Source organism: Lissotriton helveticus, chromosome 4_1 (assembly GCF_964261635.1).
Source record: "Lissotriton helveticus chromosome 4_1, aLisHel1.1, whole genome shotgun sequence".
Lineage (NCBI taxonomy): Eukaryota > Metazoa > Chordata > Amphibia > Caudata > Salamandridae > Lissotriton > Lissotriton helveticus.
The window spans coordinates 1,695,839,971-1,695,984,149 of record NC_136063.1 but is presented as its reverse complement, the minus strand read 5'-3'; positions in this window follow the sequence as shown (position 1 = coordinate 1,695,984,149).

Genomic DNA, 144,179 nt, shown 5'->3' with positions numbered 1-144,179 from the left:
CACACCACTACACTTACTTCTACAGAAACGTACACATACTTACTCTCTTAAACAATCAGTTATAGAAACACATACCTATTTATACAGGAACTCTTCCAATCTGTCACTGTCATATATCCTTACTTATATACATCAATACTCACATATACTAGTTTAAAACATATGTACCTATTCATAAACACACTATTGAGGCAGTCATTCACTCACTAACACACCCATACAAACACTCATTCACCCATACCGCCCTGCACACATGCTGTCTTCAAAACACATACAAACAGTGAGTCAGTCATTTATGCATCTGTGCGCTAAGTAATACCCCCACCAAACCATACAGACACTCATTCTGATACTCAAAAAAACAACTAATAACCCATATAGACACTCATGTAGCTACTCACTAACCCATGCAGCCACTTATACACAAAGTGAGACACTGATACAGATATTTAAATATGTAAACATTACTTGCCAATACATGTATTCACTAAGATATACTTAACAATTGTACAAAAAAACATTTAGACACTTATTTACCCATTTATTCTTCCACCAACCTTTAGATATACATATATAAAAAATATTTATTTTTCAGAAAGACACACATTCACTGGATGATGTCATCAGTGATGTCATTTGAGATGTCATCAGTGATGTCATGAGTGATGTCACTGACCATGTCATGAGTGATGTAATATGTGACGTCATCAGCAGTGCATTGCGGGCGCGCGAATTATAGGGTTTTTTTTTGCAGAGTTTTATATAGAGCGAACTAGAACCGAACCGAATCAGTTATCAGAGCGCTTTACATAGCACCAGTTACGTTACATGAGGACACACTTTCATTTAGGCAGTTAGCTGAACTAACTATAACGGGGGAATTTCAAAGGTTTTGTATGAGTGAAATGTCCAGCTAACTATAACATGTGTGAAACCTATGGTTTTTTTCAGTGAATATATATATAACCACACTGACGAATGCGACACGCCGAAACGCGTTTGTGGAGAGTGCCTGCGAATAATAAAAACCTGCAGTGTTGATAAGTAGCCCTCGAGTGCTGTTGTCTTCTTGTGAGTCGAGAGGATTTGGAGCGTCATCTCATATATATATATATATATATATATATATATATATATATATATTCACTGAAAAAACCATAGGTTATAGACCATATATAGTTAGGAATTAGCATTTAAAAAACCTTATTTTACTCACACAAAACCATTGAAATTCCATATATAGTTAGTTGCACTAACTATATATCGCGCACCCGTAATCCACTGCTGATGATGTCACATATTACATCATTCATGACATGGTCAGTGACATCACTGATGACATCACTGATGACAACATCCAGTGATTATGTGTTTCTGTAAAGTTTAAATATGTTTTACATATTGAAGAATGAGTGGATGTATAAGTGTCTCAATGAAGGTTTTAGTAGGTGCGTGATTGACTGTATGAGTGAGTGATTAAATGCGTCTTACTAAATGCACGGGTTAGTGACTAAACTGTCTGAAAGTGTGCATCAGCATGTCTGTTGTTGTGCAAGCTGCTGCATGTGTTGATCAGTAGCTATATAAGTAGCTATATGGGTTATTGATTGGTTGCACAAGTATTTGTATGGGAGACTGAGTGTGTGTATGACTGGCTGGGAGGTGTGTGACTCTGTGCAGATCAATGTGTACTTGTATCAGTGATTCTATAAGAGAGTAAGTATGTGTTAGTATATGTTTTAAAATGTAAGGTACTCTATGTTTAACTGTGTAGATTAGAAAATGGAACTGTGATTGATTCTTTACAGGACTGACTAGGTGTGTGAGTAACTCCATGGATGAGTGGCAGAGTGTGAGTGTCTGTATAGGTGTATGAGTGCATATGATAGTGTTGTAAAGATGAGTGATTGTATGTATGAATGATTGTATGGGTGAATGAGTGAATGTGTGTGTAGACGTAGGAATCAGTGAGTGGGTATGTAGTAACTAGTATTGGTGTGTCAATGGTTTCAAAAATTATACTCTGTATTTAACACTGGGTGTAACAGAGGTTATATTAAAGTGTGAGGAGATGCATTGTATTGTCACATTAATGATATCATCATTGATGTGACCATTGATGTCAAATGAGATATCATCAGTGATGTCATTTGAGATGTCATCAGTGATGTCATCAGTGATGTCACTGACCATGTCATGAATGATGTAATATGTGACATCATCAGCAGTGGATTACGGGTGCGCGATATATAGTTAGTGCAACTAACTATATATGGAATTTCAATGGTTTTGTGTGAGTAAAATAAGGTTTTTTAAATGCTAATTCCTAACTATATATGGTCTATAACCTATGGTTTTTTCAGTGAATTTTCAAGGTTTTGTAAATGCTAATTCCTAACTATATATGGTCTATAACCTATGGTTTTTTCTGTGAATTTCATTGGTTTTTTAACAGCTAATATCTGTAGCTGTAAAATGTATTCTTCTTTAAATCCAAAAATATATTTTATATGTTTATGAATAATTTTTTTTTTTAAATATTTTTTTTTCTTCGTTCCCGCTTCGCGAATCGGGAAGCTTCCCGTTAGCTGACCTTGATGCCGCGAAATAGACCGCGAGCCGGTAAACGTTTCTTTACCGCAACTGCCGCGTTAGAAAACAACATCGTGACGCCTCCCGTCCGCATGACGTTTCGCGTTGTCGCGTGATACGTCATATGACGTGCTACGTTAGCGAACTCGTACGCTTACCGAGTCGCAAAGCACAGGTTTCTGGAAGCAAACCGGGAGGCCCTGCAAAGCGCGTAACGTAAACACAGCAGGTCATGTGACTTGGTAATAACACTTTTCATTGGTTCATTTCACTTTCGGTTTCCTAATGATGTAAGACTAGGTCATATGATCTAAAATGAACACTTTTCATTGGTTGAGAACTATTTTTTTTCCCAAATGGTGAAAATCCCTCCTTCTTTCCTCACTCTGACTTTCATCATTGTGAGAGAAAGACCCTTTGTTACCAGTGAGCAATGGCTTCTTTACTAGCTTCAGCTGGTGCTTCCCCACCACCTCCACCACATCCAAGGAAGAGTGGACCACCTGCTAAAGTTATAATTCAGCAAGAAGAGGAAGAAGAGGAACAGGACGACCTAGATAATCTCCCTATTATGGCCAGAAGATCTGTTGTACCGGAAGTAACGGGACCAGAGGGCAGGGAGATGGTGCCAAATATACAAACGAGATTTCGTGAAGTAAAACAAGTCTGCGTACATTGCAGTGGAATCATTTGCTACGCAGAAAGTAGCATCACTCTGATCAACAGAGCTATTAACAATCATGCTCATGTTTGTCCGAAACTCCCCAAACAATAAATTCTTTTTTTTGTTTTCTTCCTCCTGTTGAGCCCTTTACAATGAATCGTTTTCGTTGCCCCCTCCGAAAAAAAAACAAAAAAAATATAAAACTGTTCAGAAAAATTCAAAAAAAGTAAAAAAATGTTCAGAAAAATAATAAAAAAAATATAAAACAACAAAAACAATTTAAAAAAAAGTTCTTTTCAGAACTACCTCCCCGTTATAAAAAAATTGGTACAATATTTGCAACTGTGCCAACCTCTATTTCTCTTAGTTCGCTTCCCAGTTCGCTCCCCGGTACGCGAACCGGAAGCGAACCAAAAAAATTTTTTTATAAAAAAGAACAGTAAGTATAAGGGAAGGAAACAGACAGTTATGTTAAAAGAAAGACAGCTATAGGGGAGTAAACTAGAGATACTATTACCCGTAATCCACTGCTGATGATGTCACATATTACATCATTCATGACATGCTCAGTGACATCATCAGCAGAGGATTGCGGGTAACAGTATCCCTAGTTTATTCCCTATAGCTGTGTTTCTTTTAACATAACTGTCTGTTTCCTTCCCTTATACTTACTGTTCTTTTAAAAAAAAATTTTTTAGATCTGTCAGAAACAGTGAAAGTAATGAAATATAAAAGACTACGTAGAATATGAGCACTGTATGCAACAACTTTGACACTGACAGAAGCCTCACCTTCTCCATGCCTCCTACACAGTTCTACATGTACATCATAAATGCAAACAGAACAGAATTAATTATACATGTTAAATGGTTTATTTTTGCTGTTCTCAGAATGTATCAAATTTCACTAAAACAGTGACTTGAAGGTATTCATCATATAACAGCGGGGAAAAAAAAACACAATCAAAATGATTGTGTTTAAAAAACCCATACATTACAAATCAGAATTCAGAACTCCTTAAAGTTAACTTACTTTCCATGACTGCCAAGGATGTCCTATGAACAGCTTACACTCTGTTGTGCTGTTATTACTTTCAACCCGCCACTTTCTGAAAGAAAACCTCCATCGTTTTCAAAAACATGTTACATACAATAAATGACTTCTCGCTCTCTACCACACGATTCCACAAGGCCAAATCGTGTCAGAGCCATGTATAACTCTTGGATTTCTTGTAAGCCAATCCCGTCTTTTCACATTTCCGCAACTTTCAGAATTAAAATGTTGAAGATCATTTACACAATCCTGGACTAGTAATATCTTCCCCTTCTTGCTCAATCATGTTCTACATTTCCTATCACACTGATACTGCTTACTATGAAGCAGACTTACACTACCTTTATGACTAGTACAATTATTTAATTCTCTACATCACTTTTAATCACAAAGCAATGTAAAACAGTAGACAGCATTGCAGACTTACATTCCCTCTACTCCATGTTTTGATTCGCTGCTTCAATTAGCTTATAAAAAGAAATAGTTTTTCTGAACTCATTCACAGTGCACGTATTTCTCAATAACGTCCAGTGTTATGGTAAAAAGTTATGTCTCTGTACTACACTTATCCTCAAGGCCAAATAGTGTAGGAGCCATGAGAACTTCTTGAAATTCCTCAGAGCACATCCCGAGATTCTTTCCCTAAAATTTTGGTTTTAAAAACACCAGGTAAGAGTTTTTAAGGTCATATGGCAATTTTTTTTTGAAAATTAAAACAGAATCATTGCAGAATGACCAGCCATTTCTACACTTTAAATAAGCTGTATAATGTCCTGATGTTATTGAAGGACCATCATGATATATAATTGCTACAGTTACAAAAGTCCTTCCTGATATTGACAACTGTGAAGCCACAAAATTTTTAATTAAAGTTGTCAATTTTGTTCCATCAGGCCTACATCGTTGGAACATTAAAATGACATACTGGCCATATGTTCGTATAAATAAAGTGGACATCATTTCAGATTTACATTGGCTACACTCCATGTTGTGATCAGCGGCTTTTACTAGCTTATTAAAAGAGACTGATTTACTGTCTGGCAAAGTTAAATATATAAATCTTTCTGAGTCTACACTAGTAGTAGCTGATACCCTACAGTTCTCGCAGTCATGCTGCCATTGATAAGAAAGCCCAAACAGGTGATCTACATCTACACCTTCATCATGCAATACATCAAGCATATACATTAAAAACTCCTGACAATCTTGCTGACTATTTTGAGAGAATTGTGTTTGGCCTGAACATCTGTCTAACAGATTTCGAATTTCAGACACACTTTCTATGTTTGTTCTATCAGTGCTACATTTCTCTAACACAGAATTTAACAAACTGCAAAATCTTTGATCCGAATTGACCACAATCTGTTCTTTTAAAGTTTCTAGAGAAAAGACAACATTAACCACTACATTAGCATAGCAGTTGACACCAGAACTGTTTTCAAATTGAAAACCAACAACATCTTCAACAGAATCCTTTTTGTTTCTGCTTATAATTTCAGGTTCATCAACTTTTCGTCTTTTTGCTACAACCTCCCCAGTATTGGTCACATTTCTTCGTTTCCGGCCTACCACACGTTTCTCAAACAAAGGATACTGAGGCAAATGTGGCGCATACTCTCTTCTCAACCTATTGTATTCCTTAACACAATCTAGATCCGCACAAATGTTTGTGACATCACACTCAATCAAGTACAATCCCGATAAAGTCCTAACTCGTGACAATGCCACATATGCCATACCCTCCTTGAACACAGAACTGCCAATATTCACCAATGCACAGTCTACACTTAAACCTTGCGATTTATGGATTGTCACCGCATATGCCAAGCAAACAGGAAACTGCTTACGACGAACATATAAGTCTTTTACAAGCAAAAATCTAGCAGAACAACGAGCAATTAGCTGTACTTCCTCAATGCCATCAAATTTAATTTTTAAAAATTCAATTCCATCTCTATTTCTGTATTTCACAAAATCAACAACATTACCCATTGATCCATTTACCAGACCTCTTTCAACATGTAAATTCCTTCTTAAAATTATACGGCAGTTCAAGCACACATTCAGAGTCTTTTCAAAACCCGCAGTTTTAGATATACTCTTCTCTAATGAATCCAATTTTGTTTTCAGATTCTCAGACAAAATAATTGTTGATCCCATATGCTCTACTCTGTCAATAGCTTCCAATTTCACAATCTCTTGCTTTTCTAAATGCAACATTTTGTTGTTGAATTTGGCACATTCTGCAAGAGTTGGCATCAAACATATTCCAGATTTTTTCTCAGTAACTTTCTGAAAAATATTCTCAGGCACAACATCTTCGTCTGGATATAAATTTGTCAGTAATCGTGCATGTAAAGCTTCTTTCCCATGCTCGGTCACTTTTCCAATTCTAACATCTTGTAGAATAGTCTTGTAAACTTCATCCTTTGCCTGACGCATATTTTCATGCAGTTCAGCATAATTGAAGTTTAACCATATATTGACGTTGCCAATACTCCCTAAGCACTTCCTGGTATCTTCATGCGTGAGCATTTTGAACACAGGTTGCCCTTTCACTGGTGTCAGCTGCAGAAGATCTCCAAAAACAATGATGTGTTTGCCACCAAATAACACATCATACTCTGTTTTGAGAACTTCTTGCATTCTCAAATGCACAAAGGCAAGCATAACATTGGAAACCATGCTTACTTCGTCAATGATAAGAAGTTTCATTTTCCTCAAGACTCTTGAAACTTCAAAACAAGCATCTCCAGATAGCTTGTGATATTCTAATTTGTTGTCATGCTCCACTGGCAGCATCAGTAAACGATGTAAAGTAATCCCTTTAATGTTATGTGCTGCCAGTCCAGTTGGAGCGGTGACAACACAAGACAGCGATGACTCTGTCCTTTCCTGCAAATAACATGAAATTGCTTTAATAAGGAAACTTTTTCCAGTTCCCGCTTCTCCACTCACGTACAGTCGGACAGGCTTCAACGACGTACATGAGCACTCTTTCTTATCATGACTTAATCCATGATCAATTTGCATGGTAAGTTCGTCATATATTTTCCTCTGCTCAACGTTGAGTTGTCTTTCCAACTCTTCTAAGTTAACCGCATCCTCCTGAGCATGTGCCATGGCTCTTTCCACTTCATTCATAGCAGTGGCAGCTTCATTTTCGATAAGAGGTCCTCCTAGTGGATCCTGACTCAATGAAGCAGAACTCTGACTGTCCTGAGAACTGTCTCTGGCAATCTCGGCTGCAATCGTTGCTTCCTGCTCAATTTCCACATTCAACATTTCTACATATTTGGGAAAAGCAGGACATTCTATGGTCTCCTTGGCAGCATTGAAAGAGTCTTCGTAACAGAGGAAATCTCCAAGCAGTTCCTCTTCTGCACGCCAAGGCTTAAAAAGTTGCAAAAGTGCTAAATAGAAAAACTCCTTTTTTTCACGAGATTCGCCACTCAATTTTCGATGGTTTATCAAGTGGCATTTTCTTTGCTTGACCAGACATCCCTCACTTCCTATTACAGCATACACTCCTTTCTCAGTATCTTCTTTGATGTTCCTCTTGAATATGTAATTTTGCAGAACCTCATACAGACAAACATTCTCGAGGTGACTGCTTCGATTTGGATAATATGTATCCAACATGTTGCTCTTCAAAATGTCGGTACTGTTTGGCTCCTTTTCCGCCAAATACTCAATTTCCCGCACAGGTTTCAGAACTCGATTACGCGTTGCAGCAAGACCAACACTCGCCCAAACGATACTCCTGGACTTGGCATAGAGACTTGCTGAAGACAACCGGTCAGAACATTCGTAAGCTCCGATTTCTCGATGCGACAACATCTTCAGACTGAAACTGTACAACTTCTTGCTGAGGCTCTTTTCATGGGAAATGTCCTCCCACATATCCTTCAATTCTGTCTTCTCTTTTTTGGTGATGTAAGATTTCACATACCTAGCCACAGCCATACAGTTATCAGCCACAAACTGTATATCCATGTTAGCATTCCACATGGACAAAATCACCGGGTTGTAGTCGTTGATGTACTTAGACTCTTCGTTCCTCTTCAAATTGTATGTGTTTTTAGGTGATTTCTTCATCACATTATGTCGCAGCGAAGACATCAAACTGTTCACTCTTCCTTTAGAAATCACCGATCGTGGAAAGCCGAAACGACATTTGGTGTAGAACTTGTCTTTGTTCCGGAATTTACGACGACAGTACTTTCCACATCGATGGCTTTGGAAACGTAGAACTTTTTCTCTTAGGAGTTTTTTCTCCTTTGCGTTTGGAACAGCACACGTAGAATACTGTTCTATGAAACTCATCACTGAGTCGTCTGCATCCGTTCCAAATTTAGGTGCATCCTTGATCCACAGCAACATATGTATATGAGGAGCACCTCTTGCTTGGTACTCCTTCCTCCAGAAGAAATCCAACACCTCTCCAAGAGGTGGATTCTTCTTATTCATGATGAAAGACATCATACCTTCAAATCTATGATTGAAGTACCTACATACATTGACTGGATCCAAAGAGCACAGTTCTCCGGGTGTCTTGAATTCGATGTTTTCTACGTTAGCATTTGCCTCTCGTAGAAATTCAAGTAAGTCTTCCCAGCCATACTCAGCACAGCTCAAAGTGAGGAACCATGTGGGAGTTCCTAAGTTCCTCAGCATACATTTTAAATCACCATGACGACGGTACCAGTACTCATTAGTACCACGCTGACACGCCATGAGATTAATCAGGTGAGAATCCAAAATACTGTCTTGGACATTGACTTTATCCATAAAGTCACTTGCCGAGATGTTTTGCATGTGTATACCACTTTTCAAGATGTGGTTCACTGCATATGACAGTCCAGACAGATCGCTTTCAAACAGGAGATGAAACAAATAAGGAATGCATTGTCGAAACCTAGGATCTCCTGCATACAATCGCAAAGTCCGGTATTCAGAAGCAGGAATTTGATGAGGTCGCTCATCATATCTTCCTCCCTGACCTGTTGGAAAAAGCTGTGGGAAACACCGAGCTTCCAAACTTTCCTCCCAAACACTAATGGGACTCCCTTTCGCTTGTTTCATTTGAAACAACTCAATAGCATTCCCCATGACTTCCTTGGAATGCAAAGGATGAACACTATAATGTTCATATATTTCTTCACTAGTACAGGGTTCTACTTTCTCAATTTGACCAGCACACAAATCGCTATCCTCTTCCTCACTTACTTCCTCTTCTGCAACATATACATTTTTATAGTATTTATTATATTTTTTCAAATACAATGTTGCCCTTTTGACTTTCCTAACATCTACTAAATCTTGCCATATTTTCTTATTCTTTGTCGGAACCCCATTAACTAAGATAACCAGAGGTTCCTCTTCCACTTTTTCTACTCCAATTGTGTTAATGTTTTTCTTCAAATCTAGAGGCAAATAAACAACTCTTCCCTTTAATCCTCTCTGTAAATCTGATGGAGGCAATTTCCCTGTCTTTGGCTCCATTCTTACAATAGCCTGAAAGGGATGGATACTTTGAATCAAAATAGATTCATAAGTATTTAAATCCTTCAATTCAGAAGGAATTTCAACCAATTCCAGATTATTATGAACTGCTCTAGCAGGCATCTGGTTTTGATTTAATTTGTTACAACAATAAGTACACACACGTTGATCCAATCCCAAATCAAAACAATTTTCTACCATCAAGTATGTTGTAAAATCCTTCCATTCACTATTATTTTCCCTTTCACTTTTTCCATATAAATCCACTAACTTAGTCTGATTCTTATAATAAGTGCGTCGACAACACACACAAGTGAAATTTGGCCTCTCACTTGATTTCACCTCAAACGTCGCAATTTCCCTCTGGAAATTATCTGTACTGGAAACCTGTACACTATCTTCCACATTACTCTCTTCTTCTTGGTCAATTTCAACATTCTCCTCTTTACTTCCAAAGTAACAAAACTCAATTTCTTCACATATATTCTTCACATCTATTTCAGAACCATGCAAAAGAGCAGCGCATAATTGTTTTAGCATAATTGCTGGACTCTTAGCATAATACAACATTCTAACTAATTTCCTCACTTTATTATGATGCACTGCTAGCATCCTGAAATGATGAAAAACACTCTGGCATACTCTCCTGGAAAGACAAGCCAGTGAATGACCATGCAAACCTATCACTTCTCTCACTCTGCAAGGATCTAATTCTTGCAACAACTTCATTTTCTGCTTCAAACTTTTCTTACTAAATGACCGTATAAAATCACAAAGCAAATTGATGGAATCCTGTCGTACACTGCAAATACTACTACACTTCCAGGTGTACACAGGACCCTTAGGACGTCTCCCTAAAACCTCATTACCTAACACCTCTTCTATCTCTGTTCTCACAAGTTTTTCTTTTTCAACTGGACAACCATCTTTCACTTCATAAGCTCGACCACTGGTGTCAACTGCATGCACCAAATCATTATCCTGGAAATAACTCTCCTCATTAAAAAATGCCTCAGAGCTTGAACTATGCATCCATTCTCCAGAAAAAACTTCACAAAAATTACTACGATTAACTATTCTCTTCCATCTACTATTTCTTTTGAAATCATAAATTACCTTGTTTAGCTTCCTAATTCTATTGATTGTCAAAATAAATAACTTACGTTTAAATTCAAATGCCTGATCAATAACTTTCTCAACTATTTTTTTTCTCTTATAAAAAACCACTTTCTGCTGACCTTTCTTAATATTTTTTAACAAATTCCCAATTATCCTGTTGCGGAACATTCGTTTACGAATATCCCTAAACTGTTGTTTCCTTCTACTTTCATGCATAGAGTTATCTCTTACTCTAGCAGTAACATTTTCTGTAGTAATATTTTTTTTACTACACATATTTCTTATGACTGTTTTTCGACTCTTACCCGGTGCTTTCTTGGTGACTTGACAAATCTTTTTGTTAGAGGACTGCTGCAATATTCCATGCTCCTGCTGTCTTTGACGTTTTCCAGCCTTTCTTACTCTTTCTTTGCTAGGCATCCTAAAATCTTGAAATAATGTGCAGTTGAATCTGTGGTAAAATATAATAAAAAATGTTATTAACCACTATTACCCAACAGTAAATTAATAACAGTCATCAAAAACTTAACACACTACTTAAGTATATAATATACTGAAGCCTATCTCCAATTTTTCACTGAACAGGACTCATCTCTTCTTAACCTTGGATAAACCTCACCTACTCTGTGTCCCCTGCACATAATTAAATGTAAAGGGACAGATTTATATTAACTAGCACATCCCCAGGGATGCACCAGTTAACGTGCACCGCTGCTCTGCCACCCACGGTGTGCCGCATTTACAATCAGATAGGACAAAGCTACATCAAAACCCTGCGCCTGCTTGAAGCAGGCATAGATCTTGACGCAGGTAGGCTGAAAGCTAAAGCAACAACTAAGTGTCGTGTGCAGAAGTTACAAAAAAGGAAAAATGGCGTTTAAACCAGTAATGAGACCATGCTAACGTAATACAGAGTAAAAATATCCAGGATCTACATCAGTTTGGGGTTCACGAACCTGGCAGGTACAAGGCACTGAGGCTTTCCACCGTGCATGTCTCATCCCAAAACATATGTTGTTTGTGAATGAAACAATTTCCCAGACCAAATGCTTTGGATTGGCTACTTCTAAAAAATTAAACACCCCTACTATCCCGGAGTTAGAGGAATACGATGGTTGGAGTAATTTTACTCGTTGTCTATTAAAGATTTACAGGCCCTACTCCGTAATTCTTCCTTTAACATTTCCAGTATAAATCCAAAAGGTTGACTGCTTTGGCAACGTGCCTTATCCACGGTTTAATAACGCTGCCTTTTGCTTTATATAAGTTTTCAAATTGTATGAAATATATACCAATAGGTCGTTATTAACCTTTAGGTAGTGGTTTTCTTCATCAAGTCTGGTCGCTTCCATACACATACAGATTTTCAAAGATGATCAAGAACTTTATCTGAATGGAGAGGAATGCACTGAGACGCCAGATCATTCACTAATGTGTAGGCACAGACAGTTACACGGTTCATGCAACAAACACCGACCAAATATGGCTTGCGTGTTGCAAGGCACGCCAGTTCCTGCTATCATCCCCACGTTCAAGTTCTTGGAAAATGGTAGTTATTTGATGCTCAATAATGAAGATTGTTCTGGGTTAATTAAAAGTATTCATTTTATCGTAACAGTAAATGAACGGGTTATTTGCTGCAGAAATGTTCTATTTCCTCCCACACATGAACATAGGGAGTTTTCAATCTGGCCACAAATACCAACCTTGGGAGCACATTTCAACAGCATGGCAAGAATAAGAGCTCTTTTGTCTCAGAGAGAGGTGGCCTTGAGTTCGGCCCGTGAAACTTTCGTGCTTCACATAGCGAACACCCGTACAGAGGTGCAGACCCTTTTAAATACAGATTCGACTTTGCATTTCAGCAAGATTACCCATTCATTTCCATGCAGCAGGAGGCCCATAGGAATGAAGGTGCAATTTGCGATTAGCAATTACCTCATCGCAAATTACGAATTTTTCCGACGGTGCAGGGGTATCTCAAGAACACCCTGCTGCACCCCTGAAAAAAAAATTTGGGGTCATATGGCGCACATAAATTTTGAAAACATTCCTTTACCTCAAAAACGATTTTCAACTCATAATTTGAAAACACTGCACATGGGGAAATGACTTAAAATGTCCTTAAGACACATAAAAGCATTTTTTGATTGCCTTTGCAGCATGTTTCAGTCACCTTTAACATGCCTATGTAACGGAAACATTCAAAATCTAAATTTGCCATGCACAGGTGGGAGCATATTTACAAGCAATTTGCTCCACAGACAAACTTCTTACATTGAAATGGGAAAGACTCTCAATTACCTTATAAAGAAGCAGACACCATTATATCCTTCTCATCAATATTAAAACCATTGCTTTTTCTCAAAAACGATTTACAAGTCATAATTTGAAAACACTCCACAGCTCCTATGCACATAAAAGCCCTGTCAGTACTAATACTTCACATTTTCTCCAATTACAATTTCTCAAACAAACAAAATCTATTTGTGAAACACTTGAGACAAAGCAACATTTGAAAAACACAACTTTCTTCATAATTTTCTCCTTAAAGCACACTATTTTCTATCTAAATTAAAGAAATGTTTTCTCACCTTAGCAAGTACTTTCAGTTTCAAAACAGTCTCAGAAACACACCAATTTGTCTTCAGCAGAGCAAAAGGTATGCACTCCAGAGTCTGCAGCTATCAAAAGCACAGAAATGCTGTAATTCCTCACACAGATCTCTCATGTCACCCAATCAAAACTCTTCCCTCACTTTTTTTCAAAGCAAAACCCTTCCCCCCTCTGCCCCCTCTCTGCTTTTTCTGCATAGCAACCACCTCTTGCAAGACCTCTCACACAACAATGTTGCAATTGAACTCTGAACTCTCAGTGCACCTGCATATCCAAAGCATTCTTTCATTTAATGATTTTTTCTTCGCCACTCAAAATACATCTTTCAACGAACTCATCCATGCACACTAACTTTCTGTTTTCAGCAATCAAAATCCACCAATCACTCTTACTGCTTCATTAACACAGAAACTCCTCAGTTTTTTTCATTTTACACTCTCATTTTTTCAACTGCCATTTCATTGCCACACTTCATCTGACTGCAGGAGAACCTTCTCTCGCCATGTTTTCTGTCTGGATTGTTGGACATAGCTACATCTATTGGGCTCAAAGGTACGCTGAAAACAGGAATTTACCTAACCTCAATTTACAAGATGTGGAAATTAAGTGGTTTGGCCACAGAGGATTAAAATGTCACCAATTGATACCATTGGTGAAAACCTTTATGCATTTGCCAAAACCTGACCTGTTAATTGTGCACTGTGGAGGTAATGATTTGGGCACTTTGACTGGGGTAGGTCTGGAAATGCTTTTAAAGGACACCTTTGAGCAATTGATGGCACTTTTTCCTCAGACTGCCTTGGTATATTCAAATATATGCCAAAGACAGAAATGGAGGTGGTCGAACCAATTTTGTCCACAAATTGAGAAATCGAGGAAGCATGTAAACAAATCTGTTTCAGCTTACATGAGAGACCATGGAATGGGCTCCCTGTACAACAATAACTTGCGTTACTACATGCAAGATATCTACAGAGGAGATGGAGTTCACTTCTCAGATGAGGGCAACAGAGTTTTCACTCTGAATTTAAGAATGTGCATTGGTACCTACTTATAAGTACCTAAATGTACCATAAACCCAAAAGCTCTTCTCAGAGCTACCCTACATCTGATCACTCACAATTATTATTGTACTCTAACTTTTTTCACTAATTTTCAAGAAAGTACGCTCCCCAGAACGCTTCCCGGTTCGCGAACCGAGCGCACTCCACGCAAAAAAACTAAAAAAACGGTATATATTTTTTTGCCCTGCGAGAACCTTTCAAAGCCTCCACATCAAACCTAGGGGGTCAGGGATGATCTACTATGCCCCCTTATGGTCATTTGCCCCTTCGCTTTGGCCTCCTCTTGTCTCTCGATCCTACCGAGAGACAAGATGGCGGCCGCTACGGACTGTTTGGAATGTTTACAGACGCCGAAAAACCAATCAGCTTCGCAAACCTCCGTAACGCGAAAAGTACGCGAAGCGGAGCGCTGTTACAGATATATATCTTTTTTTGAACGTTAATTTCTCAAAATCCACTGGAGCACATATATTGAGACCTAGCAAAGGCACATCGGGCTACCAGTCCCTACAATTTTGCCAAGTTTCGTGCAAATCCATTCAGCCGTTCGATTATTATTATTATTTTTTTTTTTGCCCCGCGGGGCCCTTTTAAAACCTCCACATCAAACCTAGGGGGTCAGCGAGGATCTACTATTCCCCCTTATGGTCATTTGCCCCTTCGCTTTCGCCTCCTCTTGTCTCTCGATCCTACCGAGAGACAAGATGGCGGCCGCTACGGACTGTTTGGAATGTTGACAGACGCCGGAGAACCAATCAGCTTCGCTTCACAAAGCTCCGTTGCGCGAAAAGTCCGCGAACCAGACCGCTGCCTGGTCCGCGCTTACAGATATATATCTTTTTTTAAACGTTAATTTCTCAAAATCCACTGGAGCACATATATTGAGACCTACAAAAGGCACATCGGGCTACCAGTCCCTACAATTTTGCCAAGTTTCGTGCAAATCCATTCAGCCGTTCGGGCTAAAAGTGAGGCCAACCGCCCTATGGAAATTAACATGGGAAAAACGCGTTTTGGGACCCCCCTTTTTTCTCGGCCCCCCCTTGACGAACCCCCCCCCAAATTTTCAAAGGCTGCTCAGAAACAAAATGTGCCATTTTCCTGAAAATTTCAGCCAATTCCGTCCACAAACGGCAAAGTTATTAGACATAGAATTTTCAAAAAACCCGTAGAGAAAAAATCCTAACTATATATACCTACTGGCGACCGCCAGTAGGTAATTCACAGAAAAAACCATAGGTTATAGACCATATATAGTTAGGAATTAGCATTTACAAAACCTTGAAAATTCACTGAAAAAACCATAGGTTATAGACCATATATAGTTAGGAATTAGCATTTAGAAAACCTTATTTTACTCACACAAAACCATTGAAATTCCATATATAGTTAGTTGCACTAACTATATATCGCGCACCCGCAATCCACTGCTGATGATGTCACATATTACATCATTCATGACATGGTCAGTGACATCACTGATGACATCACTGATGACATCTCAAATGACATCACTGATGACATCATCTAGTGTCTGTGTGTTTTTGTAAAGTTTAAATACGTTTTACATATTGAAGAATGACTGGATGTATGGAAGACTGAGTGTGTGTGTGGCTGGCTGGGAGGTGTGTGACTCTGTGCATATCAATGTGTACTTGTATCAGTGATTGTATAAGAGAGTAAGTATGTGTTAGTATATGTGTGAAAAGTATGGTGTTCTGTGTTTAACTATAGATGAGGAAATCGAAGTGTGATTGATTCTTCACAGGACTGACTAGGTGTATGAGTGCATATGATAGTGTTCTAATAATAAGTGACTGTATGTATGAGTAATTGTATGGGTGAATGAGTGAATGTGTGTGTAGACGTACGAATCAGTGAGTGTGTATGTAGTAACTGGTATTGGTGTGTCATGATGTCATCAGTGATGTCATTTGAGATGTCATCAGTGATGTCATTTCAGATGTCATTAGTGATGTCATCAGTGATGTCACTGAAGTATGGTGTTCTGTGTTTAACTGTATAGATGAAGAAATGGAAGTGTGATTGATTCTTTACAGGACTGGCTTGGTGTGTGAGTAACTCCATGGATGAGTGGCAGTGTGTGACTGTCTGCATAGGTGTATGAGTGCATATGATAGTGTTGTAATAATAAGTGACTGTATGTATGAGTGATTGTATGGGTGAATGAGTGAATGTGTGTGTAGACGTAGGAATCAGTGAGTGCTTATGTAGTAACTGGTATTGGTGTGTCATGATGTCATCAGTGATGTCATTTGAGATGTCATCAGTGATGTCATCAGTGATGTCATTTGAGATGTCATCAGTGATGTCATCAGTGATGTCACTGACCATGTCATGAATGATGTAATATGTGACATCATCAGCAGTGGATTGCGGGTGCGCGATATATAGTTAGTGCAACTAACTATATATGGAATTTCAATGGTTTTGTGTGAGTAAAATAAGGTTTTCTAAATGCTAATTCCTAACTATATATGGTCTATAACCTATGGTTTTTTCAGTGAATTTTCAAGGTTTTGTAAATGCTAATTCCTAACTATATATGGTCTATAACCTATGGTTTTTTCTGTGAATTTCATTGGTTTTTTAACAGCTAATATCTGTAGCTGTAAAATGTATTCTTCTTTAAATCCAAAAATATATTTTATATGTTTATGAATAATTTTTTTTTAATATTTTTTTTTCTTCGTTCCCGCTTCGCGAATCGGGAAGCTTCCCGTTAGCTGACCTTGATGCCGCGAAATAGACCGCGAGCCGGTAAACGTTTCTTTACCGCAAGTGCCGCGTTAGAAAACAACATCGTGACGCCTCCCGTCCGCATGACGTTTCACGTTGTCGCGTGATACGTCATATGACGTACAACGTTAGCGAACTGGTACGCGAAGCGAGTCGCAAAGCGCAGGTTTCTGGAAGCAAACCGGGAGGCCCTGCAAAGCGCTTAACGTAAACACAGCAAGTCATGTGACTTGGTAATAACACTTTTCATTGGTTCATTTCACTTTTGGTTTCCTAATGATGTAAGACTAGGTCATATAATCTAAAATGAACACTTTTGATTGGTTGAGAACTCTTGTTTTTCCCAAATGATGAAAATCCCTCCTTCTTTCCTCACTCTGACTTTCATCATTGTGAGAGAAAGACCCTTTGTGATCACTGAGCAATGGCTTCTTTAGTAGCTTCAGCTGGTGCTTCCCCACCACCTCCACCACATCCAAGGAAGAGTGGACCACCTGCTCAAGTTATAATTCAACAAGGAGAGGAAGAAGAGGAACAGGAGGACGAGCACGAAGAGAGGCAGTTTTTGCCTGAGCAGCCCAGGACGTCTCACCGGAAAGAAAACTTCATTTGGCAATTTTTTAAAATTCCCAAAGGTCAGAAAAAAGTAAATGCAAGATACGTAACTTGCCTTATATGTCAAGATAGACTGTCCAGAGGGACCGACAAAAAATACAGTTTCGGAAACTACACAATGCATCGCCATATGACTAGGTGGCATCCTAACAACTACAGTGCTGCACAGTTTCGGAACGACCTAGATAATCTCCCTATTATGGCCAGAAGATCTGTTGTACCGGAAGTAACGGGACCAGAGGGCAGGGAGATGGTGCCAAATATACAAATGAGATTTGGTGATGTAAAACACATCTGCGTATTTTGCGATGGATTCATTTCCTACGGAGAAAAAAGCATCACTCTGATCAACAGAGCTATCGACTATCATATGCAAGTTTGTACGAAACGCCCAAAATAATAAATACTTCTTTTTTTTGTTTTGTTGCTCCTGTTGAGCCCTTTACAATGAATCGTTTTCATTGCCCCCTCCAAGAAAAACCCCAAAAAATATAAAACTGTTCAGAAAAATTCAAAAAAAGTAAAAAAATGTTCTGAAAAATAAAAAAAAAAGTTCTTTTCAGAACTACCTCCCCGTTATTAAAAAATTGGTACAATATTTGGAACTGTGCCAACCTCTATTTCTCTTAGTTCGCTTCCCAGTTCGCTCCCCGGTACGCGAACCGGAAGCGAACCAAAAACAGTAAGTATAAGGGAAGGAAACAGACACTTATGTTAAAAGAAAGACAGCTATAGGGGAGTAAACTAGAGATACTATTACCCGTAATCCACTGCTGATGATGTCACATATTACATCATTCATGACATGCTCAGTGACATCATCAGCAGAGGATTGCGGGTTTTTTGGCAACGTGCCTTATCCACGGTTTAATAACGCTGCCTTTTGCTTTATATAAGTTTTCAAATTGTATGAAATATATACCAATAGGTCGTTATGAACCTTTAGGTAGTGCTTTTCTTCATGAGGTCTGGTCGCTTCCATACACATACAGATGTTTCAAAGATGATCAAGAAGTTTATCTGAATGGAGAGGAATGCACTGAGACGCCAGATCATTCACTAATGTGTAGGCACATACAGTTACACGGTTCATGCAACAAACACCGACCAAATATGGCTTGCGTGTTGCAAGGCACGCCAGTTCCTGCTATCATCCCCACGTTCAAGTTGTTGGAAAATGGTAGTTATTTGATGCTCAATAATGAAGATTGTTCTGAGTTAATTAAAAGTATTCCTTTTATCGTAACAGTAAGTGAACGGGTTATTTGCTGCAGAAATGTTCTATTTCCTCCCACACATGAACATAGGGAGTTTTCATTCTGGCCACAAATACCAACCTTGGGACAGATTTCAACGGCATGGCAAGAATAAGAGCTCTTTTGTCTCAGAGAGAGGTGGCCTTGAGTTCGGCCCGTGAAACTTTCGTGCTTCACATAGCGAACACCCGTACAGAGGTGCACACACTTTTCAATTCAGATTTGCCTTTCAAATTCAGCAAGATGGTTCCGACTATCTTTAACGCATCCTCCGCAAAGTCCCTGGCGCACTTTTTTAAAGTTGTTACCAGTGGTCTCGTGACTTCATTTGAGAAAATCTTTGGACTCATCCCTGCTTCCTTTCATTCTATTTTCTCCACTCTGGTTCGTGGATTGGCATTTTTACTTGCATTACCAGCGGACGCTCTTGTGCTTTTTTACATTTTTAAATATGGATGTCCCTCCTATGCAACCTCCCACCCTGCAGCTGCTGACACTGTTCCGCAATCGCATGCTAGAATATCATGGCACAATGCCGTTGGCGATATTAAGCACGGCATATGGATTATCTTTTCGATTCTCCTACTTCACCTGTGTCCAGCCTGTATTTCACTGCCTGACCTGTGATTTCGATTGGGCCATTGATTTGTGTCTCTGCGGACCGGTTTCTCCTGACGTCGACTTTAATCAGCTGATGACTCCTATCATTACTCACGAGTTGGTTTGTCCTGGCGAAAGGATTATGGCTGTGGCATTGATGCATGGACTACTTGGTCCCTGGAATTTACTGGCGGCAGCACAGTCTTTCTTGGAACAGAGCTTTCTTGAAAATCCACCGAGCTGTCCTCTGATGGTGATAGAGGATCCGGTGCTGGGAGAGCACGTATGTTCTTTTCCGCTTTTAAATTGGATGGCTGAACTGTTTTCGGATGAAGACGGTGACTTCCTATTGGAGGCTGTTGCAGCTTATTTTGCATACACAGTTATGTCATAGACCTTTTTCATGTTTCATATGCTGAGTACTAGCATTTCATTGACAATTCATTGACTTATTTGTCAAGTTTTTATTATTTACCTTGCCTATTGGCTTAAGACTCGATAAAGTACTTGGCTGTTTTATTTTTCTTTAGCATTAAATTTTCCTAGTTTTTAATGCTTTACCTTGCGGACCGTCCACATATAAACTTGCAATCTGCTCTCATGAGATGGCACTTCTATTATCTTATTCAGTTCGTTTCCGGATCATGGGGAGGTGTCATCTAGGTCCTGGATATCTTTACACCGTGTTAAGTTAGCATGGGCTCATTACCGGTTTAAACGCCCTTTTTCCTTTTTTGCAACTTCTGCACACGACACTTAGTTGTTGCTTTAGCTTTCCACCTAGTAGTTCATCGTGGTTTACATGAGAATAATATGTTATTGCTCTACTATCTGCTTTGCTTGTTAAACTATATCTGTACAGCGAGTGCTAAAGTTTCAAGAACAACACGATACAGAATTGTTATGAGGTCTGATCTCCACGACTTCATACTCATAACATAAGTGCAACTTCTGCCAATTCTGGGCATGAGGCGGGTTTTATATTGCTTTGCCGAACACACATACACAACAATTGATGCGGCTCACATGAAGAGAGAGCTGGTGTATGCTGATGTGATTCCTTCAAATCTAAGACACTAAAGTATGGGCACGCCCTAAACCAACACAAAGAGACCTTCTTAGCAAATAATATAATATGTGTATTAGGGAGGGTGAGATATAAGCAGCCGCGGGCCGTGGAGGGAGTTACGGTGAGGCAGGGAGGCGGGGAGGGGGAGAAGCGGGGTGGAGCCCTCTCTACCTTGCCCCTCCCCCTCCCCGCCTCCCTGCCCCACCGTAACTCCCTCCACGGCCCGCGGCTGCTTATAAGTGTTGCTAACTCTTATTCATTTACAGCATGTTAACATACTATCACCATTCGCTTTTTATGTACTAGTAACTATGCTGGTAATTTTGCTACTGATAATATGTGTACTTGTATTATCTAAGATACTACGCCTGTGAAGACGGCATTAGTAAATAAACATTTCAAATACACATGTGTTCTTCTTAACTCCATGTTCTGGTTTCTAAGAAATATATAACGACCGACTGTTCATGAGTTCCACGTATCCTGAGGTACTATAAGTTCATATTCTGGATTGTCTAAACATTGAGAGTTTGTTATATCCAATGTGACACTGTACCTAGCTTGCTAAGGAGTTTTTGATTACTAACGTGAGTTTTGGGACACCCTAATTCGCCGAGGTTCCAATCCTCTGTCCACAGTTCTGTGTGAGAACAGAAACTCTGCGACAGGGGCACCCCCGACCCTTGCTGGAGCTTCATCACACTTGCGATACAACTCCAGCAATGCGCCACCTTTACGGCACAGATACATCACGCATCTGTGCTGTTTTTGCCCCATGATGCGCCGCATTGTAAATGCAGCACACCATAGGTGACGGAACAGCGGCACAGAATGACTAACACATCCCTGGTGATGCGCCAGTCATCATAAATGTATCCCTATGCTTCTTATCTTGTTAGAGATGAACCGCCATATGTATCATCAAAGTTTTTTGCATTTCCTAAATAGCGAACTTTAAGGAATAAATAGCGATTCTTTACCATTCCTAGTTTGCGATGAGCTATTTGCTAATTACAAATTACCCATTCATTTCCTTCATTTCCATAGGGCGGTTGGACTCACTTTTAGCTCGAACGGCTGAATGGATTTCCACGAAACTTGGCAAAATTGTAGGGACTGGTAGCCCGATGTGCCTTTGCTATGTCTCAAGATATATGCTCCAGTGGTTTTTACGAAAATTAACTTTGAAAAATATATATTGGGCTACATTGGCCTATATATATGTTGGAGCCCAAATGTAGCCCAATGTAGCCCAATGTAGCCCAAAGATGGCCGCCAGACACACAAAAAAACAAATGTAGCCCAAATATCAGCCAGATGTAGCCCAACTATAGCCCAGTGACAGAATGACCAATCAGCTTCGCAAACCTCCGTTACGCGAAGCGGAGCGCTGTTACAGATATATATCTTTTTTTGAACGTTAATTTCTTAAAATCCACTGGAGCACATATATTGAGACCTAGCAAAGGCACATCGGGCTACCAGTCCCTAATATTTTACCAAGTTTCGTGCAAATCCATTCAGCCGTTCGATTATTATTATTTTTTTTTGCCCCGCGGGGCCCTTTTAAAACCTCCACATCAAACCTAGGGGGTCAGCGAGGATCTACTATGCCCCCTTATAGTTATTTCCCCCTTTATTTTGACCTCCTCTTGTCTCTCGATCCTACCGAGAGACAAGATGGCGGCCGCTACGGACTGTTTGGAATGTTGACAGACGCCGGAGAACCAATCAGCTTCGCTTCACAAAGCTCCGTTGCGCGAAAAGTACGCGTCCTGGGCCGCTGCCCAGTCCGCTGTTACAGATATATATCTTTTTTTAAACGTTAATTTCTCAAAATCCACTGGAGCACATATATTGAGACCTACAAAAGGCACATCGGGCTACCAGTCCCTACAATTTTGCCAAGTTTCGTGCAAATCCATTCAGCCGTTCGGGCTAAAAGTGAGGCCAACCGCCCTATGGAAATTAACATGGGAAAAACGCGTTTTGGGACCCCCCTTTTTTCTCGGCCCCCCCTTGACGAACCCCCCCAAAATTTTCAGGGGCTGCTCAGAAACAAAATGTGCCATTTTCCTGAAAATTTCAGCCAATTCCGTCCACAAACGCCAAAGTTATTAGACATAGAATTTTCAAAAATCCCATAGGGAAAAAATCCTAACTATATATACCTACTGGCGACCGCCAGTAGGTAATATATATATATATATATATATATTACCTACTGGCGGTCGCCAGTAGGTATATATAGTTAGGATTTTTTCCCAATGGGATTTTTGAAAATTCTATGTCTAATAACTAAGGCGTTTGTGGACGGAATTGGCTGAAATTTTCAGGAAAATGGAACATTTTGTTTCTGAGCAGCCCCTGAAAATTTGGGGGGGGTCGTCAAGGGGGGGCTGAGAAAAAAGGGGGGTCCCAAAACGTGTTTTTCCAATGTTAATTTCCATAGGGCGGTTGGCCTCACTTTTAGCCCGAATGGCTGAATGGATTTCCACGAAACTTGGCAAAATTGTAGGGACTGGTAGCCCGATGTGCCTTTGCTATGTCTCAAGATATATGCTCCAGTGGTTTTTACGAAAATTAACTTTGAAAAATATATATTGGGCTACATTGGCCTATATATATGTTGGAGCCCAAATGTAGCCCAATGTAGCCCAATGTAGCCCAAAGATGGCCGCCAGACACACAAAAAAACAAATGTAGCCCAAATATCAGCCAGATGTAGCCCAACTATAGCCCAGTGACAGAATGACCAATCAGCTTCGCAAACCTCCGTTACGCGAAGCGGAGCGCTGTTACAGATATATATCTTTTTTTGAACGTTAATTTCTTAAAATCCACTGGAGCACATATATTGAGACCTAGCAAAGGCACATCGGGCTACCAGTCCCTAATATTTTACCAAGTTTCGTGCAAATCCATTCAGCCGTTCGATTATTATTATTTTTTTTTGCCCCGCGGGGCCCTTTTAAAACCTCCACATCAAACCTAGGGGGTCAGCGAGGATCTACTATGCCCCCTTATAGTTATTTCCCCCTTTATTTTGACCTCCTCTTGTCTCTCGATCCTACCGAGAGACAAGATGGCGGCCGCTACGGACTGTTTGGAATGTTGACAGACGCCGGAGAACCAATCAGCTTCGCTTCACAAAGCTCCGTTGCGCGAAAAGTACGCGTCCTGGGCCGCTGCCCAGTCCGCTGTTACAGATATATATCTTTTTTTAAACGTTAATTTCTCAAAATCCACTGGAGCACATATATTGAGACCTACAAAAGGCACATCGGGCTACCAGTCCCTACAATTTTGCCAAGTTTCGTGCAAATCCATTCAGCCGTTCGGGCTAAAAGTGAGGCCAACCGCCCTATGGAAATTAACATGGGAAAAACGCGTTTTGGGACCCCCCTTTTTTCTCGGCCCCCCCTTGACGAACCCCCCCAAAATTTTCAGGGGCTGCTCAGAAACAAAATGTGCCATTTTCCTGAAAATTTCAGCCAATTCCGTCCACAAACGCCAAAGTTATTAGACATAGAATTTTCAAAAATCCCATAGGGAAAAAATCCTAACTATATATACCTACTGGCGACCGCCAGTAGGTAATATATATATATATATATATATATTACCTACTGGCGGTCGCCAGTAGGTATATATAGTTAGGATTTTTTCCCAATGGGATTTTTGAAAATTCTATGTCTAATAACTAAGGCGTTTGTGGACGGAATTGGCTGAAATTTTCAGGAAAATGGAACATTTTGTTTCTGAGCAGCCCCTGAAAATTTGGGGGGGGTCGTCAAGGGGGGGCTGAGAAAAAAGGGGGGTCCCAAAACGTGTTTTTCCAATGTTAATTTCCATAGGGCGGTTGGCCTCACTTTTAGCCCGAATGGCTGAATGGATTTGCACGAAACTTGGCAAAATTGTAGGGACTGTTAGCCCGATGTGCCTTTGCTAGGTCTCAATATATGTGCTCCAGTGGATTTTGAGAAATTAACGTTTAAAAAAAGATATATATCTGTAAGCGCGCTCTGGGCAGCGCTCCGGTTCGCGTACTTTACGCGTAACGGAACTTCGCGAAGCGAAGCTGATTGGCTCTCCGGTGTCTGTCAACATTCTAAACAGTCCGGAGCGGCCGCCATCTTGTCTCTCGGTAGGATCGAGAGACAAGAGGAGGCCAAAACAAAGGGGGAAATGACCATAAGGGGGCATAGTAGATCCTCCCTGACCCCCTAGGTTTGATGTGGAGGCTTTAAAAGGGCCCCGCAGGGCAAAAAAAAAAAAAATGTTTTTTTTTTTGCGTGGGGAGCGCCCGGTTCGCGACCCGGGAAGCGTACTGGGGAGCGTACTATAAGGAAAAAAGAATGATAGACTTTTCAAATACTGTATGTTAATTGATTGTTGGTTTTGTTGATTATTTTTTAATTTCTTTATTTTTTAAGCAATTATTTATTATTGTGATTGTGTTTCAAAATTTAATAACAATTCTAACATTTCACTGTCTGAAATGTCGTCATTTTCCATGAACATAGTTTGTAATCTCTGAGGGTGTAAAATGTCCTCATTTTGAAGGAGGTCATCTACTGCTTGCACACATTGCAGTAGTTCTTGGTCCCAAGTTTCATCCATAAATTCTATATCATTTGGATCAATTAATTCTTGGCTGCTCTCTTGCAGGACAATTTGAAATGAAACTTTCTGTTCGCCTTCCATGTTGCCTGAAATTTGGATAAAAAAAATATATATTAGTAGAGATAGGGCACTGTTGGGATTAATTTTAGATAGGCAGTTTTTATCAGTGAATTTATCTTTGGGCAGTGTATAGTATCAGAGTGGAAGTAGGAATATAAAAAAGTGTATGTGATTTAACGTAAGTAATTTCATAATTATACAAGAGAAACCTAACTCCATCCATAACTATAACAGAGAAGTCTATCTAAATCTATAACTACTACAGAGGGATAGTATATAACTATCAGAAAAAGTTTACCATATTAACTTTTGGTGCACAATTTACTTCAGTTTTAAAAATAACAACTTACCTTTACAAAGAAGTTGAAGTGATTAGTGAAAATCCAATTGAAATGTACAACAAGAAGTAGTAGTCAAAATGGCTGTGTTTCCTTCTCTTCCTTTATATATATTCAGGTATATAACCAATCAAATGTCAGGTAATAAAAGTAGAAAATGAAAGTAACATTTTCATTGGTTGTCAATTCCAACACTTCAGATGTGTTTGAGAAGTAATTTACCTCACGGTATTTAGAGAGGTCTACAGGCTAAATGGCTAAATGGAATTTCAATCAAATTTGTGAAAATGATAGGGATTGGTATGTAGTATGAGCTAATCTATATTTGGTGAGAGTGTCTCCAGTCGTTTTTCTGTAAATTACTTTCCCACCTTTTTTGATGGTGCGCTTCCCGGGGAGCGCCCCGGTACGCGAACCTTAAGCGTTACGGGAGTCCACCATTTTGTGTTTCGGTCGACTTAAGATACAAGATGGAGGGCAAATAATGTTCAGAATGGGTAGAAGGGGGCACGGTAGACTTATCTTGACCCCCTAGGTTTTCTGAGGGTGGCTGAGGAGGCTTATATGTGCGAAAAAAAACATTTTTTTAACAAATTTCGCGAGGTTAGCTTCCGGTTCGCGTACCGGGTAGCGCCCCGGGGAGCGTACTTTGTTGAAAATTAATGAAAAAAGTTAGAGAAAAATAATAATTGTGAGTGATCAGATGTAGGGTAGCTCTGAGAAGAGCTTTTGGGTTTATGGTACATTTAGGTACTTATAAGTAGGTACCAATGCACAGTCTTAAATTCAGAATGAAAATTCTGTTGCCCTCATCTGAGAAGTGAACTCCATCTCCTCTGTAGATATCTTGCATGTAGTAACGCAAGTTATTGTTGTACAAGGAGCCCATTCCATGGTCTCTCATGTAAGCTGAAACAGATTTGTTTACATGCTTCCTCGACTTCTCAATTTGTGGACAAAATTGGTTTGACCACCTCCATTTCTGTCTTTGGCATATATTTGAATATACCAAGGCAGTCTGAGGAAAAAGTGCCATTAATTGCTCAAAGGTGTCCTTTAAAAGCATTTCCAGACCTACCCCAGTCAAAGTGCCCAAATCATTACCTCCACAGTGCACAATTAACAGGTCAGGTTTTGGAAAATGCATAAAGGTTTTCACCAATGGTATCAATTGGTGACATTTTAATCCTCTGTGGCCAAACCACTTAATTTCCACATTTTGTAAATTGAGGTTAGGTAAATTTCTGTTCTCAGCATACCTCTGAGCCCAATAGATGTAACTATGTCCAACAATCCAGACAGAAAACATGGTGAGAGAAGGTTCTCCTGCAGTCAGATGAAGTGTGGCAATGAAATGGCAGTTGAAAAAATAAGAGTTTAAAATGAAAAAAACTGTGGAGTTTCTGTGTTAATGAAGCACTAACAGTGATTGGTGGATTTTGATTGCTGAAAACAAAAAGTTAGGGTGCATGGATGAGTTCTTTGAAAGATGTATTTTGAGTGGTCAAGAAAAAATCATTAAATGAAAGAATGCACTGGATATGCAGGTGCACTGAGAGTTCAGAGTTCAATTGCAACATTGTTGTGTGAACTTGCAAACACCAGAGGTCTTCCAAGAGGTGGTTGCTATGCAAAAAAAACAGAGAGGGCAGAGGGGGGAAGGGTTTTGATTTGAAAAAAAGTGAGGGAAGAGTTTTGATTGGGTGACATGAGAGATATGTGTGAAGAATTACAGCATTTCTGTGCTTTTGATAGCTGCAGACTCTGGAGTGCATACCTTTTGCTCTGCTGAAGACAAATTGGTGTGTTTCTGAGACTGTTTTGAAACTCAAAGTATTTGCTAAGGTGAGAAAAGATTTCTTTAATTTAGATAGAGAATAGTGTGCTTTAAGGAGAAAATTATGAAGAAAGTTGTGTTTTTCAAATGTTGCTTTGTCTCAAGTGTTTTACAAATAGATTTTGTTTCTTTGAGAAATTGTAATTGGAGAAAATGTGAAGTATTACTACTGACAGGGTTTTCATGTGCATAGGAGCTGTGGAGTGTTTTCAAATTATGACTTGAAAATCGTTTTTGAGGAAAAGGAATGGTTTTAAAATTTATGACAAGGACATAATGGTGTATGCTTCTTTATAAGGCAATTGAGTGTCTCTGATGTTATTTTTCCCATTTTAATGTAAGACCTTTCCCTGTGGAGCAAATTGCTTGTAAATATGCTCCCACCTGTGCATGGCAAATTTAGATTTTGAATGTTTGCGTTACATAGCCATGTTAAAAGTGACCCAAACATGCTGCAAAGGCAATCAAAAAACGCTTTCATGTGTCTTAAGGACATTTTAAGTCATTTCCCCATGTGGAGTGTTTTCAAATTATGATTTGAAAATCGTTTTTGGGGAAAAGGAATGGTTTTAAAATGTATGACAAGGACATAATGGTGTATGCTTCTTTATAAGGCAATTGAGTGTCTCTGATGTTATTTTTCCCTTTTTAATGTAAGACCTTTCCCTGTGGAGCAAATTGCTTGTAAATATGCTCCCACCTGTGCATGGCAAATTTAGATTTTGAATGTTTGCGTTACATAGCCATGTTAAAAGTGACCCAAACATGCTGCAAAGGCAATCAAAAAACGCTTTCATGTGTCTTAAGGACATTTTAAGTCATTTCCCCATGTGGAGTGTTTTCAAATTATGATTTGAAAATCGTTTTTGGGGAAAAGGAATGGTTTTAAAATTTATGACAAGGACATAATGGTGTATGCCTCTTTATAAGGCAATTGAGTGTCTCTGATGTTATTTTTCCCATTTTAATGTAAGACCTTTCCCTGTGGAGCAAATTGCTTGTAAATATGCTCCCACCTGTGCATGGCAAATTTAGATTTTGAATGTTTGCGTTACATAGCCATGTTAAAAGTGACCCAAACATGCTGCAAAGGCAATCAAAAAATGCTTTCATGTGTCTTAAGGACATTTTAAGTCATTTCCCCATGTGGAGTGTTTTCAAATTATGATTTGAAAATCGTTTTTGGGGAAAAGGAATGGTTTTAAAATTTATGACAAGGACATAATGGTGTATGCTTCTTTATAAGGCATTTCAGTGTCTCTGATGTTATTTTTCCCATATTAAATTAAAAGACCTTTCCCCGTGGAGCAAATTCCTTGTAAATATGCTCCCACCTGTGCATGGTAAATTTAGATTTTGACTGTTTGAGTTACATAGCCATGTTAAAAGTGACCCAAAAAAGTTGCAAAGGCTTTAAAAAAACACTTTCATGTGTCTTAAGGACATTTTAAGTCATTTCCCTGTGGGCAGTGTTTTCAAATTATGACTTGAAAATCGTTTTTGAGGTAAAGGAATGTTTTTAAAATTTATGTGCGCCATATGCCCCCAAATTTCTTTTTCAGGGGTGCAGCAGGGTGTTCTTGAGACACCCCTGCACTTTTGGAAAAATTCCTAATTTGCGATGAGCTAATTGCTAATCGCAAATTGCACCTTCATTCCTATGGGCCTCCCTGCCCATGGAAATGAATGGGTAATTTGCAATTAGCAATTTGCTCATCGCAAATTAGGAATGGTAAAGAATCGCTATTTATTCCTTAAAATTCGCTATTTAGGAAATGCAAAATAGTTTGATGATACATATGGCGGTTCATCTCTAACAAGATAAGAAGCTTAGGGATTCTTTTATGATGACTGGCGCAATGAAGTGGACATCACTTACTTCATTGGTAGACCTTTACATGTATTATCTCCTCTGTATTCTTCATCAAGCGTAACTTTGATCTGCAATCCTGAGTAGGCCTCACCTTAAACAAACCTCTGGATAGGCCACACCTTATCGTCATCCTGAATTAATCATTTAAAATGCTAGGGACAGATTTATGATAGGTGTATGCCTCTTTTGCGCCACTGTGCGTCACTTTTGTGATGCAGCGGCGGTGCAAAAGATTTGCTATGAGGCGACAAAATTACAAATTGATGCATTGAGGCAGATGTGTCATGGTGTAAAAAACACCGTGCCACATGAAACCGATGCAGCAGTGATGCAAAAGATGCACCATGTTGCAAGACAGGCCTCACTTGGGGCCATATGTATCAAGCTAATTAGCATTCGCAAAGGCCGAAATTCTGTGAATTTCGGCCTTTGCGAATGCTAATTAGACAAATGGTATGTATCAAACAAGTTTGATGCAAAATAAGGAATAGCAAAATTTGCTATTCCTTATTTTGCGATTGCACTGAAGGATTTGCAAATTTTGCGATTTCTTAAATGCAATGTATCAAACAAAAAATATGCAAAAAATGCCATTAAGGATTTGCAAATTACCACCAACTTCTAGTTGGTGGTAATTTGCGAATTCTTTTCAAAAAGCTTTTTTTCCAAAAAACAAAAGGTGCCATATGACGCCCATACATGCCCTTAGGGCATGTATGTGCGCCATATGCCCCCAAATTTCTTTTTCAGGGGTGCAGCAGGGTGTTCTTGAGACACCCCTGCACCCTTGGAAAAATTCCTAATTTGCGATGAGCTAATTGCTAATCGCAAATTGCACCTTCATTCCTATGGGCCTCCTGGCCCATGGAAATGAATGGGTAATTTGCAATTAGCAATTTGCTCATCGCAAATTAGGAATGGTAAAGAATCGCTATTTATTCCTTAAAATTCGCTATTTAGGAAATGCAAAATAGTTTGATGATACATATGGCGGTTCATCTCTAACAAGATAAGAAGCTTAGGGATACATTTATGATGACTGGCGCAATGAAGTGGACATCACTTATTTCATTGGTAGGCCTTCACATGTATTATCTCCTCTGTATTCTTCATCAAGCGTAACTTTGATCTGCAATCCTGAGTAGGCCTCACCTTAAACAAACCTCTGGATAGGCCACACCTTATCGTCATCCTGAATTAATCATTTAAAATGCTAGGGACAGATTTATGATAGGTGTATGCCTCTTTTGCGCCACTGTGCGTCACTTTTGTGATGCAGTGGCGGTGCAAAAGATTTGCTATGAGGCGACAAAATTACAAATTGATGCATTTAGGCAGATGTGTCATGGTGTAAAAAAACCGTGCCACATGAAACCGATGCAGCAGTGATGCAAAAGATGCACCATGTTGCAAGACAGGCCTCACTTGGGGCCATATGTATCAAGCTAATTAGCATTCGCAAAGGCCGAAATTCTGCGAATTTCGGCCTTTGCGAATGCTAATTAGACAAATGGTATGTATCAAACAAGTTTGATGCAAAATAAGGAATAGCAAAATTTGCTATTCCTTATTTTGCGATTGCACTGAAGGATTTGCAAATTTTGAGATTTTTTAAATGCAATGTATCAAACAAAAAATATGCAAAAAATGCCATTAAGGATTTGCAAATTACCACCAACTTCTAGTTGGTGGTAATTTGCGAATTCTTTTCAAAAAGCTTTTTTTCCAAAAAACAAAAGGTGCCATATGACGCCCATACATGCCCTTAGGGCATGTATGTGCGCCATATGCCCCCAAATTTCTTTTTCAGGGGTGCAGCAGGGTGTTTTTGAGACACCCCTGCACCCTTGGAAAAATTCCTAATTTGCGATGAGCTAATTGCTAATCGCAAATTGCACCTTCATTCCTATGGGCCTCCTGGCCCATGGAAATGAATGGGTAATTTGCATTTAGCAATTTGCTCATCGCAAATTAGGAATGGTAAAGAATCGCTATTTATTCCTTAAAATTCGCTATTTAGGAAATGCAAAATAGTTTGATGATACATATGGTAGTTCATCTCTAACAAGATAAGAAGCTTAGGGATAGATTTATGATGACTGGCGCATCACCAGGGATGTGCCAGTCATCCTGCGCCGCTGTTCCGCCACCCATGGTGTGGTGCATTTACAATGCGGCGCACCATGGGGCAAAAACGGCACAGATGCGTGACGCATCTGTGCCGTAAAAGTGGCGCATTGCTGGAGTTGTATTGCAAGTGCGATGCAGCTCCAGCAAGGCTCAGGGGTGCTCCATCTCCACAATGCTGCGTCAAGACCTATGCCTGCTTCAAGCAGGCGCAGGGTTTTGACGCAGCTTTGTCCTATCTGATTGTAAATGCGGCACACCATGGGTGGCAGAGCAGCGGTGCACGTTAACTGGTGCATCCCTGGGGATGTGCCAGTTAACATAAATCTGCCCCTTTACATTTAAGTATGTGCAGGGGACACAGAGTCAGTGAGGCTTATCCAAGGTTAAGAAGAGATGAGTCCTGTTCAGTGAAAAATTGGACATAGGCTTCACCTCCTCAGCATCGCTGGACATGGCTAAATAATAGGTGCAAAATGTTACTCTTGTTAAACAATTTTACTATTATAATCTCTGAGATTTGTCTCTTACTCTGCAACATCTCATTGTTGTTATCTTTCTTTAAAGATAAAGACAACATCAACATAAGCGACAATCAGCAATCAGTTGATTTCGACCTCATCATTGAACTCGTAATTGAAACATCAGTGGATGTTGATCCCTTGGATGATTTAAATCCTGAGGACGAAGAAGAACGTGATGAGGATGCAGATTTGTCAGAATTGTATGACATAGGATGGGAAGCTGACGTGCTTGAGCCTATGGAACTATAAACATTTATTTTAAAAATGTATAATAAATAAAAAGTAAAAATGTAAACCGTTTAATTTAAAAATAAAGACACCTTCAAAAACAGGTTATGTGTAGTGTCTTCAATAAAATATTAAAATATGCTCATAAAATTAGATCAGATTCACATATAAAACAGCACAGGTAAAATGAATATAAATTCCATTTCTTTTCTGCTATTTCTGTATTCTAAATTTGCCAAGCACTAAAAAATCTTCTATGTAAAAATGTCAAGTAGTGTTTTAAGTTTTTGATTACTGTTATTGATTTACTGTTGGGTAATAGTGGTTAATAACATTTTTTAATATATTTTACCACAGATTCAACTGCAGATCATTTCAAGATTTCAGCATGCCAACCAAAGAAAGACTGAGAAAGGCTGCAAAACGTCAAAGACAGCAGGTCAATGAAAAAAAGCAGCAGTCCTCTAACAAAAAGATTTGTCAAGTCACCAAGAAAGCACCGGGTAAGAGTACAAAAACATTCATAAGAAATATCTGTAGTAAAAAAAAAATTACTACAGTAAATGTTTCAGTCCAGAAAAAGAGAAGCAATTCAAACGGAAAGGAAAGGCCAATGAAAAATGTTACTGCTAGAGCAAGAGATAACTCTGTGCATGATAGTAGAAGGAAACAACAGTTTAGGGACATTCGCAGACGAATGTTCCGCAACAGGATAATTGGCAATTTGTTAAAAAATAATAAGAAAGGTCAACAGAAAGTGGTTTTTTATAAGAGAAAAAAAATAGTTGAGGAAGTTATTGATCAGGCATTTGAAATTAAACGTAAGTTATTTATTTTGATAATCAATAGAATTAGGAAGCTAAACAAGGCAATTTATGATTTCAAAAGAAATAGTAGATGGAAGAGAATAGTTAATCGTAGTAATTTTTGTGAAGTTTTTTCTGGAGAATGGATGCATAGTTCAAGCTGTGAGGCATTTTTTAATGAGGAGAGTTATTTCCAGGATAATGATTTGGTGCATGCAGTTGACACCAGTGGTCGAGCTTATGAAGTGAAAGATGGTTGTCCAGTTGAAAAAGAAAAACTTGTGACAACAGAGGCAGTAGAGGTGTTAGGTAATGAGGTTTTAGGAAGACGTCCTAAGGGTCCTGTGTACACCTGGAAGTGTAGTAGTATTTGCAGTGTGCGACAGGATTCCATCAATTTGCTTTGTGATTTTGTACGGTCATTTAATAAGAAAAGTTTGAAGCAGAAAATGAAGTTGTTGCAAGAATTAGATCCTTGCAGAGTGAGAGAAGTGACAGGTTTGCATGGTCATTCACTGGCTTGTCTTTCCAGGAGAGTATGCCAGAGTGTTTTTCATCATTTCAGGATGCTAGCAGTGCATCATAATAAAGTGAGGAAATTAGTTAGAATGTTGTATTATGCTAAGAGTCCAGCAATTATGCTTAAACAATTATGCGCTGCTCTTTTGCATGGTTCTGAAATAGATGTGAAGAATATATGTGAAGAAATTGAGTTTTGTTACTTTGGAAGTAAAGAGGAGAATGTTGAAATTGACCAAGAAGAAGCGGGTAATGTGGAAGATAGTGTACAGGTTTCCAGTACAGATAATTTCCAGAGGGAATTTGCGATGTTTCAGGTGAAATCAAGTGAGAGGCCAAATTTCACTTGTGTGTGTTGTCGACGCACTTATTATAAGAATCAGACTAAGTTAGTGGATTTATATGCAAAAAGTGAAAGGGAAAATAATAGTGAATGGAAGGATTTCACAACATACTTGATGGTAGAAAATTGTTTTGATTTGGGATTGGATCAACGTGTGTGTACTTATTGTTGTAACAAATTAAATCAAAACCAGATGCCTGCTAGAGCAGTTCATAATAATCTGGAATTGGTTGAGATTCCTTCTGAATTGAAGGATTTAAATACTTATGAATCTATTTTGATTCAAAGTATCCATCCCTTTCAGGCTATTGTAAGAATGGAGCCAAAGACAGGGAAATTGCCTCCATCAGATTTACAGAGAGGATTAAAGGGAAGAGTTGTTTATTTGCCTCTAGATTTGAAGAAAAACATTAACACAATTGGAGTAGAAAAAGTGGAAGAGGAACCTCTGGTTATCTTAGTTAATGGGGTTCCGACAAAGAATAAGAAAATATGGCAAGATTTAGTGGATGTTAGGAAAGTTAAAAAGGCAAAATTGTATTTGAAAAAAAATAATAAATACTATAAGAATGTATATGTTGCAGAAGAGGAAGTAAGTGAGGAAGAGGATAGCGATTTGTGTGCTGGTCAAATTGAGAAAGTAGAACCCTCTACTAGTGAAGAAATATATGAACATTATAGTGTTCATCCTTTGCATTCCAAGGAAGTCATGGGGAATGCTATTGAGTTGTTTCAAATGAAACAAGCCAAAGGGAGTCCCATTAGTGTTTGGGAGGAAAGTTTGGAAGCTCGGTGTTTCCCACAGCTTTTTCCAACAGGTCAGGGAGGAAGATATGATGAGCGACCTCATCAAATTCCTGCTTCTGAATACCGGACTTTGCGATTGTATGCAGGAGATGCTAGGTTTCGACAATGCATTCCCTATTTGTTTCATCTCCTGTTTGAAAGCGATCTGTCTGGACTGTCATATGCAGTGAACCACATCTTGAAAAGTGGTATACACATGCAAAACATCTCGGCAAGTGACTTTATGGATAAAGTCAATGTCCAAGACAGTATTTTGGATTCTCACCTGATTAATCTCATGGCGTGTCAGCGTGGTACTAATGAGTACTGGTACCGTCGTCATGGTGATTTAAAATGTATGCTGAGGAACTTAGGAACTCCCACATGGTTCCTCACTCTGAGCTGTGCCGAGTATGGCTGGGAAGACTTACTTGAATTTCTACGAGAGGCAAATGGAAACATCGAAAACATCGAATTCAAGACACCCGGAGAACTGTGCTCTTTGGATCCAGTCAATGTATGTAGGTACTTCAATCATAGATTTGAAGCTATGATGTCTTTCATCATGAATAAGAAGAATCCACCTCTTGGAGAGGTGTTGGATTTCTTCTGGAGAAAGGAGTACCAAGCAAGAGGTGCTCCTCATATACATATGTTGCTGTGGATCAAGGATGCACCTAAATTTGGAACGGATCCAGAAGACTCAGTGATGAGTTTCATACAACAGTATTCTACGTGTGCTGTTCCAAACGCAAAGGAGAAGAAAAGCCTAAGAGAAAAAGTTCTACGTTTCCAAAGCCATCGATGTGGAAAGTACTGTCGTCGTAAATTCCGAAACAAGGACAAGTTCTACACCAAATGTCGTTTCGGCTTTCCACGACCGGTGATTTCTAAAGGAAGAGTAAACAGTTTGATGTCTTCGCTGCGACATAATGTGATGAAGAAATCACCTAAAAACACATACAATTTGAAGAGGAACGAAGAGTCTAAGTACATCAACGACTACAACCCGGTGATTTTGTCCATGTGGAATGCTAACATGGATATACAGTTTGTGGCTGATAACTGTATGGCTGTGGCTCGGTATGTGACATCTTACATCACCAAAAAAGAGAAGACAGAATTGAAGGATATGTGGGAGGACATTTCCCATGAAAAGAGCCTCAGCAAGAAGTTGTACAGTTTCAGTCTGAAGATGTTGTCGCATCGAGAAATCGGAGCTTACGAATGTTCTGACCGGTTGTCTTCAGCAAGTCTCTATGCCAAGTCCAGGAGTATCGTTTGGGCGAGTGTTGGTCTTGCTGCAACGCGTAATCGAGTTCTGAAACCTGTGCGGGAAATTGAGTATTTGGCGGAAAAGGAGCCAAACAGTACCGACATTTTGAAGACCAACATGTTGGATACATATTATCCAAATCGAAGCAGTCACCTCGAGAATGTTTGTCTGTATGAGGTTCTTCAAAATTACATATTCAAGAGGAACATCAAAGAAGATACTGAGAAAGGAGTGTATGCTGTAATAGGAAGTGAGGGATGTCTGGTCAAGCAAAGAAAATGCCACTTGGTAAACCATCGAAAATTGAGTGGCGAATCTCCTGAAAAAAAGGAGTTTTTCTATTTAGCACTTTTGCAACTTTTCAAGCCTTGGCGTGCAGAAGAGGAACTGCTTGGAGATTTCCTCTGTTATGAAGACTCTTTCAATGCTGCCAAGGAGACCATAGAATGTCCTGCTTTTCCCAAATATGTAGAAATGTTGAATGCGGAAATTGAGCAGGAAGCAACGATTGCAGCCGAGATTGCCAGAGACAGTTCTCAGGACAGTCAGAGTTCTGCTTCATTGAGTCAGGATCCACTAGGAGGACCTGTTATCGAAAATGAAGCTGCCACTGCTATGAATGAAGTGGAAAGAGCCATGGCACATGCTCAGGAGGATGCGGTTAACTTAGAAGAGTTGGAAAGACAACTCAACGTTGAGCAGAGGAAAATATATGACGAAGTTACCATGCAAATTGATCATGGATTAAGTCATGACAAGAAAGAGTGCTCATGTACGTCGTTGAAGCCTGTCCGACTGTACGTGAGTGGAGAAGCGGGAACTGGAAAAAGTTTCCTTATTAAAGCAATTTCATGTTATTTGCAGGAAAGGACAGAGTCATCGCTGTCTTGTGTTGTCACTGCTCCAACTGGACTGGCAGCACATAACATTAAAGGGATTACTTTACATCGTTTACTGATGCTGCCAGTGGAGCATGACAACAAATTACAATATCACAAGCTATCTGGAGATGCTTGTTGTGAAGTTTCAAGAATCTTGAGGAAAATGAAACTTCTTATCATTGACGAAGTAAGCATGGTTTCCAATGTCATGCTTGCCTTTGTGCATTTGAGAATGCAAGAAGTTCTCAAAACAGAGTATGATGTGTTATTTGGTGGCAAACACATCATTGTTTTCGGAGATCTTCTGCAGCTGACACCAGTGAAAGGGCAATCTGTGTTCAAAATGCTCACGCATGAAGATACCAGGAAGTGCCTAGGGAGCATTGGCAACGTCAATATATGGTTAAACTTCAATTATGCTGAACTGCATGAAAATATGCGTCAGGCGAAGGATGAAGTTTACAAGACTATTTTACAAGATGTTAGAATTGGAAAAGTGACCGAGCATGGGAAAGAAGCTTTACATGCACGATTACTGTCAAATTTATATCCAGAACAAGATGTTGTGCCTGAGAATATTTTTCAGAAAATTACTGAGAAGAAATCTGGAATATGTTTGATGCCAACTCTTGCAGAATGTGCCAAATTCAACAACAAAATGTTGCATTTAGAAAAGCAAGAGATTGTGAAACTGGAAGCTATTGACAGAGTAGAGCATATGGGATCAACAATTATTTTGTCTGAGAATTTGAAAACAAAATTGGATTCATTAGAGAAGACTATATCTAAAACTGCAGGTTTTGAAAAGACTCTGAATGTGTGCTTGAACTGCCGTATAATTTTAAGAAGGAATTTACATGTTGAAAGAGGTCTGGTAAATGGATCAATGGGTAATGTTGTTGATTTTGTAAAATACAGAAATAGAGATGGAATTGAATTTTTAAAAATTAAATTTGATGGCATTGAGGAAGTACAGCTAATTGGTCGTTGTTCTGCTAGATTTTTGCTTGTAAAAGACTTATATGTTCGCCGTAAACAGTTTCCTGTTTGCTTGGCATATGCGGTGACAATCCATAAATCGCAAGGTTTAAGTGTAGACAGTGCATTGGTGAATATTGGCAGTTCTGTGTTCAAGGAGGGTATGGCATATGTGGCATTGTCACGAGTTAGAACTTTATCGGGATTGTACTTGATTGAGTGTGATGTCACAAACATTTGTGCGGATCTAGATTGTGTTAAGGAATACAATAGGTTAAGAAGAGAGTATGCGCCACATTTGCCTCAATATCCTTTGTTTGAGAAACGTGTGGTAGGCCGGAAACGAAGAAATGTGACCAATACTGGGGAGGTTGTAGCAAAAAGACGAAAAGTCGATGAACCTGAAATTATAAGCAGAAACAAAAAGGATTCTGTTGAAGATGTTGTTGGTTTTCAATTTGAAAACAGTTCTGGTGTCAACTGCTATGCTAATGTAGTGGTTAATGTTTTGTTTTCTCTAGAAAATGTAAAAGAAGAGATTGTGGTCAATTCTGATCAAAGATTTTGCAGTTTGTTAAATTCTGTGTTAGAGAAATGTAGCACTGATAGAACAAAAATAGAAAGTGTGTCTGAAATTCGAAATCTGTTAGACAGATGTTCAGGCCAAACACAATTCTCTCAAAATATTCAGCAAGATTGTCAGGAGTTTTTAATGTATATGCTTGATGTATTGCATGCTGAAGGTGTAGATGTAGATCACCTGTTTGGGCTTTCTTATCAATGGCAGCATGACTGCGAGAACTGTAGGGTATCAAGTACTACTAGTGTAGACTCAGAAAGATTTATATATTTAACTTTGCCAGACAGTAAATCAGTCTCTTTTAATAAACTAGTAAAAGCAGCTGATCACAACATGGAGTGTAGCCAATGTAAATCTGAAATGATGTCCACATTATTTATACGAACATATGGCCAGTATGTTATTTTAATGTTCCAACGATGTAGGCCTGATGGAACAAAATTGACAACTTTAATTAAAAATTTTGTGGCTTCACAGTTGTCAATATCAGGAAGGACTTTTGTAACTGCAGCAATTATATATCATGACGGTCCTTCAATAACATCAGGACATTACACAGCTTATTTAAAGTCTAGAAATGGCTGGTCATTCTGCAATGATTCTGTTTTAATTTTAAAAAAGAAATTGCCGTATGACCTTAAAAACTCTTACCTGGTGTTTTTAAAACCAAAATTTTAGGGAAAGAATCTCGGGATGTGCTCTGAGGAATTTCAAGAAGTTCTAATGGCTCCTACACGATTTGGCCTTGAGGATAAGTGTAGTACAGAGACATAACTTCTTACCATAACAATGGACGTTATTGAGAAATAAGTGCAAAAACTGTTTCTTTTTATAAGCTAATTGAAGCAGCCAATCAAAACATGGAGTAGAGGGAATGTAAGTCTGCAATGCTGTCTACTGTTTTACATTGCTTTGTGATTAAAAGTGATGTAGAGAATTAAATAATTGTAGTAGTCATAGAGGTAGTGTAAGTCTGCTTCATAGTAAGCAGTATCAGTGTCATAGGAAATGTAGAACATGACTGAGCAAGAAGGAGAAGATATTACTAGTCCAGGATTGTGAAAATGATCTTCAATATTTTAATTGTGAAAGTTGCGGAAATACAACATGACGAGATTGGCTTACAAGAATTCTAAGAGTTATAAATGGCTCAGACATGATTTGGCCTTGTGGAAACGTGTGGTAGAGAGCAAGAAGTCATTTATTGTATGTAACATGTTTTTCAAAACGATGGAGGTTTTCTTTCAGAAAGTGGCGGTCTGAAAGTAATAACAGCACAACAGAGTGTAAGCTGTTCATAGGACATCCTTCAACGTAATGGAAAGTAAGTTAACTTTAAGGAGTTCTGAATTCTGATTTGTTATGTTGTATGGGTTTTTTAAACACAATCATTTTGATTGTGTTTTTTTTTCCCCGCTGTTATATGATGAATACCTTCAAGTCACTGTTTTTAGTGAAATTTGATACATTCTGAGAACAGCAAAAATAAACCATTTAACATGTATAATTAATTCTGTACTGTTTGCATTTATGATGTACATTTAGAACTGTGTAGGAGGCATGGGGAAGGAGAGGCTTCTGTAAGTGTCAAAGTTGTTGCATACAGTGCTCATATTCTACGTAGTCTTTCATATGATAGACTACATTTCCACAATGAGATACCTAAGCAAAGGAAACACAGGTGATATGATTGTGGAATGAGCAAAACAAATTGCACATTTTTCAATTATATTACCTGTGTTTTCTAACATTACACATCACATTGTGTAGATGAGGTTTAGGCCTGTTCCTGGAGACAGAGGAGGTCTGACATTTGTTCAAGAGTGCAGTGGACATGACTCACTTCGTTGGTAGGCCTCCACATGTATTATCTCCTCTGTATTCTTCAACAAACCTAAATTCCATCTGCAACCCTGAGTAGGACTTACCTGAAACAAATCTGTGCATAGGTTACACCTTATTGGCATCTTGAAACAATCATTTAAAATGTTAGGGTCAGATTTATGGTGGCCGTGCGCCTCTTTTGCTCCATTGTGGGTCACTTTTGTGTAAAAGATGCACCATGTTGCAAGATAGGTTTCAGTTCATCTCCAGCAAGATACCATCAGTTTAAAATGTATATAATTAGCACTGTGTATGGGGCATGCAGAAGCTGAAGCTTTTGTAAGTGTCAAAGTTGTTGCATGCACTGCTGCACTTCTGGGTACTGTTTAATATGCTGCACTACATCTGCACTATGAGATACCTAAGCCTAGGCAACACAGGTGATGTGATTGTGAAATGAGGAAAAGAAACTCCACATTTTTCAATTACATCACCTGTGTTTCCTAAGTTTACGAATGACATTGTGCAGATGAAGTTTAGGTCTGTCCACGGACACAGAAGAGGTCTGGCCTTTGTTCAAGAGTGAAGTGGACATGACTTACTTCATTGGTAGGCCTTCACATGTATTATCTCTTCTTTATTCTTCAACAAGCATAAATTTGATATGCAATCCTGAGTAGGCCTCATCTTAAACAAACCTCTGGAGAGGCCACACCTTATCGTCATCCTGAATCAATCATTTCAAATGTTAGGGACAGATTTATGATAGGTGTATGCCTCTTTTGCGCCACTGTGCGTCACTTTTGTGATGCAGCGGCGGTGCAAAAGATTTGCTATGAGGCGACAAAATTACAAATTGATGCATCTAGGCAGATGTGTCATGCTGTAAAAAAAACGTGCCACATGAAACCGATGCAGCAGTGATGCAAAAGATGCACCATGTTGCAAGACAGGCCTCATTTCATATCCAACAAGATAAGAAGCTAAGTCTTCTGTAAATGTCAAAATTGTTGTATATACTGCTCAACTTCTATGTACTCTTTGATATGCTAGACTCCATCTGCACTATGAGATACCTAACCAAAGGCAACACAGGTGATGTGATTGTGAAATGAGGAAAAGAAACTCCACATTTTTCAATTACATCACCTGTGTTTCCTAAGTTTACGAATGACATTGTGCAGATGAAGTTTAGGTCTGTCCACGGACACAGAAGAGGTCTGGCCTTTGTTCAAGAGTGAAGTGGACATGACTTACTTCATTGGTAGGCCTTCACATGTATTATCTCCTCTGTATTCTTCAACAAGCATAAATTTGATATGCAATCCTGAGTAGGCCTCACCTTAAACAAACCTCTGGAGAGGCCACACCTTATCGTCATCCTGAATCAATCATTTAAAATGTTAGGGACAGATTTATGATAGGTGTATGCCTCTTTTGCGTCACTGTGCGTCACTTTTGTGAGACAACAGCAGTGCAAAAGATGCACCATTTTTTAAGATAGGCCTCACTTCATCTGCATCAAGATACTGTTAGTTTAAAATGTATATCTTTAGGACTGTGTAGGGGGCCTGGAGAAGCAGAAGCTTCTGTAAGTGTCAAAGTTGTTGAAAAACTGTTTGTCCTTCAATCTTTTCCCTTGTCTTTTCTAATTTTTAAATACATGTTTTAATATTTTTCAAATGTTTGTTCTCTCTTTCACAGATTGAAAGTATAAAAACAAAAAGTGAGTAAGTTAATGACAATTATAAGGTAAATGTTTTGTACTCTTTTCGTTACATTTCTATCACATTCACCTACTAGTAGTTCGACAGCTTCATTTCTTTAACCCTCAGTTTCCTGCCTTTGCTACTTCCCTCATTCCTTTCTCTATTACCTACTTACTCTACTCCTTCCACTCCTTTTCTCAGTCCCTCTCTTCTCATAGTTCCTCACTCTTGTTCACTCACTCCGTCTCTATTACTCTTAGTGTCTTTGACTGATCACTCTTTCACTACTTGTTCATTATGCTTCTTCTGTGTAGTTGAAGCACACTAAGGGGCATATTATGAACACAGCCAATAAAATTATTGCTGTTTTTATTGGCAGAAAAGTGTTGCAAAAGTGGTTTTAGCGGCAGTTTTCCGCCACAAAAGCGGCTTTAGCGACACATTTCTGCCGATAAAAGCTGCAAAACTTTTATTGCCTATGTTGATGATATGGCTCTATGTTATTTACATTTCTTTGCTGTTTCAATTAATCTTTTTCTGTTATTTTTTTTTTTCTTTTCTGTTTTCTGTTTTTTCTCTCTGTTATTCCACATGTTTTACTCTGATTTTGAACATTCACTCACATTCTCCAAGAAACTCTTCTTTGTTATTGTTCTACTCTCTTTTTTTTCTTTCACTTCCTTATCTATTTTGTTTTTCACAATTATACCCTCTTCCATCTTTTCTTCGGTAAATAGATCTATTAAACAGTATCTCTGGTTTACTCCCTATAGCTGTCTTTCTTTTAACATTACTCTCTGTTTACTTCCCTTATACTTACTCTTCTTTTAAAAAAAAAAAAAAAATGTTTTGGTTCGCTCCCGGTTCGCGAACCGGGAAGCGAACGGGGAAGCGAACTAAAAGAAATAGAGCTTGCCAGAGTGCTAAACATTCTAGCAATTTTTTTTTGTATTTTTTGAAAAGTTTTATGGTTTTTTTTTGTTTTTGATGGAGGGGAAACAACAAAAAACAGGCATTGAAAAGGGCTCAACAGGAGCACAAAAAAAAATTACTGTCTGGGGCGGTTAGGGCAATTGTAATTGTTATAAGCTAGGTTAATTAAATTAATGCTCATGTTACCACAAGACAGCAATGCACCGCAGTACATACAAGTAAATTTCATATGTACAAAATTCTCCTGAATCTTTGGCACGGTTTCCCGTGCCTCTGCTCCTGTCAACGATATTAGTGATGTTGACCTGGCCACAGGAGTTGTTGTTGGGTTATCTTGCATGTCACGTATCTCCGCCTGGCTGTAGTTCAATGGATGCCACCTGGTCATGTGACGATGCATTGTATAGTTTCCGTAGCTATATTTTTTATCAGTGCCTCTAGATAACCGGTCTTTACAAATGAGGCAGGTGACATACCTAGCATTTACTTTTTTTTGCCCTCGAGGGAGTGAAAAAAACTGCCAAATAAAGCTGGCTTTCCGACGGGAAACCCGGGGCACCTCCTGTAAGAACTGTCGTCCTTCGGTCTCCTCTTCCTCTAGTTCATCCTCTTCCTCCTCTGTCTGGCTGATAAACTGGGGAGGTGGTCCTCTCTTCCCATGAGGAGGTGGAGGTGGTGGTGGGGGTGCACCAGCTGAAGCAACTATTGAAGCCATTGCTCAACTATCAAAAATGGTCTTCCTCTCACAAAGATGAAAGTCAGAGTGAGGAAAGAAGGAGGGGTTTTCATCATTTGGGATAAACAATAGTTCTAAACCAATGAAAAGTGTTATTTTTAGGTCACCTGACCTAGCCTTACATCATTATGAAACCAAAAGTGAAATGAACCAATGAAAAGTTTTATCAACAAGTCACATGACCTCTTACGCTTAAGTTACGCGCTGCGGAACGCGCCCCGGACCGCTTCCGGGTTGCTGCGCTTCGCGCCTCGGTTCGCACTCCGGAGCGCTTCCGGGTGCCCTAACGCGGCGCGTCATAAGACGCATTACGCGGCAACGCGATACGTCGCGCTTTCGCACCGCGCCGCGGATCGCTTCCCGGGAGCTGCGCTTCGCGTCTCAGTTCGCGTACCGGAGCACTTCCGGGTGCTAATGCAGCGCGTCATAAGACGCATTACGCGGCAACGTGATACGTCACGATGTTGATTTCTAACGCGGCAGTTGCGCTAACGGAACGTTTACCGGTTCGCGGACTGGGTCGCGGCATCAAGATGAGCTAACGGGAAGCTTCCCGGTTCGCGAACCGGGAGCGAACAAAAAAAAAGTATTAAAAAAAAATTATTAATAAACATATAAAATATATTTTTGGATTTAAAGAAGAATACATTTTACAGCTACAGATATTAGCTTTTAAAAAACCAATGAAATTCACTGAAAAAACCATAGGTTATAGACCATATATAGTTAGGAATTAGCATTTACAAAACCTTGAAAATTCACTGAAAAAAACATAGGTTATAGACCATATATAGTTAGGAATTAGCATTTAAAAAACCTTATTTTACTGACACAAAACCATTGAAATTCCATATATAGTTAGTTGTACTAACTATATATCGCGCACCCGCAATCCACTGCTGATGATGTCACATATTACATCATTCATGACATGGTCAGTGACATCACTGATGACATCACTGATGACATCTCAAATGACATCACTGATGACATCACTGATGACATCTCAAATGACATCACTGATGACATCACTGATGACATCTCAAATGACATCACTGATGACATCACTGATGACATCTCATTTGACATTACTGATCACATCACTGATGACATCATTCATGTGATAATACGATGAACCTCTTCAGACTCTAATATAACCTTAGATACACTCAGTGTAAACAGACACTCATAGACTGTCACTCATCCATGGAGTTACTCAGACACTTAGTCAGTCATGCAAAGAATCAATCACACCTCCATTTCCTCAACTATACAGTTATACACACCTTACTTATTCAAACATATATTAAAACATATTTACTGACTTATACAATCCTGGATACAAGTTCACAATGATCCATACAGCCACTCACACATTCACTGGCTCTTATGCACAGTTATTTATATATGTCAACTCTCACATGTACTGTATTTTACATATGTACTTACTTTGACATGTAGCACTGAGATATCCATTCACTCACCAATACACTCATGCACACAGTCAACCGCCCATGCAGCTGTTTCCACATGCACTTTTGAACCCATACATCTAGTCAATCAACTGCTCACACATCTATGCAAAGAGTCATACACCTCCCAGCCACCCACACACACACTCAGTCTCCCATACAAATGCTTGGGCAACCAATCAATAACCCATACAGTTAATCATAAAGCTACTGATCAACACATGCAGCAGTTTACAGAACAACAGACATAATGATGCACAAATTAAGACAGTTTAATCACTAACCCATGCACTCAGTGAGACACATTTAATCAGTCACTCATACAGTCAGTCATGCCCCTACTAAATCCTTCATCAAGACACTTATACATCCACTCATTCTTCAATATGTAAGACATATTTTAACTTTACAGAATTATACAGTCACTGAATGTAGTCATCAGTGATGTCATCAGTGATGTCATTTGAGATGTCATCAGTGATGTCATCAGTGATGTCCTTTGAGATGTCATCAGTGATGTCATCAGTGATGTCACTGACCATGTCATGAATGATGTAATATGTGACATCATCAGCAGTGGATTGCGGGTGCGCGATATATAGTTAGTACAACTAACTATATATGGAATTTCAATGGTTTTGTGTCAGTAAAATAAGGTTTTTTAAATGCTAATTCCTAACTATATATGGTCTATAACCTATGGTTTTTTCAGTGAATTTTCAAGGTTTTGTAAATGCTAATTCCTAACTATATATGGTCTATAACCTATGGTTTTTTCAGTGAATATATATATGTATATGTATATATATATATAACCTACTGGCAGTTGCCAGTAGGTAGTTATAGTTAGGACCTAGCTACCATTGGAAATCCGCAACATTCTATTGGGAATAACTCTGGCGCCGGTTGAGGAATTTTCGTGTAATTTCCTAAAATTTTTGGTTCCTACTACTATTTACTGGTTTATCACCATGACCCCATGATATCAGTTTACATTGCTTAGTTATGATGCATAGTTTATACTGTGGTTGACCTTTGGGCACTTGCCCTTCATTTACCAAACAATTTATTTCAATTTTTAATTGAATGTTTAATATTTTGCATTTTATGCATAATTTTGTATTTTAAATGTATATTGGTTGACCATAGTTGATGTTGAAGGATATTTCTTCTATGTTATTTGATTTATGGGAGGAGTCTCGTCATAACCAGTATTTAACCACGTAAATCTCTGGGTTTTGCCATGTGATCAAGTCCGGGTTTCCCGGACGAAACGCGTCATGTTGCCGTCCCCATCAATGGAATAAAGCACATCATTCACCTTTAACTCCTCGTTCTGTGGTCTGTACCTGGTTTGTGTCCGTACGTTGTTTCTGGCACCTCAGGACTGTGAATTCTTATATATATATATATATATATATATATATATATATATATATATATATATATATATATATATATATATATATTACCTACTGGCGGTCGCCAGTAGGTATATATAGTTAGGATTTTTTCTCTATGGGATTTTTTAAAATTCTATGTCTAATAACTTTGGCGTTTGTGGACGGAATTGGCTGAAATTTTCAGGAAAATGGAACATTTTGTTTCTGAGCAGCCCCTGAAAATTTGGGGGGGGGTTTGTCAAGGGGGGGCCGAGAAAAAAGGGGGGTCCCAAAACGTGTTTTTAACATTGAGTTTTCCATAGGGCGGTTGGCCTCACTTTTAGCCCGAACGGCTGAATGGATTTGCACGAAACTTGGCAAAATTGTAGGGACTGGTAGCCCGATGTGCCTTTTGTAGGTCTCAATATATGTGCTCCAGTGGATTTTGAGAAATTAACGTTCAAAAAAAGATATATATCTGTAACAGCGGACCGGGCAGCGCCCCAGTTCGCGTACTTTTCGCGTTACGGAGCTTTGTGAAGCGAAGCTGATTGGTTCTCCGGCGTCTGTCAACATTCTAAACAGTCCGTAGCGGCCGCCATCTTGTCTCTCGGTAGGATCGAGAGACAAGAGGAGGCCAAAGCAAAGGGGCAAATGACCATAAGGGGGCATAGTAGATCCTCCCTGACCCCCTAGGTTTGATGTGGAGGTTTTAAAAGGGCCCCGCGGGGCAAAAAAAATAAAAATAATAATAATCGAACGGCTGAATGGATTTGCACGAAACTTGGGAAAATTGTAGGTACTGGTAGCCCGATGTGCCTTTGCTAGGTCTCAATATATGTGCTCCAGTGGATTTTGAGAAATTAACGTTCAAAAAAAGATATATATCTGTAACAGCGCTCCGCTTCGTGTACTTTTTGCGTTACGGAGCTTTGCGAAGCTGATTGGTTCTTCGGCGTCTGTAAACATTCCAAACAGTCCGTAGCGGCCGCCATCTTGTCTCTCGGTAGGATCGAGAGAGAAGAGGAGGCCAAAGCGAAGGGGCAAATGACCATAAGGGGGCATAGTAGATCCTCCCTGACCCCCTAGGTTTGATGTGGAGGCTTTAAAAGGGCCTCGCACGGCAAAAAAAAAATATCGTTTTTTTAGTTCTTTCGCGCGGTTAGCTTCCGGTTCGCGTACCGGGTAGCGCTCCGGGGAGCGTACTTTCTTGAAAATTAGTGAAAAAAGTTAGAGTAAAATAATAATTGTGAGTGATCAGATGTAGGGTAGCTCTGAGAAGAGCTTTTGGGTTTATGGTACATTTAGGTACTTATAAGTAGGTACCAATGCACAGTCTTAAATTCAGAATGAAAATTCTGTTGCCCTCATCTGAGAAGTGAACTCCATCTCCTCTGTAGATATCTTGCATGTAGTAACGCAAGTTATTGTTGTACAAGGAGCCCATTCCATGGTCTCTCATGTAAGCTGAAACAGATTTGTTTACATGCTTCCTCGACTTCTCAATTTGTGGACAAAATTGGTTCGACCACCTCCATTTCTTTCTTTGGCATATATTTGAATATACCAAGGCAGTCTGAGGAAAAAGTGCCATCAATTGCTCAAAGGAGTCCTTTAAAAGCATTTCCAGACCTACTCCAGTCAAAGTGCCCAAATCATTACCTCCACAGTGCACAATTAACAGGTCAGGTTTTGGCAAATGCATAAAGGTTTTTACCAATGGTATCAATTGGTGACATTTTAATCCTCTGTGGCCAAACCACTTAATTTCCACATCTTGTAAATTGAGGTTAGGTAAATTCCTGTTTTCAGCGTACCTCTGAGCCCAATAGATGTAACTATGTCCAACAATCCAGACAGAAAACATGGCGAGAGAAGGTTCTCCTGCAGTCAGATGAAGTGTGGCAATGAAATGGCAGTTGAAAAAATAAGAGTTTAAAATGAAAAAAACTGTGGAGTTTCTGTGTTAATGAAGCAGTAACAGTGATTGGTGGATTTTGATTGTTGAAAACAGAAAGTTAGGGTGCATGGATGAGTTCGTTGAAAGATGTATTTTGAGTGGCGAAGAAAAAATCATTAAATGGAAGAATGCACTGGTTATGCAGGTGCACTGAGAGTTCAGAGTTCAATTGCAACATTGTTGTGTGAACTTGCAAACACCAGAGGTCTTGCAAGAGGTGGTTGCTATGCAAAAAAGCAGAGAGGGCAGAGGGGGGAAGGGTTTTGATTTGAAAAAAAGTGAGGGAAGAGTTTTGATTGGGTGACATGAGAGATATGTGTGAAGAATTACAGCATTTCTGTGCTTTTGATAGCTGCAGACTCTGGAGTGCATACCTTTTGCTCTGCTGAAGACAAATTGGTGTGTTTCTGAGACTGTTTTAAAACTCAAAGTATTTGCTAAGGTTAGAAAAGATTTCTTTAATTTAGATAGAAAATAGTGTGCTTTAAGGAGAAAATTATGAAGAAAGTTGTGTTTTTCAAATGTTGCTTTGTCTCAAGTGTTTTACAAATAGATTTTGTTTCTTTGAGAAATTGTAATTGGAGAAAATGTGAAGTATTAGTACTGACAGGGTTTTTATGTGCATAGGAGCTGTGGAGTGTTTTCAAATTATGACTTGTAAATCGATTTTGAGGAAAAGGAATGGTTTTAATATTTATGACAAGGACATAATGGTGTATGCTTCTTTATAAGGCAATTGAGTGTCTCTGATGTTATTTTTCCCATTTTAATGTAAGACGTTTCCCTGTGGAGCAAATTGCTTGTAAATATGCTCCCACCTGTGCATGGCAAATTTAGATTTTGAATGTTTGCGTTACATAGGCATGTTAAAGGTGACCGAAACATGCTGCAAAGGCAATCAAAAAACGCTTTCATGTGTCTTAAGGACATTTTAAGTCATTTCCCCATGTGGAGTGTTTTTAAATTATGACTTGAAAGTCGTTTTTGGGGAAAATGAATGCTTTTAAAATTTATGACAAGGACATAATGGTGTATGCTTCTTTATAAGGCATTTCAGTGTCTCTGATGTTATTTTTCCAATATTAAATTAAAAGACCTTTCTCCGTGGAGCAAATTCCTTGTAAATATGCTCCCACCTGTGCATGGTAAATTTAGATTTTGACTGTTTGAGTTACATAGCCATGTTAAAAGTGACCCAAAAAAGTTGCAAAGGCTTTAAAAAAACACTTTCATGTGTCTTGAGGACATTTTAAGTCATTTCCCCGTGGGCAGTGTTTTCAAATTATGAGTTGAAAATCGTTTTTGAGGTAAAGGAATGTTTTCAAAATTTATGTGCGCCATATGCCCCCAAATTTCTTTTTCAGGGGTGCAGCAGGGTGTTCTTGAGACACCCCTGCACCCTCGGAAAAATTCGTAATTTGCGATGAGCTGATTGCTAATCGCAAATTGCACGTTCATTCCTATGGGCCTCCTGCTCCATGGAAATGAATGGGTAATTTGTAATTAGCAAATAGCTCATCGCAAACTAGGAATGGTAAAGAATCGCTATTTATTCCTTAAAGTTCGCTATTTAGGAAATGTAAAAAACTTTGATGATGCATATGGCGGTTCATCTCTAACAAGATAAGAAGCTTAGGGATAGATTTATGATGACTGGCGTATCATCAGGTATGTGCCAGAGTCATCCTGTGCCGCTGTTCCGCCACCCATGGTGTGCTGCATTTACAATGCGGCGCATCATGGGGCAAAAACAGCATAGATGCGTGACGCATCTGTGCCGTAAAGGTGGCGCATTGCTGGAGTTGTATCGCAAGCAGCCGCGGGCCGTGGAGGAAGTTACGGTGGGGCAGGGAGGCGGGAAGGGGGAGGGGCAGGGTGGAGGGACCTAAAAACTGGCATATGGATAATTGCAGGTAAGTACACAATTTAATTATTCAAACGAATTTCGTAGCGCGCACTGCATCGCAAAATGCGATGCTGTGCGCGCTACGAATTTCATTTGAATAATTAAATTGTGTACTTACCTGCAATTATCCATATGCCAGTTTTTAGGTCCCTCCTCCCTGCTCCTCCCCCTCCCCGCCTCCCTGCCCCACCGTAACTCCCTCCACGGCCCGCGGCTGATCGCAAGTGTGATGAAGCTCCAGCAAGGCTCAGGGGTGCCCCTGTCGCAGGGTTTCTGTTCTCACACAGAACTGTGCACAGAGGATTGGAACCTCGGCGAATTAGGGTGCCCCAAAACTCACCTTAGTACCCAAAAACCCCTTAGCAAGCTAGCTACAGTGTCACATTGGATATAACAAACTCTCAATGTTTAGACAATCCAGAACATGAACTTACAGTACCTCAGGATACGTGGAACTCATGAACACTCTGTCGTTATATATTCATTACAAACCAGAACATGGAGTTAAGAAGAACACATGTGTATTTGAAATGTTTATTTACTAATGCCGTCTTCTCAGGCGTAGTATCTTAGATAATACAAGTACACATCTTCGTCGCCATTGTAATAATGTGAGAACGTACGTCTTTAAATGCTTTTTAGTTATCTTTATTCCGGAGCGCCGGGGCTAAGCTGTTGCTCAACGGTCGGCGCCAAGCAAACAATATGGCCGCCTTCTGCTTTCTGTTTCCCCACATCCTGTTCCTGTGCAGGAACACTAGAACGCTACCACAATTATCAGTAGCAAAATTACCAGCATAGTTACTAGTACATAAAAAGCGAATGGTGACAGTATGTTAACATGCTGTAAATGAATAAGAGTTAGCAACACTTATATCTCACCCTCCCTAATACACATATTATATTATTTGTTAAGAAGGTCTCTTTGGGTTGGTTTAGGGCGGGCCCATACCTTAGTGTCCTAGATTTGAAGGAATCACATCAGCATACACCAGCTCTCTCTTCATGTGAACCGCATCAAGTGTTGTGTATGTGTGTTCGGCAAAGCAATATAAAACCCGCCTCATGCCCAGAATTGGTAGAAGCTGCACTTATGTTATGACTATGAAGTCGTGGAGATCAGACCTCATAACAATTCTGTATCGTGTTGTTCTTGAAACTTCAGCACTCGCTGTACAGATATAGTTTAACAAGCAAAGCAGATAGTAGAGCAATAACATATTATTCTCATGTAAACCATGATGAACTACTAGGTTGAAAGCTAAAGCAACAACTAAGTGTCGTGTGCAGAAGTTGCAAAAAAGGAAAAATGGCGTTTAAACCGGTAATGAGCCCATGCTAACTTAACACGGTGTAAAGATATCCACGATCTACATGACACCCCTCCATGATCCGGAAACGAACAAAATAAGGTAATAGAAGTGCCATCTGATGAGAGCAGATTGCAACTTTATATGTGCACGGTCCGCAAGGTAAAACATTAAAAACTAGCAAAATTTAATGCTAAGAAAAAATAAAACAGTCAACTAGTTTATCGAGGCTTAAGCCAATAGGCAAGCTAAATAATAAAATCTTGACAAATAAGTCAATGAATTGTCAATGAAATGCTAGTACTCAGCATATCAAACATGAAAAAGGTCTATGACATAATTGTGTATGCAAAATAAGCTGCAACAGCCTCCAATAGGAAGTCACCGTCTTCATTCGAAAAGAGTTCAGCCATCCAATTTAAAAGCGGAAAAGAACATACGTGCTCTCCCAGCACCGGATCCTCTATCACCATCAGAGGACAGCTCGGTGGGTTTTCAAGAAAGCTGTGTTCCAAGAAAGACTGTGTTGCCGCCAGTAAATTCCAGGGACCAATTAGTCCATGCATCAATGCCACAGCCATAATCCTTTCGCCAGGACAAACCAACTCGTGAGTAATGATAGGACTCATCAGCTGATTAAAGTCGACGTCAGGAGAAACCGGTCCGCAGAGACACAAATCAATGGCCCAATCGAAATCACAGGTCAGGCAGTGAAATACAGGCTGGACACAGGTGAAGTAGGAGAATCGAAAAGATAATCCATATGCCGTGCTTAATATCGCCAACGGCATTGTGCCATAATATTCAAGCATGCGATTGCGGAACAGCGTTAGCAGCTGCAGGGCGGGACCTTGCACAGGAGGGACATCCATATTTAAAAATGTAAAATAGCACAAGAGCGTCCGGTGCTAATGCAAGTAAAACTGGGAATCCACCAAACAAAGTGGAAAAAATAGAATGAAAGAAAGCAGGGATGACTCCAAAGATTTTCTCAAATGAAGTCACGAGACCACTGCTAACAACTTTAAAAAAATGCGCCAGGCCCTTTGTGGAGGACGCGTTAAAGATAGTCCGAACCATCTCGCTGAAATGCAAAGGCGAATCAGTATTTAAAAGGGTCTGCACCTCTGTATGGGTGTTCGCTATGTGAAGCACGAAAGTTTCACGGGCCGAACTCAAGGCCACCTCTCTCTGAGACAAAAGAGCCCTTATTCTTGCCATGCCGTTGAAATCTGCTCCCAAGGTTGGTATTTGTGGCCAGATTGAAAACTCCCTATGTTCATGTGTGGGAGGAAATAGAACATTTCTGTAGCAAATAACCCGTTCACTTACTGTTACGATAAAAGGAATACTTTTAATTAACCCAGAACAATCTTCATTATTGAGCATCAAATAACTACCATTTTCCAACAACTTGAACGTGGGGATGATAGCAGGAACTGGCGTGCCTTGCAACACGCAAGCCATATTTGGTCGGTCTTTGTTGCATGAACCGTGTAACTGTATGTGCATACACATTAGTGAATGATCTGGCGTCTCAGTGCATTCCTCTCCATTCAGATAAAGTTCTTGATCATCTTTGAAACATCTGTATGTGTATGGAAGCGACCAGACCTCATGAAGAAAACCACTACCTAAAGGTTCATAACGACATATTGGTATATATTTCATACAATTTGAAAACTTATATAAAGCAAAAGGCAGCGTTATTAAACCGTGGATAAGGCACGTTGCCAAAGCAGCCAACCTTTTGGATTTATACTGGAAATGTTAAAGGAAGAATTACGGAGTAGGGTCTGTAAATCACTAATGGACAACCGAGTAAAATGACTCCAACCATCATATTCCTCTAACTCCGGGATAGTAGGGGTGTTTAATTTTTTTAGAAGTAGCCAATCCAAAGCATTTGGTCTGGGAAATTGTTTCATTCACAAACAACATATGATTTGGGATGAGACATGCACGGTGCAAAGCCTCAGTGCCTTGTACCTGCCAGGTTCGTGAACCCCAAACTGATGTAGATCCTGGATATCTTTACACTGTGTTAAGTTAGCTTGGGTTCATTACCGGTTTAAACGCCATTTTTCCTTTTTTGCAACTTCTGCACACGACACTTAGTTGTTGCTTTAGCTTTCAGCCTACCTGCGTCAAGATCTATGCCTGCTTCAAGCAGGCGCAGGGTTTTGACGCAGCTTTGTCCTATCTGATTGTAAATGCGGCACACCATGGGTGGCAGAGCAGCGCTGCACGTTAACTGGTGCATCCCTGGGGATGTGCTAGTTAACATAAATCTGCCCCTTTACATTTAATTATGTGCAGGGGACACAGAGTCGGTGAGGTTTATCCAAGGTTAAGAAGAGATGAGTCCTGTTCACTGAAAAATTGGACATAGGCTTCACCTCCTCACAGACGCGGGCCGTGGAGGGAGTTACGGTGGGGCAGGGAGGCGGGGAGGGGGAGGGGCAGGGTGGAGGGACCTAAAAACTGGCATATGGATAATTGCAGGTAAGTACACAATTTAATTATTCAAACGAAATTCGTAGCGCGCACAGCATCGCATTTTGCGATGCAGTGCGCGCTACGAAATTCGTTTGAATAATTAAATTGTGTACTTACCTGCAATTATCCATATGCCAGTTTTAGGTCCCTCCACCCTGCCCCTCCCCCTTCCCGCCTCCCTGCCCCACCGTAACTTCCTCCACGGCCCGCGGCTGCCTCCTCAGCATCGCTGGACATGGTTAAATAATAGCTGCAAAATGTTACTCTTGTTAAACAATTTTACTATTATAATCTCTGAGATTTGTCTCTTACTCTGCAACATCTCATTGTTGTTATCTTTCTTTAAAGATAAAGACAACATCAACATGAGCGACAATCAGCAATCAGTTGATTTCGACCTCATCATTGAACTCGTAATTGAAACATCAGTGGATGTTGATCCTTTGGATGATTTAAATCCTGAGGATGAAGAAGAACGTGATGAGGATGCAGATTTGTCAGAATTGTATGACATAGGATGGGAAGCTGACGTGCTTGAGCCTATGGAACTATAAACATTTATTTTATAAATTTATAATAAATAAAAAGTAAAAATGTAAACCGTTTAATTTAAAAATAAAGACACCTTCAAAAACAGGTTATGTGTAGTGTCTTCAATAAAATATGCTCATAAAATTAGATCAGATTCACATATAAAACAGCACAGGTAAAATGAATATAAATTCCATTTCTTTTCTGCTATTTCTGTATTCTAAATTTGCCATGCACAAAAAAATCTTCTATGTAAAAATGTTAAGTAGTGTGTTAAGTTTTTGATGACTGTTATTGATTTACTGTTGGGTAATAGTGGTTAATAACATTTTTTATTATATTTTACCACAGATTCAACTGCAGATCATTTCAAGATTTCAGCATGCCAACCAAAGAAAGAGTGAGAAAGGCTGCAAAACGTCAAAGACAGCAGGTGAATGAAAAAACGCAGCAGTCCTCTAACAAAAAGATTTGTCAAGTCACCAAGAAAGCACCGGGTAAGAGTACAAAAACATTCATAAGAAATATCTGTAGTAAAAAAAATATTACTACAGAAAATGTTTCAGTCCAGAAAAGGAGAAGCAATTCAAACGGAAAGGAAAGGCCAATGAAAAATTTTACTGCTAGAGTAAGAGATAACTCTATGCATGAAAGTAGAAGGAAACAACAGTTTAGGGACATTCGTAAACGAATGTTCCGCAACAGGATAATTGGCAATTTGTTAAAAAATATTAAGAAAGGTCAACAGAAAGTGGTTTTTTATAAGAGAAAAAAATAGTTGAGAAAGTTATTGATCAGGCATTTGAAATTAAACGTAAGTTATTTATTTTGACAATCAATAGAATTAGGAAGCTAAACAAGGCAATTTATGATTTCAAAAGAAATAGTAGATGGAAGAGAATAGTTAATCGTAGTAATTTTTGTGAAGTTTTTTCTGGAGAATGGATGCATAGTTCAAGCTCTGAGGCATTTTTTAATGAGGAGAGTTATTTCCAGGATAATGATTTGGTGCATGCAGTTGACACCAGTGGTCGAGCTTATGAAGTGAAAGATGGTTGTCCAGTTGAAAAAGAAAAACTTGTGACAACAGAGATAGAAGAGGTGTTAGGTAATGAGGTTTTAGGGAGACGTCCTAAGGGTCCTGTGTACACCTGGAAGTGTAGTAGTATTTGCAGTGTACGACAGGATTCCATCAATTTGCTTTGTGATTTTATACGGTCATTTAATAAGAAAAGTTTGAAGCAGAAAATGAAGTTGTTGCAAGAATTAGATCCTTGCAGAGTGAGAGAAGTGATAGGTTTGCATGGTCATTCACTGGCTTGTCTTTCCAGGAGAGTATGCCAGAGTGTTTTTCATCATTTCAGGATGCTAGCAGTGCATCATAATAAAGTGAGGAAATTAGTTAGAATGTTGTATTATGCTAAGAGTCCAGCAATTATGCTTAAACAATTATGTGCTGCTCTTTTGCATGGTTCTGAAATAGATGTGAAGAATATATGTGAAGAAATTGAGTTTTGTTACTTTGGAAGTAAAGAGGAGAATGTTGAAATTGACCAAGAAGAAGAGAGTAATGTGGAAGATAGTGTACAGGTTTCCAGTACAGATAATTTCCAGAGGGAAATTGCGACGTTTGAGGTGAAATCAAGTGAGAGGCCAAATTTCACTTGTGTGTGTTGTCGACGCACTTATTATAAGAATCAGACTAAGTTAGTGGATTTATATGCAAAAAGTGAAAGGGAAAATAATAGTGAATGGAAGGATTTTACAACATACTTGATGGTAGAAAATTGTTTTGATTTGGGATTGGATCAACGTGTGTGTACTTATTGTTGTAACAAATTAAATCAAAACCAGATGCCTGCTAGAGCAGTTCATAATAATCTGGAATTGGTTGAGATTCCTTCTGAATTGAAGGATTTAAATACTTATGAATCTATTTTGATTCAAAGTATCCATCCCTTTCAGGCTATTGTAAGAATGGAGCCAAAGACATGGAAATTGCCTCCATCAGATTTACAGAGAGGATTAAAGGGAAGAGTTGTTTATTTGCCTCTAGATTTCAAGAAAAACATTAACACAATTGGAGTAGAAAAAGTGGAAGAGGAACCTCTGGTTATCTTAGTTAATGGGGTTCCGACAAAGAATAAGAAAATATGGCAAGATTTAGTAGATGTTAGGAAAGTCAAAAGGGCAACATTGTATTTGAAAAAAAATAATAAATACTATAAAAATGTATATGTTGCAGAAGAGGAAGTAAGTGAGGAAGAGGATAGCGATTTGTGTGCTGGTCAAATTGAGAAAGTAGAACCCTGTACTAGTGAAGAAATATATGAACATTATAGTGTTCATCCTTTGCATTCCAAGGAAGTCATGGGGAATGCTATTGAGTTGTTTCAAATGAAACAAGCGAAAGGGAGTCCCATTAGTGTTTGGGAGGAAAGTTTGGAAGCTCGGTGTTTCCCACAGCTTTTTCCAACAGGTCAGGGAGGAAGATATGATGAGCGACCTCATCAAATTCCTGCTTCTGAATACCGGACTTTGCGATTGTATGCAGGAGATGCTAGGTTTCGACAATGCATTCCTTATTTGTTTCATCTCCTGTTTGAAAGCGATCTGTCTGGACTGTCATATGCAGTGAACCACATCTTGAAAAGTGGTATACACATGCAAAACATCTCGGCAAGTGACTTTATGGATAAAGTCAATGTCCAAGACAGTATTTTGGATTCTCACCTGACTAATCTCATGGCGTGTCAGCGTGGTACTAATGAGTACTGGTACCGTCGTCATGGTGATTTAAAATGTATGCTGAGGAACTTAGGAACTCCCACATGGTTCCTCACTCTGAGCTGTGCTGAGTATGGCTGGGAAGACTTACTTGAATTTCTACGAGAGGCAAATGCTAACGTAGAAAACATCGAATTCAAGACACCCGGAGAACTGTGCTCTTTGGATCCAGTCAATGTATGTAGGTACTTCAATCATAGATTTGAAGGTATGATGTCTTTCATCATGAATAAGAAGAATCCACCTCTTGGAGAGGTGTTGGATTTCTTCTGGAGAAAGGATTACCAAGCAAGAGGTGCTCCTCATATACATATGTTGCTGTGGATCAAGGATGCACCTAAATTTGGAACGGATCCAGAAGACTCAGTGATGAGTTTCATAGAACAGTATTCTACGTGTGCTGTTCCAAACGCAAAGGAGAAAAAAAGCCTAAGAGAAAAAGTTCTACGTTTCCAAAGCCATCGATGTGGAAAGTACTGTTGTCGTAAATTCCGAAACAAAGACAAGTTCTACACCAAATGTCGTTTTGGCTTTCCACGACCGGTGATTTCTAAAGGAAGAGTGAACAGTTTGATGTCTTCGCTGCGACATAATGTGATGAAGAAATCACCTAAAAACACATACAATTTGAAGAGGAACGAAGAGTCTAAGTACATCAACGACTACAACCCTGTGATTTTGTCCATGTGGAATGCTAACATGGATATACAGTTTGTGGCTGATAACTGTATGGCTGTGGCTCGGTATGTGACATCTTACATCACCAAAAAAGAGAAGACAGAATTGAAGGATATGTGGGAGGACATTTCCTATGAAAAGAGCCTCAGCAAGAAATTGTACAGTTTCAGTCTGAAGATGTTGTCGCATCGAGAAATCGGAGCTTACGAATGTTCTGACCGGTTGTCTTCAGCAAGTCTCTATGCCAAGTCCAGGAGTATCGTTTGGGCGAGTCTTGGTCTTGCTGCAACGCGTAATCGAGTTCTCAAACCTGTGCGGGAAATTGAGTATTTGGCGGAAAAGGAGCCAAACAGTACCGACATTTTGAAGACCAACATGTTGGATACATATTATCCAAATCGAAGCAGTCACCTCGAGAATGTTTGTCTGTATGAGGTTCTGCAAAATTACATATTCAAGAGGAACATCAAAGAAGATACTGAGAAAGGAGTGTATGCTGTAATAGGAAGTGAGGGATGTCTGGTGAAGCAAAGAAAATGCCACTTGGTAAACCATCGAAAATGGAGTGGCGAATCTCCTGAAAAAAAGGAGTTTTTCTATTTAGCACTTTTGCAACTTTTTAAGCCTTGGCGTGCAGAAGAGGAACTGCTTGGAGATTTCCTCTGTTATGAAGACTCTTTCAATGCTGCCAAGGAGATCATAGAATGTCCTGCTTTTCCCAAATATGTAGAAATGTTGAATGTGGAAATCGAGCAGGAAGCAACGATTGCAGCGGAGATTGCCAGAGACAGTTCTCAGGACAGTCAGAGTTCTGCTTCATTGAGTCAGGATCCACTAGGAGGACCTGTTATCGAAAATGAAGCTGCCACTGCTATGAATGAAGTGGAAAGAGCAATGGCACATGCTCAGGAGGATGCGGTTAACTTAGAAGAGTTGGAAAGACAACTCAACGTTGAGCAGAGGAAAATATATGACGAAGTTACCATGCAAATTGATCATGGATTAAGTCATGACAAGAAAGAGTGCTCATGTACGTCGTTGAAGCCTGTTCGACTGTGCGTGAGTGGAGAAGCGGGAACTGGAAAAAGTTTCCTTATTAAAGCAATTTCATGTTATTTGCAGGAAAGGACAGAGTCATCGCTGTCTTGTGTTGTCACCGCTCCAACTGGACTGGCAGCACATAACATTAAAGGGATTACTTTACATCGTTTACTGATGCTGCCAGTGGAGCATGACAACAAATTACAATATCACAAGCTATCGGGAGATGCTTGTTTTGAAGTTTCAAGAGTCTTGAGGAAAATGAAACTTCTTATCATTGACGAAGTAAGCATGGTTTCCAATGTCATGCTTGCCTTTGTGCATTTGAGAATGCAAGAAGTTCTCAAAACAGAGTATGATGTGTTATTTGGTGGCAAACACATCATTGTTTTCGGAGATCTTCTGCAGCTGACACCAGTGAAAGGGCAACCTGTGTTCAAAATGCTCACGCATGAAGATACCAGGAAGTGCCTAGGGAGCATTGGCAACGTCAATATATGGTTAAACTTCAATTATGCTGAACTGCATGAAAATATGCGTCAGGCGAAGGATGAAGTTTACAAGACTATTCTACAAGATGTTAGAATTGGAAAAGTGACCGAGCATGGGAAAGAAGCTTTACATACACGATTACTGACAAATTTATATCCAGACCAAGATGTTGTGCCTGAGAATATTTTTCAGAAAATTACTGAGAAGAAATCTGGAATATGTTTGATGCCAACTCTTGCAGAATGTGCCAAATTCAACAACAAAATGTTGCATTTAGAAAAGCAAGAGATTGTGAAACTGGAAGCTATTGACAGAGTAGAGCATATGGGATCAACAATTATTTTGTCTGAGAATCTGAAAACAAAATTGGATTCATTAGAGAAGAGTATATCTAAAACTGCAGGTTTTGAAAAGACTCTGAATGTGTGCTTGAACTGCCGTATAATTTTAAGAAGGAATTTACATGTTGAAAGAGGTCTGGTAAATGGATCAATGGGTAATGTTGTTGATTTTGTGAAATACAGAAATAGAGATGGAATTGAATTTTTAAAAATTAAATTTGATGGCATTGAGGAAGTACAGCTAATTGGTCGTTGTTCTGCTAGATTTTTGCTTGTAAAAGACTTATATGTTCGTCGTAAGCAGTTTCCTGTTTGCTTGGCATATGCGGTGACAATCCATAAATCGCAAGGTTTAAGTGTAGACAGTGCATTGGTGAATATTGGCAGTTCTGTGTTCAAGGAGGGTATGGCATATGTGGCATTGTCACGAGTTAGAACTTTATCGGGATTGTACTTGATTGAGTGTGATGTCACAAACATTTGTGCGGATCTAGATTGTGTTAAGGAATACAATAGGTTAAGAAGAGAGTATGCGCCACATTTGCCTCAGTATCCTTTGTTTGAGAAACGTGTGGTAGGCCGGAAACGAAGAAATGTGACCAATATTGGGGAGGTTGTAGCAAAAAGACGAAAAGTCGATGAACCTGAAATTATAAGCAGAAACAAAAAGGATTCTGTTGAAGATGTTGTTGGTTTTCAATTTGAAAACAGTTCTGGTGTCAACTGCTATGCTAATGTAGTGGTTAATGTTTTGTTTTCTCTAGAAAATGTAAAAGAAGAGATTGGGGTCAATTCTGATCAAAGATTTTGCAGTTTGTTAAATTCTGTGTTAGAGAAATGTAGCACTGATAGAACAAACATAGAAAGTGTGTCTGAAATTCGAAATCTGTTAGACAGATGTTCAGGCCAAACACAATTCTCTCAAAATAGTCAGCAAGATTGTCAGGAGTTTTTAATGTATATGTTTGATGTATTGCATGATGAAGGTGTAGATGTAGATCACCTGTTTGGGCTTTCTTATCAATGGCAGCATGACTGCGAGAACTGTAGGGTATCAAGTACTACTAGTGTAGACTCAGAAAGATTTATATATTTAACTTTGCCAGACAGTAAATCAGTCTCTTTTAATAAGCTAGTAAAAGGAGCTGATCACAACATGGAGTGTAGCCAATGTAAATCTGAAATGATGTCCACATTATTTATAAGAACATATGGCCAGTATGTCATTTTAATGTTCCAACGATGTAGGCCTGATGGAACAAAATTGACAACTTTAATTAAAAATTTTGTGGCTTCACAGTTGTCAATATCAGGGAGGACTTTTGTAACTGTACCAATTATATATCATGACGGTCCTTCAATAACATCAGGACATTACACAGCTTATTTAAAGTCTAGAAATGGCTGGTCATTTTGCAATGATTCTGTTTTAATTTTCAAAAAAAAATTGCCGTATGACCTTAAAAACTCTTACCTGGTGTTTTTAAAACCAAAATTTTAGGGAAAGAATCTCGGGATGTGCTCTGAGGAATTTCAAGAAGTTCTAATGGCTCCTACACGATTTGGCCTTGAGGATAAGTGTAGTACAGAGACATAACTTCTTACCATAACACTGGACGTCATGGAGAAATACGTGCACTTTGAATGAGTTCAGAAAAACTGTTTCTTTTTATAAGCTAATTGAAGCAGCCAATCAAAACATGGAGTAGAGGGAATGTAAGTCTGCAATGCTGTCTACTGTTTTACATTGCTTTGTGATTAAAAGTGATGTAGAGAATTAAATAATTGTAGTAGTCATAAAGGTAGTGTAAGTCTGCTTTATAGTAAGCAGTATCAGTGTCATAGGAAATGTAGAACATGATTGAGCAAGAAGGGGAAGATATTACTAGTCCAGGATTGTGAAAATGATCTTCAACATTTTAATTGTGAAAATTGCGGAAATACAACATGACGGGATTGGCTTACAAGAATTCTAAGAGTTATAAATGGCTCAGACACGATTTGGCCTTGTGGAAACGTGTGGTAGAGAGCGAGAAGTCATTTATTGTATGTAACATGTTTTTGAAAACAATGGAGGTTTTCTTTCAGAAAGTGGCGGGTTGAAAGTAATAACAGCACAACAGAGTGTAAGCTGTTCATAGGACATCCTTTGCCGTCATGGAAAGTAAGTTAACTTTAAGGAGTTCTGAATTCTGATTTGTTATGTTGTATGGGTTTTTTAAACACAATCATTTTGATTGTGTTTTTTTTTCCCCGCTGTTATATGATGAATACCTTCAAGTCACTGTTTTTAGTGAAATTTGATACATTCTGAGAACAGCAAAAATAAACCATTTAACATGTATAATTAATTCTGTTCTGTTTGCATTTATGATGTACATGTAGAACTGTGTAGGAGGCATGGAGAAGGTGAGGCTTCTGTAAGTGTCAAAGTTGTTGCATACAGTGCTCATATTCTACGTAGTCTTTCATATGATAGACTACATTTCCACAATGAGATACCTAAGCAAAGGAAACACAGGTGATATGATTGTGGAATGAGGAAAAAAAATTGCACGTTTTTCAATTATATTACCTGTGTTTCTTAACATTACACATCACATTGTGTAGATGAGGTTTAGGCCTGTTCCTGGAGACAGAGGAGGTCTAACATTTGTCCAAGAGTGCAGTCGACATGACACACTTGGTTGGTAGGCCTGCACATGTATTTTCTTCTATGTATTCTTCAACAAACCTAAATTTCATCTGCAACTCTGAGTAGGACTTACCTGAAACAAATCTGTGAATAGGTTACACCTTATCGGCATCTTGAAACAATGATTTAAAATGTTAGGCTGAGATTTATGATGACTGTGCGCCTCATTTGCTCCGCTGTGGGTCACTTTTGTGTAAAACATGCACCATGTTGCAAGATAGGTTTCAGTTCATCTCCAGCAAGATACCATCACTTTGAAATGTATATAATTAGCACTGTGTAGGGGACATGCAGAAGCTGAAGGTTTTCTAAGTGTGAAAATTGTTGTATACACTGCTCAACTTCTGTGTACTGTTTGATATGCTAGACTCCATCTGCACTATGAGATACCTAAGCAAAGGCAACACAGGTGATGTGATTGTGAAATGAGGAAAAGAAACTCCACATTTTTCAATTACATCACCTGTGTTTCCTAAGTTTACGAATGACATTGTGCAGATGAAGTTTAGGTCTGTCCACGGACACAGAAGAGGTCTAGCCTTTGTTCAAAAGTGAAGTGGACATGACTTACTTCATTAGTAGGCGTTCACATGTATTATCTCCTCTGTATTCTTCAATAAGTGTAAGTTTGATCTGCAACCCTGAGTAGGCCTCACCTTAAACAAACCTCTGGATAGGCCACACCTTATTGTCATCCTGAATCAATTATTTAACATGTTAGGGACAGATTTATGATAGGTGTATGCCTCTTTTACGCCACTGTGCGTCACTTTTGTGACGCAGTCGCGGTTGAAAAGATTTGGTATGAGGCGACAAAATTATAAAATGATGAATCTAGGCAGATGTGTCATGCTGTAAAAAAACAATGCCACATGAAACCGATGCAACAGTCATGCAAAAGATGCACAATGTTGCAAGATAGGACTCACTTCATCTGCATCAAGATACTATTAGTTTAAAATGTATATTTTTAGGACTGTGTAGGGGCATGGAGAAGCAGAGGCTTCTGTAAGTGTCAAAGTTCTTGAAAAACTATTTGTCCTTCAATCTTTTCCCTTGTTTTTTCTAATTTATTAAAAACATGTTTTAATATTTTTCAAATGTTTGTTCTCTCTTTCACAGATTTTTTAGTATAAAAAGAACAAATGACTAACTTAACGACAATTATGAGGTAAATGTTTTGTACTCTTTTTGTTATATTTCTATCACATTTAACTTCTATTAGTTCCACTGCTTTATTTCTTTAAGAATCACTTTCCTGCCTTTGCTACTTCCCTCATTCCTTTGTCTATTACTTAATTACTCTACTCCTTCACTATTTTTCTTAGTCCCTCTCTTCTCATACTTCTTCACTCTTGGTCACTCACTCTGTCTCTATTACTTTCACTGTTTCTGACTGATCTAAAATTTTTTTTTTAAAAAGAACAGTAAGTATAAGGGAAGGAAACAGACAGTTATGTTAAAAGAAAGACAGCTATAGGGAGTAAACTAGGGATACTGTTACCCGCAATCCTCTGCTGATGATGTCACTGACCATGTCATGAATGATGTAATATGTGACATCATCAGCAGTGGATTACGGGTAATAGTATCTCTAGTTTACTCCCCTATAGCTGTCTTTCTTTTAACATAACTGTCTGTTTCCTTCCCTTATACTTACTGTTCTTTTTTTTTTTAATTTTTTTTTTGGTTCGCTCCCGGTTCGCGTACCGGCGAGCGAACTGGGAAGCGAACTAAGAGAAATAGAGGTTGGCAGAGTTCCAAATATTCTACCAATTTTTTTATAACGGGGAGGTAGTTCTGAAAAGAACTTTTTTTTTATTGTTTTTGTTGTTTTATATTTTTTTTATTTTTTTTATGAACATTTTTTTACTTTTTTTGAATTTTTCTGAACGGTTTTATATTTTTTTTGGTTTTTTTGGGGGGGGAAACGAAAACGATTCATTGTAAAGGGCTCAACAGGAGCAACAAAAAAAAAAAATTTATTGTTTGCGGCGTTTCGGACAAATTGGAAGATGATTGTCAATAGCTCTGTTGATCAGAGTGATGCTACTTTCTCTGTAGCAAATGAATCCATTGCAAAGTACGCAGACTTGTTTTACTTCCCCAAATCTCAGTTGTATATTTGGCACCATCTCCCTGCCCTCTGGTCCCGTCACTTCGGGTACAACAGATCTTCTGGCCATAATAGGGGGATTATCTAGTTCGTTACGAAACTGTGCAGCACTGTAGTTGTTAGGATGCCACCTAGTCATATGGCGATGCATTGTGTAGTTTCCGTAACTGTATTTCTTCTCGGTCCCTCTGGACAGTCTATCTTGACATATAAGGCAAGTTACGTATCTTGCATTTACTTTTTTCTGGCCTTTGGGAATTTTAAAAAATTGCCAAATGAAGTTTTCTATCCGGTGAGACCTCCTGGGCTCCTCAGGCAAAAACTGCCTCTCTTCCTGCTCTTCCTCCTCTTCCTCTTCTTCCTCTTCTTGCTGAATTATAACTTCAGCAGGTGGTCCTCTCTTCCTTGGAGGTGGTGGAGGTGGTGGGGAAGCACCAGCTGAAGCTACTAAAGAAGCCATTGCTCACTGGTAACAAAGGGTCTTTCTCTCACAAAGATGAAAGTCAGAGTGAGGAAAGAAGGAGGGGTTTTCATCATTTGGGAAAAACAATAGTTCTCAACCAATGAAAAGTGTTAATTTTAGATTACATGACCTAGTGTTACATCATTAGGAAACCAAAAGTGAAATGAACCAATGAAAAGTGTTATTACCAAGTCACATGACCTGCTGTGTTTACGATACGCGCTTTGCGCCGCCTCCCGGTTTGCTTCCGGGAACCTGCGCTTCGCGCCTCACTTCGCGTACCAGTTCGCTAACGTAGCACGTCATATAACGTATCACGCGACAACGTGAAACGTCATGCGGACGCGAGGCGTCACGATGTTTTCTAACGCGGCAGTTGCGTTAAAGGAACGTTTACCGGTTCGCGCAGCCGCGGGCCGTGGAGGAAGTTACGGTGGGGCAGGGAGGCGGGAAGGGGGAGGGGCAGGGTGAAGGGACCTAAAAACTGGCATATGGATAATTGCAGGTAAGTACACAATTTAATTATTCAAACGAATTTCGTAGCGCGCACTGCATCGCAAAATGCGATGCTGTGCGCTCTACGAATTTCGTTTGAATAATTAAATTGTGTACTTACCTGCAATTATCCATATGTCAGTTTTTAGGTCCCTCCACCCTGCCCCTCCCCCTCCCCGCCTCCCTGCCCCACCGTAACTCCCTCCACGGCCCGCGGCTGGGTTCGCGGACTATTTCGCGGCATCAAGGTCAGCTAACGGGAAGCTTCCCGATTCGCGAAGCGGGAGGGAAGAAAAAAAAATATTAAAAAAAAAAATTATTAATAAACATATAAAATATATTTTTGGATTTAAAGAAGAATACATTTTACAGCTACAGATATTAGCTTTTAAAAAACCAATGAAATTCACTGAAAAAACCATAGGTTATAGACCATATATAGTTAGGAATTAGCATTTACAAAACCTTGAAAATTCACTGAAAAAAGCATAGGTTATAGACCATATATAGTTAGGAATTAGCATTTAAAAAACCTTATTTTACTCACACAAAACCATTGAAATTCCATATATAGTTAGTTGCACTAACTATATATCGTGCACCCGCAATCCACTGCTGATGATGTCACATATTACATCATTCATGACATGGTCAGTGACATCACTGATGACATCACTGATGACATCTCAAATGACATCACTGATGACATCACTGATGACATCTCATTTGACATCATTCTTGTGCTAATACGATAAACCTCTTCAGACTCTAATATAACCTTAGATACACTCAGTGTATACAGACACTCACACACTGTCACTCATCCATGGAGTTACTCACACACCTAGTCAGTCATGCAAAGAATCAATCACACCTCCATTTCCTCAACTATACAGTTATACACACCTTACTTATTCAAACATATACTAACACATATTTACTCTCTTATACAATCCCTGATACAAGTTCACAATGATCCATACAGCCACTCACACATTCAGTGGCTCTCATGCACAGTTATTTATATATGCCAACTCTCACATGTACTGTGTTTTACATATGTACTTACTATGACATGTAGCATTGAGATATCCATTCACTCATCAATACACTCATGCACACAGTCAACCGCCCATGTAGCTGTTTCCACATGCACTCTTGAACTCATACACCTAGTGAATCAACTGCTCACACATCTATGCACAGAGTCACACACCTCCCAGCCACCCCCACACAAACTCAATCTCCCATACAAATACTTGGGCAACCAATCAATAACATATATAGCCTCTCGTATAGCTAATGATCCACACATGCAGCAGTTTACATCACAACAGACATACTGAAGCACACATTCAGACAGTTTAGTCACTAACCCATGCATTTAGTACGACACATTTATTCACTCACTCATACAGTCAGTCACGCACCTACTAAATCCTTCATCCAGACACTTATACATCCACTCATTCTTCAATATATCAAACATATTTAAACTTTACAGAAACACACAGTCACTGGATGATGTCATCAGTGATGTCATCAGTGATGTCACTGACCATGTCATGAATGATGTAATATGTGACATCATCAGCAGTGGATTGCAGGTGCGCGATATATAGTTAGTGCAACTAACTATATATGGAATTTCAATGGTTTTGTGTGAGTAAAATAAGGTTTTTTAAATGCTAATTCCTAACTATATATGGTCTATAACCTATGGTTTTTATCAGTGAATATGAATATATATATATATATATATATATATATATATATATATATATATATATATATATATATATATATATATATATATATATATATATAACCTACTGGCAGTTGCCAGTAGGTAGTTATAGTTAGGACCTAGCTACCATTGGAAATCCGCAACATTCTTTTGGGAATAACTCTGGCGCCGGTTGAGGAATTTTCGTGTAATTTCCTAATATTTTGGCCAGCTCCGCTGCGCTCCTTCCCTGAAAGTTTCGGGGGGATTCGTGAAGTGGGGGCTGAGAAAAAAGGGGGGTCCTAAAACGTGTTTTCCCCATGTTAATTTCCATAGGACGGTCTGACAAGTCTACAGCCCGAACCGCTGAATGTAATTACGCCAAACTTGGCAAAATTGTAGGGACTGGTACGCAGATGTGCCTTTGCTATATTTGGTGAAAATTGCTCCAGTGTTTTTTTTTTAAATTAACTTCAAAAACACATATAAATCTATAGGCGCGCTCCGAGCGCTCACCGGTACGCGTACCGGGGAGCGCACCCGGCGCGCTACGGGAGTGCGCGAGCGGAAAGCTAATTGGCTGTCGGATGTCTGTCAACATTCTAAACAGTCCAGAGAGTCCGCCATCTTGTGTCTCGGTAGAATCGAGACACAAGAGGTGAAAAAGAAAGGGGGAAATAATTAAAAGGGGGCAGAGTAGACACCCCCTGACCCCCAAGGTTTTCTGAGGGGGGCCTAGAAGGACCCTGAAGGGCAAAAAAACGTTTTTTTGGGGGGGAATTTTTGTGGGGTAAGCGTTGGGTGCGCTCCCGGGTGCGCTCTCCGGTACGCGCACCCTGAGCGCACCACGGGGAAAAATAGTGCAAGAAAATAGAGTAAAAAAGATAATTTTGAGTGCTTAGAGGTAGGGTAGCTCTGAAAAGAGCTGTTGTGTTATGTGGGTGTTTTTGTACCTATAAGTAGGTACCAATGCAGAGTCTTATATTCAAGAGGAAAACTCTATTCCCCTCATCTGTAAAATGCACACCATCTCTCCTATAGCTGCCTTGCATGATGTAATGCAAGTTGTTGTGGTAAATGGAACCCATACCATAGTCTCTGAGGAAAGCAGAAACAGATTTATTCACATGTTTCCTTGCTTTCTCAATCTGTGGACAAAATTGGTTGGACCAGTTCCATTTTTGCCTTTGGCATATTTTAGAAAATACCAAGGCAGTTTTTGGAAAAAGTGACATCAATTGCCCAAAGATGTCCTTTCAAAGCATTTCCAGACCTACCCCAGTCAAAGTGCCTAGGTCATTTCCACCACAGTGCACAATTATAAGGTCAGGGTGTGGTAAATGCATAAAGGATTTTACCAATGGTATCAATTGGTGACTTTTCAATCCTCTTTGTCCAATCCATACAATGTCCACATTCGGTAAATCAAGGTTGTAAATACCTCTGTTAGCTGCGTATTTTTGACTCCAGTGGACATAGCTATGACCCACAAACCAGACTTGGCATTTTGAAATTAGATGTGCTTCTAGTCAGATGAGTTGTGGAAATGAAATGGCAGTTTGATTATGAAAACAAGTGGTTGAGATTCAGTGCACTTGAAAAACCAGAAATGATTGGTGCTTTCTTAAAAATCTCCACTAAAAATTAGGGTGCATGCTTTTTTTTTTGTAAAAAGTCATTTCAATGGTTGAGAAAAAGTCATTTAAAGAAACATTGCACTTGATTAGCTAGTAGATTGAGAGGTCAAACACCCTTGATGGATTCTTTTGCAACATAGTATGATGAACTTGTGAACTGTGTGCTGGGTTAGGAGGGAGTTACCATGGTTACAGGGTGAATGAGCACTGGGGGGATGGGTAACTGTTATGTGAGTTTCAAAGTCTTGAAATATACAACCAATTAAAATGTGCAGTTTGGTTTTGAATTTGTGTGGGAATTTGTCCTCTTAGTTCTACACTCCACTTCCCTCATTCTCTCTCTGTTAGCCTCATTCTCTCCATTCCTTTAGTCTTCTTCTCCTCTTCTGTCAAACTCACTCCCTATAACTGAGCCATACTCCCACACTCACCTTCTTTCAGACCTTCTCCTTTACTTTCCTTCCTCTCTCTTCCCTTCCTTCACTCCTTCACTGTTTTCCCTTCCCTTACTGTCCTTACTCCACTTCACTTGTTCCTTCTCTTACTCCCTCTGTATTCTTACTTCTACACTCCCCTTCCCTCATTCTCTCTCTGTTAGCCGCATTCTCTCCGTCCCTTTAGTCTCTCACTCCTCTTCTATCACGCTCACTCCCTATAACTCAGCCATACTCCCACAGTCACCTTCTTTGAAACCTTCTCCTTTACTTCCCTTCCTCTCTCTTCCCATCCTTCACTCCTTCACTCTTTTACCTTCCTTACTCCCCTTACTCCATTTCAGTAACTCCTTCTCTCAATTCCTCTGTCCTCTAACTTACTCACTCCCCTTCTCTCACTCTCTCTCTTTACCCCCATTCTCTCCGTCCTCTTAGTCTCTCACTCCTCTTCTATCACGCTCACTCCCTATAACTGAGCCATACTCCCACACTCACCTTCTTTCAGACCTTCTCTTTTATTTTCCTTCCTCTTTCTTCCCTTCTTTTACTCCTTCACTGTTTTCCCTTCCCTTACTCTCCATACTCCACTTCACTAATTCCTTCTCTTACTCCCTCTGTCCTCTTACTTCTACACTCCCCTTCCCTCATTCTCTCTCTGTTAGCCTCATTCTCTCCATCCCTTTAGTCTCTCACTCCTCTTCTGTCATGCTCACTCCCTATAACTCAGCCATACTCCCACAGTCACCTTCTTTGAAACCTTCTCCTTTATTTCCCTTCCTCTTTCTTCCCATTCTTCGCTCCTTCACTCTTTTCCCTTCCCTTACTCCTGTTACTCCACTTCAGTAACTCCTTCTCTCAATCCCTCTGTCCTCTAACTTACTCACTCCCCTTCTCTTACTCTCTCTCTGTTACCCTCATTCTCTCCGTCCTCTTAGTCTCTCACTCCTCTTCTATCACGCTCACTCCCTATAACTGAGCCATACTCCCACACTCACCTTCTTTCAGACATTCTCCTTTACTTTGCTTCCTCTCTCTTCCCTTCCTTCACTCCTTCACTGTTTTCCCTTCCCTTACTCTCCTTACTCCACTTCACTAATTCCTTCTCTTACTCCCTCTGTCCTCTTACTTCTACACTCCCCTTCCCTCATTCTCTCTCTGTTAGCCTCATTCTCTCTGTCCCTTTAGTCTCTCACTCCTCTTCTGTCACGCTCACTCCCTATAACTCAGCCATACTCCCACAGTCACCTTCTTTCAGACCTTAACCTTTACGTTCCTTCCTGTCTCTTTCCTTCTTTTGCTCCTTCACTCTTTTCTCTTCCCTTACTCTCCTTACTCCACTTCACTAACTCCTTCTCTTACTCCCTCTGTCCTCTTACTTCTTCACTCCCCTTCCCTCATTCTCTCTCTGTTAGCCTCATTCTCTCTGACCCCTTAGTCTGTCACTCCTCTTCTGTCACGCTCACTCCCTATAACTCAGCCATACTCCCACAGTCACCTTCTTTGAAACCTTCTCCTTTATTTCCCTTCTTCTCTCTTCCGATCCTTCGCTCCTTCACTCTTTTCCCTTCCCTTACTCCCCTTACTCCAGTCTCTCACTCCTCTTCTGTCACGCTCACTCCCTATAACTCAGCCACACTCCCTCACTTATGTTTCTTACCTCCCTCACTCAGTCCTCTACTCTCACTTTTTCTTTCACTTTCTCTGTCTCTTCACTCCCTTACTCACCTTGTCTCACACTCACTTGCCTTTATCCAGTCTGTATCTCCACTCTTTCCTCAGCATCACTGCTCTTTTCTTACCCTTCCACACCCCGTTCCTTTACTACATTTTCTTCACTTATCCTAATTCCCCATGTTCACTCTCCTTCTCCTCACTCACCTCCTACTTCACTTCCCTTTCCCTCTCGTCCCTTGCTTTGCTTTCTCACTCATTTTCCTTTCCTCTCTCACTGCACTCCACTTCAGTTACTCTTTTTGAATTTTTTAAGAATACAGCTCTTTTTTGAGAATTGGAGGTAGTTCTTAAAATAACTTTTTTTTTCTTCTTTTTTCATTTTTTTCTCAACAAAAACAAAAACAGGGAATGTCAAACTGCTCAACAGGAGCAGAAAAAAAGAGTAAAAATTAGGGGTGGGGACGGCAGCGGTGGTTTTCTCTTGTTCGGACAATGTTCATAATACTTTGTTCACCGTAACAAAGTAGTTTGTCACAGTCTTTACATTTGATGGTGATGCCATCAAAAACAGGCTGAATATTTGGAATCACATTAAACTAGGAAAAAAGCGTTTCTGTCAATTCACGCTAGGGAGCAGGACACATAGGGAGTTTGTACAGTATACATTTATTTAAAGTACTTTATAAAAAAGAAAAGAAAAGTTTCAGGTGCTCACATAAGTGACAGTGTGCAGTGTAATCACTAAATGGTTATTTTGTGCTCCCATTGGTATGGCCACCATGCACGAAAGTGTGAGCTGGGGCCAGGGGTTAATGAACACCAGTGTGTTACGCGCTCGTGTCAGAGGAATTAATCAGAATAAATGGAATTGCTGCAGATTAGTCAAGGCGGTGCAGCTTAGTCAAGACGGTGCAGCATTACAAGATGATTAATGCTAGGGCAAAACAAAAAGGTAAAAAAGCTTGAACACTCACTAAGGAGCTTTTTTCAGGACATCTTCCTCATAATTAATTTAGGGTGACTGTAGGAGTTCTGCAAGTATAAAAACAATTACAAATCAATGCAGACAGCAGCCAAAGTAATTTTAGAAATTGAAACGAGTAGAGGGTTGAGACGAGTAGAGAATTGTTTTTTAACCTACTTAGTGCAAGTAAAACAGAAGCTGCCTCGTTTTCCAGTTTATACGCAAAAATGCTCGCAGGGGAGACGGCTGGCAGGGGAGACGGCTGTTGCTTCCGTGATAGCTAGGAGTCAATATATCAATTGGTACAGTTAGTATGGAGAAACGGTGGGGCCTTTAGAGGCAGTGTTAGTAATAATCAGGACGTTACCTTATCTTAATTCAGTTAAAGGCGCGGAGCCATAGTCCTCCGGTAGCTAAGGGGAATACAAGAAATAAAACAGAGTTGCAGAAGGGCGACCTAATTAAAACATCTGCCGCGCACTTAAATCCCACCGGGATCACAAATGTGACCACCCTTACCTCAGTTTCCCTGGACGGGGGCAGCAAATGGGGGTCTCAATCTCGGTCTCAAGGCGACTCGCGTCCGTAGTCCGCGGCGCCGAGGTCCATTACTTCCTGGTTCTGTAGTGAGCATGCGCGAGACATATATTGAAAATGCTAGGGAATTGAGTAGTTCAGCAGTGTCCGTGATTAGAACTACAACTGAAAAAAGGGGGGGGGCCGGGGTGGTGGGGTGGCGAGTTGTTGTTGATTAATGAGCCTGTCATGTAGCTCCAATGATTGATCGGAAATAAAATAAAATAAAATAAAAGGGAGCTGTGATGGTGCAATTGCTGCATCCTGGTTAGTAAGCCAATCTAAACTCAAAGGGTTCCATTCACAGTATCGGTGCATTATGTACTAGAGTACCGCCTATTGCGGTCAAGGCGTGCATGAGGTAGAAACACTGGCAGATTTTCTGTTTCTAAGCAACTATTAGGGCAGAAGCCCCTATATCTAATCCAACTATAACAGTGAAAAAATAATAAATAAATTACACTGGAGCAAACATATATACATATATACAAAAACCATTTGTTAATGTAGGTAGTTACTGTAGGTCATATATTTACAACATTATGTGCAAGCAATATCGTGCAGAGATCAAATGCACACGTTCCACTCATCCAGCGTGTTGAGACCTCTTTCAATAGTCTTACATAAAAAAAATCCATTTGCATTCGAGGCGATTCAGGATGGCCTGATGGCCTGTTGGTTGCCACCCCTTTTGGGCATGGTCAATTTGTCAATCACTTGCCATTTCAAATCCTCCTCTGAATGGCCAAATTCCAGGTAGTGTTCCACAAGTGGCGCACTTGTGACTTTGCAGCGTATTCGGCTTTTATGTTGTGAGATCCGGGTTTTTACTTGCTGTGTTGTCTGTCCATTATAGCGCAATTTGCAAGGGCACTCAATACAGTAAATTACATTTTTTGAGTTACAGTTACTGAAGGACTTCAGTGTGTATTCACACTCATCATATGTAAAAACCTTCGTATTAACAGTGAATGCGCATGCAATACAGTTGTTACACTTATAGTGTCCCAGGACAGGCGGTAAATTAAAGCAAGCCTCAATGGTACTACTTTTATTCTCAGTTAGTGCTGCCCTAACCAAATGGTCCTTCAGGTTACGCTATCTTTTAAATGAAAATAGTGGGGATCCTGTGTTCAGCTCTAAAGGATCGAGAACATGCCAACGTTTCTTAATCATTTTAGTTAGTTTGTTACTGACAGTAGAGAAAGTGGTTACACAGGTTATTCGGGACAGATTTTTCTTTTCTTGAGGTTCAAGGAGATGTTCCCTGTGGGTGTACCAAGCTCTCTTCATAGCTCTTCGGACTAATTTCCTAGGGTAGCCTCTGGAGATGAGTTTGCTGCAGAGTACTTCCGCCTCTGCAAAAAAATCACCTTTAAATTTACAATTTCTCCTGATCCTCAAGAATTGGCCATAGGGCAGGCCATCTCTCAAGGCTCGGGGGTGAGAACTCTGGTATTGAAGGAGCGTGTTGCGCTCAGTCGGCTTTTTAAACAAAGTTGTGTACAGTTGCTCCTCCTTGCATTTTATTGTGATGTCCAAGTAGTCTACCTGGTGTCTATCATAGCTGTAGGTGAATTTTAAATCAGGTTGGCTAGTATTAAGCCATTCACTGAATTTTTTCAGATTCTCTTCATCTCCGCCCCAGATCATAAGGACATCATCGATGTACCTTCGCCATAGGCGGATCTTGTCGGGGAATGGGTTTCTTTCGTTCAGAATTATCTCTGACTCTAAATCATCCACAAACAAGATCGCGAAATTTGGGGCAAAAATTGCGCCCATGGATGTACCCTTACATTGCCTGTAGAAAGTTTCTTTAAATGAAAAATAATTTTTGGTCAGCGCAATCTCCAAAAGTTTTATAATAAAATCAGTTGGAATTTGATGAGGAGCAGGGCGGTTGTTAAGATGTTTCTGGATCACACTAATCCCCTTTTGCTGGGGGATATTAGTGTAAAGCGACTCTATGTCTAGGGTCACAAGGAGTTCGCTATCGGGATGGTATGATTGCGATTCGACCAAGTTAATGAGGTGGGTCGTGTCCTTAACATAAGTTGCTGTATGCCTGACCAGATCTTTTATAAAAAAGTCAATGTATTTGCCTAACGGTTCTAATATAGATCCACATCCAGAAAGGATGGGTCTACCAGGCGGGTTTTCTATACTTTTGTGTACTTTAGGCAAGGTATAAAGGACAGGGGTCCTGGGATCTTTACTGTTAAGAAACAAAAACTCATTTTTACTGATAAAGCCTTGTTCTAGTGCTTCCTCTGTGGTGCGGAGAATAATCTCCTTTATTTGTTTAATAGGATCACCATTCAGTTGTTCATAATGTGTCCTGTTGCTGATCTGACGATTAATTTCCATTTCATAAGCTGTGCGATCTTGGATCACAATGCCTCCTCCCTTATCACTTGGTTTTATTATGATTTCACTATTTTCTTTAAGGGTAAGCAAACTGGTCCTTTCATCCATACTGATGTTGTAAGGAGTGAACCTGTAGCTGTCCTTTAGATTGTTTAGATCCCTTATTTATTTATTTATTTTTAGAGTTTTATATAGCGCGAACAAGATCTTTACAGATATCAGAGCGCTTCACAGAAACTGGGGGTGACGATAGCATGAGGGTGACGCGACATAATATTGGGTGCAATATAAGCTTCAGTAGTATGATCAGATAGCAGTCATGTTCTAATAAAATGTCAGTAAACAATCAGATAAGCGAAAATATAAGACAATACTGAGTCTTTCATACAACTACGATAAAAATCAGGAGAACTTATGCTAAAGGGATGGCTTATGCCAGTATCTAAAAGTTACAGGGAACAAGGGGAACGGGCCTCGATATACAGTAGGCTAACGTGAATAGTCTAATAATAGATATTTAGTGAGTAGCATAAAAGGATCGACTAACCATCATGGAATTATGGCAGACAAGAGGAATAAGCAAATCTAGATCATGCAAAATATGACATTATTTGACGTTAGACAAACATGAAACCAGTAATACCCAAGCGGCGCGAAAGTCTCTGAGGAACAGACATTAAAGTTCAGGTGAACTTAGCCATGAGGACGGCTTTCACCTCTTTCTTAAAGGAGGCCGTGGAGGAGATAAGCCTGGTTTCGGGAGGGAGTGCGTTCCAGATCCTCGGTGCCATTCCTGAGAAGGAGCGTTTGTATGTTTTTTCCTTCCGGAATCTGCGAGGTTTCAAGAGTAGATTTTTTGTACTTCTATTGGATCTCGACCCTCCTGATATAGTTAGCTTTTGAGTGAGGTAGTTAGGTGCATTGTGGAGGTCGAAGTCCCGTTATGTCTGTCCTATTCGGTGTATCCCGGTCTTTAAAGAATGCCTGTAGTCTTATTTTTCTAAAATATTGTAGCATCTCCATTTGGATATTGAACCAATTTGGTTTTTCAGTGATGACAAAGGATAGGCCTCTACTTAGTAGGGCTGTATCTGTAGAGTTTAGTTGATGTTGTGAGAGGTTAGATATAATGGCAGTCCCTTGGAGTAGGGAAGGTCCCAACAGTTTACTGGCAATATACTCCTCTATATATATTTTTAGAGAGAGGCCAATCCCGGAATATAGACCAACCGAGAGGGAGAGGGAGGGGGAGAGGGAGGGGCAGATCCAGACCCAGATACAACTTCCCCCCGGGAGAGCGCCAAACCAGGAACAGATACTACCAATGGGGCAACCAATATTAATCCCTGTACCCCATCCAGAACCGAACATGGAGGTAATACCTATATTTAACCTCTCACAACATCAACTAAACTCTACAAGGCTTTATCAGTAAAAATTAGTTTTTGTTTCTTAACAGTAAAGATCCCAGGACCCCTGTCCTTTATATCTTGCCTAAAGTACACAAAAGTATAGAAAACCCGCCTGGTAGACCCATCCTTTCTGGATGTGGATCTATATTAGAACCGTTAGGCAAATACATTGACTTTTTTATAAAAGATCTGGTCAGGCATACAGCAACTTATGTTAAGGACACGACCCACCTCATTAACTTGGTCGAATCGCAATCATACCATCCCGATAGCGAACTCCTTGTGACCCTAGACATAGAGTCGCTTTACACTAATATCCCCCAGCAAAAGGGGATTAGTGTGATCCAGAAACATCTTAACAACCGCCCTGCTCCTCATCAAGTTCCAACTGATTTTATTATAAAACTTTTGGAGATTGCGCTGACCAAAAATTATTTTTCATTTAAAGAAACATTCTACAGGCAATGTAAGGGTACATCCATGGGCGCAATTTTTGCCCCAAATTTCGCGATCTTGTTTGTGGATGATTTAGAGTCAGAGATAATTCTGAACGAAAGAAACCCATTCCGCGACAAGATCCGCCTATGGCGAAGGTACATCGATGATGTCCTTATGATCTGGGGCGGAGATGAAGAGAATCTGAAAAAATTCAGTGAATGGCTTATTACTAGCCAACCTGATTTAAAATTCACCTACAGCTATGATAGACACCAGGTAGACTACTTGGACGTCACAATAAAATGCAAGGAGGAGCAACTGTACACAACTTTGTTTAGAAAGCCGACTGAGCGCAACACGCTCCTTCAATGCCAGAGTTCTCACCCCCGAGCCTTGAGAGATGGCCTGCCCTATGGCCAATTCTTGAGGATCAGGAGAAATTGTAAATTTAAAGGTGATTTTTTTGCAGAGGCGGAAGTACTCTGCAGCAAACTCATCTCCAGAGGCTACCCCAGGAAATTAGTCCGAAGAGCTATGAAGAGAGCTTGGTACACCCACAGGGAACATCTCCTTGAACCTCAAGAAAAGAAAAATCTGTCCCGAATAACCTGTGTAACCACTTTCTCTACTGTCAGTAACAAACTAACTAAAATGATTAAGAAACGTTGGCATGTTCTCGATCCTTTAGAGCTGAACACAGGATCCCCACTATTTTCATTTAAAAGAGGGCGTAACCTGAAGGACCATTTGGTTAGGGCAGCACTAACTGAGAATAAAAGTAGTACCATTGAGGCTTGCTTTAATTTACCGCCTGTCCTGGGACACTATAAGTGTAACAACTGTATTGCATGCGCATTCACTGTTAATACGAAGGTTTTTACATATGATGAGTGTGAATACACACTGAAGTCCTTCAGTAACTGTAACTCAAAAAATGCAATTTACTGTATTGAGTGCCCTTGCAAATTGCGCTATATTGGACAGACAACACAGCAAGTAAAAACCCGGATCTCACAACATAGAAGCCGAATACGCTGCAAAGTCACAAGTGCGCCACTCGTGGAACACTACCTGGAATTTGGCCATTCAGAGGAGGATTTGAAATGGCAAGTGATTGACAAATTGACCATGCCCAAAAGGGGTGGCAACCAACAGGCCATCCTGAATCGCCTCGAATGCAAATGGATTTTTTTATGTAAGACTATTGAAAGAGGTCTCAACACGCTGGATGAGTGGAACGTGTGCATTTGATCTCTGCACGATATTGCTTGCACATAATGTTGTAAATATATGACCTACAGTAACTACCTACATTAACAAATGGTTTTTGTATATATGTATATATGTTTGCTCCAGTGTAATTTATTTATTATTTTTTCACTGTTATAGTTGGATTAGATATAGGGGCTTCTGCCCTAATAGTTGCTTAGAAACAGAAAATCTGCCAGTGTTTCTACCTCATGCACGCCTTGACCGCAATAGGCGGTACTCTAGTAAATAATGCACCGATACTGTGAATGGAACCCTTTGAGTTTAGATTGGCTTACTAACCGGGATGCAGCAATTGCACCATCACAGCTCCCTTTTATTTTATTTTACTTCATTTCCGATCAATCATTGGAGCTACATGACAGGCTCCTTAATCAACAACAACTCGCCACCCCACCACCCCGGCCCCCCCCCTTTTTTCAGTTGTAGTTCTAGTCACGGACACTGCTGAACTACTCAATTCCCTAGCATTTGCGCATGCGCTATTCAATATATGTCTCGCGCATGCTCACTACAGAACCAGGAAGTAATGGACCTCGGCGCCGCGGACTACGGACGCGAGTCGCCTTGAGACCGAGATTGAGACCCCCATTTGCTGCCCCCGTCCAGGGAAACTGAGGTAAGGGTGGTCACATTTGTGATCCCGGTGGGATTTAAGTGCGCGGCAGATGTTTTAATTAGGTCGCCCTTCTGCAACTCTGTTTTATTTCTTGTATTCCCCTTAGCTACCGGAGGACTATGGCTCCGCGCCTTTAACTGAATTAAGATAAGGTAACGTCCTGATTATTACTAACACTGCCTCTAAAGGCCCCACCGCTTCTCCATACTAACTGTACCAATTGATATATTGACTCCTAGCTATCACGGAAGCAACAGCCGTCTCCCCTGCCAGCCGTCTCCCCTGCGAGCATTTTTGCGTATAAACTGGAAAACGAGGCAGCTTCTGTTTTACTTGCACTAAGTAGGTTAAAAAACAATTCTCTACTCGTCTCAACCCTCTACTCGTTTCAATTTCTAAAATTACTTTGGCTGCTGTCTGCATTGATTTGTAATTGTTTTTATACTTGCAGAACTCCTACAGTCACCCTAAATTAATTATGAGGAAGATGTCTTGAAAAAAGCTCCTTAGTGAGTGTTCAAGCTTTTTTACCTTTTTGTTTTGCCCAAGCATTAATCAGCTTGTAATGCTGCACCGTCTTGACTAAGCTGCACCGCCTTGACTAATATGCAGCAATTCCATTTATTCTGATTAATTCCTCTGACACGAGCGCGTAACACACTGGTGTTCATTAACCCCTGGCCCCAGCTCACACTTTCGTGCATGGTGGCCATACCAATGGGAGCACAAAATAACCATTTAGTGATTAAAATGATATATAGGGACCCTTCTTAATTTTATTTTATTTACTCTATTGTAGTTTCAGGAAGCTCCGTTTCTGTCCTGATGATGATCTTGATTTATATAGATCGAAACGTCGCCGACCCACACAAGAAAATTCCCATGTGTTACTGTATATATTTATGTGGATTTACCTTCGTTCACTTATGTCACGTTCTGCACACTGTCACTTATGTGAGCACCTGAAACTTTTCTTTTCTTTTTTATAAAGTACTTTAAATAAATGTATACTGTACAAACTCCCTATGTGTCCTGCTCCCTAGCGTGAATTGACAGAAACGCTTTTTTCCTAGTTTAATGTGATCCTCTTGGACAGTTGTCGAACCATTGTCTACCCATATATAGTTATTCACCCCAGGTTCAATTAATGGGGTACCCTTGTTTCTAGAAACCGAATATTTGGAATCAGCTGTTCAGGTCGCCCCCTCACCGATGATGCAGTTGGTCCTCCAGTCAAAGTCGAAGCACCATCCCTTGGAGCATCTCGTGACAGAGCTCTGACATTCTCCCGGGCATAGTTCTGGGGGTGCCTCCTCTGAACGTGCCGAATCATGGTCAAATTTCCAAAACTGTATTTCCTTGTAGGTTCACCCAGTGAAAGGACAGTATTGCAAATTTTGCACTCCACCTTTGGAGCATTCACTTTTTTTATCTGCTGTTATTGTGAAAAACTTCCAAATGAAGTGCTCCTTTACCCTAGGCTGAGGAGCCTCTTCTTCTATGAACCCATCCGAGTCCTCACTGCTACTGCTGGGTCTAGCAGCCATTATAATCCCAAAAAGGTTGAGCAGGAAAAAACAGGTCTTGCAGTCACAAGAGTGAAAGAAGAAGTGAAGGAAATGGGTGAGGTTTTCATTCTTTGTAAAAAAAACTGTTAGCAACCAATGAAAAGTGTTAATTTAAGGTCACAATACTTGACGCGCTTACGCTGCGCGCACCGGAGCGCTTCCGGGGGCGCTTACGCAGCACGAACGTGGGCGCTTCAGTGGGCGCTTACGCGGCGCGTCTAAATGACGTTTTGCAAGCTTTACGGAAATGCAAAATCATTTCCATTCTGAAAATCAAAAATACTACTTTTATAAGTATGGTACTGAACGTCTTGCATTATTATTTAGTTTTCATACATATTTTTTTTTACGAACGCAGAAATAGCGCTCTCACTGCGCTCTCGGGAGAGCTTACCGAAGCGCGCACCCTGAGCGCTCCAAGTCAAAATGATAAGGGTAAGCTTACCGGTGCGCGCACCCTGAGCGCACTAGGAAACAATGATAAAAAAAAGAAAAATACATTGAACAAATAATTTTTTAAACAAAAAATTATAATAATTAATAGTTATACAAAACAGCTAATAAAAAAACCCACTAAAAATCGTAGGTTACAAACACGATACACAAAGGAATTAGCTTTTAAAAAACCTTTGAAATTCACTGAAAAAACCAGAGGTTTCACAATCGTTATAGTTACGAATTAGCTTTTAAAAAACCTTTGAAATTCACTGAAACAACCATAGGTTTAACACTCATTATAGTTAGGAATTAGCATTTAAAAAACCTTTCAAATTCACTTCAAAAACATAGGTTTCACACCAGTTATAGTTAGCTGAACATTTTACTCATACAAAACCATTGAAATTCCCACGTTATAGTTAGTTGGACTCACTATAACTCGCGCGCCCGCAATTGACTGCTGATGATGTCACATATTACATCATTCATGACATGGTCAGTGACATCACTGATGACATCTCAAATGACATCACTGATGACATCACTGATGACATCTCAAATGACATCACTGATGACATCACTGATGACATTATCCATGTGATAATACGATGCACCTGCTCACACTCTAATCTAACCTTTGTTACACCAAGTGATAAATACAAACTACCATTCCAGAAATTATTGACACACCAATATCAGTAACTACATACGCACTCACTGATTCCTATACATGATTGATGGGGTGAAATGGAGAGGGAGAAGGCTAGGTCTATAGGCCCCCGGGCCCATTGGTTATCTTTCTTGAAGAGCTCCACTCGGCGATCTCCACGCTATGCCTCAGGTCCAAACACTGTCTGCTCCTAGGTGACTTTAACATACACATGGACAGTGTGGCTGACCCTGACAGGATAAAGCTAAAAGACATCACCTCATCCTTAGGGCTCATCTCATACCTTCGGTCCCCCACTCATTGTAAGGGTCACACGTTGGACCAAATTTTCTCCACTGTCCCTGTGGTCCTGGCCTCTCTTGCTCCTGTCCTGTGGTCCGACCACTTTTTAGCGGACTTTGAGATCCCCCTTAATGAGAAGGGCGCTTACAGTGGACAGTGGCGTGAAGCGCACTCCTCCAGAGCATTCCATCGGGTTTCCCCAGCTATGCTGACGCAGGCCTTAGACACCTACCCATGCCTGCTGACGGGTACTTTGGAAACAGACCTAGAGCTCTTGCAGCTCTGGTTGACCCAACGGCTAGCCGACTTAGCCCCTCCTTGGCCCCCTTGGGCACCTTCAGTGAAAGCATCCGCCCCTTGGTTTTCGCTGGCGCTTGCCGAAAAGCGACTGCAATGTAAAAAAGCCGAAAGGGAGTGGCGCAAACACTATGATGCTAGCTCTAAGGAAACTTATAGGGCAGTGGTTAGAGAGTATCACCACGCCATCACAGCTGGCAAAAAGTCCTATCTGGCCAGAAGGATTGAAGATGCTTCCAGCTCGTGTAAGGAAATTTTCAGGATAGTCAAGGACTCTATTTCCCCTCCTTGGTGCACTCCCAGGTCCACGCATTCGGAGTCATGGATCTCCGAACTTGCCAATTTTTTTGCCAGCAAAATTCGGACTATCCAAGCCTCCTTTAGAACTGCAGGCACGTTTACTACTCTGAATTTGTGGTCCCCCTGCCCCTACCCGATCTCCGTGTGCCCTGCCCTATGGAACTTCCCATCTCTGACCGTACAGGCCTCGTTGGATCTCCTTTCCAAACTGAAATCTGGTTCCCCGTTAGACCCGTGTCCTGCTAAATTCCTTGCGCAAATGGCCCCTATTCTCAACCATCTTATTAACCCGATACTTAATCTTTCTCTTAGTATGGGTGAGGTCCCCCAGCCGTGGAAACAGGCTCTAATTTTGCCACTTCTAAAAAAAAAAAAAAAAAACTGGACCCTAAATCCCATGCCAACTATAGACCCATCTCCCTCCTGCCTGCGCTTGCGAAAGTGGTTGAGAAACATGTCCATACCACCCTGACCCACTTTCTTGAGATGAACGACATACTCCATCAGTCGCAGTCTGGTTTCCGCTCCAATCTGAGCACGGAAACAGCTTTGCTCGAGGTCACCGAGGCTGTCAAGGAAACCTTGGACAGAGGAGGCAAAGCCATGTTGGTTATGCCTGATCTCTCTGCGGCTTTTGACACCGTCCCCCATGACCGTCTCCTTTCAAGACTCTGGGAGATTGGTCTGAGGGGGACGGTGTTCCGGTGGTTTAGGTGGTTTCTCTCAAATCGCCAGCAAACGGTCTGGGCCCCCCTTTCTCTGCCGCAATGCCGCCTTTGGAGGTCGGAGTTCCGCAGGGCTCAAATTTGAGCCCTTCGCTCTTTAACATCTATATGATCCCTCTGGTGGCACTGGCAGAGGATTTTGGGGCCCAGATCGTGTCGTACGCGGACGATACCCAACTTCTGTTCACGTGCGACAAGGGCTCTGATTTTGATGGGTGTCCATCCGGGGTTGCCTTAGGGCTGTGTTTGACTGGTTTGGTCGTAACAGCCTCAAGTGCAACTCCGACAAGTCCGAAGTGCTCTTCTTCGGCTGCCCTGCGGACCCCAGGTGGAAGGAATGGTGGCCCACTGCCATGTTCCCTCCTGCCAGCGATTCAGGGGCTGCTAAAAACCTGGGTATTCAGATTGATAACAGCCTCTCCTTCAAAGCCCAGGTGGCTGGTCTGGCCGGCAAATGTTTTTCGATCTTGAAGATGCTAAGGAAGTTCCTGCCGCTCTTATCTTTAGAGCATAGAAAGGTCACGGTACAGACCTTGATAGGCTCTCGCCTTGACTATTCCAACGTCCTGTACCTAGGCCTTGCGGACTTCCTTCTTGCGCGTCTCCAGGTTGTTCAAAACTCAGCGGCCCGGGCCATCTTTGGCCTCACTAGGAGAGCTAGGGCCAGCGACCTTCTCAGGACTCTTCACTGGCTGCCTATTAGGAAGCGTATCACTTTTAAGGCCTTGACCATTGCCTTCAAAGCCCTTCATGGTACAGGTGCCTTTTATCTCCGGAAACGGATTAGTTTCTATCTGCCTTCTAGATCCTTGCGATCCTCTACCCAGGCCATGGCGGTCACCCCGGTGACCCGACGTGCGCGCTGCGGGGGGCGTTCTTTTAAACATCTCGCCCCTCGGCTGTGGAATACTCTTCCTCTATCACTCAGATCCAACACCAATCTGCTAGCATTCAGGAAGGATCTGAAGACCCTGCTTTTCTCCCAGTAATTCATCCCATTCTGCTTCAGCATTCTCTCCCATTTTGCCTTCCACTCTGGGTCCGTGACGATCTTAAGCGCCGGGACACTCTTCGGAGTAGCTGTGCGCTATAAAAGTACCCCATTAACATAACATACCATTCCTAGGTCTACACACACATCCACTCATTCACACATACAATCCATCATACATACAAACACTCATCAATACAACACTATCATATGCACTCATACACCTATACAGACACTCACACACTGGCACTCATCCATGGAGTTACTCACACACCTAGTCAGTCATGCAAAGAATCAATCACACTCCCATTTCCTCATCTATACAGTTATACACACAAAACCTTACTTATTCAAACATAGACTAACACATACTTACTCTCTTTTACAATCACTGATACAAGTACACATTGATAGATACAGTCACTTACGCAATCACAGGCTCCCATGTATAGTCATTTATATATGCCAACTCTCACATGCACTGTATTTTACATATGTACTTACTTGGACATGTAGCACTGAGATATCCATTCACTCACCCACACACCCATGCACACAGTCAACCGCCCATACAGTTGTTTTCACATGCACTCTTGAACCCATACACCAAGTGAATCAACTGCTCACACATGTATGCACAGAATCACACACCTCCTAGCCACCCACACACACACACACGCAACCTCACATACAAATACTTGGGCAACCAATCAATAACTCATATAGCTACTCATATAGCTACTGATCAACACATGCAGCAGCTTACACAACAACAGACATAATCATGCACACATTCAGACAGTTTAGTCACTAACCCATGCATTCAGTAAGACACATTTAATCACTCACTCATACAGTCAGTCACGCACCTACTAAATCCTTCATCCAGACACTTATACATCCACTCATTCTTCAATATGTAAAACATATTTAAACTTTACAGAAACACACAGACACTGGATGATGTCATCAGTGATGTCATTTGAGATGTCATCAGTGATGTCATTTGAGATGTCATCAGTGATGTCATCTGTGATGGCACTGACCATGTCATGAATGATGTAATATGTGACATCATCAGCAGTGGATTGCAGGCGCGCGAGTTACAGTGAGTCCAACTAACTATAACGTGGGAATTTCAACGGTTTTGTATGAGTAAAATGTTCAGCTAACTATAACTGGTGTGAAACCTATGTTTTTTTCAGTGAATTTGAAAGGTTTTTTAAATGCCAATTCCTAACTATAACGAGTGTTAAACCTATGGTTTTTTCAGTGAATATATATATATATATATATATATATATATATATATATATTACCTACTGGCGGTCGCCAGTAGGTATATATAGTTAGGATTTTTTCTCTATGGGTTTTTTGAAAATTCTATGTCTAATAACTTTGGCGTTTGTGGACGGAATTGGCTGAAATTTTCAGGAAAATGGCACATTTTGTTTCTGAGCAGCCCTTGAAAATTTGGGGGGGGTTCGTCAAGGGGGGGCCGAGAAAAAAGGGGGGTCCCAAAACGTGTTTTTAACATTGAGTTTTCCATAGGGCGGTTGGCCTCACTTTTAGCCCGAACGGCTGAATGGATTTGCACGAAACTTGGCAAAATTGTAGGGACTGGTAGCCCGATGTGCCTTTTGTAGGTCTCAATATATGTGCTCCAGTGGATTTTGAGAAATTAACGTTTAAAAAAAGATATATATCTGTAACAGCGGACCGGGCAGCGTCCTAGGACGCGTACTTTTCGCGCAACGGAGCTTTGTGAAGCGAAGCTGATTGGTTCTCCGGCGTCTGTCAACATTCCAAACAGTCCGTAGCGGCCGCCATCTTGTCTCTCGGTAGGATCGAGAGACAAGAGGAGGCCAAAGCGAAGGGGCAAATGACCATAAGGGGGAATAGTAGATCCTCGCTGACCCCCTAGGTTTGATGTGGAGGTTTTAAAAGGGCCCCGCGGGGCAAAAAAAAATAATAATAATAATAATCGAACACCTGAATGGATTTGCACGAAACTTGGCAAAATATTAGGGACTGGTAGCCCGATGTGCCTTTGCTAGGTCTCAATATATGTGCTCCAGTGGATTTTGAGAAATTAACGTTCAAAAAAAGATATATATCTGTAACAGCGCTCCGCTTCGCGTACTTTTCGCGTTACGGAGCTTTGCGAAGCTGATTGGTTCTCCGGCGTCTGTCAACATTCCAAACAGTCCGTAGCGGCCGCCATCTTGTCTCTCGGTAGGATTGAGAGACAAGAGGAGGCCAAAGCGAAGGGGGAAATGACCATAAGGGGGCATAGTAGATCCTTCCTGACCTCTTAGGTTTGATGTACCATTTTGCCAAGTTTGGTGTAATTCCGTTCAGCCATTCAGGCTGTAGACGTATGTAAATGTCCTATGGAAAATTGCATGGGGAAAACACATTTGAAAGTGTTGAAATTTAGAACCAATTAAAATGTTACTTTGGTTTTGTATTTGTGTGTGATGAAAGTTAATTGGTTATGTATATATGTCAAATGAGAGGAAACCACAGCCATTTTGTGATACTACTGTCTGAGGTACATTTGTGAGGAATTTTTGGTGGTGAATTTCTGGTGTTTGATTTACACAGTACTAACACTTCTGCTACTTTTAAAAAGGTGAGTTGTTAATTTGTAAGGGGAACTATGTTGTACACTTGAAGATAATTTGAAAAATGTTTTCTGTTATTTATTTGCAGTCCTTCTGTTATACTAAATACTTGATGAAGTTAGTTTTATATTATGTATTACTAAAAACGATAAATGAAAGTGATTATTTTTTTCTGCAATTTACAGCAAGCAATTTCAAAATAAAATGGCTCACAATGAAGAGACCGTGGCAATTTCTTTTGAATTGTCCACTACATTGATTGAAATTGAGAGCACCAATAATGAAATATTGTCACAAGGAGGACATGACTTGTATGATTCCATTAGATTGATTGAAATGGACAGCACCAAGAATGAAATATTGTCACAAGGAGATGACTTGAATGATTCCACTACATTGATTGAAATTGAGAGCACCAATAATGAAATATTGTCACAAGGAGGAGATGGCTTGTATGATTCCATTAGATTGATTGAAATGGACAGGACCAATAATGAAATATTGTCACAAGGAGGAGATGACTTGAATGATTCCACTACATTGATTGAAATTGAGAGCACCAATAATGAAATATTGTCACGAGGAGATGACTTGAATGATTCCACTACATTGATTGAAATGGACAGCACCAATAATGAAATATTGTCAGAAGGAGGAGATGACTTGAATGATTTTTTTGATCAATCTCTTGATGGCGAATTTATCGAGTGTTTGGAGACCATAGAGTTACAAGAATCATCATTGCAGACTTTTAATGAGGAGATTCCAGATGAGATGATTGAAGAGGAAATTACTGATGAGGACATGTTACTAGTTGTTTCAAATTTAGAAAATTTTGAAGAATAAATTTATATTTAGAAATCAAAAATTGTTTGAGACATTATTTATTTTTATTTTTAATTTATGAGGTTGTAGCGAAGTGATTGTAGTATAAAATGAGACTTATAGTATAGAGTGCAACATTTTTATGTTACATGGTAAGTTTACTCATATTTACTTCCCTTCTGCCACTATATTATCTCCAATGTGTATTTGACATGTCTTCTTCATCTCCGGCCTCCTTTCTCTCACTGTGTGTCTCCGATGCATCTTATCGCTGGTATTTTGTGTAATTACAGAAGAGAGTAAAATAAAATAGTTCGGAACGTGAAAAGGGGGCAAAGTAGAGTACTCCTCACCCCCTAGGCCTTTTTAGGCGGTCCCAAAAGGATCAGTTTCTGCTTTCCTGAGAGATTATGGTATGAGTTCCATATACCACAATAACTTGCATTACAACATGCAAGATATCTATCTCCTATTACCAACTTTTGGAGATATTCGCGCTAAGCGCGAATATCTCCAAAAAGTAACACCTGCCCTGAGCAGTTCTTAGCCATGTTATCCAATGGGAGGTGGATAACATGGCTAAGAGTATTAGCTCGGTAATGCATGAATATCGCTGAGTTTTTAGCGATATTCATGCATTGCGGCCGTTTATTATCGCATTTGCGATAAACCTTGATAATAGTAAGGTTTATCTTCGATAATTTCTGACGATGCTTAGTGGTAAAAAATTGGTTGGTAAGCATCGTTAGCGATAAATATCGCTTAACTTTGGTAATATGCCCCAACGTCTGTTAACGTTCGATTCGAAGGAAATGAGGAAGTGTTGAAAAACATTGTCTGCGCCATCTTGCCTTTTTTGAAATGCCACACTTTTGTCGTGCACGGCAGCCATTTTAGATGTCTTGACCAGACCCACTCTCTGCACGCTGTCGATTCGTAGCATGGCTCCTCACCCTCGCAAGCATCTTCCCCAGGCACTGGTCACCCCCGCTCTCTGTCTTATGCATGGGCAATAAACCTCCCCCCATCTGCGCTGCTCTTCCCTGAGAATCACACTGTGCCCGCCCGACACCTCCCTTTCGCCCTATTCACTACCGCACCCTGTGACACTCCTCTTCCTCTGTGTCCGATTGTCCAGGCTATCAGCTAGCCCTGCAGATGTAGTTTATGGCCCCAGCTGTAAAGAATCACCCCTCTTCAAAGGAGTTATAGTAGATCAAGGCCCACACCCGATGAGATCCGTCACACCACACGTGTTCCTACTATCTGAAAACTATCCTGTATTGTGATTGGGGAGGGGACCGAGCCTGAAGCGGAAGATTCCAGGAATGACTCTTTGTACATCAAAGTTTTTACAATTATGTGTCACATAAAAAATATATAGCACTCCAACAAAGTAGTAGGAATATAAAACTTTAATAACATATAAATATATACAACAAAACAAAAACAGTAAAAACATTTAAACAACGAAGAGACCGTGGCAATTTATTTTGAATTATCCAATAGATTTATTGAAATTGACAGCACCAATAATGAAATATTCTTGTCAGTAGCGGTCTGTTGTGCGAATAGTTCCAAGGCAGCAGAACGCGCTGAAATCTGGATGTCACGAAGGTGATGTCTAGCAAGTTGCCGCCCAGCAAATAACGGCGTGGGGCGCCGCGGGGGTGAGTGAGTCCAGTAGGCACCACAGCTATTCTTACCGGCATTGCAGAATTACTGCTGGGGACAATGCCTGTGCTGGAGCAGGGTCACAGCAGAAACAAAAAGGATTCTGTTGAAGATGTTGTTGGTTTTCAATTTGAAAACAGTTCTGGTGTCAACTGCTATGCTAATGTAGTGGTTAATGTTTTGTTTTCTCTAGAAAATGTAAAAGAGGGGGAGGCAGTCCAAAGTTCCGTTAAAAGGGCAAAGGAAAGGATCGGTGGTTTGAACTATCAGTCAAAAAGGGGAGGGGGTGCAACAATTTTTCCTACCGGGTCACACTGTGCTTTCACCGGAAGTGAGGTCTGCAGGATTCTAGTAATTCAAAGTGAGGCTGGCGCCGACGTCCCGCGGATACAGTTTCGTCACTCCACGGGTGATCATGGCAGTCATTCCCCATCGGGGGTGGGAGACTCCCGCGGCTCCTCTAGAATCTTCAAGGTCGTGGAGGACTACGGTGGTGGAGTCAACCAGTGACCGGGCCATTTCTTTATGCTGGGCCCGCTCTTGCCAGGTCGACCGCCATTTTGAGAGTTCGGTAGCTACTGGCGATCGCGGGGTCAAATGAACGGACGGGCTCCACCCTGCCGGGCGAGACGTTGCAGCATGGCCACAGTGGAAGAACTCTTTTCCGGGCGCCTGGACCGCTGAGGGTGCAGCTGGGAAGCCTACACTGGGGAGGCGGGAGAGGCCTGTTCGCACCGTCTCTCCCTCCCAGTGCACCCCACGGCGTCTCGCTTGAGATTTGTTATGGCCGGACCAGGCGATGAGGACGAGGGGGGGGTCGGAGGCATGTGCAAGACATCCCCCCCCAGTGTTGTCGCAGCCATTATAAAAGAAAGAAGTGTCCCGTCCGTCTTCGGGCCGGGCTTCCGGTGGATGTCGGCCGGACGCCCCTGGCTCTGGCCCCATGAACGGGTTTCTTGGTTTATCGGCTGCAGCCGGATTCCGTCGGCCTCGGCCCCCCGACCGTTGGTGGCCGGACCGGAAGAGCATGTGGCGGGACTACCTGCAACTCTCAAGGGCCACCGCGGCCGGACTGGGAGAGAGAGGGGAGGGTCGAGGAGACATTCCCCCCCCCCTGCAACTGTTCAGCGTTGTAAAGGCAATCCCCTGGCCGGGTCCCGTTGGTCTCGGCCTCTCCTCCGGCTACACCCTACGTTAGGATCTCCTGGCCGAGGCGTGGCAGCAGGACCTGCCTTATATGGGCTGCTCCCGGCTGGGCGTAGCCGGAACCCTGCCCCACCTTGGAAGTTTCCAGAGTGGGGGCGGATGTTCTACTGACTTGCATTTTCCCTAGTCTATCGATTTTTTGGGCGTGGCAGGCGGTGGGACAGCGAGGGGTGATTTGGTTTCTCTTACTGTTTTTCTGGTCTCTCACCACTGGCATATTTTAACGTTTTCTTGTTTCTAGGACATTAATAGGTTTTATCATTACGTTATGTTATCGTTTCTTTGTTCGTTGTTTAATAAAAGTTCATGTTCATCAGTGGCCTACTGATTTTCGTTTTCCTATTCTTTTCTTTCCAGGTTGTTTCATGCTAAAGTTTCTGTTAACAGGATACAGTGATCACTTCGTTATTATTGCATATGTCCTTTTCACTAGGGGTGCTCTCTGGTCGGGCCAGATGACGTATGTCTAGTAAATGGTCCGGGTGAAACAGGTGCATCAATCAGTGGGGATAGGCATGATAGATTACAACGGGGGAGAAAGGTCCGCATTACGTACCCTTTCACTACTTGCAAAGATTTTCCTACGTTTATTTGCAAACAGGGAATACCTCCAAAAAGAACTAATTCCCAAACAGTCAATGTTCGGACAATCAATCAATCAATGAGGAATGAAATAGGTACGACGTGTTAAAGGCTTGCGTTACCTACCCTTCACTATCTGCAAAGGGAGAGAGAATATTCCTATTCTTCCTCGTTTGCAGGTAGAGAAGATCCTTAAGAGAATTAACATCGAACAATTCAATGCTCGATTGAAACAATCAACAAGGGGTACTGTGAACACAAATGAACGCCGCTTATGTACATACGCATTGCTATTTTCAACAGGTTGTTCCTAATGTTTCTATTTTAGCGAGGTCAAAAAGAGATCCCATTAGTGGCCTACTGATTTTGCTCGATTCCTTTTGTTTTTTTACACGATTTTTCGCTATCTGCAAAGACTAAACAGAGTATTGCGACTCTGTGCTTGTTTGTAAATAGAGAATGAACCAAAGAGAACAATCAATCAAATGGAGAGAGAAGCAGGCACGACGGATTACAAAGGGGGAAAGGGCTGCGTTAACTACCCTTCACTATCTGCAAAGAGAGAGTACTCCTAATAGAAATGAGGGGTGGGGGGCAGCAATCAAAGCAGATCAGTGTGCATAAACACGAAAAAAAAAATTCTTACCACGTACTTGACATTCGACAGCTTATGATATTTGCTATTAAAAAACCATTGAAATTCACTGAAAAAACCATAGGTTATAGACCATATATAGTTAGGAATTAGCATTTACAAAACCTTGAAAATTCACTGAAAAAACCATAGGTTATAGACCATATATAGTTAGGAATTAGCATTTAAAAAACCTTATTTTACTCACACAAAACCATTGAAATTCCATATATAGTTAGTTGCACTAACTATATATTGCGCACCCGCAATCCACTGCTGATGATGTCACATATTACATCATTCATGACATGGTCAGTGACATCACTGATGACATCACTGATGACATCTCAAATGACATCACTGATGACATCTCATTTGACATCAATGACCACATCACTGATGATATCATTCATGTGACAATACAATGCATCTCCTCACATTTTAATATAACCTCTGTTTCACCCAGTGTTAAAAACAGAGTATAATTTTTGAAACCATTGACACACCAATACTAGTTACTACATACGTACTCACTGATTCCTACGTCTACACACACATTCACTCATTCACCCATACAATCATTCATACATACAATCACTCATGTTTACAACACAATCATATGCACTCATACACCTATACAGACACTCACACTCTGCCACTCATCCATGGAGTTACTCACACACCTAGTCAGTCCTGTAAAGAATCAATCACACTTCCATTTTCTACTCTATACAGTTAAACATAGAGCACCTTACGTTTTCAACCATATACTAACACATACTTACTCTCTTATACAATCATTGATACAAGTACACATTGATCTGTACAGAGTCACACACCTCCCATCCAGCCACACACACACTCAGTCTCCCATGCAAATACTTGGGCAATCAATCAATAACCCATATAGTTACTCATATAGCTACTGATCAACACATGCAGCAGTTTACAGAACAACAGACATAATGATGCACAAATTAAGACAGTTTAGTCACTAACCCATGCACTCAGTGAGACACATTTAATCACTCACTCATACATTCAGTCATGCACCTACTAAATCCTTCGTCCAGACACTTATACATCCACTCATTCTTCAATATGTAAGACATATTTTAACTTTACAGAAACATAGTCACTGGATGTTGTCATCAGTGATGTCACTGACCATGTCATGAATGATGTAATATGTGACATCATCAGCAGTGGATTGCGGGTGCGCAATATATAGTTAGTGCAACTAACTATATATGGAATTTCAATGGTTTTGTGTGAGTAAAATAAGGTTTTTTAAATGCTAATTCCTAACTATATATGGTCTATAACCTATGGTTTTTTCAGTGAATTTTCAAGGTTTTGTAAATGCTAATTCCTAACTATATATGGTCTATAACCTATGGTTTTTTCAGTGAATATATATATATATATATATATATATATATATATATATATATATATATATATATATATATATATACCAAGGTGTTTTGAAGAATGAGTGGGTGTATGAGAGTCTGAATGGATGATTTAGTGGGCGTGTGACTGACTGTATAAGTGAGTGATCAAATGTGTCTTAGTGAATGCATGGGTGAATGATTAATCTGTGTGAATGATTAATCTGTGTGAATGTCAGTTGGGTGTGTAAGGGGCTGCGTGGGTTGGTGAGTAGCTACATCAGTGTCCATATTGGTTAATGATTCTTTGTCTGAGTACCTGTATGGGTGCCTGAGTGTCTTTGTGGGTGTTAGGGACTGTATGGGTGAGTGAGTGTATGTATACCTGTGTTGATGAGTGAATAGATGTCTCAGTGAGTGATTGTGACAGTGGCTGCATGGATAAGTCGGTGCTTATGTGAATAATTGTTGAAGAGAGTACGTATATGGTCCTATCTGTATAATAAGTTAGGTTGTGTGTGTGTATAACTGTATAAGTGAGTGAATGGCAGTGTAATTAATTATTTGGGCAACTGACTAGGTGTTTGAGTAACTCTTTGGGTGAGTGCCAGTGTGTGAGTGTCTATATGGGTGTATAAGTGGATATATCAATGGCTGTATTGATGAATGATTGCGTGTATCAGTGACTGTATGGATTAGTGAATGGATGTGTGTGTGGACGTTTGAATCACTGAGCGGGTATGCACTAACAGCTATTGGTCTATCTATGGTTTCGATATTGGTAGTCTGTATTTTAGAGTGGGTATATCAAAGGTTATATTAGGGCAAGATGGGGTGCATCAGATGATCATGTGGATTATGTCATGAGTGATGTCATTTGAAATGTCATCAATGATGTCACTGACCATGGCATGAGTGATGTAATATGTGACGCCATCAGCAGTGCCTTGCTGGGGCGCGAGTTATAATTAGCTCTACTAACTATAACAGCCGAATTTCTGTGATTTTATATGAGTGGAATGTCCCACTTCCTATAACGTCCCTGAAATCTGTTTTTTCAGTGAATTTCTAACGTTTTTTAAATGCTAATCCCTAACTATATTATAATATGTATGTATGTCAAACCACAGTAATTCATCTTCTCAGCCAGTCTTGTAGAACCACCAGCATGGAGAGAGCATGCTGCGGTTCCAATTGCACAAAGAATGTTTATTTAAACATTTCTCCGATAGCCATATATCTCAAGTCTGTAATCTGATTGACTGCTAATAGTTCCAACCAGGAAGTGTTGGAAGCCTTCTTGTGAACCAAGTCACAAGAAAATAGGTGAAAAAAAGTTAAAAACAAGAAATGGGGTCAGGGTAGAAACTGTTAGGATTAGGTGAGGTTGCGAGAGATCTTGACATGTGTATTAGTTTCGGATACACCATTTTTAGAATTTGTCCTGCTTCCCTAAACAGCAAGGAAGAAGGAGTTTGTAGACGATCCCTAGCACTCGTAAAGGGGCGCGTCGGAACGTAGCCGTTGCTTGACTTACTGTTCCAGTTCCACTCCCCCTTGCTACTTCCTGGTTCCTGACAGCCTGAACGCGCCGGCCGTGGCGTCTTGCAGCTCCTTCTTGGTGTGTGGTGCTCCTTTGTGCCTGCCTTCGGTTGCCGGTAACCCCGCCTCTCTGTCCTCGCTGTGTCCTTGCGGGCGAGGTTCTTGTCCGGTGACGGTCTTTCCCCTGCACAGCTCCCGTGTTGGCAGTGCTATTTTCCCTGCCATATCCCACGCATTTCGCGGGCGTCTTTATAGCCTGTGTCTTCATTTCCAATCCCTGTGGCTACACGGAAGTCCCCTGTTTACTTTTCTTTGGTGCACTCCTTCTGAGAGTGAGCGCTCCGCCCTTTCTCCTGCTGGGGCCGGGTGTCTCACCTCCTGAGTGTGTGACTGCTCCGCTGTGCTTGCTCTACACAGCCGGTCGGTACACCTCATTCCTTCCTGTTTATTTTGTATGATTGAGTGAGTGAGTCTTTGATGAGTTCTTCCCTTCCTGGCCTATTCTTTATGCCCTCAGTAATCCCCCTTGAACTACAGAACTCATCGTTGCAGCGTTTACGACCTTCACTTGGGGTAAGATTTCCTGGTAACCATCACGCATGTCAATGTCTTGAGTATTACTGTGTACCTAGATTATATGATATATGTAGTGTCTCCTGTTCTTTTTCCTAGCCTGGACCTCCATTCTACGTACTTCTCCCTGACCCCCTCGTATGAGGAGAGTGTGTGGACACTCCTTGGGTTTTTCCCTCATACTTTTAGGGGACAGTAGACAGGAGTGTGTTTTCCTCTCACATTCTTGCTCCTGTGTCCTGGAGGTAGTGGGATTCTTCTTCGTTCCTGTGGAATCTGGCTACATAGCTGACAGAAAGCTAAGCCCACAAATTCATTCCCCCTGAACGAAGATGAATCCTGACTTCTCTCTTGGTACTTCTGAGCTTAACCTCCAGACCCATACCATGGAGGACCTAGCAGCCGCCTTAGTCACCCTTCAGGCGGAAGTGGGGAGATTAGGGGCCGAAAATCAGAGGCTGCAAGCAGAGGTCCATCAACTAAGGACGGTCGAACATATGACACATAGAGAAACGGGAACTATCCCTAAAACGTGCAAGAATTACATACAACCAGCCAGATTTACTATGGGTACCAACGACGGTGATAAAGGGGCCAGTGGTGATTCCAATATACCTCCTGTACAGGTTACAGTTCATACACCTAGTCCTGTCCCCCTAGCTATGCCAGAGAGATTTACTGGGGATAGTACCAAGTACAACGTCTTCATGAATCAATGTCAATTACAATTCCTTTGTAAAGCAGCGGCATTCCCTGATGACTCAGCCAAAGTGGCGTTCATCATTTCCTACCTTGCTGGGAATGCAGCTGAATGGGCAGTCCCCCTAGTGCAAAACAATGACCCTTTATTATACAACCTCTCTCTGTTTCAAGAGAAAATGAGAGGTTTACTTGCCAAACACACTTACATGCAAGCTAGTGATACCGCTCTGCTAAATCTCAGACAGGGATCCAAAGACCTCCTTACTTATATCACCAATTTTAATCGCCTGATTTCAAATACACATTGGCCTGAAGACAAAAGAACCTCCTTGTTTTACCGTGGGTTATGTGACGAATTAAAAGACTCACTCTCACAAATAGTAAATCCTCCTGAGGATTGTGCCTCCTTTATTGATCTGACCGTCAAGTTGGATCATAGATTGCATGAGAGAAAAGGAGAAAAGAATCGCAGTGGTGTACCTAAATTTGTCTTGTCTAGGCCTGAGAAACCCGTAATAAAAGACACCTCAGAACCTATGCAAATAGGAGGACTACGAGGTCCCTTATCCACAGAAGAAAAAGGATAAGAGAAGAAAGCTCAACCTATGCCTATACTGTGGAAAAGGGGGACATTTCGCTAAAGACTGTCCAGTGCGTCTCAAAACTCCAAGACCATCAGCAAATAGTATGTCCAGTTCGGAAAACTAGAAAGCTTGGAGAATGGAGAGATCAATTCTTCAAGCTACCGAAATCAGCAGATCTCTACAAGTAAAATATTACCCCTGAAGGTGGTAAAACACTTCATTGTACCAATCACCTTAACATACCCGGAACAACAGCAGTTTAACATGTCTATCCTTTTAGATTCCGGGGCTACTGGAAACTTTTTTGACCTGGGACTCGCTAAAAGACTTGGAATACCTTTTACCCCCAAAGAACATCCTGAATCTATATGGGCGGTGGACGGGTCCGAGTTATCATCTGGGGTAATAACCTATCAAACTCCACCTCTGATCATGGTCTTTAACAATGGGCATTCAGAAAGTATCTCTTTTGATCTAATAGATACTCCAAATTTTGGTGCCATCTTGGGGGTTCCATGGTTGCAAAGACACAACCCGGTAATAGATTGGGTGAAGAGAACTGTTACCTTGAGTTCCCCGTATTGTCGTTCTCATTGTTATCAAGAAGCTCGAGAACCAGAACTTCCTTTATTTTGTGCTGTTCAAACCAGAACAGATCTGAGCGTACCTGAGCCATACCTTGAATTTCAGGGAGTTTTCAATGAACAAAAAGCTACCAAGTTGCCTCCGCACAGGAGCTATGATTGTCGTATTGACTTGATTCCTGGAGCAGACTTGCCCTGCAGTCGCATTTACGCCTTGACCCCCTCAGAAACAGAGTATCTCAGAGAGTACCTGGACGACATGCTTAACAAAGGATTTATTCGTCCCTCTACTTCCCCTGCGTCATCTCCTCTGTTTTTTATAGATAAGAAGGAAGGAGGGCTCAGAGCATGCCTGGACTACAGGTCCTTAAATAAAATCACCATAAAAAATAAATACCCTCTTCCTCTCATCCCTGTTCTCCTTGATCAGATAAAAGGGGCCAAGATTTTCACCAAAATCGATCTAAGAGGGACTTACCATTTGATACGCATCAAACAAGGCGACGAATGGAAAACAGCATTTCGCACTAAATTTGGCCTTTATGAATACTGTGTCATGCCTTTCGGCTTGTGCAATGCACCTGCGGCGTTTCAGTATTTTATTAATGACATCTTGAGAGAATACATCGACATCATCGTCATCGTCTATATTGACGATATCCTCATATTCTCCCAGAACGAAAACGATCACGTGGAACATGTCCGGAAAATCTTGACCAAATTACAAGACAATCACTTGTATGCCAAATTGGATAAAAGTGTCTTTCACACTAACGAAGTAGATTTCTTGGGTTTCATAATAAAGCCCGGTGGTATCCAAATGGATCCCAAGAAAGTCGAAGCCTTGGTTCAATGGGCTAGCCCTACTTCAATCAAGGGAATACAGTCTTTTCTAGGCTTTGCCAATTTTTATCAGCGATTTATAGATCACTTTTCTGAATCTGTCTCCCCCATTACAAAATTATTGAAAAAAGGGGTACCTTTCATTTGGTCTGATGAAGCAGAAAAGGCCTTTTGTGCATTAAAAATCAAGCTCACCTCTGCTCCTATCCTGCACCATGCAGACAACACACAACCCTTTTTTGTGGAAGCAGATGGCTCCCAATATGCTGTCGGAGGAATTCTTTCACAGCGAGACAAGGAAACCGGTCACATGCATCCCATAGCCTATTTCTCAAAAACCTTATTGCCAGCTGAGAGGAATTACACGATAGGCGAAAGAGAACTCTTGGCCATCAAACTATCCTTTCAGGAGTGGAGACATCATTTGCTAGGGTCCCCCCATGTAGTCACCATTTATTCTGACCACAAAAATCTCCAGTTTTTTAAGTCGGCTAGAGCTCTCACACCTAGACAAATGAGATGGCTGTCATTCTTCAGTGAATATGATTTCCTTATCACCTATAGACCAGGGACCCAGCAGGGAAAAGCGGACGCATTGTCACGCTTAGGATATGAGAAAGAACCCGACAAGGAACAACCCCTTCCTATCATTCCTGATAACAGAATTCTAGGAGTGGGAGGCAAGGATTACCAACTTCTTTAGGACATAAAAGAACATCTTCAGTCCATGCCACCGGTAGACTGGCTACAAGACCCCTTGAACACCATTAGGGAAGGGTTGTACTACCATGAGGATAAAATGTATGTACCTACTCCCCCTCTTCAACAAGAAATCATAGAGTGGTGTCATAACAGTACCTTGGCGGGACATCCCGGCAGCCATAAAACGAAGGAACTATGCCACAGGTGGTTCTGGTGGGAGTCCATGTCCAAAGATGTAGTTGCCTACGTGCAATCCTGCTCTACATGTGCGCGACAAAAAGCTTCCCATTGTGCGCCTACAGGGCTACTAAGAAACCTGGCTATTCCACCATCACCCTGGTATACCATAAGCAGGGACTTTATGACTGACCTTCCCTCATGCCAAGGATACAACACAATTTACGTAGTGGTGGATTTGTTGTCAAAAATGGCCCATTTCATACCTCTAAAAAAGCTACCTTCCTCTAAAGATCTAGCTGCTGTCTTTTTGGACCATATAGTAAAACTTCATGGGTTGCCATCAGTCATTATATCAGATAGAGGTCCCCAGTTTGTCTCCAAATTCTGGCGAGGTCTCTGTTCCATTCTAGGAATCGATCACAGACTATCTACCGCTTATCACCCTCAACTGATGGACAAATTGAAAGAACCAATCAGACCTTAGAGCAGTTCCTTCGTTGTTTGCTGACATCCATCCACTCCACTTGGGTTCAAGCTCTTCCCTTAGCAGAATTCGCTTACAACAATTCTAGTCACATGCACAACACCCTAGAATGATTCCTATTGTATTGAGGTCGGAAGAAACAACTGTGCCAGCCCTAGATGAACATCATGCACACATTCACAAGGTATGGGAAGCTGCTAAGACGGAACTGGGCAAAGCTAAACTAGCCATGAAGAAACAAGCTGATAAACACAGAAAGACAGAGCCCATGTACAGTGTAGGAGAGAAGGTGTGGTTATTCACTAGAAACCTTAGAATGGAAGGATCCAGAAAATTTCAACCCAGATTCATTGGACCCTTTCCTATTGAAAAACTCATTTCCCCTGTCACTCTGAAATTGCAGTTGCCTCCATGCATGAAAATACATCCTGTATTCCACAGTTCCCTGATTAAAAAGTATCTGCCCCCGGTCGTCCCTGAAATCCCACCCCCACCTGTACAAATCAATGGAGAAGCAGAATATGAAGTGCAAAAGGTCCTAGATTCCCGGAGACATAGAGGCAGACTCCAATACCTCATAGATTGGGTAGGATACCCCCCGGAAGATAGTTCTTGGGAGCCTGCAGAGAACATACATGCTGCCAGGTTAATCAGACAGTTCCACAGACTCCATCCTACTAAACCTGGTCCTGGGAATAGGCCTTTGAGGAGGGGTACTGTTAGGATTAGGTGAGGTTGCGAGAGATCTTGACATGTGTATTAGTTCCGGATTCCCCATTTTTAGAATTTGTCCTGCTTCCCTCCTTGGGTTTTTCCCTCATACCTTTAGAGGACAGTAGACAGGAGTGTGTTTTCCTCTCACATTCTTGCTCCTGTGTCCTGGAGGTAGTGGGATTCTTCTTCGTTCCCATGGAACCTGGCTACATAGCTGACAGAAACACCCTTCTCCCCTAGACCTGCTTGGGAGGGCCAAAAAAAGCATTTTTTTGTAAACTTTTCAGTGTAAGTCGCATTGAGTCCACAACTCCAGCGTAAATATTTAAAAAAAAATAAGCGTGGTCTCCAAAGCTTTGTTTTTTGAAGCCCGCTGGTGGGCCAGGTCCTCCGGGGCAATTACAAATGAGATGTAGGTGCCCGCGGGTGTCCCTGCATGCCTCAGGGACCCCCACCTCCCCAGGGCTTATAGAATTTATGCGGGGCTATTCAGCCCCTCGGTCTTGGGGACCACCACCTCCCTGGGGCTTAATTTCTAATTAAAGAGTGTTCGGTGGCTCCTGCCCCCCATGCTGCCCCAGGGACTACCACCTCCCCGGGGCTCTGTCTGTAAAATGTGGGAGGGCCATGTGACCCCCCCAGAGCCTGGGGGACCACCACCTCCCCGGGGCTTTCTTTAAAAAATGAATGCATGGAGGGCTCTTACCCTCCCTATGAAGCACCAGGGACCGCTACCTCCCTAGGGCTATTTTCAATAAAATGCAGAGAAGCCACATGCCCCTAACTGTCCCCGGGACCACCACCTCCCGGGTGCACAAATCAAGTAAAGTTGGGGGTCCGTTGCGGACCCCTGTCCCCAGGGACCACCATCTCCCCTGGGCTACAGAGAAGCTGGGGCGCACGCAGCCCTTCATGGCCCTGGGGACCACAACCCCCAGAGTCCCCAGGGCCCAAAAATGATCAAGAAGAGGGGGCCATACAGCCCCTTCCTAAAATAGGGGAAAAAATTAAGCTTGCAAATCACTGGAGGCCCCGCCCACCCTCTGAGCTATTCTACAAATGTGCCTCCTGGCACTCTCTTGGTTGGGGGACGAAGTCCCCTTCTATGCTGAGGGTCCTTAGGGCCCAGCTAGCCCACCTGTTACCTCCAGCGAGCCACAAACAGTGGGATTGCTGAGACGAGGCCTCAGGCCACACCCCTTTTTACACCACTCTGCAAACACACCTCTTGGCACACTGCTGGCGGGCGATGAGGTCCCCTTGTGTCCTAAGGACTTCAGGACTAAAGTGGACTTCATCCCCCAAGCAGCAGTGCACAAGAGGCGCGTTTGCAGAGTGGTGTAAAAAGGGGCATGGCCACCTGACTACCTCTCAGCATTCCAGATGTGTGGGCTTACTGGACGTAACAGGAGGGCTAGTTGGCCCCCAGGGACCCTGAAGAGGCAAGATGAATTCATTCCCCAATCAAGAGCACACCAGGAGGCGCGTTTGCAAAGTGGTGGAGAAAAAGGGTGTGGCCTGCAACCACCTCTCAGCAATCCCACTGTTTGGCGCCTACTGGAGGTAACATGTGGGCTAGTGTGCCCCCAAGGATCCCCAGGAGCAAAAGGGACTTCATCCCCCAACCAAGAGCACACCAAGAGATGTATTTGGAGAGTGGTGGACAAAGGGGGTGCGGTCTGGTACTAGAACTCAGCAATCCTGCAGTGCGGGACTTACTGGAGGTAATAGTAGGGGTAGTTGTTCTCCAAGGACCTACTTTGCTTGCTGTTACAGGATCGAGACTATACCTCGCTGAGGAAGCCTAATAGTGCTGAATGCCTGTCATGTCATTTTAAGATGGATTGTTCTAATGGGAAGCAGGGTCTGTACTGATTTGCATAAGTTAGCCTCTGTCAGAAATGGCATACTAGATAAAAAATAATGAGTTAGAACGCTTTTAGGTGGTTCCAGTCCTTTCTTCTGGATAGACAGCAAGCTGTGTCCCTCCCTACTTACCAATCCGCTTTCACTAACACCTCGCATGGCGTGCCACAGGGTTCGGCAATCAGCCCTATTTTATTTAACATCTATATGAAACCCCTGATTGCGGTCATCAAAGAACATAACATCGACATCGTAAATTATGCTGATGACACGCAGTTGATTCTCTCCCTTAAGGGAGATCAATTAACTTCACTGGAAGTGTTTCATAACTGCCTGCGAGATACGGCGCTCTGGTTGAAGGTTAATTCGCCGCAATTTAATGCAGGTAAAACAGAGGTGCTTTACTGCTCAAGGGACAGGGTTCCGTCTGTGCTGCCCAGCAACTTTTGGCCTATTGATACCTCTTCCTCGGTTCAGTCAGTGAATACGGTCCGTAACCTGGGCATAATGTTTAATAGCAAACTTACCGTGGAAGCTCAGGTTTCCAAAACGGTGGCCTGTTGCCATGCCATTATTACATTACTTAGGAAAATGTTCCCTCTGTTGCCTCCTCTAGCGCGGGCATTAGTGGTTTGTAGCACCATTCTTAGCAGATTAGATTATTGTAATGCCCTTCTGGTTGAGTCCCCGAAATATCTTCTTGACAGGCTACAGAGAATCCAGTCGGCAGCGACCAAGTTAGCCCTTGGTTGGCCTAGAAGGTCCTCTTCCTCCATGGCTTTGGCACAGCCGCATTGGCTCCAGTTGAGACAGAGTCCAGTTCAAGTCTCTCTGTCTGGTGTTTAAAGCCGTCCATGGGCTGGGGCCTGTTCCCATGCAGAGGAAGTTTCCGTGGTACGTCCCTGCGAGAAATCTCCGCTCCTCATCGGCGAGACGGTTGAGGATACCAAGGTTCAAGAAAGTTAAGTCAGGGGGTAGATCCTTTGGTGTAGCAGCCGCTAAACTGTGGAACGAACTCCTGTTGGAGCTCAGGCAAGTCAGTGATCGCCTCCCTTTTAGAAGGAGATTAAAAACCTGGTTGTTTCCTATCATTTAGTTGGCTGTCCGGTTGTTAGTTACAGTTGCATTTTGGTCTGAGTCTGCCAGCGCCAGGATGCCTGTTAGGTGAAAGTGTGCTTTACAAGCTAAATAAATAAATAAAAATAAATAAAATAAACAGGAACTACTGGATCCAACCATTGAGGTTGAGGACGTTTGTTCCTGATGTCCCAGGGACCCACCTACAATGCACCCTGAGCAACTGGGCTAAGTTCTCCTCCAGCACTTGACTCTCAGTGGTATCATGGGTCGAGATATTCAAGGCTTGTCAGAAGCGAGGTAGACCCAGAGGGTGAGCACAGGCTTCAAAATATTTTCAACAGCAGCAATAAATGATTGTCTATACAAATACTTTCTGACATGACAAAATTAGCATTTATGTGAAAACACTAATTTAAATATGGCTCTAGTGTTTAATGGCAGTACTCTGAGTCACATTCCCCTCTCACTAGCGGCGGTAGTGGTTATCCCCTATTCACTGTAGGTGACATTCAGGTTAGGCCCCACTAACAATCTAAGTATCCGGAGTCTCACTCCGACTCTTTTTAGATAAGTAAAAAGTGTTTTAGTGAAGAAGTGATATCAAGCAGATGAGTTTACCCGGGGTCTTCCAGTCTGTAGAGCTATCTTACCCATACCATTAGGGATTACTTAACCGAAGTATCCAAGAGCACATCTCATGCTTGCACTGTATCTGTAGCGACTTCCTCAGTGTGTATCACACATGGAGCTCTGCAGAAGCCAAGGCTCGGTGTCCTTGGTGATCATCCAATTCAACAATACATTTTCTTTTGTCTAACCTACACGGATGGGGGTGTGATTGTAGGAGTGTCCAGCTTCCAATTCTCAGTCAGGGCTCAGGTCCACATGGTTCACCACATCAAAACTCATTACGATGATTGGCAACCACCAGGATGCACTGTTTGTCTTCCTCCGGTCTCCCCCACTTTCATGTAGAGCTTTTCACTTGGGTGAAAGCTTGATCAGTACAGCAGCAGGAACCTCTTCATGGTGGCACCATCTGGCATATGTGGTGGCTGACTCACATGGGTGATGGCCCAATCAGCATGGCAAGCCTCACTGTGGCCCCCTCTGGCATACAAGGTCTATTAGACCGCAAAATGGAACTCCTCAGAACTGGAATGCTGTTCAAAATGGTCAACCTCCTGACATCCCCGACTCTATGATTTATATATATATCTACATAGAGTAGTGAAGTGGTCAAGCAAGGGATAGGAGATAGGGAGAGGGACTGCAGGGAGATGGAAGCTGTGGAAGAAACAACACTATGAATGAGTAAGGCACACACCCACAGTCTACTCTCAGTAAGTCTCACTAATGATCGAGAGGATATATATACCTTAAAAGATATAGTCACACTGTCCAGCATGACAGTCTTCAATAACTATAATCATTGGTTCCATTCTTCCTGATAAATCCAAATGAAATAAGAACACATGGATATAATACCATCCCACTTGCGCCTTACAGTCAAACCACACTATTAAAGTACTGCAAAACACCATACACTCTACATACCACATATAGGAATGGAAAGAACAGAGTATACATATCCAGGTCTCGTCACATAAGATTACAAGCTTCTGTAATCAGTTAAATGTTATGGCAAGGAACTCCAATGCTTCTCATCACATTCACAATGAACGCTAATCCAATAAATCCAATGACATAACTTGAAAATAGCAAAGTATTCGCCCAAGCGTGATAAAGAAACAAACAAAACAAAATAAGGGTTCCAGACACAAAGGTTACGTCACCTAGTTTCTCCCAGGAGGTTCAGCCACAGAACAGAAGTGATTTCCATCCTAGAAGCCTCTGTAAACTGCAAGAGACAATACCAATCAGAATGTAATTTGAACCTGTGACTCCACGGGATGCCGCTCAGATTGGTTCCTCCCGCACCAGAGTCAAAATCAGCCCACAATACCTCACTGAAGTCTCCACGAGGTCACTGACCCAGGACGCGGAAAACGCACCTAGTCTTTACTTCACATGTGTGCAGAGCCCTGTAACCACATGCCAAAAATGCTCCATACGGTCACAGAAGCAGGACTTTCTTCCCGTTCATCAGAAGCCAGAACACTACCCGCCGAATACGGGTCTAAGGAATTCAAACCGGAATGAGAATTACACACGCCAGGTACGTGCGTCAATCGTCCTAAATACCCATGTGCCTCATCCGAGCATCATGGGAAACGTAGTTCTCTACCTATTAGTCGCATTATGGTAGGCGCTTCGGGCCGCCGATCTAGATAGGATCACCTACTCACACGCACACAGGTGGAGGCTCAATTGGAATAGAAATCTTCACAGTGCTGAATCTGGCATATGGGGTTTCTGACTCACAGTGCACATGGCGGTGGTCCAAAGGATATGTTGGAGTGAATCGTTTCTGGAAACTTTCGAACATGATGACCATGACCCCTCGGGTATCATGGACACAGTACATTACTTTTCGCTCAGTCACTCGTGCTCACTTCGTCTCAGAGACAGCGGCGGCTGGCTCATGTAAGAGCAGTGGGGCGTGGCAGGGCATGGCAGGAGAGAAACCCAACAGACAACGGAATAGGTATTATTTAATTATTTATTTCGTTAATTATACCTCTTCTGTCGGCTTCCCCCCCTGCCACGCCTGACCCGCCTCACCACGCTTACCTGAGCCGGCCGCCGCCGCCCAGAGAGATACAAAGAATGAAGGGGGGACGTTCCCAATAAGTATTTTTTGAACCAACATCATTCTAGTATAAAATGATTAGGCAGAAACAGAAATATATGATTACAAGCCCCAGCAGAGTAAATAAAAGGTAGAATTCTACCATGGTTCTAAGACAGTGAATATACTTTTTTTTTTGTAATACTTTATTCGATAGATATTTATCATAAAAGTACAAACATACAAAATACATAAAAACAATCTACCCAATAGTATTACATTTCCAGCAGAACAGCACAGAACAATTAAAAGAAGAAAAAAGAGGGTTTTAAAACAATACAATCATCCTAAATAGCTTTTATACATTGCCCAGCAACCTAGAGCGGATTATCCAGGCACCCGCGAGGTATTTTGCGACCCCACAGACAATATACATAGAGGCAGTGTTTGTTAACATGATACGCAGGGCTGATCTATGATCCTTCACACCCAGAACCCTACACACTGGTTTCAACCATTTATTCCTAACATGCTTATAGGCTGTACATGCGAATAGAAAGTGGCCCAGAGTTTCCTCCGGGCAACTACAGCCTGGGCAATTTAAGTCATGCACCCCCTTGCAATTCCATCCTTCCATAAATTTCTTGAGGGGCAGAGTACCGTATCTCAGCTTCAAAAACAAAGTCCTGTCTCTGGGTAGCTGGATAAAATCCAGGAAGGGTTCCCGCTTACAAGTTGGTTTGTGATCAAGGAAGTTGGTCGTCAGGGTTCCTAATTTGGGTTTGGCATAAACCTTGGCCTCAACCCAATCCCAATATAACTTTTTGACAATTTGTTTAGCAGGTGGACATTGCGAGGCCCAAGACTCTCCCAAGCCTATAGATGTTGCCAACAACTTAAGGTTGTTAAGCCACTTTATCTTGTTGTTGACATTTAGGGATATTAATTCATCCAGCACTCAAGCATATTCTGTTAATTCTTGAGTCCTTCTGAGGCGTACCCAAAATAACAGCGGCCTAAGATGGACTTTATCAGAAATTGTTTTTTTGCCCATGTCAAAAAATAATGGTAACAAAGGGGTTGACACTGGGGGTGATACCAAATCTCCAATGAACTTATTCTCTGCGGATGCCAGGGCCTTGATATTTTCGGTACCCCATAATTCAGGACCGTAAACTGCCGAGGCTACAGCGTTCCCTTCATAGACTGCCAAGGCTGGAGCAACCGGTCTGCTAATGGAGAGGCGCTGGTTCTTTAGTATCACTCCTGAAACCCTTTTGAGATTAAGTACCATTTTAGATATATGAGAGCCCCAGGACATATTGTTGGATAGCCTAACACCCAGGTAGTCTAATTCGTTCACCACCCCCAGATGGGACCCAAACAATGTGATGTGTACCTTCCTAACCTTTCTATTTGCAGATAAAACCATTAACTTTGTTTTCAAGGTGTTTATCGATAGACCGCGCTCTTTACAAAAGAGAGCGAAACGATCAAGCAGTTTTTGCAGGCCCTTTGGGGTCTTAGACATCAGGAGGGTATCGTCCGCAAAGAGGAGTGTAGGGGTCTTCTCTCCGGCAAGGACAGGCGTGTCCGCAGGATCCTCCCTCAAATGGTCCACCACCCCATTTATAAAGAGGGAGAACAGTGTTGGGGCCATCACGCATCCCTGCCGCACCCCTCTGTTGACTGATACCCTCCCTGACAATTGCCCCTGACTCCCCCACCGTATCCTTGCAAAATTGTCCTCATGGAGCTTGATGACAAATTGCAGCAAATAGCTTGGAAACCCCATGGACAATAATACCTCCCATAGTTTAGCTCTTGGAATAACATCAAATGTGGTTTTAAGATCAATGAAAGCCAAATAGAGGCTGCCCTTATTAATAGATACTGACTTCCAATAAACCGCACAAAACCGAAACACCTGGTCCATGGCACCAACATTCCGCCTAAACCCAGCCTGAAAATGTGTTAGTACACCTTCATCCATAAGCCATGTCTCTACTCTGCTTATAATGACCCTGCCAACTACCTTTTGGATGGTATCAATTAAACTAATTGGTCTGTAGTTGGCAGGGTCCTCTCTATCACCTTTTTTTTAATAAATCGTGATCACCTCCGCCCCTTTCCAAGATTCCGGGACGGGATGGCCTAACTGGATTAAATTCATTAGGCATGCTATGAAGTCTGCCCAAATTAGGGGGTCATAAGAAAATAAATCACCAGGCAAGCCATCTGGACCGGCTGCTTTGCCAGGGAGGATATTAAAAATAGCATCTCGGACCTCTCGCGGGGAGAATGGGATAGCCTTGGTAAAAGAGTCTGTTCTGAGGTGGGACAAGGGCAATGGTATTGGGTTAGCTTGAGCATCATCATCACAATATAATTTTGAAAAATGGGCATGCCATTGCTGTCCATTAATGTGATTTAAAATGGGATCAACTCCTCTACGGTCTAAAATATTAATTAGTTTCCAAAAAATGACTGAATACTTTCCACAGGCCACGATTTTAAGCTGCTGCCAATGGTCCTCCTCCCAGTTTTTTTTTGCTAGGAAAATAGTGTTGCGGTAATCCCTCCTGGCCAGTCTCACTGCTATGGGGTCTTTCAGTTTTATAGCTAAAGCAATAGCCTTCCTTTTATTTCTACAAATTGCTGTGTACCAAGGATTAGTCTTTGGGGGTCTAGGATCAGCCGGTGTATTACCCTTGGAGTTTTTAAGGAAATACTTTCCTATTTCTACTGTGAAATTCTGATATTGAGCTAATAATTCTGACCCTGAAAAATTTGGATTGGCCAAATCCACCACTGCAAGACAGGAAGTTTCAGCTATAACTAGCTCCTTGATACAGTTAAGTTCCCCCTCTTCACACTTAACCACATCCCATCTTAGTTTCCTGTTGCAGTTAGAGGGAAAGACCTCCTTGGTAATCAACTTCGGCCCCACACTCTCACATAACCCATTGGTCGCATTGATTCCCATACACAAAGGGTTATGATCACTGTCTGAGGACTGCCTGACCTCCATATCTACAAGGTTGGCCCAGGATTGGACGTCTTAAAAGATGTAATCAATTCGCGATGGGGAACCTATCCTGTTGTAGGTCATCGCCCCATTGCGATCAGAAATGGTCCGCCCATTGAGAGCCCGTAAGTTGTGATCCAAGGCCAGAGCATTCAGCTGGATTGCTCTGGCGGACCATTTCTTAATGGGAGCCAATGCTATAGGGGGTATAGAATGTCTCCAGTCCTCCGAGCTCCAGCCCAATATGTCCTCATCATCCAGGGGTTCAAATGTGCAGTTAAAGTCGCCCCCGACCAGGATTTTTGACCCAGGAGGCAGTTCTGATATCTTAGTATCTAACAGCTCAATTGTTTGCGAAGTTTGGCCACCCTGTGCCCCTCTTGCATAGACACAGAAAATTTGTATATTACCCCCATGGGGGCTTTTCAGGGAGATATGCAAAATATCATTGGAAGGGACACTATGCATAGTGACCACATAATTTAAATTTACTTTCACCCATCTGAGAAGGCCACCAGACGGGCGACCTTTCCCTGAGGAGACTGCCGGAACATAATAGGTGGAGTACCCATTTTTGTATTGCGGGGACAAACACCAGGGGGCAGATTTATGAAGGCCTTGCGCCGCCGGTGCGTCACTTTTTCCCATGTTAAAAATGATGCACCGGCGGCGCAAGGCCTTCATAAATCTGCCCCCAGGTTTCCTGAAACATGCAGATGTGGAAGGCGTCAATAAAATCATTCCAATCTGGAATAGTAAGGTTTTTCCTAAGCCCTGCTATGTTCCAGGAAAGAATATTTATGGGGGCAATAGCTAGAGTCGGTACAGTAATTAGGTATGTGGCACCCGCTTCCTCTTCACTGAGACTAGAGCCGCAGGGTTCCAAGTGTACTTGGCCCTCCCTAGCACTACCAACTTCAGCCCCTGGGGGGTCTACCACGTCCCTCAAAACTTCTTTACCCGGTGAGGTTGCGTGTGTAAGGTCATCTTCGACTTCACTTAGACTGGGGCTACAGGTTTCCACGTATACTGGGCCCTTCCTAACACTTCCCACATAAACCCCTGAGGAATCTAACACTTCCCTCAGAGCTACTTTACCCGGTAAAAGAACTGGGAGTCAGTCAACTGCTTCCAACCCACTATAGCGATTAAAACAAGGTATAGGAGGAGGATTGTGCTGTGGACCTGACCATGCCCCATTGAGGGGGTTATCCCCATACAGGGGCCTATCAATTCTTCTAGGGACTGTGCTCCACCCTCCATTAACGCCACCATCCCACTTGCTGATGTTATTATAATGTTGACCAGACCATGCCCCGTTTTGCTGGTTGACGCCAGGAGGACACCTACCCGTTGTTCTTTGCACTGAAGTCCACCCTCCGATGTTACTACCATCCCATTGATTTAAGTTGTGGTCCAGCCAAGGCCCCCCTCTTGTTCCTCCTCCCGTTTGGTTCAAGGCTCTCAACCAACTCCACCTATTACTACGATGATCTGTAAGCATATAGAAATAGGATAGTGGTTTAGCTGAAATTGTGGAGTTAATGTTGCATGGGGGCCCTGCACATATATGTTCCACCGAACACGAGTCCTCAAATGTCACAACAACACAGTCCCCTTGGATATTTTTTTTATTCTCACCCACCCACGGGGCTCTCTCTACCATAAGCAGATTACTATGGATATTTGGTAGTAATGGATAGTTTTTATCTAACCAATGGCAGACTTTATTTTTGAGAGCCCAAAAAGATTCTGTTGTTGAGAGGGCAAGCTCAGGGACGCCTGTTAACACTATTATACATATGGGCAGGCGTCAGGTGGTAAACTGATATTGCGACGTATCTTAAGGTTCACAGGTGGGGGTGTTGGCAAATTAAGTGCCGGGATGGGGGGTCCATCAAAATTCTGGGGTTTACTAGGGGCGTTAGACGTCAACTTGGCTGCACCGTTATTAATGATCATGGGAGTGGGTGGTGTAGGTGGATGTGATTTATTTGTCGAGTTTTTCCCTACTGGCTGCTTAGGGGGTACAGGTGGTTTAGTGTTAGACAAAACTGGAGCACCCAGTGCTTTTTGAACAGGGACTTTTGGTTGAGTTTTTAGCTCCAGGTGTAAGGCCTGGAGCTGCTGTTCAATCCCCTGCAATCTAATCTCCAAAGGCGTAAGTAGAGATTTGATGAGGTTGGATAAGGAACTCATAAATAAACCATTTCTATCTTCCAATCCCTCCGTTGTTTCATCCAGGCTGCTTGTCTCGAGGAGACTCGCAAGGCTGGTGTTTGAGACTGAATCGTCAGGAATACCCAACGTGAGGGGGTTGGATACATGGCTCACCTCTACTCTCACTGCACTGTTGCCCAAATTAACCATACTAGCCCTTCCCTCGATGTGGCCACTATTGATACTGGCGGTCTCAGTAGGTCCCCCTACCCCTTCAACAACCTCCATACAATCACTACTTTCCTTACTAGTTGTTTAGGTCGTTTAGGGATAGCGCCCTCCCGTATGCCCCTATGATTGAGTGTCTCTTCCTGACGGTCAGTAACTGACTGGGGGGTCACGGAGGGGATAGGAAGGGCTAAGGGGGGGGGAATCAATACGAGGGAGTCCAATGGGGCTGGCTGGCTACTATTGGAGGAATGGGTTATAGGAGAGGACACAATTGAATTTGGTTCAGAGGTTTGATGAGCTTTTAGTGGTGTGCGTGCAGAGGCTATAATGCCTAAAGACGATCTTCTCGCTTGTGCGAGGTCCTGGGACACCCTTCGTTCCATAAGGGCAATACCTTCATCAATTAGTGAATTAGTGCGCACAATAAAATTATCTAGAGTGCCTGTTAAATTTGAAACACCAGCTGCAGTCTTACTTCGCGTTTCACGGGTACATATTCCTATAGTAAAGATTTAGGCCTAACTAGCAAAACACAACCCTACAGAGTACAAAACAAATACTTTAGGAGCAAGCAGAACACTCACAATAGTAGCGGGCCACAGTGACTAGGCAATAATAAATAAAAAGAAAAATAAGAAATGGCTTACAGCAAAATCAAGAGTTCAGGCCCAGACCAGACTTTGCAGGCCTCGGAGGGCCACAGAGGGCCCGCCCTTTGCCCGGGCTTCGCCCCGGCCTTAGTCCCGCGCGCGTCCCCTGCGCGTCCCGCGTGCGCGAGGCAGTTACCCTCTAAAAAGGGGGAGGTGCCGGAGGGGGCGGGAAGAGGACCAGCTGTGGCCGGTGAGCGCCGCTGAGCAGGCTGGTCCTCACAGTCCCGCCTCTGTCCGTGTGCGTGTGGGGCAGATGGTCACCGGAAAGTCCACAGTTCCTCAGACGGCCAAGCGGGTCCCAGAGGCAATGGCCACGGCAAAGTCCAATAGCCACGAGCGGCGCAAGCGAAGCGGGAGCCGCGAGGTGTGGCGAAGTGGCCGGAAGAGACGAAATTTCACGCTCCGCTGCTGAAGCAATCCCAAGTAGAGGCACAGAAAGGCTCCCACTCGACACACACTCAGCAAGTTCTTATCTGCCGGAGGGGGTGGGAAGAGGACCAGCTGCGGCCGGTCAGCGCCGCTGAGCAGGCTGGTCCTCGCAGTCCCGCCTCTGTCCGTGTGCGTGTGGGGCAGATGGTCACCGGAAAGTCCACAGTTCCTCAGACGGCCAAGCGGGTCCCAGAGGCAATGGCCACGGCAAAGTCCAATAGCCACGAGCGGCGCCCGCGAAGCGGGAGCCGCGAGGCGTGGCGAAGTGGCCGGAAGAGACAAAATTTCACGCTCCGCTGCTGAAGCAATCCCAAGTAAAGGCACAGAAAGGCTCCCAGTGAATAGACACAGGCATGTAGATGCATGGCAGTAATCATGCATACTCCTCCAATGGTAACCCTAGCTAGATGTACCTAAGTGTACCTAGAATATATGTAGGTGTATAGCCAAGAATTCCCCTAGGATAGACCCACCCCATTACCTGAGTGGAGATAATGAAGGGCCTTGTCTTGGTCTCAAGATGGACACCCTGCAAGGGATGTCACAACACTGCGTGCTGGAGTGCCTGCATGCAGGGACTTCAGCATTGTGTGTCAGCATGGAAGCTTCTCCTCTGGTTTGCCCAGTGAAGACGAGGTACTTATAAACCCAAAAGGTTTCCCTCAGGGGCTCTACCTAGATGAGTCATGGAACTTTGGGCCTGACTTTTGTACAGAGTTATAATAGGGAAGATGGTAATCCTACAGTGATACTAAGAATTCTCATGCATAATAAATTAGGCTAGTTTTCAAAGAAACCTAAGCAACATTTGTTCAGCACCTAACTAGGTAAAAGGTCAGCACCAGAGCCGTTATGTAGAGCAAAGTAGGACAAATTTGGGTAAAAGGTTGTGCCACTCCATAGACCTATATTGGGGTACTTTGGGGTTCATAACACATTCTCTGGAATACGGGGGTCACCAACTAAAACCTGCATAAGGGCAACAATCCAATCAGAGCACCAGTCTTCTACTCACACCTTGCTACAGGATCCAGTCACCAGGATACCACACTTGACCTCGCTCACCCCAAATCCCATTTTTCTCACAACGCACTCTGGTCTTGGCAAGCAGGCAAACACTGGTGTTCCAGGCTCCAGGGGCAGGTGGTCTTGGTTGTCTCTGGGTGATGTCCACTTACTCGACTGGGAGACTTGCAGGCCTTAGCCTTCAGCCCTGATCACAGTCTTGTAGAGCTTCCTCTCCTTGCAAAGCCATTTGGCTGCTTAACAGTTGACCATTATGGGGCCTCAAGCTCATTTCCAGACACAAATTGTGATTTAGGGCTTGAATCTTTGAAATTTTTGATGGCGGTCTGCTTCCTTTTGAGGTGTCCTCTCCTATGCCCTGCCTTTTTACCAGAAAGCAGTCAGTCACAGCGGGAGTACTTCAAATCTGATATCCCCACGACTAAGGTCATGGAAGTGACTTGAGGTTCACACTTGGAAGTCAGCCACAGTGATATGTGCCACAAAAGGCTACCCCAGGGTCTCGGCTCCAATCTTTATGATTTTCCGATCAGCCCCATCTCCTTTCTGAGATGTGTTCTGGCCCCTTTCCAATTACCTCTCTCTGAATCAAAGAACATCTTTTCAAATGTGCTAGAAAGCCTGGCTCTCCTTTTTCCAGTGTATGTCCCACTCAGTTCACAGGAATGCTGCAATCAGAATCTGTCTTGCGGGATTCCTCTATCTCCTCATACTCCTCCAGTCAGCCGTGGGTCTTCCCAAATGAAACCCAGAATCTTCCATATATTGTACCATTCACAGGTTTGCATACACCAAGCACATGCATACAACATACATGCACTGCAGAGCACTACATACCATCTCGATGTAGGACAAGGGTGAGTTATGCACACAGCAATGGAACTTTACATGAGTTAGCATAGAGGCCTCACTCCAGTGTCACAGGTAAAAAGGGATGTTTACTTCTACTTATCACCACTTGGCATCACTTGTGCTGCCCGACTCCTAGCAAAGGCAGTTGCCTTTCACCACTTTGAGAGTAGGCTTTGGGTACCCCTCTGGGTCAAAAAGACTATGATCCGCTAGAATGGCTAATGTCATGGTGCACACGCTTGATCTCTAATTGTCCATGACAACAAAAATCAGCTTCGGGATCCAGATCTCTTTGCAATTGGGGCACACAGAGCAGGAGTACACTCCATCACCATGCAAGGGACTTTTCTATCTCAGCAATGAACACATCAGTGATGCCGACTCAGCAAGACAGAGTATGTAACAGGGACATATGACCTGGCCAGTCTGCGTTTTTTTCTTTGCATTAGGCTGCTTGTAGTCCTGCACCCACAATTGAGAAGCCAAGAGTTACATTTTAAATATAAACCTTCAAAGAGTTCGTCCTTAAACAATGTGAATTCTAAAAAGTGGCAATTTGGTACATCTCAAACCACAATCTGAGAAGAAAGTCAATAGGTGGAGCTGTAACTTTATTTTCAAACAATGAGAGTGGACTGCTTCATTATAGCCAATAACTGCACACAGGGAGGTTGCATTGGCCATTTGAGGCAGGAACCACATTTGAGAGAGGACAGCTGCGAAGGGAATTGGGGTATGTGGCTGAACATAATGAGGGTTATGGGCATATGTGCCCTACCAAAGAATTTAAGGATGCACTTGTGTTATGAGCCTACACTGGACCTGTGACAAAGATCTAATATTTGAGTCACATGGCCATGTCTGCTCATCATGCCTGTCCATATTATGTTCATGCCATAGCATTTGAATCTTGGGATCCAAACCTTCATCTGGGCATTTGAGGCTGTGTCTGAACAAACAATAGTTGTGCTTGGTACCTCTAGGTTGTTATAGCTGTACTTGGCCTGTGAAAGCTGTACCTTGTTAGATCCTATCGATGTCTGGCATCTCATTGGTGAACTCCTCATATAACATGGAAGCATAGTAGTTAATACATTAATGATGCCTGAAATTATTGTCATTTACTAGAAGCTGTTAAAAAATCTCTGCATGTTGTAGCTTCTTCACCTTAAATGATGTCACTTCCTGTGATATTTTTACGGTCAAAGTTCACAGTACATGACTTCATGTGAAGTCTTGGTAGTCAAAGGTCAGGTTCCTGCTGTTTTGGAGCGGGGAAGGCACATGCCACTTTTACAATGCCCCTGTTGGGCGCTAGTAAATAAACACCCAAAAGAAGTGCCTGAGTATTTTAATCTGTAATTATAGACATGACCACGATAAGCATATGATATGGGCACCCAGATAAATAATGGCTATGTCCCAGGAAAATATTTGTGACATCCTTGATAAAATATACGTGGTGACTAAAGTAAACATTGAGCAGCTTTCATTACAGTTGTGCCTTTTTTAGGTAACGCCTAGGGGCACCACACATGTGCTGCTCTGCCAGACTTGTTGTAGTGGAACATGGAATAGAAGCCGCGGCCACTCTCTGCCCTTATTTGTCATTGGCTTGTGTCATTGTCCTTCGTAAATGCTGGCTTCTGATTCCTTGCTATGCTTGTTAGTCCCTCCATAGTACCACCTTGTCTTCAATTGTAACCTCCATGGCGACTGGCCCTTTTACTTCAGTTGTTACACGGTACGCCTTCTTTAGTCTGTGAGCACTATTTTCATTAATAAGTTTCTCTTACTGCAGGCAGCACATGGGCATCCGCTTTCAATAACAACACAGGCATCCGCTTTCACTTTAACCCAGGCGCCCGGCATTATCTAAATACCCCACCCACCCCGTCGCTGCTTAATTGCTTTGTCGCCGTCATGTATGTTCCCCTAGAACAGCACGACCTAAAACCCCGCCTCCTCCGTGAGGCATTCTACGTTGACGCTATCCTTCCTTGTTTATACCAGAGTGGACTGATCAACCTTTTTACACCTAGGTATACATTGAAAATACTCCTATTCATAAATGTATGTTGCATTGACAAGACAAAAAAACAACAATATAAGTTACTGGTTTGATGGTCTGTCATGACCAGCTGGAAATGGAAAAGTTCAGGTGACACTTTAAACGAAGTAACACATGGCTTTGTTTCTTCCCTCTGACCTAGTAGTTGCTGGGGAAACCGTACCCAGCAAAGGAAGCACGTATTACGGGTTTGTTCGATACCCATCATCCATCTGAAAACACGGATAGAAGGTAAGAGACCGTTTCAACCTTCGATGACACGTTGCAAAACTGAACTCTGGGCAAACGTTAGCAAGTTCCTAATATCCTATGGTGTGACAGGTAGGAGCCTGGTGCAAAGAAATGGCCATTGTCTTTGTTGCTATTCTTGTAATAATGCCTTCTGGGCACATAACATGGCCTGCAGAATGGTTGACAGGGGCTAATCGGAGCTCCCACTATTCCAGAAATTAGCTTCATTTACACTCAAATATTAACCAATATGGCCCAAAAAGTAACGCTCAGGAAATTCTCTCCATTTCATAGGAAATGAACAAGAGCTTAAGTAAAAAGGCACTGCCTCTTTAGAACAAGCACTTGCAATGCAATAGGTCTCGCATTCACATGAGTTTGAGGTATTGGCATTGTAAATGACAAAGCCTTTTATTTATGTTTTGGTTTTTAAAACATAAATAAAAGGCACTGTTATTTACAATGCCAATGGCTTAAACTCGACTAAATGCGAGACCTATTGCATTGCAAATGCTTGTTAAACTTGCACTTATTGAATGGTTCTTAATCTCAGTGATGTTTATATCTGTGATGTCAACAAATTAAAAGGCCATGTGTGGGGTCTGAATGAGGTAGCCCACTCGTGGTTGGGAGGATAATTAATTTATTTATTTGACCCGGAGCGCCGGGAATACACCGCTCTCTCTCGTTGCGGTCGGCGCCAACAAAGATGGCTGCCTTCTGCTTCCGCTGTGGCCCTTCCGGTTCCGGCCGTCAGAGACTAAACCGTCACCACATATCTCCCCCCTTTACATAACATTTAACAATCACTATGTCTTACTGTTAGTCCATCTCAAAGTCCTTGAACCTCTCCAGGATTCTCACTCTCCTTCCGGCTCTCGTCACCTTCGCTCCCTCGCTTTGTGCTCTGCTTTGTCCTTCTGGCTTCCGTTCCACGGTTCTCGCCTTCACTCTGATCTCCCCAGTTCCTTTATCTCCTCCGTCTTCGCCTTTCTCTTCCTGAGGTCTTCGGGCTCCCTCGTGCTCCTTTCCCGTTCCATCTTCCACTTGCTGCATGCCTTCTTCCACTTGCTCATTGATCTGTCTTCCACATTCTTCCTCATGCGTCTCCATGTTCTCTATCTCCTCGCCTCCATCTGTTCCCCAATTCAAGATCTTGCTACATTTAGCCATCTTGTCCTGCGACCACACTTTACCGTCGCTAAGCAGTGCAGACCTTGCATATGGTACTAGTACTTGTAGGGGTGGGGTGAACTTGCTTTCCCCTTTTCTTCTGAGTGTAGGTATTTTCACTCTCACCCAATCGCCTTTATCCAATGTCACTCCTTGGACACCATTTCGTTTGTTGAAGTGTTCAGTGTATGTTTCTTGCGCTCTTTCCAGGTTTCTCTTGACCACCGCTGGAGACCACTTGCTCTGCACAACCATCTTCCTCCACACTGCATTGTCCTTTGTGAAGGGTTCTCTTCCCCGTAGCACCTTGAACGGACTGTAACCAGTGCTACCTGGAGTGATCCGGTATGCCCATATCATTATTGGCAACTCCTTCTCCCAGTCCAATCCATCATTGATGGCCGCCTGAATGGTGCCCATGATCACCCTGTTGAAACGTTCCACTTGTCCATTTCCTGAGGGATGACAAATAGGCGTGTGTTTGACCTCTATGCCATTCCTTGATACGAACGCGTCCCACTTCACAGACGTGAATTGTGGTCCATTGTCACAGATAATCACTTTCGGGATTCCTTCCTTGATGAACGCATTTCTGAGGAAGGATATGACGGCATCCGTGTCCATAGCTTCCTGCACATCTATCTCCGGCCATTTGGAGTACTTGTCAATCAACACTACCACATATTTTTGCAGTCCTTCCTTGTCTAGAATGGGTCCCATGATGTCAACGGACACCATCTGCCAAGGTCCTTCTGGTATAGGGAATCGTCCCAATGGAGGTCTCATGACTTTTTGGGATTTGTCGGCCTTTGCGCACGACTCACATTGTCTTACATATCTTTCTACCTGGGAGTCGATGGCTGGCCACCAGTACATCTGTCTAGCCAGGGCTTTGGTTTTCGTAATTCCCTGATGTCCTTCGTGCAGCAATGCCAGTAAATGGTCTATCACTCCTTGGGGGGGCACAACTTTGTCGCCCCTTAACAGGAACACGGGATTCTCTCCCAGTGACATCTCGTCCCGCACTTCCCAGTACCTCCGTAACGTTTATCTGAGATGTCTCTTCTCTGGCCATCCATGTACGACATACCCTTTTATTGCTTCCAGATCATCATCCAATTTGTACGCCTCTTCCCATTCTTGGGCACTTATTACTCCTTCCATGCCCTGAACGGTGGCCACCACATAGCCATCCCAGTTCGGGGTCTCTTGCATGTCTGTTCCTTCCTTTGCTACCGCCCGGCTCAGGAAATCAGCCACCTTATTTTGTGGCCCTGGTATGTGCTCCACATCATACACGAAATCCAAAAGTCTCAATGTCATTTTGGCTATACAGGGAGTGTCGTGGGCGTGGCCACTTGATGTCAATACTCTTACCAACGGCTTGTGATCAGTTCTCACTAGGAATTTAGCTCCCCACAAATATTGCCTGAATCTCTCCATTCCCCACACCACCGCCAACATCTCTTTCTCAATGACGCTGAACTTTTCTTCATTCGGCGCCAAGGACCTCGAAGCAAAACTGATGGTGGACATCTCTCCCTTCTCCGACTTCTGCATCAGCACCGCTCCCAGGCCTTTTTCCTTGCATCAGTGGTGAGGATGGAGTAGGCATCTGGATCAAACCCTGCCAACGGTATTGTCGTACTGAGTTCTTGTTTAAGCTTGGCGAATTCTTCCTGTTCTGCCTCCCGCCACTGGAAACCATTTTTCTCCTTGAGTAGTTGGCGCCTGCAATGAGTTTTTGTGGCAAAGTTGGGAATAAATTTACTATAGTACTCCGCCATCCCCAGGAATGATCTGACGTCCTCTTTCCTCTCTGGGTTTGGCGCGTCCACGATAGCTTGCATGTTGGCCCTTTTTGGCTCTATACCTCTCTCACTCACCTCATGTCCGAGGTACGTTACTGATGGCACACCCAGCTTGCACTTGGACCATTCTGCGGTCAATCCGTTAGCCTGAAGAGTGCGTAGTACCTGATGCAATTTTTCATTGTGATCCTGTTTGGATGTTCCCATGATCAGGATGTCATCCTGGAAGAACTGGACGCCTCCAATCTTCCTGAAAAGTCTATGCATTAGATTTTGGAACACAGCAGCTGCAGATGCTAACCCAAATGGCATTCTAACAAACTTGTAGCAACCAAAAGGGGTGATGAAAGACGTGAGGTGGCTGCACAATGGATGGAGTTTCACCTGGTGGTAAGCTGAGGATAAATCCAACGTGCAGAACCACTTGATGCCTTTCGTTTTTGCTAGCATCTCGTTGATACGGGGAAGAGGGAATTTGTCGACTAAGATGTTTTTGTTCAATTCTCTCAGATCGATGCATAGCCTCACCTTCCCGTACGGTTTCTGGGCCACAACTAAGGGCGAAAGCCACTCCGAGCTCTCTATGACTTGTATGACCCCGCTTTTTCCAGTCTGTCCAGTTCAGCCTGGACTGCCTCCCGACACCTGAGCGGAATGTTCCTTACTTTGTGTAAAACTGGCGTAGCTCCCTCCTTCAATTTGATGAGGTGTTGGTATTTGACCAGTTCGCCTATTTGTCCACCGAACACCTTGGGGTACTCCCTGCGCCATGCTTCAGTGTCACAGTTCTGTTCCGTGTCCATCAATAGAATCTTCTCCACTCCACCAGGGTTGAGTTGTATACCTAACGCCCCATGGTCCTTCCAACTGAGCACAGACGGTCCTTTCTCTGCCACGTACAGCTTACACATGGCTTGTCGACCCCTGAACTCAAACAGCAAAGGGCAGTACCCTAACATTGGTATCTTCTGCCCCGTATACGTGACTGGTCGTAGATCCATAGGACGTAGCTCTTCGTTCACCTTTGCCACGAAATCTCTGTCCCACACCTGTCTTTGGATTATGGTGATGGGTGCTCCGCTGTCCGTGATCATTTCTACGGGCACTCCTCCTATCTGCATGTCCAATTTAGGTTTGTCCGATTCCGTGCCTCCCACGTCTAATATTTGGGCATCAATGTACAGAAATTCTTGCTGGTCATCCTCATCCGTTCGGCTCGCCTCTTCCTCCTGTTGTTCCTGGTCCACGTACCTGACCGTGGTCCCTTGTGGCTTACGATGGCATACCTTCTCGTAGTGACCGAAGGTATTGCAGTACGCGCATTTCGCTCTGAATGCAGGGCATGCCTTGTCATTGCCCAAATGCGCCGTGCTGCCACATCAGTAACAACTTGGTCTGCCGCCTCTCCCTGTTTTCCTGGACGGTCCTCCGGACTGTTGCGGACCATTCATGTTGTCTTGACTCCTCGTCGTGTCCTTCTGCTTGGTCTTCTCTCCTCTATGGTTTGTCATGATTTTGCAAACGATCTGAGCGCCCCATGCGTCCTTTCTAGCCGCTTGCGCACACCTTTTTGACATCTCCGCTTTCTTCACCATGGCCCAAACTTCCTTCAACGGTGCATCGCCATTCACCCACAGCTTTTCTTGGACGTGCGTGCTCGTCGTGTGCATGATGATTTGATCACGGACGAGCTCATCTTGGAGAGGACCAAATTTGCATGTGAGGGCCAGTTTCTGGAGCGCTGCCACATATTCATCCACAGTCTCACCTCCACCTTGCTTCCTGTGGAAGAAACTGTGCCTGTCGATAGCCACACACACAACGGGTCTGTAGTGCGCGTCCAAATCTGAAATAGCGTGGCTGAAAACATCATCATCGTCATCGTCTCTTTGCCCTTTTACGATGGTATCGAACACTCTTATGCTTACTTGAATAAGCCGATCCACTTTCCTCTTCCAGTGCCTCCAAATAGTTCTGAAAGTACCTCTTCCAGTCTTCCCAGGGCATCGCCGGCTCCCCTATGGAAGGAAGAAACGGAACCATCTGCGTGAGAGAAGTGGATTGCGCCGTCATTTTCCTGACCAAGTTGGGGTTAGTCGGAACTGGGTTATCGCTGTTTGGGGGGCTGCCCGGAGCTTGGCGTTGGTCTGTGTCTGCCCCGCTGCTCCCGCCGGCTGTCGCACTCTCTGACTCTGCGGCTGTGGCTCTTTGGGGACGTGGCCCTGCACCACCGTCAGTCTCCGACCGTCCACTCTGGACTAGATGCTCTGCCAGCTTTGCATGGGGTGCAATGCCACGGGGTAGCGTGCTCTTCCCCACTGGCTGCGAGGGGCCTTACCACCTCCGCCGGCCGTGTGCTTGCCAGGCTCTTCCTGCCGCACTCTTGTGGCTAGTCCCCGGCACCGGGGTGGAGGGAACACGTGTGTCAAGCAGCAAGCCCTCTTCTGGACTCTATTGGCCGTGTTCGACGCTTTTGTCCATGGTATGCCAATTTGGTGGCCTCCCTGCGGACTGTGGGCACGTTTGGGGTGGCGCGGGCGTCACCGGCCTCTCTCGCCGCCCTCTGCCGCTCTCCGGGTCTGAATGGACTTCCCTCGCTTGGGCGGGAACGTCCGATGCGTGATTCTCGCCGCCGCCGCGAACTCCGTGCAATTAGGAGTCGCCGTGGAGAGCACCACTCGTCGCCATTGTGGGGTCTGAATGAGGTAGCCCACTCGTGGTTGGGAGGATAATTAATTTCTTTATTTGACCCGGAGCGCCGGGAATACACCGCTCTCTCTCGTTGCGGTCGGCGCCAACAAAGATGGCCGCCTTCCGCTTCCGCTGTGGCCCTTCCGGTTCCGGCCGTCGGAGACTAGACCGTCACCACACCATGTAACATAACTTCCTGAGTTGTGTTGACACTATCTTTGATAACCTGATAAGATAGAATATACACGCTTTCACAAGATCGGGGATAGTAAGAGAATCTACATCGTCAATAAAAAGGCAGCATAATTAATTAAATAAGATTTCAAGATACATGGTACAAGCTGGAAACTATGAATGAATGAAAGAAAGAAGCTTATAAAGTGTGCAGCTAGTCAACAAGAGTGTCCTGGCCCTCGGGGTTCATTCATGACAGCACTCAGAGGCACTATTAGCTCTTAAAGAGCCAGGTTTTCAGGTGTTTCTTAAAATATGTCAAATCAGTTGTTGCTCTCAGAGTGGCAGGTAGTTGGTACCATGCTTGTGCGCCCAAAAAACGAAAGATGATCTGCCACCCATGCGGACCAAGCAAACTTTGGGGATGCAGGCGAGTTCAGAGGAGGATGATCCTAAGGGTCTGATGGGTGCATAGCGGCTAGCATGCTGTTGGGATTTCCCTGGCTCGCGCTACACTTGCGCTCGTGCTTGGGACAGCTCGTGCTGGGGACAGCTCCGTTCCAACTTGGAGCGTTCTGATTAGGTTCTGTGTTGGGCAGTTGCTGCCTGGGAGCTGCTTGGACTGGTCAAGAATAAATGAGCTACCAACTTACCTGTGGTTCGCTCTTCTTTTCATTGGCGACGAGGTTGGCCAGTCCTGCACTCCCGTTCCCGTCGATTCCTTGGTCCTGGTGCTCTTCCTCCCGCGTCGATTCCTGTGATCCTGGTGTTCTTGATTTTGTTTCCTGATGCAGTTGGACGATTGGTGATTCATCTTGGAAATCCTTTGGAGCCGGTGTACTTTCCTGATGTTTTCCAGATTGCCTTCCGGTGTATTGCTGGAGCCGGTTCGGGCTCTGTGAGGTACTTTTGTTTAACGCGCTGTGTTCACCTTGTGCGCGCGCCGCAGCCGTTCAAGAGCCTTCTTCTGTGATGCTGCAGCGTCACCTTGCCTGACCTGCTGCACGTAACGCTAGGACGTTGCGTGCGGCCATTTTGTAAACCCTCCGGCAAACTTGGTTGTCATAGCAACACAACGCATCGGACTTTAGCGCTGATGCGCACAACTTGATTTTCATTGCGCTCAGTTCTTGGCAATGTCTCCTTCGCTGATGCGCACAGCAGTTCTATTTAAATTCAACATAACCACGTTATTACAGCTCAGAAGCTTCATCAAAAGGCATTTCATCCATTTGATGTGCAAAGCTTGTTTCTTCATTGCGCTCTGTTCTTTGCATTGTCTCCGCTGATGTGCAAAGCAGTTCTATTTAATTCAACATAACCACGTTATCACAGTTTAGAAGCTTCCTTAAAAAGGCATTTCATTAATTTGATAGTGCTTGCTCATCAGTGACACGCACACTTTATTTCTGATTTGTGCATTCGGTGATGTGCACACCTTTGTAAATATAAGAAATAATCTCTTCTTCCAACAATTGTACATTCTCTACTGTGGGGCAGCAAGTCACCCACGCACATGGATCGTGTTTTAGCACCTCCTCCCTTTTTGCAGTCAGCTGGCACACCACCAGTGCCATGGAAACAGTGGAAAGATACTTTTGAGGCATACTTAGAAGCTATTGATGGTGACACTTTCACTTCCAAGAAAAAAAAAGCACTATTAACTTATAATCTTGGGACCGAAGGTAGAAACATTTTGAAGACTTTGACACTTGAAATAGTTAGTACTGTTTCCCTCGGGGGAATATGGTTAGACCGTACGGCTTTTCTCTCATGGATATTAGTAGGGCAAGAATTAAGAGAAGTATGAATCCCGAACTTCTTGTTGAATTTTTTTTTGTGTTTAGCTCATGAAGGGCATCCAGGAATTTGAGCCATGAAACGCAGAGTGAGGCAAGATTTTTGGTGGCCTGCTCTCGATAAAGATGTTGAGTATTTTATCGGCGACTGTTGTTCGTGTGTTGTCAGCGACAAATCTCGTGACTCATCCCTCTCCTGTTGAACCGATCGTTGTGAAGAACACTCCCTGGTCCAAATTAGCGTTGGACATAGCTGGTCCGTTTGGTCCCATTGGAACTTCTCCCAAGTATGCCCTTGTTTTAATTGATTATATGTCTAAGTGGCCAGAAGTTAGGTTTGTTGACAGTATTAACTCTTCTCTCGTCATTAAATTCTTGCAGGATGTTTTCCTTAGGGAGGGTTTCCAGAGGAAGTTGTGTCTGACAATGGGACGCAGTTGGTTTTGTCTGAAATGACTATGTTTCCCAAGGAGGCTGGGATCAAACATATCCTTACGTCGCTCTATCATCCCCTCTGCAACGGTTTGGTTGAGCGCTTCAACCGTGTTCTTAAGGAAAATCTTCAGCTTGCCTTAGTGAATGGGTTGCATTGGCGCTGGGCTGTTAGTGATATGTTGTGGGCAGTGAGGACTACCCCTCATGTTTCCACAGGTGTTGCTCCTTCTACTCTGTTGCGGAGAAGGGTTGCAGGTTCCAAACTAAACAAAGAATGGATGTCTAGGAGAGTGGTGAATGCTGAAAGTTTATCTGTTGTAGATGATGTCAGAGCTGCTGCCAGGCTAAGTATGACACCAGACCCCTTGCTTTTTCTTCAATCAAAGTGTAGGTGGGTGATTGGATGAGGATAAAAAAACTGGTTTTCTCCACAAGGGGGAATCTCGATTTGCTTCTCCCAAGAGAGTGTCTGATGTAAGAGATCATGTTGTTGTGTTGGACGATGGTAGAGTCTGGAACAAGAGTACTATATCTATTGTGCCTAGTCCCATGATTGAATGTGTCAACAAGAAGTTCGGGATTCATACTTCTCTTAATTCTTGCCCTACTAATGTCCATGAGAGAAAAGCCGTACGGTCTGACCATATTCCCCCAAGGGAAACCTCTTCCAGGGTAAGATCTGTTCCTGCCAAATTACGGTCTGACCATATTCCCCAGAGGGAAACCTTTCAGGACTACAAAATGTGGTAAATTGTTGTATTGCTGAATTCATTCTTGTTACTGCATGCTATAACTTGTTTTCTCTATAGTATGATTATTACTTGCTGCATTCATTACTTTATGTTTTCTTTTCTTTTCTTTTTTTAATTTTTTTTTATTGTTGTTATGAAGGAAGGGGGTGTGTTGGGATTTCCCTGGCTCGCGCTACACTTGCAATCGTGCTGGGGACAGCTCGTGCTGGGGACAGCTCCGTTCCAATTTGGAGCGTTCTGATTAGGTTCTGTGTTGGGCAGTTGCTTCATGGGAGCTGCTTGGACTGGTCAAGAATAAACAAGCTACCAACTTACCTGTGGTTCGCTCTTCTTTTCACATGCCTCTTGAGATATTCCACCCTCATTCCATGGAGGGCTTTGAAGAATATTACCAGGGCCTTAAACTTTATCCTTTCCTTCTCTGGGAGCCAGTGTAAAGCCTTGAGATGAGGGGCCAGTGCGACCTGGGTTTCAGTCAAAGCAACTGAGTGTTGCACCACCTGGAGACGCTGGAGAAGTTAGCCAGGCAGGCACAAGTATAGGACATTAGCATAGACTAATCTAGACGTCACCAGAGCCTGAACCACTATTTTCCTGGAATCAGGTGGAAGGAGTGGGAGGAATCTTTTTAGCATGCTAAGCATGCCAAAACAGGAACCCACTTTGGATTTCATAGAGAGGACATGTAGATGCCAAGTTTCTTAACTGTGGTTTGGGCTGAGATTGGGGGGACAGCTCCACCAGCCACCAATGACTCAAATTAATCATGGAAGGCAGGACAAAAAAGACAATCCCTGATTTGTCAGGGTAGAATTAAAGCTGGTTTGCCTTGAGCCAGTTAAAAACCTTCGTGAGACAAAATCTAATTGCCTCCCCATCAAAGTCTGCCCCCTATCACAGGAAAAGATCAGCTGTGTATGATCAGCATATCATATTATCTTAGCACCGTTGGCCTCAGCCAGAGGTGCGAGGCGAGATATATATAAATTAAAAAGAGTCGGACTCAGAATAGTTCCCTGAGTGACTCCTACATTGTTGTTGGGCAAGGGAGATGAAAAAGGAGGCTTCCATATTTCTTGATTTCTATCCTTGAGGAACAATGTTATCCAGGCTAGTACTATACCACTGATGCCTATGTTCCTTAGTCTATCGAGGAGTCTCTTGTGTGGGACTGTGTAGAACATTGCCGACAGGTCAAGTAGTATAAAGATAGCTCTGTCCCCCTGGTCAAGCTTTTCCTTAAGGTGCTCCCTCACTTCCAACAGAGCTGTCTCGGTGCTGTTTTTTGCCATAATGCCAGATTGAGTCAAATGCAGTAGTTTGTGACTTTCTGCGTAATCCGAGATCACTCTGTTGATATGTTTCTCAAGCACCTTGAAGAAAGCCGGGAGTAGGGAAATCGGCCTGTAGTTTGCAGGAACTTTCTGATCCGTGGTTGGTTAAGGAGCGGCATCATTTTTGCCTGCTTCCAAATGGATAGCACAATGCTGGTAGAAAGCGATGAGTGTAGCACCTAATTCACTGTGGGGTTTATAGTTGGGGCTAGGGAAAGTAATAATTTTGCTGGGTATGCGCCTACCGGGGAGCCCGCTTTAAGGCCCTTCAGGTATCTAAGCGATTTGTCCAGTTGTATAACCGGGAATTGTCATAGTGCCGGGGAAACTGGGGCCTTGCTTTTCCATCGGAAATGTGATAAGGGAGCAGGTCCCCCTCTTTCTCCCTAGAGAAAGACTGATGGATCATGATATCCTTGTTATGAAGGGATAGGGACACCTGGCTGGCCCATTCGGCCGAGTAGGGGGCTTCATTTTTTTTAAAACAAGTTTTATTGAGTATACGACTTTCAATCAAAACATTTACAAAAGTACATTTCCATGAGACAGTAGCGTCTTACATGACAGCGAGTACATTGGTTGATAACATTTCTGATGTACATTATAGGCTTGTCAATGAACAGAAATTCAGCTATTAGTCATCATCGTCCAAGGAAGGATCTATAGTTGGGGGAGTACATATACCTCCCCTAAATGCATTCCATTTATCCCACCTTCGTTCCCATTTTTTGGGCATCCTCTGTGGACATATGTTGCAATTTCAGCCACCATGCGCATGTCCATATCTTTACACCAGTCCTGGAGGAGTGGTGCCGTACTAGCCCCCCAATGTCTGGCAATATTACGTTTCGCTACTGACATACCCAGGGCGGACCAGGCTTGGGCGGTGTGATTCAGGTCTGTCGGCTGCCAGATGTTTAAGAGACAGCATTTAAGCTCAGGCGGCACAGGTCTTTCACTTACCTGTGTAATTGTGCCCATTACTGCTGCCCAATACGATTTAATCGCAGGGCATTCCCATAATGTGTGGTGAAAGGTGCCTATGTCACCACATTGACGCATGCAGTGCTGATCTTTGGATTTTCCTATCTTGCCCGGAGTTACTCTGGTAAAATATGTCCTGTGGAGCACTTTGAGTTGTTTAAGATGCAACTTGGAGGATTCTGGCACCACCCTCTGTGATTCCAGTTTGCCATTTTTCCCACAAAAATTGTGTAAGATCTGCTTGATTATTGATGATTTTTCGGTATGTGAGTGATATAGCCTTGCTGTTCATGTATTCCTTGAGGAGTCTGTATTTCAGTGGGGAAGACTCTGGTAGGATTGTGTCTGGTGGGATAGCTGCTTCTCATCCAAGCAGAACCTGCAAGTATCGAAACAGCTCTGTGGGTGCCATCTCGTATTGGGTTTGTAATTGGGAGAAGGTGAGGATTTTTCCAGCTTTCCAGATGTCACCTAATCGTGAGATCCCTATTATGTTCCACTTCCTAAACCCTTTACTCTTACCCAGGTTGCCTAGTTTTCCCATTTCCCACAACGAGTGTGTTGCATTCGTTTGTCGTTCCAGCCCAGGTGTGTTGTTACTGCATGCCATGCGCGGATGGTATGTAAATTCCGTCCAATAAGGTCTGATTTTTGCTTTTTATTGTATAGTGCAAGATTGATTCGTTCCACCCCTAAGGTATGCCTGTCTAGTTGATGCACAATGTCAGTTTGGGGCAAATTAAGCCATTGATTGATTTGCCCCCTGGTTCTCTGACACACTACGGAAAGAAAAGCAAAAATGCTGTTGACTAGAAAGCTGTTGGTGAACTAATTACTACTCACCTGAGAGGAAGGCGTATAAAACGACCCTAACACAATATAAAAATGTACTGATATCAGGAAAGAGGGATTATTTTACCAGACAGATTGAAAATGCTAAATATTCCTCTAAAGTACTATTTTCAGAAGTAAATAAATTCACTATACCCAAAAATACAGAGGTCAGGTGTAATCAAAAGTTCTGTGACGACATCGCAGCTGCTTTTAAAACTAAAGTCCTGGAAATTTTTAACATCTTTGAGGATGCCTCAGCTCACCTCCCTACCACTCTACAGACAAACCCGGTTCCTGAAAATACTTCCCCTTGCAGCTTCTTCCCTACTTCATCCGAAGCTGTGGAAAAATATATAAAAGGAGCTAAGTCGGGATCTCCCTCCAACCCATGCCCACCGGCATTTCTGACAGAAATAGCAGATCTATTGAGTCCCGGGCTTACGGAAATGTTTAATTCCATGTTTGAGTATGGCATCTTTCCGTCCAGGTGGTAAGATACTGCCATTCTTCCGCTGCTAAAAAACAACAACGTGGACGCAGCAAACCTGAATAACTATCGACCAATTGCCCGGTTGCCAGCAAAAACAATAGACAAAATCATGAAAACTCAATTAACACAATTTATTCATGATAATAATCTGCTGGATCACTCCCAGTTTAGTTTCCGCCAAGAACATAGCACGGAAACGGCACTTATCTAAGCCACTGAGGAGATCAGAGCGGTGATGGATGGAGGAGGCACAGCCGCCCTTGTGCTCCTCGATCTGTCAGCAGTCTTTGATACGGTTGAGCACTCTCTCCTGGAACAGTGACTGGAATGTCTGGGGGTCAGAGGCACAGCACTAGCCCCATTGTCCTCCTTTCTTAAGGACAGGAGATTAAGAGTCTCGGTTGAGGGATATCATTCAGAGCCCTACACCCTCCCATGAGGAGTACCACAGGGTTCCTCCCTGACTGACCCCTTCTCTTTTCAATATCTACATCTCCGAACTGGCTCCCCTGATCTGGGACGTTGGGTTTAGTCTGACGTCGTACACCAACAACACCCAGATAGTGGTGGCTGCCTACAAAAACCAGGCTCCCCGATTCAACAATTTCTGAATTGATTGTGTACCATAAACAGATGGATGAGTACTCATTGTCTCAAACTTAACTCTGAAAAAACAGAGGTCCTCATTTTTGGCAATATGCAGCCAAACTGGGGTAATCTGTGGTGGCCGGCAGAGATGGGAGAACCACCAAAACCAGCGGTCAAGGCTATGAACCTTGGAGTTTGGTTTTATTACAAACTATCGCTCTCCCAGCAGATAAATGCAACCGTATCTGCCTCCCACTTTCTTATCAAGAAAATAAGGAAGATCATTCCTCATATTTCTGTGGGTACCAGGAAAACCGTGGTAACCTCACTAATCCAGTCTAAATTGGATTTCAGCAACAGGCTTATACAGAAACAGTGCTTAAAAAACCTCCAGATGGTTCAAAACTCAAAGGCACATTTACTGGTCAACATTCCTAGGGGAAAATCTGTATTCATAGAGATTTGTAACCTGCACTGGCTTCCGGTGGCACAGCGCATTAAATTCAAGGCTCTTTGTTTGCCGTATAAAACACTTAACCACACAGGTCCTTCCTTTCTGCAAAACTTGTTTGTCTGGTATGAACCAACAAGACGCCTTCGTTCCACAGGAGCCAGACTCTTGACAGTGCCCTGAACTCGAACATTGCGCTGGGTGGCCACAGCTTTCAATACGGCACCTCCAAACTCTGGAACACTCTTCCAAGTGAGCTCAGAAGTGCAAGCTCCCTTTCCACATTCAGGAAAGAACTAAAAACCTGGCTGTTCATGAATTAGACTTCAGTGCGGGTGTACTGTGTCTTCAGTGCCAAGACACCTCCGGGTTTTTGTGAGCTTTATAAATCCTGTTAACATTAACATTAACTGTTAGTTGAGAGGCCCAGCAATACATTTGGATGTGTGGGAGTGCAACACCACCATCATAATAGCTCCTAACCAGCTTCACTCCTGCTATTCTAGCTGGCTTTCTGTCCCAGGAGGTTATTCACATCTGAGTCTATTGCTTTGAAGTATGAGGGGAAACACTAAAGAGGGTATTGTGGATGGCATAGAGAAATCTGGGGAGCGCCATCATTTTAAAAAGTGCTGGTCTGCCCAGTAGACTGAGGGGCAAAGATTTCCAGTATTTGGAGTCTCGCCCTAGTCTTTGCAGTGGTTTCTGAAGGTTTTTGGCTATGAAATCATCGGGATCGGACCTGACATGAATACCTAGGTATTTGAAACCATCCGTGACTATCCTTACCACACAACACCTCGGTAATGCTGGAGGAGGCATGTGCAGAGTACATAATAGCGATTTTTCCCAGTTGATGGTGTATTCCTGACACCTTTCCATATACTTTGCATATGTTTAGGAGTCTCTGCAGGGAGCGTTGTGGGGATGCCATGTATATGAGAATGTAATCCCCATAAAGGGATATGTGGTCTTCCCATCCCGCCGTCCATCGGAGCCCACAGATGATTGGGTCTTTCCTTATCCAGGCTGCCACTGGCTCTAGTACCAAGGTGAAAAGGAGTGGGGGCAGCCCTGCCTTGATCTACATCTCCGGGGAAATTCTCTAGAGATATACCCGTTGGCCACCACATGAGCTAATGGATTCGTGTATAACAGTCGGACCCATAAACAGAATTTCTGTCCAAAACCCCAGATGCTGGAGAACCGCAAGAAGGAATGACCATTCAACTGAGTCGAAGGCCATCCTTGCATCAAGAAATAATATGGCTGCCTCCTCCTGTATAGTATGTCTGTGGCTTAGAACATTATGCATGCATCTGAGATGTAAGGCTGTATTCCTCCCTGACGTAGGCCCGGATTGGTCCGGATGAACCAGTTTTGAGAGGTGGGGAGTTAATCTGTTGGCTAGTGTTTTGGCTAATATTTTGGCCGCTGCATTATTCAAAGAAATGGGACGGTAGGATGTGCTTTCAGAGGGAGATTTACCTGGTTTATGGATGGCAACAATTGTGGCTATACCTTGGTCTTTGGGGAGTTCTCGCTTTTCCATGCTGGCTTCATACATCTTGGGGGCTAGCGTAGTAGCCGCCCGCTTGTAAAGTTTGATGGGTATGCCGTTAGGCCCTAGAGCTTTTCCTGACTGTATTTTTCCCATGGCAAGTGTTAGTTTGTCTGTGGTTAGGTCTGCTTCCAGTAATTGAGTATCTTCCTATGTGAGTGTAGGTACGAGTATATCTAACAGGAAAGCCATCGCATCTTGTAAGTCGGTGTTGGTCATGGGTATATAAATGCACTTGTAGTGCACTGCTAAGGCATCCACTATTTCTTGTGTTTCTGATGTAAGTGTCCAATCATCTAATCGGAGCTCAGTCACCCACCTATCCACCCGCGTTCATTTGTCCGGCCAGGCCAGAAGCTTGCCTGCCTTGTCCCCGGCCGCATAAAGCCTGTGGCGAACCGCTGTGAGTCTAGTTTTGGCATCCTTCCATAAGTACTCCTTGTATTCTTGTTGCTTCATACAGAGCCTATGTGTGTTAGTGTCAGAGGGATCTTGGGCATGCAATGATTCTAGTTAAGTCACTTCCAGTTCCAGGGTTTCTATTACCTTCTGCTTTTCTTTTTAATGACCTGAGATTAGGGATATAGCCTGTCCTCATAGCACAGTTTTGTACGCTTCCCGGGGAGTCAGAGGAGAGGACACTGACACTCATTTTCAGTGAAATAATGTTTTGTGGTGGTAAGCAACCCCTTCCAGATCTTGGAGTTTTGTAAATAGCCAGGGTATTTCGGGTATATGCGATGGCGTGCTGGGATCTGCACGGCATATTCAGCAAGTACAGGGGAGTGGTCGGAGATGCCCCTGGGTAGATGTGATTTCCCTCGGAATCTACCCACACTGTCTGTTGATGTAAGTATGTAGTAAATTCTAGAGAGACTGTTATGAGCACCGGAGTGATAGGTGTATTGGTGCATTTGTGGGATTAAACCGCAAGGTGTCTATCAAGTAGAAGGCATCTAAAAAGTCAGCAAGGTTCGTAGGAGTACGGTGTTGTAGCCTAGGGGGCGTTCCATCAAAAGTGTCACCAAGTGTAATGTTAAAATCACCCCCAATTATTAGTTCTCCCTCCGAAAGTGTGAGTAGAAATTTACCGAGCTCTGGAAAAGCCAGTGAGTGGAATGTGGGAAGAATATAGACGTGACAAAATTAAATGTATGTCCTTCCCATTGGCAAGAGACCGTTGTAAAGCGGCCTTTATCATCTGTGTAAGTGCGTTGTATAATCAGAGGGAAGTGTTTTTAACCAGGATTCCCACTCCCCGAGAACCTGATGTGAATTCAGAAACCCCAACGGTCTAGGGTATTACAGGTCGATCCCATTAGATGGGTTTCCTGTATCATGGCTACCGCTGGTGCCTTGCGCTTGAGATATTGCAGCACGAGTCCCCTCTTTAGCTTGTCTCCCAAGCAATTAACATTCCAAGAGACCAGTGACAGAGTGCGGGTGGGGCATGCCCTTGGAATATCAGTGGTAGTAGGTAAGGACATTTGTGTCATTGAAGCCATTGCTGCAGGATATCCCTAGCGGAGATTTCAATAAAAACATCACTGTGAAGTTGCAAATCTCATTAGAAATACATTTGAGCCATAAAAAACAAACTAGAAAAAACAGTCCCTGTTACCCGTCCCTCCCCCCTCCATGCCTCCCTGCATGACAGACTTAGAACTACCCGCCTCCCAAACAATGCAGAGCACCTATTTCCCATTTCCTGTTACCTTTGTTAGGGGGAAGCCTCTCCATTGTCCCCCTCAGATCATCTCTACTACATTTGTATATGCAATAAAACTTAACAGCCTTTTACATCAGCGAGTATGCTACAGTGGTTGTAACATTTTACCAAAAGGTTTGTCTCAAATCACGCGTCAATATTAACAAAGAAGTCTCTAATGAGACATTGAACCCGCTGGGACCATGGACTTTACTGTTCAGCAGGTGGAAGAGGTCATCGTGTAACAATTATTCTCTTGGAACTGGTGCCTTTGCCATTGTTTCTTAAGTGATTCAGCATGCATGGAGGTTGCTTCCACTGGTGTTAGATGCGCTTCTTCAGTCGGCAGGTGGTGCTGTTTACACTTTGTCTTCTGGGGTTTGGCGACTCTACGTCATCCTTTGAGCCATTCCCGGGCCTCCTCTGGTGTGGCAAAGAACCACGCTTTCCATTCTGCTTCTACCCTCAGCCTAGCTCGGAACAGCATGGAGTATTTCAAGTCTATGTTCCTCAACTACTTTTTGATGTAAGAAAAACTGGGTCTTTGTTTCATTACTACCTCTGTGTAGTCAGAGAAAAAAGTGATAAAAAATGCATGCCAGGATAGGCCTTGGTGGTGTACCCGGTTTGGGTCTACCACTTGGGACGCGGTACACTCTCTCCACCGTAAAGTAGTGGGATACACCCTTAGGCTGCAGGTGTTTCTTGATAAGATCTTCTACAAAGAGGTCTATTGCTGGGCCCTCCATCCCTTCCGGTACTCCAACTATTCGGACGTTATTGCGTGGCAAACAGCCTTTATAATCGTCCAGTTTCACTGCCATTATTTTACTTTCAGTTTCAAGATGGCGCACTTGACGTTTAAGTTCGATGGTATTGTCACGTAAAGTCCCCGCTGTGGTTTCTACTTCCTTGACTCATGAGCTCATGTTTTTAAAGTCGGCTCGGCTCAGTGAGAGTTCTGCCGATAGCGTGCCAATACAAGAGTCAAGGGCTGTGTGCACTTTATTCAAGGTATAAAGTATATCCTGCAATGTTACTTCTGACCCTCCCAACAAGGCCTCATCTGGGGCTTGCATAGATGATTGGGCCATTGTTTCCCTCTGGGTTTTAATGTATGTAAATGTATCCAGTTTGGTCTGGTGCACAGCGCGCTGACCTCGGCCCCCCCATCGCTAAGTGTTTGAGATCATATCATGCAGCAGTCACGAAACTGGAGTGGCAGTACCCACCGCTGCCTGCCTGGGTGATGAAACTGTCACCTACGGCCTTTCAAGTTTCCTACCACAGGATACAGTCATCGTTTCATGTGTGCACAGGCTAGGGATCAGAGTGGTGGCACCACGGCAAGACCTCCGGGAGGCGTGCTCTAATGAAGGGGCCAGTGACATGCTTGCCATAGTGTTTAGTTACCTTCCTGCAGGCTGTGCCGGCTTTTAAGGGTACTTAATGCAGGTGTATTTCTGCTTTCCTGGGCAGCAGTTGTCTGATTTTGAGCTGTTTCACTCCCCCCTATATTATATGGCAAATGCTGGCTTGAAATGTCAGGTGGGCGTTAATCATCTCTCTGAGTTTGCGCCGCTGGCAGTGGAGGATTTTAGTAGGTTGACACTCGGTATTCTATCTGGGTCTCCGCTTGATCCAATTCCTTATAAAATCTGGAAAGAGTTTGAAGCAGAGTTGTTTCCCACACTCCGTATGGTCTGCAATCAGTCTCTTTCTACCGGAGTGGTTCCATCTCAATGGAATAAAGCGTTGGTAACTTTTTTGTTAAAGAAGCCCCTTCTGGACCCTGAGTGTCTGAAGAACTATAGGCCCATCGCTCGTTTGCCATTTCAAGCTAAAATTGTGGAATGTGTGGTTGCTAGCACTGTCTCCAAGCATTTGGAACAGCATAAACTCTTGGAGGAAGTTCAGTTTGGTTTCCGGCCGGCCCATGGCACCGAGACGGCCTTGGTGACCGTGATGGATGAGCTGCGGAGGCCGGCAGACATGGGTCAGGCAGCTGTGCTGATCCTGCTCGATCTGTCTGCTGCCTTCGACACGGTCAACCTTGGGACCTTGCTGAGAAGGCTAAGAGAGGTGGGGTTACGGGCGGCGCTTTTAGGTGGTTCCAGTCCTTTCTTCTGGATAGACAGCAAGCTGTGTCCCTCCCTCCTTACCAATCCGCTTTCACTAACACCTCGCATGGCGTGCCACAGGGTTCTGTAATCAGCCCTATTTTATTTAACATCTATATGAAACCCCTGATTGCGGTCATCAAAGAACATAACATCAACATCGTAAATTATGCTGATGACACGCAGTTGATTCTCTCCCTTGAGGGAGATCAATTGACTTCACTGGAAGTGTTTCATAACTGCCTGCGAGATACGGCGCTCTGGTTGAAGGTTAATTTGCTGCAATTTAATGCAGGTAAAACTGAGGTGCTTTACTGCTCAAGGGACAGGGTTCCTTCTGTGCTGCCCAGCAACTTTTGGCTTATTGATACCTCTTCCTCGGTTCAGTCAGTGAATACGGTCCGTAACCTGGGTGTAATGTTTAATAGCAAACTTACCATGGAATCTCAGGTTTCGAAAATGGTGGCCTGTTGCCTTGCCATTATTAGATTACTTAGGAAAATGTTCCCTCTGTTGCCTCCTCTAGCGCGGGCATCAGTGGTGCATAGCACCATTCTTAGCAGATTAGATTATTGTAATGCCCTTCTGCTTGAGTCCCCAAAATATCTTCTTGACAGGCTACTGAGAATCCAGTCGGCAGCGGCCAAGTTAGCCCTTGGTTGGCCTAGAAGGTCCTCTTCCTTCATGACTTTGGCACAGCCGCACTCGTTCCCGTTGAAACAGAGAGTCCAGTTCAAGTCTCTCTGTCTGGTGTTTAAAGCCGTCCATGGGCTGGGGCTTGTTCCCATGCAGAAGACGTTTGCGTGTATGTCCCTGCGAGAAATCTCCACTCCTCATCGGTGAGACTGGTGAGGATACCAAGGTTCAAGAAAGTTAAGTCAGGGGGTAGATCCTTTGGTGTAGCAGCCGCTAAACTGTGGAACTCACTCCTGTTCGAGCTCAGGCAAGTCAGCGACCTCCTCCCTTTTAGAAGGAGATTAAAAATCTGGTTATTTCCTATGATTTAGTTGGCTGTCCGGTTGTTAGTCACAGTTACATTTTGGTCTGAGTCTGCCAGCGCCAGGATGCCTGTTAGGTGACAGTGTGCTTTACATGCTAAATAAATAAATAAAAATAAATAAAAGAAGCAAGAGCTACTTGATCCAACCATGGAGGTTGAGGACTTTTGTTCCTGATGTGCCAGGGACCCACCTACAGTGCACCCTGAGCAACTGGGCTAAGTTCTCCTCCAGCACTTGACTCTCAGTGGTATCATGGGTCGAGATATCCAAGGCTTGTCAGAAGCGAGGTAGACCCAGAGTGTGAGCACAGGCTTCAAAATATTTTCAACAGCAGCAATAAATGATTGTCTAGACAAATACTTTCTGTTATGATAAAAGTAACATTTATGTGAAAACACTAATTGAAATATGGCTCTAGTGTTTAATGGCAGTACTCTGAGTCACATTCCCCTCTCACTAGCGGCGGTAGTGGTTATTCCCTATTCACTGTAGGTAGGGATTTAAGTGGAATGAAAAAACTGGGGGTCTCTTAAAGGGGCGTGGTCAACGTAATTAAGGGCGTGGCTTAAATACAAGTAAGCTAAAAATCTGTGTTTAGCACAGTATGCCGCCCGACATGTATTTTGCTGTTCCTGTCATTGCGTCCCTCCAGCTATATGATACAAGTCACATCATATCTACAAGTCAGGCCTATTGGCTTTGTCAATGGTTGTTGGTTGCATAATATAAATAAGCAGCAACTATGGCTTGTATATAATATTGAAAAAACTTCCACTTAAAGCCCTGGTGACACCACGACAATGTTGCTCCTCCCGAGTTTCAAAAAGAGAAGTGAAATCCAGAGAGAAAAGTACTCTCTTTAATGGATTTCCCACCAACGCTCACCTCGGGCACACCAATGTGCCTGCTGTCACTGCAGTACGGGAAAAAGAACGGACCGCCTGTGACATGGCACAAAGCAGAGCCTTATAGAGACCCGTTTCGAGGCACCCTTAAAAAAACTGCCGGTGCTCAGACCCGGTGAGACCCGGCCCACTTAAAGCCCTGACTGTAGGTGACATTCAGGTTAGGCCCCACTAACAATCTAAGTATCAGGAGTCTTACTTTGACTCTTTTTAGATAAGTCAAAAGTGTTTTAGTGAAGAAGTGATATCAGGCAGATGAGTTTACCCGTGGTCTTCCAGTCTGTAGAGCTATCTTACCCACACCAGTAGGGATTACTTAACCGAAGTATCCGAGAGCACATCTCATGCTGGCACTGCAGCGGTAGCGGCTTCCTCAGTGTGTATCACACATGGAGCTCTGCAGAAGCCAAGGCTCAGTGTCCTTGGTGTTCATCCAATTCAACAATACATTTTCTTTTGTCTATCCTACACGGATGGGGTGTGATTGTAGTAGTGTCCAGCTTCCAATTCTCAGTCAGGGCTCAGGTCCACATGGTTCACCACATCAAAACTCATTACGATGATTGGCAACCACCAGGCTGCACTGTTTGTCTTCCTCCGGTGTCCCCCTCTTTCATGTAGAGTTTTTCACTTGGGTGAAAGCTTGATCAGCACAGCAGCAGGAACTTCTTCATGGCGGCTCCATCTGGCATATGTGGTGGCTGACTCACATGAGTGATGGCCCAATCAGCAGGGCAAGCCTCACGGTGGCCTCCTTTGGCATACAGGGTCTGTTAGACCCGCAAAATGGAACTCCTCAGAACTGGAATGCTGCTCAAAATGTTCCACCTCCTCACATCCCTGACTCTATGATTTATATATATCTACATAGAGTAGTGAAGTGGTCAAGCGAGGGATATGAAATACGCAGAGGGAATGTAGGGAGATGGAAGCTGTGGAAAAAAATAGACTAAGAATGAGTAAGGCACACACCCACAGTCTACTCTCAGTAAGTCTCACTAATGATCAAGAGCATATATAATATATACCTTAAAAGATATAGTCACACTGTCCAGCGTGACAGTCTTCAAAAACTATAATCATTGGTTCCTCTCTTTCTGGTAAATTCAAATGAAATAGGAACACATGGAAATAATACCATCCCACTTGCGCCTTCCAGTCAAACCACACTATTAAAGTACTGCAAAACACCATACACTCTACATACCACATATAGCAATGGAAAGAACAGAGTATAAATATCCAGGTCTCGTCACATAAGATTACAAGCTTCTGTAATCAATTAAATGTTATGGCAAGGAACTCCAATGATTCTCATCACATTCACAATGAACGATAATCCAATAAATCCAATGACATATTGAAAATAACAAAGTACTAGCCCAAGCGTGATAAAGAAACAAACAAAACAAAATAGGGCCCCAGAAACAAAGGTTACGTAACAGTTTCTCCCAGGAGGTTCAACCACAGAACAGAAGTGGTTTCCATCCTAGAAGCCTCTGTAAACTGCAAGAGACAATACCAATCCGAATGTAAATTGAACCTGTGACTCCACGGGATGCCGCTCAGATTGGATCCTCCCGCACCAAAGTAAAAAATCAGCCGACAATACCTCACTGAAGTCTCCACGAGGTCACTGACCGAGGACGCAGAAAATGCACCTAGTCTTTACTTCACTTGTGTGCAGAGCCCTGCAACCACATGCCAAAAATGCTCCATACGGTCACGGAAGAAGGACTTTCCTTATGTGCATCAGAAGCCAGAACACTACCCGCCGAATACGGGTGTCAGGGATTCAAACCTGAACGAGAATTACGCATGCCAGGTACGTGCGTGAATCGTCTTAAATTCCCATGAGCCTCATCCGAGCATCATGGGAAACGTAGTTCTCCACCTATTAGTCGCATCGTGTTGGGCGCTTCGGGCCGCCGATCCTGAGAGGATCACCTACTCACACACACACAGGTGGTGGCTCAATTGGAATGGAAATCTTCACAGTGCCCAATCTGGCATATGGGGTTTCTGACTCACAGTGCACATGGCGGTGGTGCAAAGATATGTTGGAGTGAATCATTTCTGGCAACTTTCGAACATGATGACCATGACCCCTCAGGTATTGTGGAAACAGTATATTACTTTTCGCTCAGTCACTCGTGCTCACTTCGTCTCGCAGACAGCGGCGGCCGGCACATGTAAGCGCAGTGGGGCGAGGCAGGGCATGGCAGGAGAGAAAGCCAACAGACAACGGAATAGGTATTATTTCTTTATTTATTTTGTTAACTATACCTCTTCTGTCGGCTTCCCCCCCTGACATGCCTGACACGCCTCACCGCACTTACCTGAGCCGGCCACCGCTGCCCAGAGAGATACAAAGAATGAATGGGGGGATGTTCCCAATAAGTATTTATTGAACCAGCATCATTCTAGTATAAAATACGCTGCAACAACGATTAGGCAGAAACGGAAATATATGATTACAAGCCCCAGCAGAGTAAATAAAAGGTAGAATTCTACATGGTTCTAAGACAGTGAATATAGGCAGGCATGTAGATGCATGGCAGTAATCATGCATACTCCTACAATGGTAACCCTAACTAGATGTACCTAAGTGTACCTAGCATATATGTAGTTGTATAGCGAAGAATCCCCCTAGGATAGACCCAACCCCATTACCTGATGTGAGATAATGAAGGGCCTTGTCTTGGTCTCAAGATGGACACCCTGCAAGGGATGTCAGAACACTGCATGCTGGAGTGCCCGCATGCAGGGACTTCAACATTGTGTGTCAGCATGGAAGCTTCCCCTCTGGTTTGCCCAGTGAAGATGTGGTACTTATAAACGCAAAAGGTTTCCCTCAGGGGTTCTACCTAGATGTGTCATGGAAATTTTGGCCTGACTTTTGTACAGAGTTATAATAGGGAAGATGGTAATCCTGCTGTGATACTAAGAATCCTCATGCATAATAAATTAGGCTAGTTTTCAAAGAAACCTAATCAACATTTGTTCAGCACCTAACTAGGTAAAAGGTCAGCACCGGAGCGGTTATGTAGAGCAAAGTAGGACAAATGTGGGTAAAAGGTTGTGCCACTCCATAGACCTATATTGGGGTACTTTGGGGTTCATAACACATTCCCTGGAATACGAGGGTCACCAACTAAAACCTGCATATGGGCAACAATCCAATCAGTGCACCAGTCGTCTACTCACACCTCGCTACAGGATCCAGTCGCCATGATCCCCCACTTGACCTCGCTCACCCCAAATCCCATTTTCCTCACAAAGCACTCTGGTCTTGGCAAGCAGGCAAACACTGGTGTTCCAGGCTCCAGTTGCAGGTGGTCTTGGTTGTCCCTGGGTGATGTCCACTTACTCGGCTGGGAGACTTGCAGGCCTTAGCCTTCAGCCCTGATCACAGTCTTGTAGAGCTTCCTCTCATTGCAAAGCCATTTGGCTGCTTAACAGTTGACCATTATGGGTCCTCAAGCTCATTTCCAGACACAAATTGTGATTTAGGGCTTGAATCTTTGAAATTTTTGATGGCGGTCTGCTTCCTTTTGAGGTGTCCTCTCCTATGCCCTGCCTTATTACCAAAAAGCAGTCAGTCACAGCAGGAGTACTTCAAATCTGATATCCCCACTTGGAAGTCAGCCAAAGTGACATGTGCCACAAAAGGCTACCCCAGGGTCTCGGCTTCAATCTTTATGATTTTCTGATCAGCCCCATCTCCTTTCTGAGATGTGTTCTGGCCCCTTTCCAATTACCTCGCTCTGAATCAAAGAACATCTTTTGAAATGTGCTAGAAAGCCTGGCTGTCCTTTTTCCAGTGTATGTCCCACTCAGTTCACAGGAATGCTGTAATCAAAATCTGTCTTGCGGGATTCCTCTGTCTCCTCATACTGCACCAGTCAGCCGTGGGTCTTCCCAAATGAAACCCAGAATCTTCCATATATTGTACCATTCACAGGTTTGCATACACCAAGCACATGCATACAACATACACGCACTGCAGAGCACTACATACCAGCTCGATGTAGGCCAAGGGTGAGTTATGCACACAGCAATAGAACTTTACATGAGTTAGCATAGAGGCCTCACTCCAGTGTCACAGGTAAAAAGGCCTGTTTCCTTCTACTGATCACCACATGGCATGCTGCCACAACCTCACTTGTGCTGCCCGACTCTTAGCCAAGGCAGTTGCCTTTCACCACTTTGAGAGTAGGCTTTGGGTACCCCTCTGGGTCAAAAAGACTATGATCTGCTCGACAGGCTTATGTCATGGTGCACACACTTGATCTCTAATTTTCCATGACAACAAAAATCAGCTTCGGGGATCCAGATATCATTGCAATTGGGGCACACAGAGCAGGAGTACACTCCTTCACCATGGAAGGGAATTTTCTGTCTCAACAATGAACACATCAGTGATGCCTACTCAGCAAGACTGAGTATGTAACAGGAACATATGACCTGGCCAGCCTGCGGTTTTTTCTTTGCATTAGGCTGCTTGTAGTCCTGCACCCACAATTGAGAAGCCAAGAGTTACATTTTAAATATAAACCTTCAAAGAGTTCGTCCTTAAACAATGTGAATTCTAAAAAGTGGCAATTTGGTACATCTCAAACCACAGTCTGAGAAGAAAGTCAATAGGTGAAGCTGTACCTTTACTTTCAAACAATGAGAGTGGACTGCTTCATTATAGCCAATAACTGCACACAGGGAGGTTGCATTGGCCATTTGAGGCAGGAACCACATTTGAGAGAAGACAGCTGCGAAGGGAATTGGGGTCTGTGGCTGAACATAATGAGGGTTATGGGCATATGTGCCCTACCAAAGAAATTAAGGATGCACTTGTGTTATGAGCCTACACTGGACCTGTGACAAAGATCTAATATTTGAGTCACATGGCCATGTCTGCTCATCATGCCTGTCCATATTATGTTCATGCCATAGCATTTGAATCTTGGGATCCAAACCTTCATCTAGGCATTTGAGGCTGTGTCTGAACAAACAATAGTTGTGCTTGGTACCTCTAGGTTGTTATAGCTGTACTTGGCCTGTGAAAGCTGTACCTTGTTAGATCCTATCGATGTCTGGCATCTCATTGGTGAACTCCTCATATAACATGGAAGCATAGTAGTTAATACATTAATGATGCCTGAAATTATTGTCATTTACTAGAAGCTGTTAAAAAATCTCTGCATGTTGTAGCTTCTTCACCTTAAATGATGTCACTTCCTGTGATGTTTTTACGGTCAAAGTTCACAGGACATGACTTCATGTGAAGTCTTGGTAGTCAAAGGTCAGGTTCCTGCTGTTTTGGAGCGGGGAAGGCACATGCCAATTTTACAATGCCCCTGTTGGGCGCTAGTAAATAAACACCCAAAAGAAGTGCCTGAGTATTTTAATCTGTAATTATAGATATGACCACGATAAGCATATGATATGGGCACCCAGATAAATAATGGCTATGTCCCAGGAAAATATTTGTGACATCCTTGATAAAATATACGTGGTGACTAAAGTAAACATTGAGCAGCTTTCATTACAGTTGTGCCTTTTTTAGGTAACGCCTAGGGGCACCACACATGTGCTGCTCTGCCAGACTTGTTGTAGTGGAACATGGAATAGAAGCCCCGGCCACTCTCTGCCCTTATTTGTCATTGGCTTGTGTCATTGTCCTTCGTAAATGCTGGCTTCTGATTCCCTACTATGCTTGTTAGTCCCTCCTTAGTACCACCTTGTCTTCAATTGTAACCTCCATGGCGACTGGCCCTTTTACTTCAGTTGTTACACGGTACGCCTTCTTTAGTCTGTGAGCACTATTTTCATTAATAAGTTTCTCTTACTGCAGGCAGCACATGGGCATCCGCTTTCAATAACAACACAGGCATCCGCTTTCATTTTAACCCAGGCGCCCGGCATTATCTAAATACCCCACCCACCCCATAGCTGCTTAATTGCTTTGTCGCCGTCATGTATGTTCCCCTAGAACAGCACGACCTAAAACCCCGCCTCCTCCGTGAGGCAGTCTACGTTGACGCTATCCTTCCTTGTTTATTACCAGAGTGGACTGATCGACCTTTTTACACCTAGGTATACATTGAAAATACTCCTATTCATAAATGTATGTTGCATTGACAAGACAAAAAAACAACAAGTTACTGGTTTGATGGTCTGTCATGACCAGCTGGAAATGGAAAAGTTCAGGTGACACTTTAAACGAAGTAACACATGGCTTTGTTTCTTCCCTCTGACCTAGTAGTTGCTGGGGAAACCGTACCCAGCAAAGGAAGCACGTATTACGGGTTTGTTCGATACCCATCATCCATCTGAAAACACGGATAGAAGGTAAGAGACCGTTTCAACCTTCGATGACACGTTGCAAAACTGAACTCTGGGCAAACGTTAGCAAGTTCCTAATATCCTATGGTGTGACAGGCAGGAGCCCAGTGCAAAGAAATGGCCATTGTCTTTGTTGCTATTCTTGTAATAATGCCTTCTGGGCACATAACATGGCCTGCAGAATGGTTGACAGGAGCTAATCGGAGCTCCCACTATTCCAGAAATTAGCTTCATTTACACTCAAATATTAACCAATATGGCCCAAAAAGTAACGCTCAGGAAATTCTCTCCATTTCATAGGAAATGAACAAGAGCTTAAGTAAAAAGGCACTGCCTCTTTAGAACAAGCACTTGCAATGCAATAGGTCTCGCATTCACATGAGTTTGAGGTATTGGCATTGTAAA